At 41.8% G+C, this 137,564-nt stretch overlaps 4 protein-coding genes across 4 annotated transcripts; 1 reads left to right on the top strand and 3 right to left on the bottom strand.

The window, feature by feature from the left end:
• Positions 1–24,593: 24,593 nt before the first annotated feature.
• Positions 24,594–128,899, top strand: UBAC2 (UBA domain containing 2). Its single transcript, XM_035557021.2, has 9 exons — positions 24,594–24,707; positions 34,549–34,676; positions 40,768–40,887; positions 41,321–41,427; positions 94,960–95,083; positions 96,929–96,976; positions 110,054–110,299; positions 124,384–124,506; positions 127,862–128,899. The coding sequence occupies exons 1-9, from the start codon at positions 24,677–24,679 to the stop codon at positions 127,967–127,969; spliced, it is 1,035 nt and encodes a 344-aa protein (XP_035412914.1). The 5' UTR covers positions 24,594–24,676; the 3' UTR covers positions 127,970–128,899.
• On the bottom strand, positions 43,043–44,008 carry GPR18 (G protein-coupled receptor 18). Its single transcript, XM_035557022.1, has one exon. The coding sequence runs from the start codon at positions 44,006–44,008 to the stop codon at positions 43,043–43,045; it is 966 nt and encodes a 321-aa protein (XP_035412915.1).
• On the bottom strand, positions 73,740–85,827 carry LOC118253044 (G-protein coupled receptor 183). The gene is given in 3 exon segments (XM_035557004.1): positions 73,740–74,102; positions 74,104–74,860; positions 85,817–85,827. Coding segments are annotated over 3 exon segments (1,131 nt in total).
• A 6,700-nt stretch (positions 128,900–135,599) lies between the features above and the next one.
• LOC118253049 (G-protein coupled receptor 183-like) lies at positions 135,600–136,658 on the bottom strand. The gene has a single exon (XM_035557023.1). It carries the CDS (start codon positions 136,656–136,658, stop codon positions 135,600–135,602), a length of 1,059 nt encoding a protein of 352 aa, XP_035412916.1.
• Positions 136,659–137,564: the final 906 nt, after the last annotated feature.

Raw genomic sequence — 137,564 nt, 5'->3', positions numbered from 1 at the left:
CTGCCAAAGGCTACCAAACAGTCCTTACATTTAACAAATCCAATTTTAATTGCATCTGCGAACAAAATAAATTGTCAAAAAATGATGAAGTTTTTGTCTGTATGCAAGCTACAGCAGGCAAGCTACACCTTGCATAGGGTTATCTGTAGCGACCGTAACATCCAAGAGCCTTCCAGAAGCTTACTCAACAATGTGACTAACATGTTTCTTTTCTCATGGAAAAAAGTGTGTTCGCTGAAATGTTTTGATTTTTTTCTAATAATACATATTCTATCCATTCATCCATTTATTTATTTATTTATTTATTTTAATGTTAGACCAGAAAAATTCAAAGAAATAAGACTTCACATCCTGTGGGACATAAATGGTATGGGGTGGGGGTTATAATTCCAGGAGGTCCTCCTCCACTTAAAGTCTTTGCTCTTCGTAGAAAAATCTCATCTGTCAGAAGACAGAATAGCCAAGCAGGGTTTTATTTTTAGAGAACTTTGTCCTTAGGTTCTCTCCTAAACACAGTCACAGCTGTCTGCTAAACTGATAAATCCTCCAGAAGCTACCATGGCTTATACTCCAAATATAAAAGCAGCTGTAAGGAGATTCGGGGCCACAGATTTACTGACACATTCCAGTGGCTACAGCAGTGACAAATTGTCTGTAAACCTTATGTTTGTTATACAAACAACTGTGTAAACATGTATATCATTTTTGTATTGTACATATAAAATATGTATAAGCAAACATACAAAGCTTTCTGTGTCATTTCTTGTGATGCAAGTTTTGCTTCCCTTTCCCAGTGCAGTTGCTCAATCCTATGATAACAGGGAGTAAAATCCCACTAAATGCAAATGCTCTGGCATTAAACAAACCTTGCATTTATTTTGCAAAGAACTTTGTAACATGTAGGGCTGTGACAAATAGGTCTTCAGTCCTTATCATCTTTCAGATCTATGTTCAAATAACTGCCAGATAGGATCAAACAAACTGTCCGCTGTCTCTGTTGCTGGCTCAGCCAGCATTCCGGTTGTGTGCTTTCTCACTTTCTCACTTTCTCAGGGTCATCTCCTTGCATCCTAATTTTAAGAAAAAGGGTCATCTGAGTTTATGGAGTACAGATCTGTTTGGCATACCATATGGTTTGCAGTATCATTCCTATAGTCGTTATTTCCCGAGCCTTCTTAAATCATACTTCCATTTCTTTCTTCAGATTTTGCATTATTCTCTAGTTATCTTCATTCATACTTTCTCATTGTCTAAATTATTATTTTAGGGGGAAAAATAGAAAAAGAAAAAAAACAACATGTATTTCTTCCAATTGAATCTACCCATCATGTTCTTTCCTTCTCTTCCTTTAGTTTGTAAGGTCTGCTTCAACTTTGTTCCTTAGAGCAAACACTGTTTTTATTGTACTTATTACAGACTTTCCTTCTTGGATTATTGACCATGTAATTAGCCAGCCAGAAATTAATATAAAAAACTGTCTGTAACCTCTTTTAAAGATTGGGCATATCCCTAATAAATTTGAAGGAGAGAGTCTGATAACCTGGAAGCATTTAGGGAATGCTGCTCTAAGTAGATAATCCAGCATAAGGTAAAAGAAACAGACCAAAGAACAAATAACTGGAGTTTAGGATCAGGAAGAAAAAGAAAAAAAAACACGTATATGCCAAAACAATGTATCAAAAAAAAAAAAAAGAAAGAAAAGAAACAGTATTTAAGCCAGCCCGCTAAGTGATAGCCAGTTAGGACTAAGCATAAAAGGAATGGTGTAAAGGAAATTCTGACTTCCAGTTAACAATTCTGCTGCAGCAGTTTTGACTTCTTGTAATTGTAACCTAATAGTTTCCTGGAAACTCCTAGCACGGAAACACATTCAGCCTACTGAAAGGCAAGTTTTGCAAGCCAAACATTCTACTTGCTGCTAAAGTGAACTTAAAATCTGAATTTAGTCCATTTTTTAAAAGCGTATTGCACTGGGCTTTACAGAGCTACAGTGAAGCGAAGTAAATGGTTACAGTACTTGGAAATGTGAGCTTAAAAAGAAGCAAATTCATCAAACAGTAAAAAATTAGGAATATAATTTTGTTTTAGATGGGGCTTGTCAAAAAGTACTGTGTCACCTTCTCCTCCAAAAATCAGCTATGCCCTGTCCACAAGTGTGTATCAGTTTAGAGTGAGAAGAATTAATGAGCAGAGTAAGTGGGTGTCCCAGAAAACCGAGACTGTGCCTTTTCACTCCAAAGCACATTTTGTTCCACCAGCCAGGGGACCTGCCGAAACATAGCAGTCAGCTCCCTGAAGACTGCTGGTGCTGCCCTATAACAGTGTGTGTCATACCCTCCAGCTCCCCCTGGAAGCTGCAGTGCCAGCATGTCATTTCCAGCCTCCGTAGCCACTGCATGCCCCTTTAAACACCGTAAGACAGCAGTACAGTCAGAGACCATTTTGGCTTTGGCAGTAGCTGGGTGGTGTATGTTAGATGACGCATCCAGTTTTTTGTTTACACTGAGTCCTGGAGATGTACCTCTGCAGTCTTGGGAAGCCACAAATTTCCAGTAACCTTGGGTGTTGTATGTGACTCCCACAGGTATCCCAAGGTGTACCCCAACTAAGTTGTACCCCCAGGGCCAAGGGGCAGCAACAGGAGCAACAAGAGGGCAGATTGCTTAGTCTACTTCAGCCTTAGCATGAGGTGATTGCTTCCTGGAGGGGTCTCTTTATGACCATCAGCACTAAAGGAAGCACAGTGCAGCTAGTAGACACAGATGTCTATTTTTTAGATAACCAGCTTTCCTCCCTGACTTTGTCCTGTGTCTCTCTCAAGTTGCAGACTGAGGGAGGGTAAAAGTATAACACTGGAACTTCAGCAAGGATACTGATGGGATATGTTTGCACCTCACAATCAAAATTAATCTTAGACATCTTTAAAAGCAAGGTGGCTTATAATCTTTCTATGAGTTTTCAACAGTTGTGTCTCCACCATGCGAAAGAATCTGTGTGTCATTTTGCAGTTTCCTTAGCTATTGCCAAAAGGTTGACGTTTAGTTGGTCGTGGAGGTGAAGCTGTCCTCTTATCACAGGATAGCTCTGCTAGCCAGTATAGCCATGTCAATGAGATCACTGCAACGTATGCACTCTGTGACCTTTGCAAGACAAACAGAGGACTCTGACTTGAACTTTCCTCAATTAGCAATTTCCTTTGGCACCTTGGGATTTAGTCACAGACTCATAGATCCAGTAAGGTTAGAAGAGACCTCCAAGATCATCTGGTCCAACCATCCCCCTACCACCAATGTCACCCACTAAACCATGTCCCTAAGCACCACGTCCAACCTTTCCTTGAACACCCCCAGGGACGGTGACTCCGCCACCTCCCTGGGCAACCCGTCCCAATGCCTGACTGCTCTTTCTGAGAAGAAATGTCTCCTCATTTCCAACCTGAACCTCCCCTGGTGCAACTTGAGGCCATTCCCTCTAGTCCTGTCACTAGTTACCTGTGAGAAGAGGCCAACCCCCAGCTCCCCACACCTTCCTTTCAGGTAGTTGGAGAGAGCAATAAGGTCTCCCCTGAGCCTCCTCCTCTCCAGACCAAACAACCCCAGTTCCCTCAGCCGCTCCTCACAGGACTTGTGTTCCAGGCCTTTCACCAGCTTCATTTGCCTTCTCTGGACAAGTTCCAGGGCCTCAATGTCCTTCTTGTAGTGAGGCTGAAGTTCAGGCCAAAGATGAACAGAGTACTCAAGGTGTACTCACCCGAGTACTCACCAGAGCTCACCAGAGCAGAACACAAGGGGACGATCACCTCCCTGCTCCTGCTGGCTACACTGTTCCTGACACAAGCCAGGATGCCGCTTGCCTTCTTGGCCACCTGGGCACACTGCTGGCTCATGTTCAGGTGAGCATTGATTAACATCCCCAGATCCTTTTCCTCTGCACAGCTTTCCAGCCTCTCTGCCCCAAGCCTGTAGTGCTGCATGGGGTTGTTGTGGCCAAAGTGCAGGACCCAGCACTTAGCCATGTCGAACCTCATCCCATTGGCCCCTGCCCATCGACCCATCCTCTCCAGGTCCCCCTGCAGGGTCTTCCTACCATCCGGCAGATCAGCACTTCCCCCCAACTTGGTGTCGTTTGCAAACTTACTGAGGGTGCACTCAATTTCCTCATCCAAGTCATCAATAAAAATATTAAAAGAGAATGGAGCCACAACACCGACCCCTGGGGAACACCACTGGTAACCGGTCGCCAGCTGGATTTCACTCCGTTCACCACCACTCTCTGGGCCCAGCCATCCAGCCAGTTTTTAACCCAGCAAAGAGCGTACCTGTCCAAGCCATGGGCTGCCAGCTTCTCCAGGAGAATACTGTGGGAGACTGTGTCAAAGACCTTGCTGAAGTCTAGGTAGGCTACGTCAACAGCCTTTCCCTCATCCACCAGGCAGATCACCCGGTCATAGAAGGAGAGGAGGTTGGTCAGGCAGGACTTGCCTTTCATGAACCCATGCTGACTGGGCCTGATCCCCCAGTGGTCCCGCTTACATTGCATTCAAGGTGACCTGTTCCATCACTTTTCCTCGCACTGAGGCTGACAGGCTTGTAGTTCTCTGATGTCTTTCATTACACTTTTAATTCAGAAATGCAGAATAAGATAGACCTTTTTCTGTTTGTACCTAGAAGTACACATGAACAAACCAAAACTTTTAAAATGAAACTTAGGTGTTTATGCAATACAGCTAAAGATGGCTGTAGATTAGCTCTCAATGGAATTGTAATAAAATTACTTAGCCCTATTTCCAACTAGTTCTGGTTCTAGTAAATGCATCAAAGACTTAGCAGAACTTAAGCTTAAAGTGGGGGACATAATGTAAGAAACTAACCCCCTACAAGTTATTACATGAAAAAATCAAACATCATACAATATTCAAATAAATCTAGGAAATTCAGTGATTTGATTGCTATTAAAATCTACCTTAAAAGTGTTGTCAGTTCTTATACGTTGTCATGGAGTACCTTGCTCCCTGAAAGGTCCTCTTGAAATAAAAATATTTGTTGGAAAATATGGTAATAATTCTGAAAAGATATAAAGTTAGGGTATTGGAATTGCTAGCAGAATCAGAGTTGACTTAGTAATAATTATATCTGCAAATATAAGATTAACTGTTCAAGTAGTGTTTTACCTATAGATGATGTGTTGTAGGTATCAGTCACCTAGAAACACACAATAGGCAAAAATATGATTTTTTAACTTGTTCTGGATTTTGTAAATGTATTTTGTAAAAGAAGCTGTTTTCCACAGAAAGATTGGTTTAACTACAGTGGATGCTGACACAGAATTTGAGAGAACACCTGCTGTGATGAGAATAACTAGCGCTAGTATTGGAAAACTGTTTAAGTGTAAGCTAAGTCATGTAAAAATTCCGGTTAAGTACATGCTTAATTGTGTGAGCATAATTTCTTTCAAGCTGAGTCTTTGCTTATCCCTTTAAATCTAGTTTAAATGTTGTTTTTCTAACCTTGCCCTTCTCAATAACATTCTTCCCTTTAAAGTCTGCATCACCCATTATATACTTTTCAGTTCTCATTGATTCAGCGGCTGTTAGGGCTGCCATAGAATGTCAGGGTTGCCATAACTGTGGCAGTTCAATTACTTTATTTTCTGCCTACCATTTCCTTTTCTCATTAAAGCTGAGTACGCAGCTTTGAGAAGGAGCTTTTGCAGCAGACTCTACGTGGTACTCAGAGGTATGAATGAAATAGCTGACAATGGCAATAGTCCCTGTGAAAGCTTTGCATTGATGCTTGAAAGACTGCAGTGGTTTCCTATTTGTCACTGTTTGTGTATCAAAGTGTTGCAATTGGATCTTTAAAGTACTATGTGGTCTGGATCGTATCTATTTACAATGCCACTTCCGTCCCAGTGACAGCTGAGATAATCACATCTGCTTTGGTTTGCAGCTCAGACACCATTAGGTGACTAAAATAGTAAAAAGAGAAGGAAAAAAAAGCCAGAAAGCCCACCTCCAGGCTTGTGTCAGGTCCTTGACTCTGTCAGCAGTCGATCCAACAGAGTCCAAGGGCACGTCACAGAAATGAAAATAACTGTGTTTTAAATTCTTTGCTATCGTACTTGAGAGAGGATGAGTTTAGCCAGGGCTTCGTGGGACAAGTTGTTTTGTTTCAGGTAACAGCAGGACAGAACCTGGGACAGACCACTTCCATGTCCAGGAAAAATGTGGTCAGGAAAAAAAGTTTTGTTTCTCTCACAATAGCTCTGGCACTTTGAAAAACTCTCCATGCAGATTCCATTACTGGGGTGCACACGAGCTCACTGGCGTTGTCAGCTGGGGCTCTCATTCCCACCCTGAACATACGAGTACATACAGCAGGCTGAATCATCACCTAGCTTCCTCTAGAGTGAAGGATCCCGTACCTGCAGGAACATATGGCACGAGGAAAGAAACGAGGATTGTCAACTTGTGTGGGTGTCGCTTCTCAAAACGTTACCATTACTTTTTCCTCCGTTAAGAAACATTTTCAGAAATGTTCTGTTCCTAGTGGTAACGCACGATTTGTCTGATGGCTTATAGCTGAGCAACAGATAGCCTACGTAATGCCTGCAAGATGTTCCCAAAACGCTGCCTTCTGACATGAAAGGCTTTGCTGAGGAGTAATGCCTGATAAGTGGGTGGGTTATCATGGATAACCTCCAAAAGTTTCCCCTTCTCTTCTTATCGGAATAGTACTGGCATATCCTTGGATGATTTTTCTTCTATCTCTGCTGAAGACCAAAGTGAAGAGCGTTTATTTGAAGTCTTCCTTTTCTGGGGTGAACCGAAGTTTGGGAAAGTAAGACAAAATGTGGGAAGGATACATATTCCATGGAACTTCATGACAGCTGGAAATGGTGCTAAGCAGGACTGACTGTCTCCATGAAATACTGTGTACTCAAAACCTACCATGAGAACCTGAATCTTCTATATCCTCCAAGGGGATGTGAAGGTTACCAGAAAGGCATTGACTTCTCTAGTAACATACCCCAAAAAGAAAAATCCAAAACTAGGCAAAGGAAACATGTTGCATAGGTCTCGGCTGAGTGGCATCTGTTTCATGTTCACAGCCCCCCATGATACTTTCCAAAGGACAAACCTTGACTTCCACTGAAAACTGAAAGTTCCAAAACGGGATGAAAAACTCATAATTTTCACCCCTGTGAATATACTGTCAGCCAAGCTTTATACTCAAGGATGTCATAAAGATTTTGGAGGCTCAAGGCAGTGCAGTGAGGGCTTCTGCTCTCCGTTGTTGCAAATGTAGATAGTTTACACAACATGCATTGGGATCGAGTCTAGTCAATGAGTGCTGTGGGATGGAGAGCCATCCTGTGTGACCATAGTCATCTAACTGTGGTGACTGTATGGACTGGGGTGAATGTAGTGTTGGAGGTATGGCTTGCATACAGTTTATACTTTTAGGTGCAGAGGTTGCTTACTGGCAGTCCTCAAAATTAGCCAGCTGCCATGGAAATATCAGGGAAATCCACATCTTGTGTAGAACAGTGCCAGAGGTCCTCTAAAGCGTACCGTGGCCTCAGCCCTGGCTGATCGGTCTCAAACTGAGGTTGCTGTTTCTGTAGCCTCACAATCCTTTAAAAAGGCACCTTTCTGATGTCTGTATTTTTCTGCATTCTCCTCTCTAGAGGTAATGCCGTAGCGTTACTATTTTTGGATTCAGTCCCTAGATGCCAGTCCTCTCGCCCACCCCCAGCTTTGCAGATGTGTTAACTCGCCACGGCCATCTGCAGCTGGTAGTGTTAAATATTTCTCTCTAGGAATCTGTGACCAGTCTTACTGGAGTGACCGAACGTTTTCCTTCAGCTAGCTAGACTGACAGTTCACCTAGAGGTAGGGCGGACGGCAAAAATCAGAAAACACGCTCCTACCTAAAAATGTTTCAGTGTTTTCTGCTCTCATTGCACAGACAGGGACTTTGGATTCCCTACAACCCTCCCCTGGTCCTGCCTCATTCTCTGCCACATGACTTTCCTTAAGGAAGTTCACCTCCTTTGCTGGCAATCAGCCAAGCCAGAGTGAGAACAGATTTTCCCTCGCCGACCTTTTATTACTGTAGCTTTTCCTGAGCATGTACCAGTGTCATTGCCTGTGGCATCACATTGTCGTGCACACCTGAGAGCAGGCACTTCATTTGTTTTCAGAACAATGCTTCATTCTTTCCTTCATTGTTTCCCTGGGTCATTCATTCCCCCGTTGTGCTGGAGCCATTCTCTTACAAAGAATTCCTCTGAGCTGGTGGGGCTGTTGTCATTCCCTCTGAGCCTGCTGTGCACAACCTGCTACTGCTGGCAAAGCCTGCCAGAGTGATGTAATCCTTTTCAGATCTTACACCACCATTCAGATGCCAGACATTGTGTCGGCTCATGTTGTTTGTTACACTGTGTATAGCTCCTTAATTTTTTTTTTTGAGGATTCGAAATTTGATCCACGCTTGTCTTTCTGCTTCTGGTCTTTTCTGTTGGAGAGCTCTGAAATCTCTGCGTTGGCCTCTGAGCAAGACTATTGTCCTTCCTACTTAAGTTCCAGCTAGGCTAGGTAACTTCCTTTGTTTCACAAATTCTGGTTGTTTTCTTAAAATTTAAACCAAGTCTTCCAGCTTTCCAACTCTAAATCTTATGTTCTGGATCCAAACAGTCTTGGCTCTTTCAAGTCAATTGCTAAAAACTGGAAGATTGGCTACTCAGCCCCACATCAGTCAACCTTCTCCAGCATTTCACTCTCTTTATCTATCTTCTAATTAAAATTTCATTCTTATATGTTTCAATTTACTTTTACATTTTCACATTTTGTAAAACTCTTCCATAATTCATCTGCCTGGTTTCATGAAACAATATCAAAGGTATTAAATGCTTCGTCTCTGTGCCAGAAACAAAACTATGACCTGGCTGTTTTCCATTTTGCTGTAGTTGTAGTATTGTTGTAGTTATTATGTTCCAAGTACCCAGGCAAAATGAATTTTGTAACTAGCAAAATATCTTTCATTGGCTTGTCTTTTTTAGTGGAACCTCTCTGATTTCTTTTCACAGTCAAATGTCAAGAACTTCTCTCTGTTTCCAGGGATTTTTAGCATTAGTGGAGCAAAATACTTCTCCACTGTCCTGCTCAGCCATTTCCTTAGTTTCTTTTCATGTTTCTCGGTTTCTGTCCATGACAGTGTTTGTTTGCTCAGCAGTGGCTCAGAACAGAAAAGTATGAAAGAGGTCAACCTATTTCAGGTCCTCATCCTTGAAAGGGTGCAGTTATCCACCCCAACAGGAAATTCAAGACTTCTGTGTGAATGGATGCTACGGGGGTATAGAGGTTATAAAAGACACAGAGCCTTGGGCTAGCATGCATGTGAGGTGGCTTGACCTAAATTAATTAAATTAATTTAGTGGAGGTAAGACTCTTCTTTGAACTAAACGTACTGAAAAGAGAAAGGATTTACAGACTGTTCTAAGAGCAACCTGGAAAGGGTTTGCACCTCTTTCTGTACCCTAAAAGTCAGTGCATCGGTGGCCATAGCCTGGAAGGATCTCATGCATGAATCCTCTCACCAGACCCATGCTAACCTGTGACAGGTTAGAAAGGTGATTTGTTCAGACTTGAGGTGGGTAAATAGCTTCAGATATATAGCTTATATGTTATCAAATGAGACAATATCAACCAGTCAGTCGTCATGTTAACACCTGGGAAAAAACAGATGTTCCAGCTGTGCTTGTAACACACCTCACACACAGGAGGTCTGAACACTGAGGAATGCTGGGGAGATTTACTGGAATCATCCTCTGCCATCTAAGTGGATCTGGGTGAAGCAAAGCTCGATAAAGCTGATGATGTGTGCTTTTCAGGATTTTACATCTACCCTCTGACTGCACGGTTTCAGTGATGACTCAGCCTCCTGTTTACTTCCTCTTGGATTTCCCCATCTTTCAGGCTTTTTTTCTCTGTATATAGCAGGAATGAAATGTTACAAGCAGGAATTGAGATCCTTTTATAAACATTGCTTTTGAGTAAAATTCTGAATTAACATGGATTTATAGCATCTGATTAATTGGTTATTAATTGTTGATATATATATATATATATATATTGAGATTTATTTTTTTTTTGTCTTGAGAATTGGCACTGATTCTCTTATTCCTAGCTGGAAGATACACAAAATTCTGATTCTATGCTATCAGCAGCCCTTTGGCAGCACTCTCTTCAGGGTCATGCATCTTACTGTTATAATTCCCTTCTTGCAATCTGTTTTGTAATCCATCACTCTAAAGAAACAAAAATCAGATTCCTTTAACTTTCAAAGAGCAATCATGAGTCCTCACCTGTGCCACTCACTTATGAACAGAATATGGAAAATGCTATACCAAAATTTTAGTTTCAGACTCAGTCTCTTTTCTCAGGTGACAAGTGATAAGACGTCAGGAAACAGCCTCAAGTTGCACCAGGGGAGGATTAGGTTGGATATTAGCATGAATTTCTTCACGGAGAGAGTGGTTAGGCATTGGAACAGGCTGCCTGTGGAGATGGTGGAGTTCCCACCCCTGGAGGTATTTAAGAGACATGTGGATGCAGCATTAAGGGACATGGTTTAGTGGTGGGACTCCGGAGGTCAGGTTGATGGTTGGACTCGATGTTCTTGAAGGTCTTTTCCAACCTAGATGATTCTATGATTCTGTGATTCTATACCTGTTCCATGTAATATTCCTAAGTACCTAAATCACACTTCAAGTGTTTCAGGTAATTTGTCAATTCCATTAATAAATCCTTACGTGACTCTCATTGAGTAGAGAAGAGGAAGGGTAATTTGCCTGCAGTAACACAACTCATTGGTGGAATGAGGATTACAACACAGGATTTCCTGCCTCCCAGATCCGTTCTGGTTCTTCCAGATCAGGCCTCCTCCTGCCACCTAAGCAGGTAATTACATATATATCAGTCACACCTTTTATAATTTTCTTATCTTTATTTATAAGCTGTGATTCTACTACTTAACTCTGCTGTACTTCATGCATTAATTAGCTTTGCTTTACAAAAAAATCTGAGAAATTTTTCATTTACATGTTCACGAAGCCTACTCCAAGAAAGGTGTTAACCAACCCTTTCACAAGACTAGACCAAAAAAAAAAAAAAAAAAAAAAAAAAGCTCAGTTATAATATAATTAAAGGAGTGTAGCTCTTCGCAGACCAAAAATGGCAAAGCATTTGATCGCCCCCACAACTATGAGGTCAAATTAGTCACAAGAAAATTATAGCTGCATATATTGTTTGTGTTCAGGCAAGAGAACTGCATGCTTAAACAAAATGAACTTCAGTACGTTTAACATAAACTCTCACAATTTGTAAATGAGATGCCTCTGCATAAAGTGTTAAGAGGAAGCTGTATCTGTGCCCAGTTGTGGAGGAAGAAGAAGCCAGATCCTCAACTGCAAAAACTTTATTTTGGTTCAAGGGAATGAATGGATGAAGTTAGATTGACTTAATCCATCTGAAGATCTGCATTAAATATTATTATAACTGTGAAACTTATAAGACTTTCAACTTTGGAAGTTATTTTGACAGGAAGAAAGAGAATGGCTGTATCAAAGGCAGTCTTCCTTACACATGGAGGAAACTGTTGGCCAATTTTATTAGATTTGTTCTACTATTTCATTTCTGTGTCATTGGACAATTCTACCCTCCATGCTAGTCATGCAATATTTTATTATTTGGGTTTGATTTTTTTGTTGTTGTTGTTTGAAAATGCCTCATCATTTTGACATTTTATCGAACCTGAATTGCACAAGTTTCTGAAGAGATGTTGCCTCTGTCTCTGTTGGAAAAGGGGCAAATAGCAGTAGGGATGTCAGCTGTGTGCACCAAGACAATGGCTAGCTAATATTCCTCAGATTATCTAGAGATGTGCACATGAAGTCTGAACACAGAGTTTCTGTATGGTTTCAACTACTGTGAAAGTGTACAGGCACAATACATTTTTCAAATTAATCACTTTCTCATCTGCTGCCCCTGACCTCTTCTGGTCTCCGCAAAGAACAGCTGTGTTTTAAGATCACAGGAGGCCTGGGCAAAAAGTTCAAGAAAACACAATAGGACCACTGCTCTATCGTTTGCGATGCTGGTCTGTACCAGTGGGCAGAGTGTATTACTAAATAAGAAAAGTAATGCTGTATAATTGTTTTATTGGTACGGGTGGTTGCATAGGTGAAGTAGGGCAGAGGGTGGCCCTGCATAACACGGCTAATTCCATTTCTGAAAACATGTGAGTCAGCCTCCCCAGATAATAGGACTGGCTTATGGACATTCCTGAAGTACCTTTTATGATTTTTGGTGTTTTCTTTCTGAATCTCTGTGGCAAACTTGCATCACACTTCTCACATCTTCGCAGTGTCATGGCCTCAAAACTTTTCCTTGGGAAAAAATCAAAGCAGAGAGTCTCAGGACTTCTCAGGATTTCAGTCCTTATGTTTAAAAGGAGACCTCAAAAGATATTTAGTCTCATAATAAAATTACAGGATACTGCAGTACATCTAGGCTAATATTTCATCTTGCAGCCTCTCCAGTGCTGAGGCAGAATAAGCAAAGGCGGGTGCTGAAACAAACCCTGCTGCCAGCCTGTTTGCACATGTACTGCAGACACGTAATTCCATGCTCCAGGGCTCTAAGTCATGATGAGCAAAATACATGTGTGTGTATATATATATATATTTATATTGTAAATTTGAATCTGAATTGGAGTTCACATGAATGTGAAAGGCGAATCAAACCTTTACATTTGCATGATTTCAGAGTGCTTGTCTACACAAAGTCGAAATTGAAAAGAAAAGAAACCAAGTCAGCACATAACCTGGTCATGTGGTTTACAGGCAAGGGAAAATTCTGGTAGTCATCTGAACTGTTGACCCGATGCACAGAAATAGCCCATTCTGAGCTCTGCCTTCACAGGTCAGGTGTTATTTGGGTCTGCATGTGAATGGGATGAAGTAGATGAGCCTCATGGCATCTCAGATTGAGGCACAGAGCTGATGCTCCCTAAGGGCATACTGGTGAGAAAGAGCTTTAGCCCCCTTAGTCACCTGGAGAGGTTCCCAGCTAGAGAGAGAGAATTTGATTCTCATTTGTACTCTTCTTACTGCCATTGCCTGTAAAACTTGTTCTGAGCATGTTCTTGGGATCCAAGCAGAGATACCCAGATGCCCTTCGGTTTCTTTTGGTTACTTGTGGCTGGCTAGCATCCGTGTCTTCAGACTCCTCAGCCTTCCTTCTTTACATAATTCCTGTAAATACCAATTCTGCTAGGTAGCATCTCTCCTGGCAAATCTCCTTGTTAGTCTTCCATTGCCCTTCATGCAGGGCATTTTTTCCTGGTGGGGTTTGTGTACTCTTTCGCTTCAAGGAAGGAACTCTTTAAAACAGTGGCCACTCTGGATCCCCTCTCTTCCGCCCCTTCTCCATCCCCTTTTTTATAATCTGGGAGAATACCAAACCCCCAGTTAATGCAACACCTCAAAATTCTTCCTAAAACAGACATTGCAAGCCAGAGAGAATCTTGATTCAGTCAGTCTTGAGTTTAGTGCTTCTGCATCCCTGTGTAAATCCTTCTCTTTTTATGAGTGGCCTATTGAGATTATAATTCCTCTGAGACTGGTCATCCATAGTTTCCAGCATCCATGCTAATTAGGATAGACGTTAGATGTCTGAAAGAACTATACATTGCTGGCTGATGAAAATGAATTATGAAAAAGTTCACCAAACATGTTTTCACAAAGGAAAAGCCTGAACTAACCAGTGGTAGAGTTGCTGTTTACCAAATGATAGCGTGGACGCTTGCTGATGTTTTGTGTGCAAAAATTATTCCGTGTTAGATTGTGCTAAACCTCCAGGCAGCTTTTCTTGCAAAATAGGAAAGTCCATTCAGAGGGCAGGTGTAAAACTGTTATTAAACTCTAATTGTGCCTCATTCCTATTGCACAAGAGTTTCTCCACAGAGCTGAGCCTTAGGAAAGGCCACTTGACACGGAAAGAGGATGGATGAGGCATTTGCCCCTGGCACTTTTGTCACACAGCATACGAGGCCACACCTCCATTTACAGCCTTTTGAACCCACATAATTTAATTAGGCTCCTCTCTTGCCATAAAGCAGTGTGACTGATTGAAAGACTAAATATCTGTGCAAAGAAATTGTGGCAGATCCATAGCAGCAGGCAGGTCCCTCATGCCTGGGAAGCAAGAATATGCAGAATGAATCAATTGAATCATGAGCACTGTCATAGCAAGGAAGAGACAAAATAATCCCTGCTGGGTCAGTAAACAGTTGGGTTGTGAAAGCAGTTCATCTGTCAGCAAGTATTCCTGGGCATAGAAATGATTTAACAGATAAACTACCTTGTATTTTGGTCATACCATGAATAAAAAGATGTCTAAGTGCTCATTTGTACACTGTGATTTAAGGGAAAAGGGTCAGTTGTCAATAAACCTTTGTAGGAGACAAGAACAGCTGTTGTTGAATCATCCCCTCAAATAGGTCAAAATCTAGAGTCCCTTTCAAACATACTTTTCTTTTTTTTTGCTTGATTAAATTGTTATTTGTAAATATATTCAAATGTCCTTAATTGCTAGTGTCCATGGGAAAGTCAGACAGGATGCTGATAGAGGGGTCATAATTGCTGCCAAGGCAATGTTAGTACCTGGGTTTTGGTAACGTTGTCAGTTGGCTTCTCACACGCTGATTTTCCTGCTGGGTTTGAAAGGATACTGCACTTCCACCTTTATCTCTGTCCACCGCGAAAAGCTTTCTGATTTTCCCACACACTAATTAAATTCTTGAAGGTCTTCATTCAGCAGCGAGTAATCTGCTATCCATTTGGATCTCAGTTCTCTTCTTAAAGGTCTAAAACACTCTTATCTTGAATCCAGGCCAATGCCTTATTAATTATGCCTGTGGCTGAGAAGATCGTCTTGGTTGTTACTATATCAGCAAGACAAAATGAAGAAATACAATATGTGATGAAAGACACTGCTTTATAATTTTCCATCTTGGTAAGGAGTTTCTCAGGCCTCACCCTAAATTCTTACCCTAGGTGGTTACACAATTTCATTTGAATCAAATGATCCACTTATCGATTTTCTTCCTGGAGCTTCTTTCAGAGGAAGCAGAAGAGAGGTTGCATCCTATGTGTATTTAGAAAGCATTAGCCTTTATTTGCGAAGAACTTTACTACTTCTTTCACATTGCTATTAGCAATCGCCAAAACACTGATGAGTCATCAACTTCCAGTTCAAAGCCTACACAAATGAGTTTTGAATTATATTAGAATTTGTTCTAGCTGCACAATTAGATCTCCTCCCATTTTCTGCTTGTATCAGGTAGGGGCTCATTCCATTAGGCTGAAGCTGCTGATGTGCCTTTTCTGCACGTGTCATTACTTCTGATTACTATGGAACAGCCGCTTGATGATCTGATCAGTGCAGATGTCCATTAAGCACTTGCTACAACGCAAGCACCAATACTAGAAAAATTAATTTCCTAAAACTCTTTTTTCTTTTTGCCAGAGCAGTGCCATGACCTCCAAACACCTCCTTGGTTTAGCTCACAGATTGTGAGTCATCAACCATGGATTGGGAGGGTTGCAGTGATGTACATGCACACACACAATATTTATTGACAAACACTCCCCAGTAAAAGCTACTTATCTGCATATAATTGGAGGGTTTGGGCACATGATGCCCACACACACACGCACAAACTCGGCAGGTCCTGTAGCACCGGGATTTTCAGACGTACATCTTCATAACCTTTGTGGAGCACAAGGGTACTCGTGATACAGGACAGCCTAGCTAGGTAATACAGATCAGAGAAAACTTGCTTGAACTTACAGAAGAAGGGTCTAAGGATACAACATATAAGGCGGCTGGAATTCTTCAGGATAATTCACCAACTCTTCTTTCACTATTTTTTTTACCTCATTTCCTTTTTTTTTTTTTTTAAGTCATCATTCCGCTGTGCACACACCACCTGGGTTAGATCCCTCTGGTGTTATCACTTTTGTCAACCACCTTTGCCGTGTCTCGTCCCCGGAGCTTTTTATGGGCTCTTCTTCCGTCAGTAGCACATTGAAGACCTGACAAGTTGTGTAACTCCAACTGTGCCTCTGTTTTTCCCCTCATCTCTTGCTCCACCCCGTGCTAATTCCTCGCATTCCACTCAGCCTTCTCTTATGACCACTCCCTTCTCTCTCTTTTTTTTCTCTCCATTTAATATCTTCTTCTGTGCCATTACCATACGCACATAACAAACACAGCCTCCCACTTCATGTTAACTATGCATCCTCCCGCTCCTGTTTCAAAACAAACCCAAAATGCTGCACAGCCCATCTGTGCCGTGAATCATCCCAACTATAACAAGCACTTTCCATCTGCCTCAGCTCAGCCTTGCACTAGCTGCAGTTTTAAAGTTCAAAGTGCACCATTCATCTCCAAACTCCACTGAAACCCACGGGACCCTTTCTGTTGAATTCAGAGGGCTTTGACTCAGGCTATAAAATGTACCAGACACGTTGGTTTTTGCTGCATTTTTTCCCCATTTTAAAGTGTAATTTACTGACACATCCGAAGTGTTGCATAAAATGCAGGTTCTTGAGTATTAAGCCCCAAATTGCCATGGGATTTGCTCCAAATTGGTGCTTTTCCTGGACATACTGTTTATCTTTTTACATTGTGACTCCTAGAGGTGAAAGCAGTTTACCGACAAGTAAGCACATTTGCTGGGTTTTGTATGACGTCGAAGTACAGCCTAGGAAGCAAAGGCTTAATTTTTGCCCACAAATCTACACGTTGTCAGCAAGAGCACTGATGCTGAGTTCAGCCCACAAGCTGCTTTTCCTGCATACACAAACACACAAGTGCTCACTCACACTGACTGGATAATAGGTTCAAATCAGTAGTTATTGAGCCCCCACCCATGCAATTGTGGAAGGACTAAACTGCGTTGAAGTTTGGAATCAAAGGCATAAGAAAAGGACTGAAAGCACTTTCTTATCAATATGCTCTCACATAAAAAATTAATCAAGTGTCTTGTCTGGCATTCTTGAATTAAACCAGTATTTGTACCAATACTTTTTTTTTGCCACCTGTATGACATGATTTGTAAATATATACTAACTGGTATATATAGTCATGGACAAAACATGTTCTTACTGAAGAAATGCTGCAGCCAATGCCTGTTGTGTATCTACAAATATTGACTTTGCAGTTGTATTTTTCTTCTACTTGAGAAGCTTGCTATTTAAGTTTACAGCAGGGACAAAACAAGACAATAAACTTGAGTGTTAATATGAGCTGATTTTGTATCCGATCATGACTTCTTAGCTTGATTATGGTGCAAAAAATGCATTAGTGCAAGCGGTCGTGCAGCTGTCGGATCAGCGTCCCAGCAGGTGAGCCCTCGCTCAGGCTCCGTCCTGCTCCCCCGAGCTGCCGTCCCCTCTGCTGCAAGATCCACAACAGATGTGTGTCATCGTAGCGAAGATGAATGTTGGGTTTTGTGCTCCCTTTCAGGCGAGGCTTTCTAATTCCTCCTCCCCCTATCAATTTCCGACTGCCGTCTCGTTTCCATTTGGTGCTGACGAGCGAGCATCTCTGAGTCACTCCTCTGGGCCCAGCCGGGAGCTGAGACATGAAATCAAGGCTCTTCGGGCAAGGCTGCAGGCAGCTCACAAACACGTCTGGGAAGCTTCATTACCCAGACGTTTGGGGTTTTACTTCCAAAATTATGACGGCTTGAAATTTCAGCACTTGTTTCTCCGGTTTAACATCCCGCTGAATTCTTTCCTGGTGGCTTAGTGTAAAACCGCCTTTATTTTTGCGCGTGTGCACGCCTGGTAACTGGAAAACAGCATCATCTCCCCCTCGTGGTGTGGGGAGAGGCCTCAGTTGGAAGAGAAAAAGCCCCAAATGGCAGCGTGCTGATTGCAGGCCAAGGAAATCACCGTCACGCCAGGAAAGATTGCTTGGCCCCGGCTGGTGATGTCTGCTGCAAGCGGCCTCACTAACGGAGCTCTCAGTGGTGACACCCCAGCTTGGTCTGGCTCTTGCGTTCAATTGCTCCTATATTTGGGGTTATAGCAGAGGTAATCCTGTGTCAGACATCTCACTAGCATGATGGGGTTAGTAGCAGGAAACAGAAAACAGCCCACGTTGGAATAAGTATATAACACAGCAGCAAGAATCATTGTAATAAGCCATATTTCTTGTGTTTCTAGTAACTTTGCTGAATTTAAATTGGATTTATCAATACACTGATTTTTCTTACAACAGTTCATCTTTCAAGAAGAATAGGTTTTTTTTTTCTGACTATTATTATTATTATTTTTCTGATTGATCGCAATTTAAAGGCTCTAGCTGGGCAAAATTTTATACTTTTATACAATACAATTTTTTTGCATCACACTTGTCCATTATTAACATTTTTAGAGAAAAAAGAAACTTGTGAATGTCTGTTTCCTGGAGGCATACTGACTTCTACTGTAAGTATCATGCAAGTACATTTTTGGGGTGAACATTCTTTAACTTTGTACGAGCTCTTCTAAGAGATCATTGTATTTCAGTAAAATTACATGAACACAAACTTCCTTTGCTATGGGTAATTACGGTTGTGAGAAAAAAAAGACTGTACTATTACTTCATGTGCCAGTTGAAATAAACACAGACAAAGTAATGATACTGGGAAGAAGAACTTCTTAAGGCTTTATCATTCCTTTGAATCCATTAGTAGAGTTATGCTACCAGCCTGATAACATCATGACGTGGGTGGCCACGTCTTCCCTTAAACACAGATTTGCCTCTGAGTGTAAACATGGGAGTTTAATAACCTTTACACCGTGGGGAGATACACAGAATGTGGTAAGTGCATATGGATGGGGAGCAAGAGAAGGAAGGTGTCTGGGAAATATTGATGGGTATCAGGGAGGAAAAAAGATCCATTAAATAGCCTTTTTTTTTTTTAAATCTAATTTTCCTGACAGTCAATTTCAATGCAGCCACACCAGCAGGCAGCAATGTAAGTTGTTTTCTGCATATTAAAGGCTTCTATTTTTTGCTATCACTGAGAGTTAGTTGTCTTGGGTAATTTAGCATGTACTCCAGATCATGAAGGTAATATTTGACATAAATTCAATCTGAAAAAGATGACTAGTGCATGATCTCTAGCGTGCATGAAAGAGTACAGACATGCAAAGTATGTTGCTATACGTAATATTATTTATGCTATAGAGTGCTATACATGATAATTTGCTCTTCTGATAAATTCCTTAATTGGGTCTCCTATGCACTACACTTAAATCTCATCATTTCATTGATGCTTACTGGTCTTTTCCAGTTTTCCTTGTGGTAAATTAATGCCCTTCAGCTGAGTGAGCTAAAATCCAGTGACAGCTGCTCAGCCAAGGGCAGTTGGAAGAGTGTATTTGTAATACTTGCAAGAATTAAGTCTCACCTAAGTCAAGTAAAACACTAATATGGAATATTAAACAAAAGCTGAGATCAAAGTCAAAATTAAGAAACACCAAAATCAATTTGTCTATTTTTTTCTAAGATGTTTGCGTTAGGATCTGGTTCCTTGTTATGCTACCATATGCTCTTGTTTTTCGCAGGATTGCAGCCTTCTTTGAAATAAGAAGCCTGGTTCCTGTGACAGGGAATGTAAGGATGACATATTTGAGGGAGTGTTTTACTGGTGTTCAAAGACAAAGCTCTCTGATCAGATGCTTGGTGCTGCCACTTAACAAAGAGATGCCAATATCTGTGTGCGTGAAGTTTCAGTGTTTAGGAATCGCATGACCAACTACTAAAACAGAAGCGATGGGTAAGACTTGGTGTAAAACTGTCAGTGTGTACGTTCAGCCCACGAAGATAAAACGTGAGGAAGAAAGCAAGGTTGCGCCCACAAGTCCAATTAAGCACCTGTTCTCAAACTGTTTTTCTTGTGTTTCCTGCATGCATTGCTGCAGGATGTACTGCACCACTGTTTAGAGGGCATATCATAAATCTAGAGGGGAGCAGATGCAGCACATTCCTGGTCATTTGCTGAGACAAAATAGGGATAATTGGTGGTTAAGATGGTTAAGGCTGAGCGGGACCTAGCAATGAAGGAGACATGAAAAGGCCCTGGCTGCAGATGGAGGTGAGCAATGCAAGGAGCAGGAAGCTGTGGCTGCTGGTGGCCACCAGCTGGTGACTTGTCTCAGCTCCAGGTAAGCCAGTCGCATAAATGCTCTGTACTGTGACTGCCTCCTATTCTGGGGTTCTGGCTGAAAAACAAGATGGTGATGTTTGAATTGTGTTTGAGTTATTGAAGCAACAGTTACGCATGTATTACTGTAAATAGACACTGATATGGAGCTCAGTTTTAACACTGTTTGAAGTTTTGTAAATCATCTCACTGAAATAACTAAATCCATAACAAGCGGAAAATATTTGAGCGCTCTTTAAATTTTTCATAATAGTGTGATGCAAAATCAATTGACAAAATCAGAGAAAAAACTAATATTCTTGCTATTTTTTCTACTGGATTTCTTTCCTTTACTTTGCACACTCCTCAAGAAATATCTAAAAGTTCCTTCTCTAGCCACTCCCAGTCTCTTCCCACTAATTCTAAGCCTACCAGCTCTACATGGAAAGAACTCATCGAGGAAATGTTCTGTATCTTCTACCTATTGTAAAACAAACAAACAAAAAACAAACAATAGAACAAACCAACAGTGTAACATGATGAACCCACTACAGTTTAAGAGGACAACAGATCTGCTGCACTACAAAGCATTGTTCACTTCTGAGGGAGAGAAATTCTCTAATCTTGGAAAGGCACAGGACCAATCAGTCTGATTTCAGCCCAGTGAATCTCTCTGCCTTCTGCCCTTCCTCGTCTTCTCATGCAAGCTGCTGTCAGCAAGCTGTGCTGCCACACAAGTCTCCCCTACAGGTATGGTGCACAGCTTTCTTTACATTCTTCTGCAGCTGAATACAAGGGTTGGAAACTGTAAGGAGAAGTTACTGAAATCATTAAGGTTAACATTAGTTTACTTCCAGGTATCTGCTAATATTTCCGGTAGTTGTAGTAGCTTTATGTGCTACTATGAATGCCACAGAAGACCCCAGACATCAAGGAGACACAGACCATCACCCATGAACCTGCAGAGTCCTGAGAGGTCTGAGTCAAGATAGAAAATTCCTCAGTGAGGTGTTACATTTCCATCCTGTTTTGCTCTGCTGCTATCCTTCATTCTTTATGGCAGGGGAGCGTCTGACTCTTAGAGATTAATTAGTAATTAAGAGTTGGTTCAAAAACACTGCAAGTTCAGAGAAAAAAGCAAGCTAACCACATTAGAAAACAGTTAGAAATATAAACTCCAGTCTCTTGAGATTTTTTTTCTTTGAGTAGGAACTTTAAATAAGTTTCTTTTGAACATACCTAATTGACCCCACTAACTAGATGTAATAAACAAATGCAGATATTTAAGCTGACATTTGAGCAGTGTCAAAGCCTTCTAAGCTTGTTCTAAGTAGATTAGCAGATAAGTGCTAGCTTTCGTATTCTGGGATATGTTCCAAGGCAAACATGAAGACGGACGATTTCATTTAACTCCACAGTGGACAACACTTTATGTTTAAATAATGCAAATCATTTTCATAATTCTTATGACAAGCTATCAGCTGGCACTGCTGAGGTTGGGGTAAATAGCTCTCTCCTTTAATGAAGTCTCTGGTTGCCACTGTGTCTGAAGGCAAAAACTGCATTTCTTTTACTGTTCAATCAGAATGTGAAAGTATAATTATTAGCACTGGGTATGTAGTTTTCTCAAAAACACACAGTGGATCTCATCTGATCTAATCTGAGAAAAACTGACTAGATAAATCTTCTTTGAAACAGGGATATTAGATGTTAGATCTTTGGATATTTCATAGATTCAGTAATATGTTTGCAGCCTTACATAAAATAGTGGCAAATAAATCCAGAGCCAGCTTCCAATATCCCAGCAGTATTGACAAATCTGCATATACATATTTTAGTATGTTGTTTGGAGAAGCTTGTCAGCTACTGCCACTCATTCAGTTTTGTTTTACCTATCAATGATAACAAGTCCAAAGAGCTGCTTTCAAAATAGCAATTAAGTATTTGCCCAACTGCATCCTTATCCAGCAAAATACATGCTTAAGTCTCTTGGATGTTCAATGGTTCTGACTTCCATCTAATACTAGTGCTGAATGTTGCAGAGAAGAATCTCTCTAATATGATTACCTTGTGGGAACATAAATCATGGGAAATCTTCAAAGCTGAGGCTCACAGTTCAGTGTGCTAAATGGGACTTTCAGGCTCCCAGTTCTGCTGAATGCACAAACATCATCCTGTTTCTTCCTGACACTCGCATCTGTGACACAAGCAGAGCAGAGCATCATCACCTTTTAGATGCCTAGTATGATTTATTTCAGTAAACTCTGATTTCTATATGGACTTGAAAATGTCACTGAAATTTAGAGCCGCAATAATTTCAGCCATATTATACCAAATTTGAATGAAATCAGAGGTGGATTTTGGCTCACCCTATCTTAAATGTTGATACCTATGTATGAGCTAGGTTTCTAACATACTGGTACAGCTAGAGGCCATCTGTTCAAGAGTTGCTGGACTCTAGGGAGCAATTCTTTTCATCCCAAAATAGACCTCATCTGAAAAGCTCGCTAGTCTCCACTGAATGTACGGACTACACCTCCATTAGCTCTAATGAGCATGTACACATGGCTCCTGTGTAGACTCTTACATTGTGGACTCCCAAAGTTGGGGTGAGCCAGTTCTCCCCTCAGGTGTCATAATCTTCCGAAGGGTAAGGAGTCAGGCATTCTCAAAGTAATTACAGATTTCAATTTTAAATCATCTTTAGAAAGATGACAGTAATTACATACTATATACCTGGACTAACATGTTTTATATTGTATAGCTCTACCTGACCTTCTCCACACCTGCAATGCCTGAGTGCTGGCTGTGCACTCTGACAAGACCAGTGACAAGTAGCTGTCCCTCAAGCCCCATGCAAACAGGGTGGCCTTCTGCTGTGGCCTTGAGGCGTCCCCAGCTGCAGCTTGTGGTCTGGCCTACACACATGCCTTGTGAATCTCTCTGCTTCTGTGCTGCAGCTTGATTAAAATAATGTATTCGGCCTGGTTTGGTTACTGTACATCCCCCTTTCACAAAATGGAAGATATATAGATAAGGGGGTGAAGCTCTGGGGCTGGCAGCACAGGAAGGACATGGACCTGTTGGAGTGAGTCCAGAGGAGGGCCACAAGGATGCTCAGAGGGCTGGAGCACCTCTCCTACAAAGACAGGCTGAGGGATTTGGGGTTGTTCGGCCTGGAGAAGAAAAGGCTCTGTGGAGACCTTATAGAGGCCTCCCAGTACCTAAAGGGGGCTACAGGAAAGCTGGGGAGGGACTCTTTGTCAGGGAGTGTAGTAATAGGACAAGGGTGGATGGCTTTAAACTGAAAAAGGGTAGGTTTAGAATAGATATAAGGAGGAAATTCTTTACACTTCTTTTAATTGGGCCCAAGAAGGACACTGAGGCACTGGAGCCTGTCCAGAGAAGGGCTACGAAGCTGGTGAAGGGCCTGGAGCACAAGTCCTGTGAGGAGCGGCTGAGGGAACTGGGGTTGTTTGGTCTGGAGAAGAGGAGGCTCAGGGGAGACCTTATTGCTCTCTGCAACTACTTGAAAGGAAGGTGTGGGGAGCTGGGGGTCGGCCTCTTCTCACAGGTAACTAGTGATAGGACTAGAGGGAATGGCCTCAAGTTGTGCCAGGGGAGGTTCAGGTTGGAAATGAGGAGACATTTCTTCTCAGAAAGAGCAGCCAGGCATTGGGACGGGTTGCCCAGGGAGGTGGTGGAGTCACCGTCCCTGGGGGTGTTCGAAGAAAGGTTGGACGTGGTGCCTGGGGACATGGCTTAGTGGGTGACATTGGTGGTAGGGGGATGGTTGGACCAGATGATCTTGAAGGTCTCTTCCAACCTCAATGGTTCCGTGATTCTACTCTGAGGGTGGTGAGGCCCTGGCACAGGTTGCCCAGAGAAGCTGTGGGTGCCCCATCCCTGGAGGTGTTCAAGGCCAGGCTGGATGGGGCTTTGGGCAGCCTGGTCTGGTGGGAGGTGTCCCTGCCCAGGGCAGGGGGGTTGGAACTGGATGGTCCTTAATGTCTCCTCCACCCCAGACCATTCTGCACACCATGCCCGCGTAACAAACTAGATCAATCGCCGTCCCAGATTCCTGTGGCCATGAGGGGCACACCAAAGACATCTCAGCGACCGCCTCCCGGCCGTGCAAACACCCCAGGTGCCCACACACGACAGCTCCCCCACCTCACCAGCGGACGCCTTCCCCCACCCCCCCACCTCCTCCTCCTCCTCCTCTCCCTCCCCGCGGTCCCGACAGGGGGCGCCGGCCGCTCGCTGTCGGCGGCGTTTGTCCCCTCGCGGCCGCCTTAGCCGCGCGTCCCGGGGCCGGCCGCGGCTCCGCGGGCTCTGCCCGGCCTGCGGGGTGCCGCCGGGGCCGGGCCGGGCCGGGCCGGGCTGGGCCGGGCCGGGCCGCCGCCGCCATGTTCTCCAGCACCGGCTCCAACGGGCTCTGTGAGTACCGGCACGGGGGGGGGGCGGCGGCGGCGCTGGCGCTGGCTCCCCGCGGAGGGACGGGGCCGGGCTGGGGCCGTGCTGCCGGGCGGGACCCCGGCGCCCCCCGGTGGCATCGGGGAAGGGGCTCGGAGGGCGCCGGGTTTTGCACATGGGTCCGATAACGCCCCGGCTGGTTCCCAGCTTCTGATTTATTCTGATTTATTTTTCTCCCCGGTGACAGATACTGTAGATGCAGCCTTTTGGTGGCATGGGGCCGTGTGTCGTTCTGTGAGAAAGAGTGTGCGGGGAAAAGTATCCCTGGTTGGCTGAATGCGTGGAAAGTCGCAGTCGGTATTTAAAGATTTTTCCAAGATAGGAACATCGGAAGGATGAGTGGAAAATCGCGGTCGTAAGAAAACATCTGTGCTAGGAGAAAAGCCCGGAGAAGGTGCCATCCTGCTCGTACAAAGTAAATGGTTCACCCTCGTCTTTTTTCCCTACGGGGAAACCGGTACGGTGTACAATCTTAATGAACTTTAAGCCAGTCAACTCGCCTATTGACTGACTTAAAGTAATTTTCACAATAACTTGCTGGTATAGCTATACTGACAAACTCCAGTAGAGGCGTGGATTTAGGTAACAGTGACATATGCTCACCTGGTGCCCAGCTGTGACAGTTCAAGACGTCCCTGTGCCCTCGGATTTTTGTTTCTGCCTTTCCAGCACAAGTGTGTGGCTGGGAGCTGTGTCGGGCTCGGGCACTGCTGTGCAGGACGGGATGGGCGATGAAGGTGGGTGCAAGCCCCGCTGCCTGACGTGGCACCAGGGGAGCACACGTGTGTGCGTCCTCTTCTGCCAGCTGGGTCTCGAGAGCAGTGACCTCGTGCAGAAGGGCACTGACGAACGTTTGCTGGGGCAGTGAGTAGATGAATGAGCCTGTATCAGAGACCCTGGATAAAATAACCGGACGCCTGAATTGACAGCGCTAAGAATAATGGTGCCAGGTCAGATTGAAGGCTCCCACAGCCTAGTGTGTCACCTCTGACAGGCTTTTTAACACCTATAAAGTTTGGTTCAAGCCATATAATAATGCAGTTTAGTAAAACTCAGTAATACAAAGCTTTTTTTTATAGCCATGTGTATCTTAGGTCATTTTCAAAAGTGACCTACTTGTTGATTGTATTTCTGGCAGAGTAGGGGTTTTAGCATCCTCTGACATATATGCGGAGGTAAAAATACCAGAGGTGACTATTCTTTTTGTCACCATTGTCTTGTTTTCACTCCTTCCTGCAGAGTTCCCATCTTTAGCAGTACCAAAACAAACACCAAATGACCCCAGAGCTCTACTAGGTTTTGGAAATGCAATTCCTGATGAGCTTGTTTTGCAAAGTGTTCTAACAAGGGTGCCAGAAACAGTTTTCTAGAAGCAAGTCTGTAGTGGTTTGGCCCAATCACCTTTATGAAAAATATCACTTTGATTTTAAAACTTCGTATTGGAATGTAACTACTTATTTAACTCATTTGAAGTCTCTTGGTTCTTTTAAATTTTTATGGTTAATTAATTCTTGAAATTGGATTTAATCCTCTCCTGGAAGAGATAGGAGAGTAACCAGTAAGTCTTAGCAACAGCAATTGCAGCTCGTTTTAAACCTTTTACTCCATCTGGTAATAATGATCTGAGTAAGGTCAATAAAATCTTGGACTAGGATGTTGTTATCCATGCTCTTTGAATTCTTTGTTTATTATTTCTTTTGCTAATTTTAGAATAAACCAAAATGAAAGGTGACTACAGCAGATTGTGGAAACAGTGCAAAGGTTAATTTAATAGTCTGAGTTGTCATTAGAGGTCTAAATGAGAGAAGTAACTCAAGAATCCTGACATTGTATTCAATGCGCTGCATAGATCAAATTCATGATCAGTGTCCCTTGAAGCTTTTCTCCTTTTGGCTGATGCTCCATTAGCCCCTTTTCTCTTTCTTGCATCCTGTCTTCTGGTGTTTCTAGGCTGCCTGTCTCGTCTCTTGATGTTTGGATGAAAACAAAACTTTTCTTTTCAACAATAGGGAGAGTCTGATGTGATTAAGGTATTTCGAAGCTGCTTGCTAAGAAAGAGTTTAAACTGGCGTTAGTTTTCACTCTCATTGTGTAGAATGATTTGATTAGAGCATCAAGTTTTGGGTGAGGAGGCATTTTTCACCATCCATTATTCCTCTTGCTGTAGAAATTAGTGTACCTTGGGTTCTTCTTACAGTTGATTCTGTCTTTTGTTATGTCCCAGGCATGGTAACTTGGGTGCTTAAGAGAAGGTAACTTATAAATCAAATAAAAAGTCTATGTGCTTGTTAGAATTAATTTATTGTTTAATATTCCAAAAGTAATATGACAAAATGTGGCAGAAGAGATGACTGAACTTCGGTAGACTGATGCTCCTGAGCAGTGCACTGGTGTACTGATTGTAGGAAACATATGAGGAAGACAGTGTAGCTTCCTTTTATCACAGTTTAACGTTTCTGGAGGAAAATCTTTGGCGGCATGCATGGGCAAGACCTTGAGTGCTAGTGAGTAAATAAACTCGAGTATTTTGATTTCATCAGTAAAAGGAATTCAGTTTTGTATCTACATGTGCAGACTACTGAGCAGCTGCATTTCCAAATTTCTAGACCAATAATGCCAGGCTCATTTAATCTGAATGCATTTTGATTTCTTATCATAAGGTGGCCTGGACAGACCACTATTGACTTAACAGAGCACATTTAGCTCACCTAAGCTTTTCTGAAGTCCACGTACATGCTATAGATGTCCTGGTTATTTTGTTCCTCATTCAGGGTAAGGCAGTTGTTGCATTATTTAGTCTGTTGTTAAAGCTGTCCTAAAAAACATATCTAGATCTAGCCATGGATAGAGACAATAGTTCTTTCAGTTACATGGATCTTCTCATGGTTGGTGGCCAGATTTTATTTCTGCTGAAGTACCACTGCTGTGCTGAGTAAGCAATATTTTGCAGACTATTTCTGTATGACTTGCCTTGAGATAACTGAGGATGGTCTCTGTACTACGGGTGCTGGCAGATGCTACGCTATGGTCGGTGGCAGTGCAGAAAAGTTCCTTTCACATCCTGGCTCCAGAGTTCAGGGAGGTGAACGATGTTATCAGCATCCAAACAACATTCAGAACTTGTAAGTACTTCATCACAGATTCGGATTCAGTTTCAAGCTTGACCACTTGTGATGAAATTAGACTTTCTCGTAATAACGCTTGAGCAACTGGAGCTGAAGTCCTTGACCCCGTCCATGTGCTTTTTAAGAAAATGTCTCGTGATTTTGAGCAGTGTGGTTGAGTTCTTTTTAAAGTGTCTCTCTAGTATTTTATATCCTAGTTCAGTGCCCTTTAAAGTCACATGTGTAGGTAGAGGGGTTCTTGAAAAATGGCACAAAAGAGACCTTCCAGCAAGCAGTTGGTCCAGCCCTGGATGCAGGCGAGCCAGTTCAGACAAGTAGGTCCTTTGCTGGGGCTGATTTGCCGAATTCCTAACAGGCAGTATCGGGTACAGCAGATGACTGCGCTGGGAGCCGATAACACCTACGCACACGATTTTGGTTGAGGAGTTGTAAAAATAGACATAACTGGTGCGTGCTACAGCTACGAGGGATGGAAATTGAGAAACAACGGAGAGCACCACTTAAAGGGACAAGGACTGTTTGCCCTCATTAGGGGAAACTGTTCTTGCTATCTGAAATAGTGAAGGAACTGGCACGCCCTGGGAAGAAAAATAACGCAACGTATGCCTTTACCTCTCTGTGAACCTCGTGGTGCAATGCTAACAGTTTGCTGAGTATCCCCAAGGCATGAACGCAGTGTCATGCTCCTCTGCTTGCGTAACCTGCGGGATTGAAGTGTGTTGTGTGCAGGCATTAGGGAAATAATGCAGGGACATCAGTTGATGCTCTGTGGTATGGCTGAAGGAAGAATGTATCGCAGAATCACCTAGGTTGGAAGAGACCTCCAAGATCACCCAGTCCAGCCTCTGACCTAACACTAACAAGTCCTCCACTAAACCATATCACTAAGCTCTGCATCTAAACGTCTTTTAAAGACCTCCAGGGACGGTGACTCAGCCACTTCCCTGGGCAGCCTACGTATTGAATGTATCAGGCTTGTGTGCATAACAATATTAGGCAGTACAATGCTGTCTGGGAAAACAAGTGAGCTTGTACATCAGCCTGCTACAGCGCAACGTGGTTCGAAATGCTAGCTCGAGTCCTGGGAACGGTGCAGCCACACGAGTTCAATGAGCCAGTCGCTGCACACCGCAAAAATGTGGCTGTTCTGCTTCTGGTGCACAGCTAGCTCGTGTCAAGCTCGCTTGGGGATCTCCGCAGTGTTGTGGTGTAGCCCTACCTGACATTTCCGACAACGTATACTAATAGTAGTATGGTAATATGCTCTGTGGGTGGGAGGAAGAGGAGGCTGCTCAACTAGATGAATGTTTTGGTTAACTTCAACCTGTTTCACTTTCTATTTTTTTCAAATGTTCCTTTTAAAAACCTCGGTTTTCTTTTTTTTTCTTCTTTTTTTTTTTTTCTTTTCTTAGCTGTTGTAATTTGTGACCTAGGATACAGCCAGCAGCTACTTAAGCAGCAGATGTGTAGGTAACTGGTTTGATTACAGTCTTAACCTGCATCTTGTCATAATAGATTTGTCGTAATAGATTTCAGCATGATCACAGTTGGTTTCTTTACTGACCTTCTTCCTGCCTAGTATGTTTCCTCTGCAAGACTGAAATCTTTTGGTTTTGGGGACCTTTAAGTCTTGGCCAGGAGTGTAGGGTAGATTTCTCTTGTCCTGTTAAGTGTATGTACTAACGGGACTTGCCCCACAACCTCTGCATTAAGTTTATAAGCTTTGGATGAGAAGTCATCCCTGCAGTAACGCTCTTACTGCTGTGTTCACTTGCAGGCATCACGAAGATTAGCCACCAGAGTACGCTGTGAAGTGACAGTCTGAACACAGCATCCCCTTCCTGTGTCTGTGCTCTGTGTCTAGACCAGGCGCAAGAGTTGCTCTCCTGACCCAGAAAAGTGTTTCATTCAGTCATGTAATACTTCCAGGCAGCAGTAACTTCAGTGTTTTTGCAGGGTCCTCTGGTATTGCATTTTTCTTTCCCAAAGGATGAAGTACTGGAAAAATACTTAAACCGGATCAACCAAACTCTGAGAAACCATCACGTGGTGAAGTTCCATCCTTACAGCTGGTGTGCAGTCTTATGGCTTCTCCCACATTCCTCAAACAGTATTACATGCGTTAGTGTCTCTTCTTGTCCTCCTTCCATAGCGTGCTCTGATTGCCCTCAGCTACTGTTCAGGACTCGGTGTGTGGTTACAGCGAAGACAAGCTTTACTCCTCTGATCTGGTAAGATTGCTCCACTCTCACGAAAGCACATGGTGTCTAGGAAAGACTGAGAAAACTTATTTTCAGATATGAGCAGTAGATGGTGGGTTTCATCAACCATTACAATAAAGGATAAGTAAGGTTTCCATGCATTCAGAAGGAGGTGTTTATGCTGCTAATGGTATTTCTGTTTTGATGTGCTAGCAAACTTGCATCTGGGGAAAAAAAATAAAAACAGGCACGAGTCCTTGAAAACTCCAACCATTTTGAAGTGTCTCTTCAGGCAAGTGAACCCCCTGCAGCTTCTTGGCCAGATCTTGGAATACAATAGGTGAATATCTGCACGACAGCTGAATGAAGGAAAAACAACAGAATACAGAACCATAGAAACACAGAATGGTTTGGGTTGGAAGGGACCTTAGAGACCACCCAGTTCCAACCCCCCTGCCGTGGGCAGGGACACCTCCCACCAGACCAGGCTGCCCAAAGCCCCATCCAGCCTGGCCTTGAGCACCTCCAGGGATGGGGCATCCTCAGCTTCTCTGGGCAACCTGTGCCAGTGCCCAAATTCTCTCCGTTCATATGATTTGGGGAGTATTGTGCATTCAGGTGTTCATCAGTTATTGATTAAAGACTGTCAGATCTCAAGTATCAGCATTAAAAGATAGTTCATGCACATTTCATGCCATTATTTTAGCCCCTAGTAGTTTATTTGTCTGTGTGAAAGCGGTGTGGCTGCTGCTACATGGCATGTTTCTTCTGCAGCCCTGAGGTATGTTCACTAGGGATCTCCAGGAAAATGTCCTGAGCTAATTTGAGCTTCTGCAGCCGCTGCTCATCAGCTGGTGTTGGCAGCGAGGTCCTCTCACAAGTCAACACCTGAGTCTCGGGCTCAGAATAGCAGTCCAAGGGGCGAGGTTGTTCCCCGAAAAGCCCTTGTGAAGCAGTAGCCTAGCGTTGCTGCCCCGTTTGGTATTCTCCTCTGCTGCTTCTCATCACCTGTGAGTGCTGAGCAGGCAGGGAGCAGGAAGTCATGTCAAAACCTGTAGCTGTTGCTCCTACCACAGCTTGCATATTCTTCTCATTGATGCAACAATGGTGGCTTCTGAAGCTGCAACAAGGTTTGCAGTTGTGCCATAAGCCCCCCTCTGTGTGTGTCGGACGGATACATCGATTCCTTAACTCTGTCCTTTGAAAGTGGAGCTGGCAGTCAAGAAAGTTGTAGGCTGTGGAAGGAGAGAATTCAGGGGCATTGTAGTAAGTGCAGGGGTGGAATGTGGAGCTGCAGGGGTGGTTTTCTAGGTCGTTCCCTTAGACGAGATCTCAGGATGTATGTTGCAGCAACAGCGCTACCATTGCCTGTTGCTTGGGCAAATCATCACTTAAGAGGTGCTTTGGGACTGCAAATATATTCCAAGGTCTTTGAAGATAACACTTGATGCATTTTAACTCTTTGGGGTCAAAATGAGTTTATCCTTTCGTTGTACGTCCTTTCCATGGCATGGAGGCACTGTGTTTTTTTTTCTCCTTGTGCGCATTTGTGTTAGTGCCGCCTGTAGGCACTGGTACCCAGGTGGGTGGCAGTGCACGTCTTCATCCTGCATGGTGTTGCAGATCCATCAGACCCGAATTTTGCTTTCTAAACGTTACCTGTACATTCTAGGTAAGGCACTGGACTTGGATGTCGAAGTACCTGATTGTAGGAGTGTTGCCCTCTCACTGGTGACCTCACATAGCCCTTAATAAGGATCTGTGTGCTATCGAGTGGTAAAGCAAACCACTGCCTTATGCCCTGAAACACCTGGAAACAAAACATTTCAGGAGTTGCATTATTTATCCGAGAGTGTTTCCCGTTCTTCATTTTAATGGACAAGAATAAACTTGTCAACCACGATGACATTTTGAGAAGCTTGAGAGTAGAAGTTTCCGTTACTCATGTGATGTTCCCTGTGGGTGACTGTCACATTAATGGCTCGGTTGCTTTTGTGGCTTTTCACTTGGTGACGTGCTTAAAAAATAAATACCTCTCCTCTATAACAAGGTTTAAAGTGTCTGAGCTGGAAGCTAAAAGGAGGATTGTATCAAAAACGGGTGTTTGCGCTTTTGGGTTGGGTTCTGTTGGTGGTGTTTGAACACATTCAAATTGGAAATGAATTTGATACGCTAAAGTATTGTAAGTGCGTATTAACTGTAATGTAACAATGATCTAATGATACAGAAATTACAATGAAACCTAAATAAAAGCATAAACATTGTATAGAAATATAAAGTTGTGGAGGGAAATCTTGTGATTTGCTTCATGTCTGGTTTATTTTTTGGTAACTTGATCACTGTGTGAAAATTTTGATAAGATTAATGAGTTCTTATAAAAAATTTAAACTCACGAAATAGTGTAAATATATTTAATAGTAAAACATCAAGTTTTATCAAACTTTGGTTCAGAAATGTCTACCACTGTAACTACTCTTACTGTTCTCTTTAGGGGGTTGCTTTCAAATACCTGTCATATCCAGGTTAAAAAGCTGACCTTTTCACCTTAAGAAGTATTAACTAAGTTAAATTAATTAACAGAGCATTGGTTTTCAAGTGAATGTGTTGTGTGTACAGTAACTTTCACAGCTGGAGGTAGCTCCAGCTTGTTTCCCCCCAAGTGTTCTGCAGTACTCTGATGGCTTCACACTTTTTTTTAAGCATTAAACTAAATCAGGTGAATGAATAATTGGAAAAAAAAAAAGACATCTAAAGACTATAGACCTTATTTTTGAGAGCAAGCAAATGCAAAGAAGAGACTAAATTGAAGGATGGATAATTTTCTTGCATTACAAAAAATCAGCCGGGCTTGCTGCCCCACCGATACGACTTCGAGAGAATATCTAATCCTGAAAGTAGAGCCTACAGTTAGCAGAGTAACATCAGCCTGAGTTGTTCCAAGTCTCTGCCCAATCTCTATAAAAGGACAGTAAGTCAAATACATTAATTGTTTAAATGGAGTAAGGAAGGTGAGTCTGTAAATAATAAGCCCAGAAGTATGGCTGGGGACTGAAAGAGTGGTTATAAATACAGGTAGATTCTACAGCACACATAGGAAGAGATGTTTTCTTCACATGGTGTGTATCAGAAGACTGAAGACTTCAAGGTGGTGTGAGCTGCTGACGGCAGCTGTGGCAGTTCCTGAGGTCATCAGTTAGTGCTTGGATGAGGATCATGCTTAAATTACACAGTAATAACCCTATTTTTGATGGCAGCAGGATTGTGCCATGATTAAAATCTTGGCTTTGGTGCCTGTTAGGATCTTCCTTGCTAGCAGTTCACTCTTCTGACGTGCAACAGATCTGAATCATTTATGATAGTTTATCTGGATACATGCTAGGTGTTTGCTGTCTTACACTTTTAGTGCAGTTTTGTTCTTCCTGAGCTCCTGCTGCTTGTAAGTAATCATATTATTCCTTTTGTTATCTAAGGGTAATGACAGCAGAGCTACGTGTTTCATGATCGTACCCTGCAAAAAAGCAGCTGCCCAAAAATCAGAAGGTTCTGTGCTGTAACTGGGATGTTGGGGAAGGAAGTAAATGTGATTCAAGTTGCACGTATGAAAAAGGCAAAAGTCATAAAAGAAATAGTATTTCAGAGTTTTTGGATGGGCTTGAATTACCCAGAAAGACTGTTTTGTTGCAGCAACTACACCAACAGCTGAGGATGAACTGCTGGGTGTACTTGTGGTGGATATTCCACTTGACAGATTTTAGGAAACGAGCATTGCAGGTGTCGTGTTGTCCGCATGCGTTCTTCTGAGTGTTTGAAGTCATGCTGTTAAAGGGAAAGAAATCGATTTCACAAATGTCCCGATTTTATTAATTTCTTTATTAATAATTATGATTGAATGGAAGGAACATGAATGTCACGTAAATTAACTTAAAAATGTTTTGTTGAATGGTGGATAGAAATAGAAATATATAGAATAGAAATTAGAAATAGAAATAGAAACAATAGAAAGTAAATTTATTCAGGACATCTATTCAGGTTGTTCCTGATTCATAGGCTCTAGAGTAAAAGTGAATCTCTGATACCAAGGAAACAAAGGTATTTGTTTAAACTAGTTTTACATGCGCGTTTTGCTAGCAAAAAAGGAGATTGTTTTATTTCCTGAAACATTATTAAGCTCTAGGAGGGCTGCATAGGAGGACATCAACTCCATAGGTACAGAGAGATTTAGTTTAATTATAGCCAGACAATGAATTTCATAAGAGAATGTTGAAGACAAAATGCCCGATCAATATTTAACTGTCACTAATGTCTCTGAAGACTTCCTTAGGTTGGTGTTTTTCCTATTTATTTACAAAGGAAATTGATCAGATAAAAAATGAAGCGATGCACTACTGTTTTCCAATCACTTGTCTGAACATGTCACTTTTTAAATGTAAGAGATTTTTCTCTAAAATGGCTCCTTTTTGTTTGTTTTCTGTCTTTAAGATAAAGCACCCTTGTCAAAGAGCCTGTTATTAGTCCCAAGTGCCATCTCGATTCTGTTGACTCTGCTCTTCCAACATTATCAGAAGTTCTTTGCGTACAACCTACAAGCTATAAAAGAGGATTTTCAGGTAAGGGTCAGTTAATTTTGTGTGGAAAGAGACTGCAAAATACTCTCTTCCGTGCCATTTTTCCCAGTCTGTTTCTCCTCTGGTTCTTTACCTTTGTTTACTGTTGTAGACCAGCTCGCTCTTAGCTTTTATTATGTCACCCCGGCAGGCCACTGCGTGTAACAGGTCATTACCTACTTTTGGTTGAAGTGAGAAAAACTGATCTGAAACTATCAACATGGCCTTTCACTTCTCTCTTTTGTCTGGGAAATGCTTGTTTTTCTGTCATCTCTCCTTCCAGCCACTGCCAGTTGGGAAGCTTGCTGTGAATGAAGTGTGACTTAACCTCTGTAATAATATAAGGATTTTGGTATGAATGTCAATATCTTCTTGTGCTTAGTTTTTAAGGCTATTGTATTTAGCTACTCTGGATAATATACCGTTTATTTTAACATCAGAGGCCATAACTTTCACACTGTAACTTCTGCTATAGTAAGGTATGGGAAACTAAAATTTTCCTGTTGAGGAGAACTGCTGCTTCTCATTTGGGAATCCCAAGTCAGAGAATTTGTCACGCTCCAAAGTAACCTGCTGATTTGGTTAACTGTCTCATTAGATATTTGTAGCTTATTCCCAGTTCAAACTGGCAAACCTTATCTTTTAGGTATTACACCTTGTAAGACTTTGTTCTGAGCTTAATTAAGGAATCCTTGATACCTTAATTGGAATCCTTAATTGATGTTATGTCAGTTGTAGTTTTCAAAATAATGCATATAGAAGTGACTAGATAAAGTTTTTTTTTTTTCTATTTGTATATGGCATGCTATTGCTCAATAGGGAAGTCAGCTTCTGTAGTTATCTTTTCCCAAATGTTTTACAATCAGATAAAAAAATGTACTTAATGTCTTTGAGAATGTTGACTGTAGCCTATAAGCCTTAAAAAAATATAAGATTTATCTAGTGATTCTCCAAGTTATTGCACTCTGTCATCATTCTTGTCAGTAACAAGAGCTGTATTGTAATGATGTAGACGACAACTCTGTAAATTAATGTCTGCCTTTTAAAAGTGTTACAGCCAAATGTTTGGGGAGAGGGAGGAGAAAGGCTGAGAAACTGTTCACATTTTAAAAGGAAATTTTGTGGTTTGGAGTTTGTTTGTTTTTTGAAGTTTGTCTTTAGAAGAGTCTTTCCATTTGTCTGAGCTGCTGAAAAACATTAGTAGCTGTGTCTTATTCAAAGAAACCATCTTTATTGTGTCTTAAAGGGTAAACTTTTGTGAGTATCTATAGAAGCTATAATATTTTTATTGTGATGCTTTGGGGAATTTATACTGTGTTGTTTTTTCTTTCCTGAAATAACTGTTTCATTTATTGTCATAGTAAGCTATTTAGTATGTAATTGTGTAATGTGTAGTTGTGTCTAATACATGTATCTCCGAGATCAGGGAGAAAATACTACTGAATTCCTACCTGACGCTAATATTCAAGTAAGAATGTTTGGTTTCGAATACATTCATCCACAGGTATGAGTTTAATGGAACGGGATTTTTGCAGTGGCCAGACAGCCATTCAGTGTACCAGATACTAACACCTCTTAAAGCTGGTGCAGAGCATAGGAAGTAAAGCGTGCAGTTTGAGAGCGCTTTTGATTTGGAAGGCAAAGCATGTACTGTTGAAAACTTGAAGATCTTTATCTCCATAACGGAGACCCTCCAGAGCAGCGAAGAAGCTGTGTGTAAAAAGGAGTTACGTTAGAGTGATGTATTTTTTAGGCTTGCTGAAGTAAAGAGCAATTAGACTTAGAAGCCTTACGGTCTACGAGAGGGCAGTTCAGTTAATGTATCATGAAATGCTGAGCTGGAGGGATACAGCCCTGCCAGTTTGGTGTTTAGGAGAGGTGCTACTCAGACTACTGGCTAGGTTTTAATGCTGGCCATCTTGACATGGGACAACTAGAACTGTGAGGTCTCACCTCTTTCTTCTTGTTCAGTCCTTTGATATACCAGGGAGATTAGAAACAGAAGTATTTATTGGTTGAGGCTTAAAGACCTTGAGTGGAGAATGCCTAGCAGGCTGTGACTTAGGAACGGGAGTTAGGAGAGCCAAACCTGAGCTGGAAACCAGCAAGAAAGATGAAGCTTAACAAGGATGGTTTCTGTACGCACATCTGCAGCAAAAGGAAGGCCTGAGGAGACTGTTGGCCCAGTCCTCATTGTGGCACAAGGGTGAGGTACTCAAAGAGGTATTCAGGCTGAAGTATTTAATAGTTTCTACCTGTATGTTTTGCCCTCGGGCCTCCAAGGCCTCTAAGCCTCCTAGCAGAGTCTGTGGGAGTGAAGTGGTATCCATCACAGAGGAAAAGAGAGTTAGGGGTCACTTACCGAACCTGTATACTTACAAGTTAATGGGACCAGATGGGATGTCTCTGAGGGTGCCAGAGGAGCTGGAACTGTAATTGCAATACCTTTTTCTAGCATCTGGGAAAGTTCATGGCAATTGGTGGAGGTACCTGATGACCGGAGAAAGGCAAACAAACACCCGTCTTCAGGAAGGAGTGTCCACGTAACATTGGGCCATTTGGCCTTACCTTGGTCCCTGGGAAGGCTGAGGAGCAAATCTTTTTAGAAGCCATTTCTGTACGCATGCAGGACACAAAGGTGACTGGGAGCAACCAGCATGTATTTACCAAAGACTGCAGTGTATTGGAGGAGATGAGAAAGAGGTTGACCAGATCTTTTCCTAGACCTGTAGCTTGAAGAGCCAGAACACCCACCTGTTCCAAAGGAGGATCAGATAACCTGTGCTTATCTGATTAACTGGGTCTGATCCGGTTGGGGAATAGAGACACCCACAATGACAAAAACTGAAAGCTTGTAATGTCTCATATCAGGAGGATGGCTGCTCCAAATTTGCTCCACCTGCGGGTTTACAACTAGAGATTAGAGTCAGTGCCCCTGTAGGAAGTGAAGGGCTGAGAGGTCCATCTGGTGAAGCACACAAGCTGCCAGAGCCTCATCATGCAACAGCACCAGGAGGAAGTGGCAAGTGAAAGTATCAGAAGATTGTTGCCAGGAACAGAGGCCCCCATCTGCTGTCCTTAGTTGTGGAGGGAGGCATGCTGCTTGCCAGGGGCTCAGATGTGGGACGTTGTGAAAAGACTGTTGAGGCTTGTCAGGCTTTCAGACTTCTATCCTGTGCTGCTCTTCTACATGGGCATCAATGACACTCAGCATGGCTATATGGCTCTGAGGATGATGGTCAAGGACCTGGAGGTCAGTGTGCTGTTTTCCTTGATCCAGCTGATGAGGAGGAAGATCTCGAGGTGGAGAGAACAGATGCTGTGGGTCAACAATTGATTGTACAGCTGGTGTCTGCAAAAGGGGTTTGGGTTTTGTGCCCATGGCACTGTCTCTGAGGATCGTGGATTACTTGGAAGAGGTGGGATTCACCTGACCAATTCCAAGCCTCTGAGACCAGTGTGAAAGGCTAGAGCAAAAAAGACTAAAACTCAATGGAGGAGGATCAGGCTAGGGAACATTTAAGCTAATTGCACATATGCAAGTCCATGGGACCTGGTGGTGTAGTACATCCACACGTTTTGGAGGAGTTGGCTCATGTCATTGTAAGGGTACTCTGGATTATCTCCGAAAGGTCGTTGTGATCAGGGAAGGTTCCTGAAGGCTGAAAGAAAGCTGGTGTTATGCCTGTCTTCAGAAAAGGCACGAAAAGAAATTTGAGGATCCTACAGGCTGGTTATCCTCACCAAGTTCCCTGGGAAGGTGATGAAGCAAATCCTCTTAAAAATCATTTTCAGGCACATAAAGAACAAGAAAGTGACTGGGGGTAGTCAGTACAGATTTGTGAAGTGGAAAACTCATCTGTTGGCCGTCTTGGTGAATGAGAGGATGCTGCTTGTCTTGACTTTTGTAAGGCTTTTGACAGTCTACCGTAACATCCTCAGACAAACTCATGATTAACTAAGAGAGCAGTGAAGTGGGCTGAAACCTGACTGAACTGCTGGGCTCACAGGATTGTGATCAGTGGCCTGGAGTCCAGCCGGAGGTCAGTCACTAGTAGCGTACACCAGGGGTCAATATTGGAGACACTACTGTTTAGTGTCTTCATTCACAACCTGTGGGATGATGCAAAACCTGGATGACTGGTTGGTGTACTAGGTGGTTCTGCTGCCTTTCAGAAGATCCTCCTCAGGCTGGAGGAAAGGGTCAATGGGACCACATGAAGTTCAGTAAAGGCAAATGTAAAGTCCTGCCCCTGGAGAGGAATAACCACGTGCACCTGCACGAGCTGCAGGCTGACCAGCTGGAAAGCAGTTTTACAGAAAAGTCCCTGAGAGTCTCAGCGGAGACCAAGATGAACATGAGACAGCAAATGCAGCATTGTGGCTAGAAAAGCTGCCAGCGTCATGGGCTGCATTAGGAAAGCCATCACAAGGAGGTCAAGTGGAGCCGTCCTTCCCTTCTGCTCAGCCCTGGTGAGACCATACCTGGTGTGCTGTCCTTTGTTTTGGGCTTGCGAGTACGAGATAGAACTGGGTATTGTACTGGGAAGAGTCTAGTGGAAGGCCAACAATACAGTTGGGGGCTGCAGCACTTGACTTACAGGGAGGTCATTTCCCACCTCTGCTGTTCTGTGTTTCTATGAAATAATGCCTGACCAAATTACTGCTTTTTTCCATGAGGTAACTGGTGCTGTGAACAGGGAGAAGTTGATGGATTTTCCATACCTAGACTTTAGTAAGACCTTTAACCCTGTCTCCCATTTTGTCTTTAAATCCATGTTGCCGAGGTGCATACTGAATAACTACATGACCAGGTGGGTAGAAAACTGGCTGGACTCTAAATGATGTTGTGGTCATTGGTGCAAAGTCCACCCAGCAGGTAGGAGTTAGGGGAGGGCCCCTCAAGGTTCACTACTGGAATCAGTACTGTCTTCATTTACCACCTGGATGATGGGATGGAGAGCACTCTCAGCAACTTAGGGGGTGACCCCAGTTGTGGGGAGTGGGCAATGTGCTGAAAGGTTGGGCTGCTATTCACAGAGACCTTGTCAAGCTGAAGAAATGGGCTGACAGGGACTTCATGAAGTGGAAAGTCCTGCTTCTGGGATAGAATAACCCCAGGTAACAACAGTGCAGGCTGGAGAGCAACTGCTCGGGAAGCAGCTCTGTAGAGAACGACCTATGGATCCCGGTGGACAATAAGTTAAACAGAAGTAAGCAACGTGCTCATGCATCCAAGGCCAACCACTTCCTGGGCTGCATCACAGGATCACAGGCAAGGGACCGTTCCCTGCTAACTAACAGAGTACTCCAGGTGTGGTCTCACAAGTGTCCAGTTCTGGGATCCTCAGTACAAGAAACATGAACCCGCTGGAGTGTGACCACAGAGACAGAGCATTGGAGTATGTGACATAGAAGGAGAGACTGAGAGAACTGGGTGTGCCCAGTCTTGAGAGAAGAAGGCAAAGAGGAGACACCTTATTGCTATCTTACAAGTACCTGATTCAGAAGCTGGAGCTGGACTTGACTTGGAGGTGCACTGCTGTAGAGCAAGAGGTAACAGACACAAGTTGGAACATGGGAAATCTTGCTTAGATAAAAGGATTTGGTTTATTTGTTTTCTCAACCATGAGGGTGACCAAGAATTACTGCAGGTTGCCAAGAGAGGTTGTGGAACCTCAATCTTTGAAGATGTTCAGGACTTGACTGGATATGGCCTCAAGCAAGCTGATCTAATTAGATCTACTGGGAGAGCAGTACACTGGATTAGATGGTCTTTGGAGGTCACTTCAAAAATTTTTTTTCTATAATTCTACAATTTACTAGGGTTGTGTTATTTGTACATGTGAACTAGGGACAATTTGAGTTGATTTAAATTGTATATTTGTTTTAGCAGGTAGACGTCTTCCTTGAAAACATTCTATTTTTAAACACTTTCTGAACTCTGTAACGTTCTAGTCCCTTATTTTCCTCCTTAAATGCTGTACCACATTTCTGTTATTTGACTTCAGTATTATATTCACTCTGAGCACAAACTCTTTAAAGAATTTTGTGAGGAAAGCGAGACTTAACATGACAATCTTTAACCTTCTAGATTTGGAGACTTGTATGTGGGAGAGCAATATGTCTTGATCTGAAAGACACATTCTGCAGCAGTCTGCTCATTTACAACTTTAGAATTTTTGAAAGAAGATACGGCAGCAGAAAATTTTCAGTAAGTTCCAGTTTTGTTTTGTTTCTTTTTTTAACAGAAATTGTTTTCTGCACTGTTCAGAATCTTGTAGTATTGGCTTAATATTGCATTTTTATTAGTAATATTCTGTATGGAAATATATGCTAAAAGGTTTTAAAGTGAATTGGGTTTCCTTAAGTCAAAATTTATATTTGTAACATGTTATGATCAGTGGTTCATTCTAAGTAAAGTTTGCATCTGTATCAGTTAAAAGTTATCAGACCCATAGAATTTGATTTTGGAACCAAACTTTTTTATTCTTCAGTGCCTAAACATATAGATCTGGAAATATGCTTTGCTAAAGATTGTTTGTATTGATAGAACTAGTATAGTGCTTTTCTTATTTATTAAGAGATATATTAAGTTCTTATTTTTAAACTGTTGAATTAATTCAGTTCAAACTTTTTCTTTCCAGTCCTTTTTACTGGGTGCTTGGATGCTCTCAGCTTTGTTTGATCTTCTCCTGGTAGAAATTGCTCAGTATGTATTTGGCATCACCATCAGCAGCTTGCCTTCTGGTTTGTAAGTAACTCCTAATGAGCTGGTAATTTTAGGCATGGTTTTAAGGGAATATTTGGTGCACATTTTAATTAAAAAACTTTATTCGTGTAACCTAAATGTAGTCCTCTTTTCAACTACAGTGTAAATGTTTGTGGTATAACTACTACATTTTCCAACATTCGTTTTGTAGTTGTGATGTAGGGTTAACTTGTTCAAAATACCTGATGATGTATCCATTCTGTTAGGCCCAGATCTACGGTCAGCATGATTAGAAAGTGGCTTACAATGCACAAATTATTGCCGTAGTTATTTTTGTTCTGTTCAGAAAACCTGAAAACTGAAGTCAGTTTGGTGCTGATTTCTTTCTTAAATAAAAAAAAATAACTCTAATTCGTATCTTTATGTTAATTTTTAACGGCATATACAATTATATGCATTTCATACAGGTATTTCATATGTGTCTTTCAAAAACTTGAGTGCTAGAGCACATGATTTCATTTACTGTTTGCATCTGAAGTTCTTAAAGCTTTAAGGTATTTAGTGGTTGAGTTTTGTGTAACCTATATTTGACATTTCTGCAGTTAATAATAGGAGCTGTATGTGCTATGGTAGAACTGTAGAGCTTGCAGAGCCTTTGTGGTTAAGTTTCTGACAAGCAAGATCAGCCTCATAAGACTTGAGTTCCCATGTGTTGCATACTCTGAGGTAGTAATAAAAGCTCATGGGGCAAGATTTTGAATACTGAACACTACACTAGATTTTCTGATCTTTACTTTTTTAGTGTGACTCTTGACAGTAGCTAAAGGCTGATTTAATGAGGAAGAAAAAACATACGTTTGGTATTAGAAAAATACATTTCTTGTAGTATGTGAGTATTCAAAGGGAGTCTAATGCTTGACTAGTACTGCAGTTATTCACCATGTTTGCTACTTTGGTGGTTTTTAGCTGGGATGTAAGCCAGCAGTATGTCTAGACAAATTCAATATTTTCATCTGTGTAAAAAGATACTTTGTGCAAGAGCAGAGTGTAATAAATGTGCACATCACACCCACAGGCAACTAATGAACAGTTCAACTACCACACTTTTTGCTGGTGCTTTTACCTGTGACTGCCAGAGCTGCTGTCGGTTACCAGAAATCTGTGTCAAAGAAAGTTTTAGGTGAAAGAAATATAAATGTTTCCTACGTGTTCATTCTCTTTTAATCATACTGACGTACTGATCTTGACAGAATGAAGCTGATTTTAGGAGTGTGGGATATGCAATAGTTCTGTGATTGTTAGGCTGTGCAAATATAACAATTAATATAGGATACATTGCATCACAGTTTTTCAGTGTTGTCTGTGTTTTATTACATTAATAGTCCCTTTTTGTTGTCTGGCAATATTCACAATTTTTTGGGATGACAAAACTGGTGGACAGTTTCACACAGCTACTAGGTTTTAATTCATTTCAGATTTACAGAAGCTGTTGAGCAAATATGAAGAGGTGCCATTATAATTCTGCTTCTCTCATAGTTACAGTGCCACAAACATCTGTTATTTCTGGCTGTAGAACATTTTTCAGTGTAGCCAAAATGCTAGAATATGGAAAAAGAATCACTTGTTTACATTACAAAATTCCCCCAGTTTTCTCTTTTTATATCATTTCGCTGTTCACATTACTGAGTGACCTTACACTTGCAGTTCGAAAACTCTTCCTGCGCACGCTTCGAAGGTAATTGCGATACAGGATTACACTGATGACTCTAGCCTGGAACTGTTTAGAAACAATATAGTACAGTATAACGTCCAAGCATGTACTGAGATTCATGAGGAAGGTGGTGAAGGCTGCCCAGGGATTGTAAGTTGTACCTTCATCCTGCAACATCATGAAGGCGAAGCAAACGTGGAAGGGTACAAAGCAGACGAGTACTTGAGCAATCAGAGTAACTATGATTCTTATGGATCTCTCCTTGGCCTTAGGCTTCAGTTTGGAAGTCTTGCCACGGATAAAATTGTAAATAATGATGAGGTAACACCCCATCATGATAACCAAGGGAATCAAAAAGAAAAATATCAATCGAGAAAAGTTCAACATATTTATTTCCCTTAAATGGATGATATCAAGCATTTTGAGGCAGGTGGTAGAATTCGAGGCTTTGTCTGGATCAGAATGTAGAAACAGCAGTGGGGAAGTTGTTGCAAGGGTCATTATCCAGATTCCAGTGCAAGCCAGCAGAGCTTTTTTTGTATTTTTCAGTTCCTTGACGTGCTTGGGCTGGACAATAGCCATAAATCTGTCTACGCTTATAAAAGCAAGCAACCACAGAGCAATGGCTGGATAAAATACAGTCAAAGCGCTGATGAACCGACAGAATGCATCTCCAAAAGGCCATGTTTCTTTCCCATGGTAGACTATCCGAAAAGGCAAGGAAAAGATAAAAATTATGTCAAGCAGTGCCACGTTGATCATATATACAGTTATAGTTGTTCTCTTCTTGGTAGTGCAGCTGAAAACCCATAGTGCAGTGGCATTCACTAACAATCCCACTGCGAATATAAAGCTGTAGAAGACCAGTGATGCAATCCTGTATTCTTCAGGGTGGTGATTTCCAGGCATCATGTTGTAATTGAATTTAGGAATAGTTGTTGCACCCCATAAGAACCCTGAAAATAGATGAAGTAGGAAAAATTATTCTCAGACAAGTAAAAACTGTCTTTAAAAACAAATGAGGATTTTCGTAGGATGGGGTTTAATAATGACTACAGATCCATACCATGCCACGAAGAAAGTTTGTGTACTGTCAGGCTTGTGAGGCATAGTATGGATAAGCTAGTTTTAATTAAAAATGTTGAATTACTTCAGAGGAATGAGAAAGTCAGGATTGCCCCAACTATTTTGAATGTGCTTCAGTAGCTGATGATTAGATAGAAACAGCTGTAATTGAAGTAAGAGAGCTATTTTCTAAAGAGAATATTTTTTCAAGTTGTCACTGTTGAAAAAGTAATGACTAGTTATGAAAAGAAGTAAGTGATCATGGCATGTAGTGACATTTGGATATGCAAAATGGAATCTTTACTTTGCATTTTATTTCTGTGGGAACTACTTGGATCCCAAAAGAATAGGTGCATGCTGTTGCTCATAAAAGCCATTACAAAGCTATCTCAATAGCTCTGTAGGTTCGAATAAAGTATTTAATCCCAGGGCTTCAGAGTGAATCATCTGACATATGAATGAGATGAATAGGTTTATAGTCTTCCTATTTAAAACAAAATAAAAAGATGGGAAGCAGCACAGACTCCAACCAGAGCCTGTGCGAACAGCACTTTTGGGGAAAAGTTGTTTGCTGACCTAGCTATTAGCCAGCTGCCCCAGAGCGCAGCAGCGTTGCTTCCTTCAGCTAGGAGTTTGAAATCTGAAATTTCATTATGCAAGCTCAACTTCTGAGGGCAGAAAGAGATTGTCCCCTGGTTTACTCTCGAGCTATTTGAGGATGCCAGAACATACTTGGTGGTTGCATGGGTGCTGTTGTTAACCCACCCTTCCTCCATTTTCCTGTCTCTCGGTTTTATCACCATTCTGTGAATTTGCATGGGAGGGTTTGTCCTGTTTGACCCTTTAACCAACCCTGCGGCGACTTGTTTGAAGAGGAGAAGGAAAGAGTGAGTTTGTTGTTTGTCCGATCTTCCTACCCGTGACAAACAGCTACATAACTCCTACAGCAGCATGTAGGCACCAAAACTTTATCAAGAGAAGAATGATGCATGGTTCCTGTGTGCTTTACCCCCCAGAGTGGAGAATTCGTTAAAACAGAAGCTCGTTTTTACAGCTCCAGTATTCTACGCTTTCACTGTAATGCCTACCAGGTGCTTTATACAGTGGTATAGGAACTTCTACAGTGGTTTGAACCAGAGCCTGCTTGGGGTAGGTTGCATATGTTTGAAAGAAAATTTTTGTAGCACATGCTTGTAGCACTGTTGAAATATTATCTGTCATACCATCCCACTTTTATTGCTGTTACATAAAATTGTCCACATATTGCTAGGAAAAATCCCACGCATTTTAAGAGTTTGGCATCGTTGGAAATGCTTGAGAAATCTTATTTCAAAACAGCATGGCCCCAACTATTTCAGCAAGGCTTTGTGATGGCATGTAGTATACTTTTGGTAATGTTTAATGTGAAAAAAAATCTTAAATATGCATAGTTAAAGTCCTCATAAACTTAAAAACAACAACAACAGCAAATCCTCAGAATCCTCTTTTTCTCCTTGTGATTTCTCTTGCTAATAGTTGCTTATGACATTGTGCATTACTACCTATATCAAGATCCTGACTGACTTAGCAGGTAAACTGAGTACTAATGTATAGGATAGGCAGAAGAATTTACTCTTTATAGATGAATAAGTAACATGGGTTTGGGTTTTGGTTTTGGTTTTGCTCTTCTCCCCCTTTGGACTTGCAGTGACTGTAGTCATTTCTAGTCAGGTCCTGTTTCTGAAATAACCTGCAGGTTGATGTTGATGGGAAGAGGGGAAGCTGAATCTGACTCAAGCTTGTAACAGGAAAACCTGTGGCTTATTTGCAGGTTATTTCAAGGTTGTGCCAGTTTTGAGATATATCAAAGAATGGACATATTGTAACAGCGAGGTTTTTTAATTTTATTCAATTCTTGAAGTCAGTGTTTCCAAACATTGTGGGTTTAAGTCCATATCAGCATTGTCAATATGTTTTTATGCAAAATTTACTTTTTAAGAATATAAAAATAAACATGTAGGTAAGAAACAATGACGTTGTCAGCCCAAGTAGATCTTCAGGTGCCTCTGGTTGGAAAGTTCTGCTCTAGGTGTTGTATTTCATAATGGGAACACTTACTTCTATTGATAAAAGCACTTGCTGAAGTCCCTAGAATCGCTGGTTTCCAGGTGTCTGTCTGTGGTAGTTTTGAATGATTGACCTGACATCTGTCTGTATGGTTTGTCAACCTGTTCTAATTTTTTAATTATGGCTGAGGTCCTTAATGACTAACACGAATTGTAAAGCCCGTATGGGTGCTATGTACAAGAACACAAACTTTCAGGACAAAATCAGAATTAATTCTTTTCCTCTAGATTTTTACTACAAGTTAGGGAACAGTGATTCTGTTTAAAGGATCGTCTGTGTACCTCTTTGTCCAAACCTCCCAACCCCTTTTATTTTCTCTGTCTATCCCTTACACTTTCTCGCATTTCCATGAGGAGGACGTGGCCTTCAGTGAATCACGGAGAGACCAAGCAACAAGATTATAGTTTAATAAATGATTATTTTTTGTTTAATGAAAACAAATATTTTTATTTACTGATAATATACTTATTAATGCTTTTAGTTATTAAATATTTTTAATCTATTGTAAAAATCCTGAACAACAGTGTTTATGGGACTGTTTCTGCAAATGCATTCATTTTGCTTTAAATGTTATTTATAGAATGCTGCTGATAATTCAAAGGTGTTAAGTGCATTAACAACTTACATTTCTATTCATTAGTCCTAGAATTTATGCCTGTGTTCAGCCTCTGAAGAAAGAAGTCTATCTTAGCACCATACAGAAACATCCGAGTTACTTTACTGGTATAATATAATGGTTTGTTACTTACCTTTTGTGCACTACAAAGTTTCTTCAGAGATGCTCGTTTCATAGCCCCGAATCTGTAGAAGGTTTAGACTTCCTCTTCTGTGCTCAGCTTCACTATGCTAAAATAGCTCTTCGCAGGCAGGAAGCAGTGACGCAGTCTAGCCAGTTGTGAGCTTTTTTATTGGTCATACATTAAAGTTGCTTGTGAATATTTCATATACATACGTATGAACTTGCAGTATTTGTGAACTAATAGTTCTGGTACCTTTTATAGTATTTCCAGTGTAGTCCGATTAGACATTTGTACTACATACCCTTTTAAAATATATTTTTTAATTATTTGTGGTTAATGAAAGCATTTTTGGGTTGATGCTTATACACAAAGGCAACTGCAAGAATATACATCTTGGTTATGTAAAAATTTCTAATATGCACAACGTTAAAGTATTCTCTGTAGACTGCAGTCCGCTTTGTGGAAATCCCCATTTTATTTATATTGCCTTGAACAGCAGTCAGCCTGAAAGTGACAGTAACTCCCTACTTCTGAAATGAGAAGTTTGATTCACTTGAATACATAGCTTGGTTTATATCTGTACTGACCGTGTTTTACCAACATAACAGCAGTGTTTCTATATTTTATTTGCTCTCTGAAATAAGAACATGCCTATTTAACAGCTTTGCATAAAAATGCCATATTAAGAGGTTTTTTAGTTGTTATTAAAATGGAATAAGATCAACAAACTATGTCACTGCAATAGACATTTGTGATGGGATGGGAATATTCACAATGGCGAATAGCTAAGGAGGACTGATTTCCTATGTTTTCTCTCTGTCCACTCAAAAAAAGACCCAGCCTTTTAAAGAACCATTCAGAGAAGGAGATATTCCAGGCTTTTTGTACAGTGCTCGATAGCAGCAAGTCTCTGTTAGTCTTTAGGACATTGAAGCACGCTATGCTGAGCTTGTTACCTCTGGTTGCCTCCATTTTCCCCCACAGATGAAGTGAAGAGAGATGTGTGTCGAGAAATGGGGCAGTAATGTTTCAGTTTCCCCCTGACATGCAATCAAGAATTTTCTAGGATGTGCACGTGGTGCCAGAAGTAACCAAGTCCAGCAGCTCAGATGTAGCCAGAATCAGGTTTGTTTGTGGGAGCATCCTCTTCACTGACTGTAAGAGTGATGTAGGCAGATGATCCCCACCTAGTAACAAAAGTACAAAAAACCAAAAGTAACTTTTGTAAAAAATACCTTCTGTCCTGGAGTCATGTAACTTATCTCTGTTGGATGGGTTTGTGGTAGTGCACTGATATTTGCACAGATCATTGTGACAGCTGAACTAGCCACAGGGTGGGATTTGGTATAGTTTTCGGTGTGTAGATTAGTGATATCTTTAAACATTGGACTTTACTTTTCAGGTGAACTGATACTTTACTTTTCACATGAACTCTGGTGAGGCTGCACCTTGAGTACTGTGTTCAGTTTTGGGCCCCTCAGTACAAGAAGGACATCGAGGTTCTCGAGTGAGTCCAGAGAAGAGCTACGAAGCTGGTGAAGGGCCTGGAGCACAAGTCCTGTGAGGAGCGGCTGAGGGAACTGGGGTTGTTTGGTCTGGAGAAGAGGAGGCTCAGGGGAGACCTTATTGTTCTCTGCAACTACCTGAAAGGAAGGTGTGGGGAGCTGGGGGTCGGCCTCTTCTCACAGGTAACTAGTGACAGGACTAGAGGGAACGGCCTCAAGTTGCACCAGGGGAGGTTCAGGTTGGAAATGAGGAGACATTTCTTCTCAGAAAGAGCAGCCAGGCATTGAGATGGGTTGCCCAGGGAGGTGGTGGAGTCACCGTCCCTGGGGGTGTTCAAGGAAAGGTTGGACGTGGTGCTTAGGGACATGGTTCAGTGCGTGACATTGGTGGTAGGGGGATGGTTGGACCAGATGATCTTGGAGGTCTCTTCCAACCCTTATGTTTTTATGATTATATACCAAACTTTATTTTTGTGTTCATTTCAAAGACCTCTCAATGAGCAGTTGACTAGGCAATCCTGCCCAGTCCATCCTATAGAAATATAAATACTTCAGTGTTGCTTGATATTTTCGGATTAAGGAGTATCTTAAAAAGCTGTATTTTACAGAGAACATCTGAAGGTCTAAACACTGTTGAAAACTGTTCAGTGGCTTTATCATTAGCATAACGACTGTGGAGCAAGCTCCAGAAGGATGAGTCACTCATACTGTTTTCAAGTTTAGTGAAAGTTCATTGAAATTCAGTGACACAGATATTTTTAAAAGGTTTAAAAAAGAGTGTGTAGCTTCTGCAAGAAGATAACTAGGCTTTTAAACTCTTGCAGACAAGAGCATTTTATTTTTTGATAACTAATCTGCAGAACTCCTAACGTCCCTTCAACCTGAGCTGCACCAGGAATGTACCTGAACAAGCAAATGGAGAGACGGCAGTCCCCAGAGCTAAAGAGGGAGTACCAAGTTAATTCCGGGTTTGGATCAAACTAGGCAGATGTTGAGGCTGGGATTGGAAAAACTGTATGTAGTAAAGTCCCTCTTGGCTTGCTCTTTTCTTGGGGAAGGGTTGAAAGGAGGACAGTTTACAGCTGTGTCTAATTTTATCTGAAGAGCGTTGGCTGACTTCTGACTTCTTAGCTCCCTGCAGTGGAGGCAATGCCTTGTGAAGGCACCTGGATGTAATTTGTCAGTTTCCATACGACAGACACGTTGAGTTCAGTGGCACTTAAGCCATCCGGCTGCTTGGCTATAGCATGTGAACTACAGCCTGAGCTTTCACTCAGGCTTTTCACAGCCTGCCCAGCAGAGGAGCAGCAGACACAGCCCCCTGAGCGCTGACAGCCTTGAGGTCCTTCCCGCTGGGCAGGGAAGGGCAGCTCTGCTGGGCACAGTTTGCTCGCGGCACCAGCAAGTGCGTGCTGGTCCTCGCCTAGGTGCTCAGGGTGGCTGCAGCTGCAGGGGGGTAAACACTGGGACAGGAACGCATGACTGAAAAGTTGCACTGACTGTGGTTTGAGAGAGGTAGCTGGCCCCTCTGCTGCATTACGTTCCCCTGGTGCCTTGGTGTCTGTTGTAGGAAGCACCTGCTGCTGTTTTTGTTTTCTGCTCATTCTGTTCTGTTTTGTCAGCTAGAGATGAGTGTCTTGCACCGGTTTCCCTTAGCAGGGTGAGTACTTCCACTGCTCCGGTTTTTACTGAAGTAAATGCTCAGTTCCATTGGTTGTTGGTTTTTTTTTTTGTTGTTTTGTTTTGTTTTGTTCTGAAGTTCAGGGAGAAAAGCCAAGCCAACGTATTTCATGTCTGAGGATAAGGCAGGGTGCACATGTGGTCTGCTACCCTGACTTCACTAACAGGTAGTAAGCTGTAAAAGAAATCAGCTTCATCACTTGCAATGATGTGAAAGTGCAACGCTGAAGGCATTGTCTTTATGCTGTTGCTTTTACAAGAGTGATATAGTGCTTGTTTTTCTTTCTTGGTGCTTTACTCGTGGTATAGCAGAGTGTGTGTTGCCTGTCCACTTACCACGTAATGTAAGCTTTATCTGTCTGATACAGAAAAGTTCTGCACCTGAAGGGGCAGAAAAAATCCTCTCTTTTTCAGCCTGGTGTAAAGAGCAGGCTTAAGCTTCCGTTTACCTTTTCCTTCTGAACTTTGCACCCTTTGGACCCATTGAAAAGAAAGAACTGAAGCTTCTTGCACAGCCAGTGGTACAGGAAGGAGCTCTCTTCCATGTGCCAGTTTGTTCACTTACCAGCTTGATGTTGTGGGTGAGCTCACAAATGCAATTTTGGGTTACTGTTCTCTACCTTGATGAAGTTGTGCTTCGCTTTTAATTCCCGTATTGTGTTGTACCATGGTGAAAGGAATAGGCTACTGGTTAAAAGTTGTAGTGGCTCTAAATGCATATATTTGTTGGAAATGTTTTCAGATTTGCCATATGCATGTGACTTTGAGGCTGGTTCGTGGCATAGCTATCCCTCCTCTTTCATTCAGCAGCTTGTGAGTGAGTATAAATGCTGTGTGCAGCATTGCTGATGGGGATGGGCAGCTGAAACAGAGCAGCTGAACAGGGCTGCATCCTGGTTAGCTCTACCTGACATAATCTGGTTACTGTTGCATATTGCTTTTTCATCTGTATTTAGTTGGAGTTCCTGATTTTCTCCTTTAAAAAATCAATAAATTGTCTCTCCATATTTCTCCTAAGGTTTTTGATTTTTTTTTTCTTTTCCTTTTTTCATAGAGCCAGGACACATCCCCTGTCTCTAAATACCCTAAAAGTACACAGTGCGTCAGACCTGCAGTTCCTCTGTTCAGCGTCAACCTCTGAAAGAAGCAGTGCTTCCAAAATGTATTGAAATGAAAGTTTGCATCTCTTAGATGTCTAATGGTAGAGTAGTAGACTAGACTAGTAGTAGACTAGCAGTTTGTTACACAGCAGCAATCTCACCAGGTATGTAGTCACATATTACCTCATGGCAAATACCAAAGCAGCTCCAAGCTTGTTGATGAATTCATATTGCTGTTGGCAAATTTCTTAAAATGTTGTTTTGTGGTCTGCTTTCCACTAATGTTCTGTTGCAATGGTAAGCAGTTTTTTTTTTCCTTTCCAAATTTTACAGATTTCTCATGACAAATATTTTTTAGTTACTTAAAATCTGCCCGAATATTCAGCTTTTCAGAAAATCTGTATGTATTGTCAGGAACTCTGCAGTTAAGTTAGTTCTTCCTGTTCAGAACTGTCTATAAGACCATTTTCAAATATTCTTTCTGGATTAAGTATATGGGGTGTGATATTTTTACTCTTACACTGCTCTTAAAAGTCTCAGGTGCGTAGGAATACTGTGTTGAAACTTGATATGCCTCCCAGGCATAGAGTTAATGCTTCAAGAGAAATTTCTTTGTGGAGAGCTGCTTGTGCTCAGCTTTTTTATGGAGGCTGGTGTAGAAGTAGGGAAGATTGTTTTGACTCCTCCAGAGTTCAGGAGCTCAGACAGCCTCTGCTCAGTTACTACCCTGAGTATGTATAATCGTAAATTAAATAATTTAAAAGTGCTACATATGGTTTAGCATGTCAGTGAAGCATTTAATCTAGAGTACCTGAAGTCGGAGTGAGCTGCACGAGTTACTGAATTAGGGTGAGCACTGTCCTTTAAATTCAAGGGCACCTTGCTCCGTAAGGCATTCCCGTCCACGGTGCCCAGCCCTGGCAGGTAGCTTGCTTTCATGAAGTGACAGTCCGCTGTCACTTCTGTCTTCCTCTGTCAGTGCCACCTGTCTCTGGCACAGATTAATGAGCATGGTAACGCGTTGAGGTTGTGGAGCTTGGTGTGCTGCTGTGGGTGGGTTGGAGCTGACTTGAGAGGAGGTGTTCAAGAGGGTGAAGGGGCTGGTGCTGATAGTCCAGACAGGGCAAAACAGCTCAATTCCTGCCACGTAGCAGTGGGGCTCCACAAAGCAGGTTTGTGCAGTGTTGTTCTTGGAGGGAAATGGAGGAAAAGGTGAGTGTGAACATGCTCAGAACAGGACCTGGACACTGGGACAGATCCAACTGATGCTGGGAGCTGGCAAAGGAAGACAGCAGAGCTAGCTGCTAGCAGATGATTTCCAAGAAGTCACTGATTTTGCACCTGACTTGCAGACCTGCTGTTCTGTCATATCATTTTGTTTGTTTGTTAATGCTGTGTGAAAAATACCAGTGGAGGTGTGCTACACAAATACACAGTGAAGGCTGATTACCAGTGTGCCATTCTTTTCTGCTCTTTTAAATGCATTTATGCTTTAGGCTTGGATAACATCTATCATATCCCAAGTATGTACAGAGCCAGGTCCTGTCAGAGGACTCTGTACTTTCTTACTAACTACCGTTCAACTGCAAGTCTCTCTCACAGGAAGGTGCTGGAACTCCTGAGATTTATCCCAACAAGAAGCCTAGCAGAATAAGGCAGGACATGGGTTTGAAATTCAATAATGTAAGCATTCAGTTTCTGTGTTGTTAAAGATGGCTTTAAGAGAGGAAGAGCCAGTATAGCTAAGCCTGGACTTGTGTAGCTGTTATTTTCTGAATACTTCCGTCCTATGCGTCCAAATCATACTGGGTGTGATGCATTTTATTTTTGTCCTAGAACGTCTGGTAAATTGTTAAGTAGGAGATCCTGAGTTTTGTCCAGTTCTGAGCTCCAGAGTACGAGAGAGACCTAAACATACTGGGAAGAGTCCAACGGAGGGTTACCAAGGGCATGAAGGGGCTGGAGCATCTTCCTATGAGGGGAGGCTGAGAGAGCTGGGACTGCTCAGCCTGGAGAAGAGGAGGCTCAGGGGGGATCTCGTCAATGTCTGTAAATACCTGAAGGGATGCTGCAGAGAGGATGGAGCCAGGCTCTTTGTGGTGGTGCCCAGTGCCAGGACAAGAGGCACTGGGCACAAACTGGCACCCAGGAGGCTCCCTCTGAGCACCAGGCAGCACTTCTGTGCTGTGCGGGTGTCAGAGCCCTGGCACAGGTTGCCCTGAGAGGCTGTGGGGTCTCCTCCTTGGAGATCTTCAAAAGCTGCCTGGAGATGGGACTGGGCAGCCTGCGCTGGGTGGCCCTGCTGGAGCAGGGCTTGGACCAGATGGCCTCCAGAGGTGCCTTCCAGCCTCAGCTATTCTTAGATTCTAGGTTTGTTTTCATTTGCCTGTAATTAAGCTCTGTACTGTGTGTGGTGTTGCACTGCAGCAGGAACAGGAGTGCAAGGTTCTTTTGGACAAGGTGCACTGGAAGAAGGAAGGGCAGTAAAGGAAGAGGGGTGGGGGACAACTCTGTATGACTTCTTCTTTCTACTTTGACAGCATATATAGGTAACCATAAGAAATATAGCAGCTGCCCATAGCTCACAGTGCCCATTACTGTCTAGATGATGTAGTTTATTTCCAAGATGAAAGGGTTTAAAGCATCATGATTACTGTGTGAGCACTTGGCACGGTACCTTCTGGTAGTGATGTCAAATCTGGCTTTTCTTTACTGCCAGGCAGTTCATGGCCTGATTCTTATATTGCCTGGTGCTGAGATCTCTGGCATTTGGCAATGGGGTTTAGCCTCCTGTAAGAAATAGTTACATGAAATGCATTTTGACCGATGTGGTGAAGTTTAATTACTGCATCAATGCTGCCATCTATGGATCTTCAGCTAGTGTAGCAACAGATCTTTAGAACAGCAGAAAACAGGTATAACTAAGTAATTCCTTTATAATTCCTTTATACACCTCCAGTACTCAGCCAATGGTACAGGAAAACCAGTTATAAAGATTGAAAACCATTTTGACCGTCCCATGGAAGGGAGTTACTTCATGGTATGTAAGCTTAGATCATTCCTGTAGCTGTGGAACTGCAAATTCTGGTATTGTTCAAAGAGTTACATTTTGCATACTGTAACAGGTCCCCTTGCATTTCTTTTTTTTTGGACAATAAAATACAATTCTGAGAATGAATTGGTGGATATGTCCTTACTGGGCATTGTCTGAATTTATCCTGGAAAAGTGGAGAATCAGAAGACACCTAGTGGAGGAAGAAGAAATTGAAACATATCTGTCATTCTTCTGGAGCTACTATGTAACATAAGGATAAATATTAAAAAATGAAACAACCTTGTGCTTTTAAAGCCAGCAACTCCCTGGATTTGTTTTATTTTGTTTGTCTGGTATGTCTCTATCAAAACTGGATGCAATAGCAATGACTTTCTTACTGCAGCACTTTAGTTTTTCTGGAGGAGTGAGTGTTTTTGTTCTAAAAGTTTAAATTATTTCATGAAAATGAATGATGCCTTCTTTCTTGCTGGTGGGAGTAGAAGGCCTCCTTTTTAGCTTAATAGTGACCCTTGAAGGTTATTTATAGACTGCCTGGGGATGGTCAGCTCTAAGAAAATGATCTCTTCTTTCTGTCCTTACTGGAATGGATTTTTTTTGTTTGGTTGTTTTTTTATTATTATTTTTTGGTTGGCTTGGTTTTTGGGGGGTGGGTCTTTTAATTTTTTTGATATTTTTTTTTTTTTTTACCCCTTCCTCTTTCAGGAAGTAGCAGCACCTTGTTTGTTCCTCATGTTCAACCCCAGAAAAGGAAGACAGGAAAGTGGAAGTCCCCTTGGAATTCAGAAGGAAATCCTGCAGCTAATTGTAGATGTCTGTGCCAAACAATTCTGAACAAATGATGATTTTGGCTATTGTTTGTGACATGACTTACTAATGGTAGTGCCCCATGTTACTTGATCTGAAGGAAAACAGAGTCTTGAAGTAGTCATTACATCCTAAAAATATCAGTTGTGTGATATTCATAGAAGTTCTGCTATGAGCATGGATTGATTGCTGAAACTTTTTTGTTAGGGATCTGGTATCCTATAATAAAGCAGGTAGAATATCCCTCACCGTCACGGAATGAACTGCCATCATTCTAATGATGGTCTATGAATCTTCTTCCCTCTCCTCAGATCTGTAGGATAATTGTTTTTTGATTGGGGTAGGGGGAAAAAAGGAAGAAGGACGGACAAATACTCAAATGTAGTTGGAGTTGTTATTCATATGAGGAGATACTGTGTCTGTTGGGTGTTTTTGTAAAATAGAGTATATCATTTTTGTCTTAGGACAGAGAGGGTGATTGAGTAACTTCACAAAGGAGGCCTTGCAGTTGCAGATAGTTTAAAGAAAATCTTAATGGTTTGCTAAAGAAATGGACAAAAGTTGATTCACTAAGTTCAGTGATTTTCTGAGAAGGCACAATTACATGATCGAGTCTTTAAAAACAAATAGGCATGAGACAAGACAGTGTACATAGATACAGTAAGAAAACTACTGTGGTTGCTTCACTAAAGTATTAAGAAATTAGAATGTGTTTTTTTTTTTCAGAGTTAAAGGACTTTGCAGACTATGTATAAATAACAGTTTTTGGTATGACTTCGTTTTAAAATTTCCTCTTTGCTTTTATTTTATGCTTACTGAATATATCCATTTTGTTTAGTCATCACTTTGCTTCAGTCACCTTGGTCTGTAGTTGGAAAAAAAAAAAAGAGGTTGTTTGGTGGTCTTAATGGGGAAGTATTTTTGCAAAGAAATCACTTCTTTGCTGCAGCTTTTCTATTTTGTTTCTGTTTTGTCATGAACAAGCTAAACAGTTTCCTGCCTTGGGTCTTGGAATATCTATAGAGTTGTTGTTGGGGAAAAAAAGAAAAGATGAGCTAAAGCCAGGGATCAAAACAAGGTGTGAAAGATGTCCTATCCTCCTCCACCAAATAAAGTGTGGGAAACAAGTATTTTCAAGTATTGTGAAGCAAGCCAAACTTTGTGAATAAGATGAACATTAAAAACTCTTTTTGCTAGCCCTTAGCCTTTGAAGGTGTTATGATGTCCATTACAATGTACTGAATATAACGTAGTAAGTTATGTGATGTGCTGGGTGTATGGGGTCAGGTATCAGGAGCTCGTAGGGAAGGCTGAAGCTCTCACTTGCCTGTGGTGCCTTACCTCTCCCTCCCAAGCTCACCCAGCTGTCAAGCTTATCCCTGCAAATAGTTCTGGGAGGCTGATGGAACCCTAGGCCTCTCTCTGCTGTTCCTTTACAGCAGAAAAAAAAAGGGAGCTTTGTACAAGTAGGACTTGCATACTTTTAAAAAAAGAAAAGCGAAGAAAACACTGCAGATGAAACTAAGAGAAGTCATTACTCTTTGAATTCAGGCACTTAACATAGGGTTCTGGATTACTACTGATTAAAATGCATTTCCTCTAAGATAAAAGTCTGCAGGATGAAATCATAGAATCACTGAATATCCTGAGTTGGAAGGAACCCACAAGGACCATCGAGTGCAACTCCTGCCTCAACGTGGGACCACCTAAAATAAAACCATATGTCCAAAGCAACATATGGTCCAAAAGTATGTCATAAATGTATACATTAGATACAGAGATAAAAGCCAATCCCCATTACAAGTTGGACTGTTCCCAGTATAAGGTTGCACTTCCAAGGTTATATGCTTCTCAAGGGCCTCTTGAAGTAGCTGTCTATCGTAAATGAAGAAAAGCTGTCCACTCTTCTTGGTTCAGTAGAGTGGCTCATGAAGGTCAGCTTACCAAAATAAACATCAAGGTCTTCATCAACTTCTAGACTGGGCTCTGTTCTTTAGATTCATAATTCATTTTCATTCTACACAGAACATATCCCAAATTCCTGTATCAATTTTCAGAAAATCTTGATGTTTCTTGTATATTTCCTCAGCTTGATATTTCATCTAAACTACTATATTTCACAGCACCACAGGATGACTGAGGTTGGCAGGGCCCTCTGGAGGCCACCAGGCCCAAGCCCTGCTCCAGCAGGGCCACCCAGCGCAGGCTGCCCATGGCCATGTCCAGGTGGCTTTTGAAGGCCTCCAAGGAGAAGACTCCACAGCCTCTCAGGACAACCTGTGCCAGTGCTCCGACACCCGCACAGCACAGAAGTGCTCCTGGTGCTCAGAGGGAGCCTCCTGGGTGCCAGTTTGTGCCCAGTGCCTCTTGTCCTGGCACGGGGCACCACTGAAAAGAGCCTGGATCCATCCTGTTTTCCTGCTCCCTTCAGGTATTTACAGACATTGACGAGATCCCCCAGGCTGAGCAGTCCCAGCTCTCTCAGCTTCTCCTCATAGGAGAGCTGCTTCTGGTCTCTTGATCAATTTGGTTGGACCCTTCCCAGTATGTCTAGGTCTCTCTTGTACTGGGGTGCCCAGAGCTCGACAGACGGTCATAGTGAACAGCAGACCATGAGAAGACAAGGTGTCTAGGAGTAAACACCAGACACGAGTCTCAGTGTCCTCTGTGGAATCATTAAGGAATGTTTCCATGCCAGAAATAAAAACTGGAGTTTTATTTGCGCCTTAGTGTACATAAAAGTCCTGAGACAGTAGCTGCAGGCCTGAGGCAATAGGTGCTGTGCTCTCTTATGCTGGGAAGTCCATGTTCCTTCTGCAAGTAACTTCTTAGGGCTGTGGTTAAGAGAGGTGAGTATTTGCACTAATCCCAGTGAATGTTCATGCAAATATCCATTCAAAGGAAAGGAAGGACTACTTGCTAATGTCTCTGTGCATACTTCCATCCATCTTCTCATCTGTTTCACAACCCCTTCTTTGTGCTGGAAGTGTGAGATGGGTAAATGGGAAAGACAAGATGTGCCTCACTCCTTCCATGCTATGTTCAACCAGCAACAGGAAAAGACAGTCACCTTGCTTTTTTTAAGCTTTTCAGCTTAAAAAGGAATCCACTTTGCTGGTATTCTTAAGCTAAAAATCTTTGTCCTTAAGAGCTTAAGCTATGTGCTTCCAGACTATGAATGATTTATCACATCCCCCCCAAAATCTTGGGTCTGCAATCTGTACCAACAAACTCTATCAAAGTAATTTCTGGTCAGTACAGTAGTAATAGTGAAAAGAAATTGGAGTCAGGGGACAGGATCAGAAAATGAGACCTAGCATATTTACAGTCTTGTGAGAACTGTGAAGACCTTAATACATGGGGCAGAAGGGACAGAGTAATGGTTTAAAAAAATATAGTTATAAATGCAAAGTGATATGTTATCAGTGTGAGGGAACTTGAGCCACCCAGACTCTGAACTGAGGCCTATGACTTGCGTTCGGCTAATGGAAAAAGCTGTGTTAGTTCAAAACGCAGATACCATTTCCCTATCTGTATTCTCCACCCCTCTACCAGAGCCTTCTAAAGGAATGGGCAAGAAAACACTTGTGGCTTTGCTTCACCTGCTGAAGGTGCAGTTTTAATGCACGGGTGAGCTGCTTCACGTGTACGCCGCTGCTTACAGAGCAAGCCCTTAGCCTCAGCCTGTACTTTCCTATCTACCACTTGCAGCGCAAATCATCTGACTTCCTACAGGCAGTGGTTATAGGGAGATAAAATTATGTTAAAAGAAAAACTCAGAAAAACATATATTTCTAAATTTTTGTAGGGATTGTTTTGCACAGGCTGAAGTTTCTGAGCCTTCCCGCTTCTGGGTGGATGAATGCCAGCACCAGAGCATGGAAAGCAATGGGAGCATGTAGCTGGAAAGTCAGAAGAGGGACTTCTCCCTCCATGACTCTGTACCACAAGGTTCAGGGGTGACTGCTAGGATGCTTGTGGTTAAAGCATGGGTTGCTGTAGAGGCAGTAACCTCTGCCAGAGGAGGGTGGCAGAACACTATAACCTATCCAACAGGCTTCTCCTATGTCACTACAAGCCCTGTATTTAATAACTGTGAGAAGAGACCAAAAAGCCGTTATCAGCCAAAATCTCTGCCCTATACAAAGCTGTGCCATCTGAGATGTTAGACCTATCTCTGTGCTGCAGCTGGGAATGTGAGGTCCTGTCTGATACGCTCTTCTCAGATTGATGCATGTGGATGCACACAAAATACACAGTTTTATAACATCACTTAAGAGAAAGGAAGCCATATGAGGTAGTTTGACAAAAAGTATTGCAAATTGTTGAATGTATCTGGTATTAAGGTGGTAACACTTTTGAAAGGGTTTCCCTGAGATGAGCTGCCCCTTCAAATTCATAGAATCATCTAGGTCAGAAAAGACCTTCAAGATCATCCCTACCTATGGCAGCGGGGTTGGAGTTAGATGATCTTTAAGGTCCCTTCCAACCCGAGCCATTCTATGATCATCAGGTCCTACCATCAACCTGACCTACTGAGTCCCACCACTAAATCATGTCCCTCAGTGCCACGTCCATGCATCTCTTAAATACCTCCAGGGATGGGGACTCCACCCCTTCCCTGGGCAGCCTTTTCCAATGCCTAACCAGCCTTTTTGAGAAGAAGTTCTTCCAGATATCCAATCTAACCCTTCCCTGGCACAACTTGAGGCTGGTTCCTCGTGTCCTATCATTTCTCACCTAAGAAAGGAGACCAACAGTCTTCTCAGTGCAGCCTCCTTTCAGGTAGGTGTAGAGAGCCGTGAGGTCTCCCCTCAGCCTCCTCTTCTCCAGACTAAGCGGCCCCAATTCTCTGTCACTTATCACAAGCCCTGTTCTCTAGTCCCCTCACCAGCTCGTTTCTCTTCTCTGCTCATGCTTGAGCAGCTCACTGCCTTCCTGTAGTGAGGGGCCCAAACCTGAACACAGTGCTCAAGGTCTGGCCTCACCAGTACTGCTTACAAGGGGACGATCACTTCCCTAGTCCTGCTGGCCGCCCTGTTTCTGATGCAGGCAACGCTTTTCCTGATGCAGGCAGATGCAAGAGTGGCGTTTGTAACTGCAAGCTGACACAGAAGTGAATGTCACCACTTCCACACTTATTTTCGTGTTACTTTTCTCGGTGGAAAGTGCCAACCATGCCGTTGTTAGAGCTCTGTGACATAAGTGTAATCATTCAGATTGGAAATGTGTTGTTTTTGAGGGAAGAGAAACTGGCCTGCCCCGCCGCAGGATTAATCTCTGCAGTCAGTATTCTGTAAGCAGCTTATGGAGTAAACGTTACGTGGGGCTTGGCCAGCTGGCTTATGATTGCCTGCTCTCTTAACCCTTTCTAAAGATAAACGAGTTGTAATTGGATTTGTGTACTGGGTGGTTTCAAAGAAGAACCGATATCTGTGACAAAGGACCTGTGCACCAGGCATGTTGCTGAGAGACTGCTTGCATCTCTGAATGATTTATTACTCGTCTGTCACAGTCGGGGTAGCAGATCAGAGAGGAATGTGTTTTGGTGTGGCAATTCCCTTTATTCTTATGATGTGTGAGGAAACAGAAATGGTAATACAGTTTGATTTGTGTTTTTTTTTTTTTGCTTTGTGTGGGAAGGCTGCTGCTGCAGAGGGTTTCTTCGTACCAACACTTCGAACTTTTTAAAGTGAGATTGAGAGAAGAGGAAAGATAAATTGATGATTATTATCTGTTATATTATATAAAACTTTGTGAAGTAAAAACACACAATATTTCAGTCTGCGATTATATACTTTTTAAACACTAAATTAATTTAAAAATTCCGTCAGAAATTGTTTTTCCATGTAGCCAGTTTCTCTAGAAGGGAGGTGGATATTAAGAGTGGAAAACTTGTTCTTTTCAATAGGATTTTGAGCAGTCAGTTGATAATCCTCACTCATGCCTGTTGCAAAATATTTAAAAAGTTAAAATTGAAGCCAACTGGGGAGAGCAAATGTTGATGTTGCCCACAGTATTTCATTTACTCAGTACTGTTACCAAAGGCCAGGTGTTATGGGGAAGCACAGATGAGAATATTCAAAAAGTAAGACCTATATTTTTATATTAAGGGATATTTTTATTACACCAGTTTGTTTTCAACAGATAAATTTATTAGCTTCTGAGGCATCTGTGGCTTTGTTAGCACTGGTATTTAAGCTTTTATGTATTGAGCACAGGAGTCACTAAAAATGTTTAGCCATTTTTCCCAAGCTCGTGTAGTGTTAAGTGGTTGCTATATTTTTGTGTATGTTGACCATCCTTACCACCCTAAAAGACGGGAATATTTTTTTAAAATTCATATTTTATTTTATTTTTTTGTTTTCTTGCAAGCACTGCTTCCTTCCAGTTTCTCTCAGAGGTAGCACTGCTTGAATCTCTGTTACAAATTTTTGGATAGCTCAGAATCACAGATCCAGTAAGGTTATAAGAGACCTCCAAGATCATCTGGTCCAACCATCCCCCTACCACCAATGTCTCCCACTGAACCATGTCCCCAAGCACCACGTCCAACCTTTCCTTGAACACCCGCAGGGACGGTGACTCCACCACCTCCCTGGGCAACCCATCCCAACGCCTGGCTGCTCTTTCTGAGAAGAAATGTCTCCTCACTTCCAACCTGAACCTCCCTTGTCCACTTTGATTCTACTCACAGCAAAAATTTACTCATTTAATTTTTTAACCTAGTCCCATTTGGTCTCTTTGATTTGAAAGAATACCTTTTCTGTTTAGAGAGAAGGATTTGCAACTCAGCTCTTGTCCTACTGGTGTTGCGGTTAGAAAAGCAATAAATGCAATACAGGGTGTTTTTGCACTGAGGAGAGGCTGGTTCTTTCTGGTTCCTTATAAGAAAGGCACAAACACTTACAAGGCAGGTAACAATTTACTCCTAGCCCAGAAAAGCTGTTAGCGAGTTGTGAAACCTTATGTCTCTTCTGATGCTGGGAACCTTGAGCTGATAGAGCCTGAGGCTGACCTCTGGTCAGGGCACAGCACGTGGCGCAGATCCTGTCTGTGGTGAGGTTCACCAGCTCTGAGCTCACAAGTATTTCCACAGGGTCTTTCTCACGGCACAGATTCATCTGTCACTGACAGCAGTGAAGCCTTGAGCGAGGACTTTGCTTCTCACATTCCCTTGGACAAAATGCTCAGTTATTCTTGTCTCATTGATAAAGCTACGGTCCTAGAACAAATTGTGTATGGTATTTCATGTGATGAGACAATACACTATACCTATACTTATGATTAAATATGCATCGACTACACATGCATTGACTAAATATGCATTCGGTACACATACGTTGATTAATTACACTACTGATTAGATACACCTAGATTAAGTAGTGGTTATTTATGTGAGGCATACACCTGGATTAGTGGTTGTGTGGTTCACTAATTCTTTATAAAACACTCGTCCACTGCTGGCTACTGCAATAGATAAACAAGTCATTATTGGTAAGGATACTTCTGCAGTTTGATTCAAGATGCTGCTCATTTTCTGGTACCTTACAGATCAGAGAAGCGTTGCTGTTCTAAGCAAAGGTCACTTAAGACCTTAACTTTTGCTTTTTGGGTGCTCTGCAATTTTTGGTGCATCTTGCTGATACATCCCGGTATTTCTCCTCACCCCCTCCTTGCAACTGCTGTCATCATCCTCTGCGTGGGATCGTCCTGTTCTGAGTAGTTGGATTAGATGGAGCGTAAATCATAGTTCTTATTTACGTAGACATTTTTTTTTGAGATACTGACAAAGTTGGATAAAACTGTGAAGAGAGAGTAGCAAAAACTTCTTCCACCAAGCGTGTCTGTGGCCATCGAGGCACACTTGTTTCCTGTTTTTGTTTGTAACTAGAAAGTGACACCTTGTGAAAGAGCATTATAAACAGATTTCTGAGAACTAATTTTAGAGTTCAAGTCCATCATTTTGCCCTGCTAATCATACCTATTTTCACAGAGGATATAAATTAGCTAGTAAAAGTTGCTCTGTCTTGGAAGACTGATTAAAATTTTAAATATAAATTCCTCTCGTCTCCTCTTTTTTTTTCTTCTTTTTCTTTTTTTTTCTTTTTTTCTTTTCAAGTTGTGAAGCCCTTATCTTAGGCTATATTGTGAAGAGGCTTCATCTGTATTTAAAATCAAAACAATTTGGGTCAGAAGAGACCTTAAAGACTATCCAGTTCCAACCCCCTGCCATGGGCAGGGACACCTCCCACCAGACCAGGTTGCCCAAAGCCCCATCCAGCCTGGCCTTGAGCACCTCCAGGCATGGAGCATCCACAGCTTCTCTGGGCAGCCTGTGCCAGCGCTAAATACATTATGGTACTAGCTCTTTATTGATACCTGTTCCAAAAATATTCTAATAATTAGTCATTTAATTTCAGTAGCAATTTCCAAGCAGCAGCACAAGAAGCACTGCAAAGGAATATATGATGGTGGTGGTGCTTGGCCGCCTGAATGGAGATGCTGAGCTGCACGGTAAGTGCCTCCTCCTCATCAGCAACCACTTTACTAGGAATGCAGAGCTGTAGCCAGGGGAATCAGTTTTTCCAAATTCAGCTTACACATGCAGCAGAAGACCGGAGGCAGCATATAGAGGCCTTTTATCGAGGCAGTAAAATCAGTCTGGACACCAGGAGACATTTCCCTGACCTTAGGCTTTCCGTCTGTGGTTGTCTGTGTGGTGGTCTGTCTAGCAGCGTAGGTTTGCCTAGCTGTGGGCAGCTCTCCTGGCGCTCCTTTGTAGCAGAGACTGCTCATGGCCAAGGGCGTGATGAGGGTACTAGCTGAATGGCTGCAACGGTGCAGCAGAAGAGCAAAGCAGGAGGGTGAAGAGATGGCCTGGCTGTGCCCAGAATTGAAAGCTGCCCATTTTGCAGCCATTCCTGGCGTTTGTGGTCACAAGTTCAGCTTGCCAGTGGCGGTATCGAAGCTTCTGCTCTAGCTTGTGGGTTAAGGAGGAGTTAAAGATGAAAGATCCTTCATTTAATAAAATTAATGCTAACATCATCAATTATACCAGCAAACTCAGATGGCTTGTTGTTTTTTTTTTCCTCCATAAAACTGAGATACTTTCTTCTAGGCCGTGTTTTTGTTAGTGACATACAATGTATTGTGTTCTTACGGATCTCTTGCTAGATATCCTGTCTGATAATTCACATTGTTTTTTCTCTAGAACAAAGCCACGAGGAGAGATAATGAGATGTCAGGTATCAGAGATACAGAAACACAGAGTCATTTAGGTTGGAAAAGACCCTTAAGATCTTCAAGTCCATCATCCACCTAACTACCAAGGCCACCACTTAACCATGTCCCTAAGCACCATCTCCTTAGTGTGTAAGCATAACAACAGAGAAGTACTTCAAAAAAGCATATATATTTATAAGCACAAAGAGCAGAGGCTTATAAAAATGATTATAGATGGAAAGGCAGAAAGCAAGCTTTCTGTTTGTTTTACCAGAAAACACTGCTAAAACAAATGGTATCACTTCAGGCTTTAGCTGGATTTACAACTTAGAGCTCTTGTGAAGTTAAAGTGATAGTTTCTTAATACAGCAGAAAAAAAATAATAATAATAATGGCAACATCCTGTAGATTATCTAGATTATTATGAACCTGAAACTTTGCCCTGTATCCCTCTTTTAGCATAACTAACACTACTATATATTTCTCTTATTAGCTAGCCCGGACACATTTAAACTAGTTGGTTTGTGCTCAGCTGAGTGAAGGAATAAGATTTTGATGAGCATTTTGGTTATTTCAAATAGCTTCCACTGTACTTTTTTTTTTTTTTGACAAAAAAGAACCAACAAAACTTGTCCTACAGTTGCCTCTGCAGTCTGATAAATTGTCAGGAGTTTTCATTTCTATGTCCTTCTGTTAAAAATGCCTCATGCATGCAGCTGGCAAGTCTGCCTCCTCTCTTCCTGTCCAACTGGACACTGTGATCTATGTTATTGTTACATCTAGACAGAATTACTGTAGCTTTCCATAGTTAGAAATTGCAGTATGGAGGTTTCATCAGGTTCTTAACTGCTTAGCAGCAGCAGCTGCTGCTAAAACATTATCTGGCTGATTTGTAGGCTGGCAAGTTAAGAACAATCAATTTTCAGCATCTCTATATTTAAAGTAGGCTGCATCAGAGTGCCTTCTGCTTACTAACCACAACTTCCCTCGAAAGTTACATGCCACAGGAAGGATGAAACTGCTACGTCTAGCTTATTAGAGTGAGGAACATAATTCTCCTTGTGCATGCTATAAGAGTATGTATATTTTTCTGGAGAGGATAGGATAACCACAACTGTTGTTGCCTTCAGAACAGGTGCAAAGCTTGCTTTTTTAGTTTAGCCCTTTCCACAACATCTGTCACAACTGAGGAAAAGAAAAGAGGAAGAGGAGGAACTCTTATTTTTGCACTGAGAAAAAAATGAATGTAGCTTTTGGGAAAGAAATCTAGGCCATGTCTTGACCTTTCTGTATTACAGAAGAAAGCCAGAAACAGCGTAAAAGCTTAGAGTACAATACTAGACAAATTTTTCGGTTATATTGTTTGCTAATTTTACCACAAGGCCGGTGAGTTTCATGCTGCTTTCTTCCATGACTTAATCAAAGTTTTGACCAAATTTACTACAGTCATAGAAGGATGCAAATTGGAGTTTCAGGAGATAGTCTTGTCCAACCTTTGGAGTAGAAATTTAAGTCAGGACTGCGTCCAGTCAGGTGTTGAATATCTGTTAAAGATAGAAATTGCACAGCCTTTCTGTGCAACCTTTCATGACCAACGTCATGGTGAAAAAATGCTTCTTACTGTTTAATGGTTCCTTGCTGCAACTTGTGCCCATTGATGTGTGTCTCCATCTTTGCTGTACCCTCATAACGCAGCTGAAGATGCCTACTAGGCATCTATCTGCTCTCAGTCTTCCCTCTCCACACTGACCAAACTTGGCTCTCTCATCCTCTTCTCACGTATCACACGCTGCAGCCCCCAATTGTTTTTGGTGGCCCTCTGCTGGACTTGTTCCAGCATGTCAGTGTCCTTCTACAGAGCAGCCTAAAATTGGACGCAGGACTCCAGGTATGGTCTCATGAGTACTGGATAGAGGGGAAGGGTCACTTCCCTTGACATTCTTTCTAACACAATCCAGTACATGTTTGGCCAGCAGGTCACGCTTCTGGCTCCTCTTGAACTTAGTGTCCGCTAAGACCCCAGACCTTTTCTGCCAAGCTGCTCTCTATCCATTCAGTGCCCAGCCTGCACTGTAGCCTGGCGTTAGTCCCTCTCAGATGCAGGACTATGCATTTGACTTTGCTGATCTACATGAGATTGCTTTGAGCCTATTTTTATGGCCACTTGAGGTCTTATTTTTCTTTATTTAATGCATTTGAGCAAAGTGATCCAAATTTGGCAGCCATGAGGTAGGATCCCAGTACTGAAACTCACCTGCGTGCTACTGTGTTAAGTAAAGTGGGTCAGCACACTGTCGATCTCCCTGTGTGTAGAGATACCCTGTTCTCTTCTGCCACCCAGCTCTGACACAGCTGAATTTGCCTTCTTTCTGTGTGCTTGCCTTCTTTCCTTCTCTCTGTAATTTGGATGACATGACCAACAGCTTTGAGCTGCCAGTTCATAGGAGAAGAGATTAGATGACTTGAAGGAAGGGGATTTGATGCATGTCTGTGAAATCATGTGCGATGTGGACAGGGTAAATCAGGAGGCAATGTGTTCAATTATTTCCAGCACAGCAAGCAGGGGACTTCAAATGAAACTAGCAGGTGTCGCAAACGAAAGGAAATGGCTCTAGACACCATGTAGAGTTAAATTGTGGAGCTTCTTGCTGCAAGGTGCTGCAGACATTAACGTTTTATTTGAGTTGAAAACGGGACCAGACAGACTGACGGAAGAAAACTGGATTGTGGATTGTTGTATGCAAAGATAAGGCATCTACTTCAGGAAGTCCAAAGTCAGACCTTGCAGGAAGCCAAGACAGTATTTGGGGTGTTGGGGGGGAAGGGTTTGGGTGCGGGGAGGAGAAAGAGGAACTGTGAGCATTTACGACACAAACAGCAATTCCTCGGTTTTTCTTCAGAGAACGGTTGCGTCTTGACTATGTTCACTTTGTAGCATAGCCTTAGCCTGCAGGCTACTGCTTCACCAAGATGATACCAAGAATCAGGTGATTTGGCATCCATTCACCTCGTGTGTATCGAAACAGCATAGAAATAGACTGCTAAGACACAAACTGTTGAGCTTTGTCTTGAGTTCTTCTTCTCTGTACCACACGCATGGAGGTTGATGAGAGAGGCAGTGGTGCCTGGAGCAATACCTGTTCTCTTCTTCTGGGACTGCAAGCCACAGGAGATTGTGTTCTTTATCTCCAGACTTTCAGTTAGGCTTCTATATCCTCTAGCCCAAGGTGGCTGGGAGAACCTGAGTATTTGCAGAAGTAGTCCTTAGCTTTGCCTTCTTAGCTAAAGAAAAGGTAATTTAACAAACTTAATGTTCTTGTGCTGAAAATGCATGTCTGTTTCATGATTTTTCATGTGATGAACCTTCACTTGGTCATGTATGCTTCTTCAGTGTGCGACAGTAGATGTCTGTACAGCTTTCTTTTTCAGGCTTAGAGGCAGTTAAGATGTACTCTTTGACCCCCACCATCATTCGTCGTTTTTATTTCTATGTGCTCTGTCACATTCTCTACCAAATAAAATATGAGAGAGGTTTCAGCAGTGAAGATACCTCAGGCCCGCCTCCCAGCTATCTCCCCTTAAGGGCAGGATGTTGGTGGCACCCATACAGATGAAATTTTCAACCCTTTTCAAAAATTCAGGGCCACTTTTTATTACCTGTGTCCCAGACTTCTCTTAGAGTAGGAGAAGCACTTGGACCCTCTACAGTTTCGTACAGGCTCAGCTACACTCCTGTAAGTCCTTCCCACTCCAAACAACAAAACCCCTTCATGACAGTAGGCATTGAGCTAAGTGTGCATGCCTTCCCACTTGGGTGCCATAGTCTGAGGGAGCCGGGCAATATTTTCAAAAGATTGCCAAGAGTTTTACTGTATAACTTCCTATAGTAATCTACTGCACTTCCTCAGTTTGTCATCTTGCTGGGGAGACTGTCAAATCTCTCTCATCCACAACAGTCCATGACTTCTGTTACTTGCCTGTAGTTAAACAATCCAGTGCTGAGAGTGCTACCTCCCAGCCCTTGAAACCCTTCTGTTGTTCTGGACCCACCTCCTGAGAATCTGCTTTTGGCTCAGAGATCTACTAGATTTGGAGGCCAATCCCAAGCACCTGAAGGGAGAAAGACTTCACAGCTACTGCATTTAACTTTAAAATGGGTCTTGAGACTTTTCGTTTAGAATTAAAAAATTGAGTAATCTATAAAACAAAACTAAACCACGTTTCTTACTTCCACTTCACAGTCATGAATACCTTTTGTTCACTGTGGGTAACGACTATTAAAAGTTTAAGGTTTTGCCTATTAATTCTTAGCATTAGTAATGTTTGCAGAGGCCTTAGGCTTGACAGTAGAGCACCTCTAATTTGGCAGTGGGCTCTTAGAAATACCTTTTCTTTTTTTTTTTTTTCATAGATAGATCTGATAGCTTGTAGAGTCCTGATTTCTTCAGGCTTTAAGGTAAGTATGTACATAAATGGTCCCCACTCAATGCCTGAAACTTACACAGGCTCTACAGCAGCCAGTGTTCTTTTCTCTCAGGACCACTTCCATGCTCCCATTAACCTTATTGCATATGTGTAAGTTGGTCATTGTCTACCGGTGAAAAGTCTTCTGCTCTGCACTGTGCAGATGGCAGCGTGCACCTCTTCTGCCAGGACTCAGGGTGAGGGTTTTGCAGGTTTAGCTCCATTTTATTTACAAACCAGATGTTAATTCTGGGCAGGTGATGGTGAGTGACTAGTTTTGAATCAGTTTTTCACTCCCCCCCCCCCTTCATCTATTAAACTCGATCTCAGTTCATGACTCTTTTTGCTTGAGGCAGTTTTTCCCCAGATTCATAACCAAATCCATGAGTTGGTAGAAGTGGTGTTCAGAAGGAGTGTGAACATGGAGGATAATTTCAGCTGTGTCCCTGCTTGGTTAGTGAGCACGTGAGCTAGCCTCTGGACACTGAGTATGGATTATGTATTAATGTCTTGGAGCAGAACTTCCACGTAGACCTATGCGATAGACTGATACTAGCCAGCAGCTCAACACCCACGCTTCCGCTTGCTCACTCCTTCCTCCCCAGCTGGATGGCGAAGAGACTAGGAAGAGTAAAAGCGAGAAAACTCATGGGTGGAGATGAAGACAGTTTAATGGGTGAGAAAAAAAAAAAAAAGTGCAATGCAAAAGCAGTTGCTCACCACCTCCTCCAAGCAGACTGATATCCAGCCAGTCTCTGAGCAATGGACACCTTTGAGCAATGGACACCCTACCCCTTTCTTCCCCTACTTTTTCAGTTTAACCACTACACGTAGATTTTTGCAGACCGTACTATTACCGTGTTGTATAGCAACAAACTGCATAGTGTGAGATCGTCCCAGTCCTACAAGGAAGCAGTACCCATTTGAAGATAACTATGTCTCTTCTGTCAGCTTTCCAGGAGCTTTGAATACGCCAACAGAAAGGCTTGGCTTTGGTGGGTTTGGTTTCACGACCTGATGAATCTCTCTGTTTGGAAACCCAGAATGCTCCTCTGCTTTCTGTTAGGACTGCTGATCTTCACCTGAATCTAAAATGTCTTCCCTTCACTGCCTGGATTTCAGATATCCCAGGAAATCATATCTTTCCAGTAAGAAACAGCAAAGAGGACTCTACCTGGTCTAACTTAGTGAAGAGGCTTGTAAAATGGTGATGTCTTTGAAGTTGTTTTCCCCATCATGAACTCTTCTATTTACCCTTGGTTATCTACTGGAAATAAAGAAATGTGGCCTTTCACATAGTCTCATCAAAGTCTTCGTAGCAGCAGCCCTAGCCATACACTCCTCAGTCTTGAATTGAAAAGTATTCTATCATTTTGTCATGAACAGTTTTTAAGATCCTGACCGGACTTCACCCTCCAAATAGAGACCCTTTATGACTTCAGTCGGGTCCTGATAATGAGTAAGCCACATGAACCTACTTGTCAGCTGCTTGCTTTATCTGTGAAAAGGGTGAGCGAGATCCAGATCTGTACGGCCCAGCCTGTCACACGGAAAAGGTCATCAAAAGTTTTTACCAATGATGGATTCTGATTTTCTCTTGCAAAGCTCATGCTGCTTCAGCCACGTGTTGCATGGCATGGCATGCTCTTGTCTTGTCAGACCAACAGAATCAGGTCTTTCCTCCCTCTTCATGGGAAGTACAAAGATCCAAGGGATGCTTAGTCTCTTAACAATGTCTTGCACTTAGATATCTGACTCATTAATAAAGAACTTTAATTTACTGTAAGACATTGTTCCATGAGACCTCAAACAAGGGACTTAGAAGTAGCTTGAAGTACCTACTCAGAAAGAAGCAGTGGCAGACAGTATTTCTTGGGTATCTACGTGGTCACACTTACTGAATGCTGTATGCTTACCAAAAAGATGTTACCTTTGGAAGAGCTGCCTGGCAATCCTCCTTAAATTTCTGAGGGTCCTGCTCCAGGAATTTACCGGTGTGAATGTCTTCAATGTTAATGACTAATATTCTTTCAAAGGAGAAAGCCAGGATACTTAATTGTTATTTTATTTCAACGGATTCTGTTTATGTGTTTTGCCTACTGCTTCCTCAGCATCAGTTGCATACTCAGTGTTGGAGAGGAGAAGAGATACCAGATATGGCTTTACCCCTTCTATTTTTGTGTATGTGGCATGCAGTAAGAGAGGGACTTGAGGTGTGCCACCGTGGGTAACTCCTGTCGTAAAAATATTCAAACAAACAGTGCTGGGGGAAGAATGCCTGCAGAATGAATGGAAAAAGGCATCTTGAACAAAACTGATTTGGGAAGAGCTCTAGGTTTCCAGTATTACTGGCCTCCCTTGTTCCCATGCAGCAGGTTGTTACCACCTCTCTGGTGATGGCTACCAGCCCCACAGCACAACTGGGAGAAGAGCTAAGACAGATGCTCTCTAAGCTATTTTAAAGCAGTGCCCAGGCCAGCTGAAACCACTACAACTACTTTTGGCAGTTTCAGATAAGCACACATAAAAGAGTCTCCTCACTGATAGGAGCTTGCATGAGCTGCGAGTGCTGGCAAGCAGCGAGGGGAAGCAGTGGCATCAGCTGCCACAGCTATAAACTGTCACTGTCTTTGTCTGTAGGACTCTGGTCAGGAAGCTGAGCTTATCATAGCTTTTAAAGATCTTTATTTTATTGTTTTGTTCAGTATCTGAGAAATAATAGAATAAGGAGAAAAAAGCTTTTTTTTCAAACTGGTAGCTAACTGGACCAAAACACCTTCAGCAAAAACAGTAGTTTGATTCGAAGTTAGCTGTTTTGTTTTCAAAATCACATCAACGTTCTCAAAGTCTAGACGTGAAAATAACAGAATGACTAACATAAGAAAACAGGGACAGGGAAACTCAAGATTTTCAGCATAGACCTTCACTTCGTTTCCACTTAAAAGTGAATAAATACTTGCATTATGGGGTGGTGTGATATATATATTTCAGTTATATTTTACATACAAATATTTAAAAAATAACTTCTTGCCTTTAAAAATTTATAATCACAGATGAAATGCAGACCAAAAGTAAAAACAAAACAAAACATTAATAAACTAAAAAGAGCTTGTAATGGTGTGCTGTTAATAATACATATATTTTATTTCTACAACTTCTAGGCAATCATGAGTGGTCTTCCTGTGTTTTTATCAGGTTATCATTTATTTACTCCTATAGCAACAAATTCTTAAATAATATTTTCAAATAGTTTATTAAAAAAGCCAACAAGAACAGAACTGCTATAGCATACAGAATTAAGCAGAACTTCTGTTGAAAACAAATTTTCTTACTCCACTTTCCTGTGGCTGCATAGTGTCTTTTGTAACTAGAAACTCAATTTTGACAATGTAAGTGGTATGAAATACAGGGTCTTTTGCACTTTCTCTCCCATTATAAAGTAATTATTAATAACATTTCCATACTGCTGTTCAGATTCGACCCTTCCATGTTTGCAGGTAGGTGGAGGTCAACACCTAAGGAAGGAAGGAATTTCAGAGATGACAAATGTAACATACTTTGATGACTTTCCAGTACAATCTCAATGCTGGAGAGATACAGCTGCAATAAATATCATTTATTCTGACATCTGGCATAGCTTTTACCAGTAATTATCAGGCATTTTTTATTTTTCCTTTTTCATCACATGGTGCAATTACCAAGTTGTGTTGGTATATTAATAAGACAGAAGACAAAAGAAAAGACGTGTGGGCCAGGAATAAAGCAGGGAAGGAAACTGTCACGTTACGGAAGGGCATGACAGCAGGAACCCAAAACCTGCATCCTGGATGTATATTGGTAGTCAGCCAATTCCAGTAGGACGTGTTTAACTCATTTGGTCTTTTCTCTGGCACCATTTCAGTGTGCCCAAATGGATTCCGGACGTGCTCTGTGAAGGCATGGTGGGAAAGCTCATCCTTTCCCAGCCATTCCTGCTGTTACCATTTATTGATCTCAGGTTAACAGTTTGTCTTGTGTCCGTGTCTGACTTCAGCAGAAGTTTTGAAGAACCGTGTATCCATGTTCTTTTAACCGAGACACTGTAGTTTTCATATTTTAGTACTCTAGCATCAACTTCTTTCTTGTGTGTTTATAAATAATTAATATACAACTTTGAAACTCTGTAATACACACCGGAAAGGAAAGTTTTCCTTCAGGAAAAGGGTTTGAAAGATAATACACCTTGAAAAGATGCGTGATTTAACATATGGGAGATACCTAATATTGGGAAGAACCAAAGAGTTCATTAATTTTTCATCTATTATATTTGACAATAGTATCTCTGTGAATTTTCCATTAAGGCATACATGCTCCAGGTACTACAAAATACAGTTTTACCTCCAAAGGACTATAAACTAAGCACTAGAGATAGTCAAACTGTACAGAAGTTGTCCGTTTTGTCTAGAAGTTTGATTCCTTTGCTTGTGTGACTGAGATAACAAAACCATTGCTCTAATTGGAGCTCAGCTAGGAGTCTTGCAATTTCCAGATGTGCTAGTTGTAGTCACTCTAAATTGTAAGCTATATTTGGTTTGATCCTTTCTCAGACGTACAGTTAAACTGACTCAAGTCTTTGCTTGATTTAATAACATCCAGGAGTACGTATGTGCAGTATGGAATTTGGACGTTCACAATGGTGTGCGTTTCCTGGAAAAAGTAATGAGATCAGTCAAAAGGACGTAGCTAGGAAATTGTAGCTTTGAGTTTTCCTGCTGTCCTGTGATCATTCTTTTTCAGTCTAACACCATTCCTTGATTTCCTGACAGTCTGAGAAACGGAGTATTCCTTAAGCTGCTGTACAGGGAACACAGAGATTTTTATGTGAACCCAGGATTTTTAAGCCTGCTTCACTGCAGTGTACTACAGACTTTATTTTTCAGGTAACTTCCCATTGGTGGATTTTGCAAGTACCATCATTTGTGTTTCTCCCACATCCCGTGAGCTTTCTTCATGGTGTGACCTGACAGCGCTTGAAATTGATATGCTCACTTGTCGTCTGAGTATTTTCAATACAGTTCTTTTGTATCCTTTGCATGCAAAGAAATAGATGAAAGGGTCTAGGCAGCAATTAAAATTCATCAGAAACACAGTATAATGGAGTGACTTCTGGAAAATTTGCTCTTCACTGCACAAGGGTTGGTTCTGAAGCTTCTTAATCATGTGTTGTATGATTGCAACATGATAAGGGGTAAAGCAGATGACGAACACTATAATTACAAATACTGATGGTGTTGATGGCTTTTTTGTTTATCCCTGATTTTTCAGTCAGTGGATTTTCCTTGGCTGTTTGAAAAAGCTTGCAGCTAATTTGAGAGTAACAAAATAGTATAATTCCAAGGGGAATAAGGTACCCTACTAAACAGGCAGCAAGAAGTATAAATGGTAGATGGGCTATTTTTTCAAAGTTTGGGTATTCCATACATGTAGTCCTTCCATTTTCTTCCTGTGTCATGGGTTGTATAAGTAACGGGAAAGTCTGGCTGAATACAAGAAACCAGATAAACACACACATACCCTTGGCATATTTAATCCTTCTGATCTTGTATCGAAAGGGATGGACGACAGCAAAAAACCTGTCAATGCTCAGAAACGTCATGAAGTTTACACCTGCATAAGTGTTGATGTAAAACAAGAGAGCAGTTATTCGACATAATGCTTCTCCAAAAGGCCAGTGGAAACCCAGGGCGTAGTAGGCTATCCTTGTAGGCAAGGCGATACAAAACAATAGGTCTGAGAAGACGAGATTTGTTGAATAGAGAGTAGTAGAATTGATCTTCTTTCTGTTTTTGAAAATGACCGTGAGGGCGATTGTGTTTCCAAGCACTCCAAAAATTAAGATGAGGCTGTAGAAGACAGACAGGAGTATCCTTGCTGTATCTTTATGTTCATATAAGTCACAGGTAGAACTGTTTGTCTGAGAAGTTGTGGAAGTGTCCATTTCTGCAACCGCTGTTTTTGCAGGAAGCTCAGTAGACCTAACACTGAAAAAACAAAAGGGGACATTTTGTAATATGTGTAGATAAACTTCTTCTGCAAAACAACGGTCAACCTACAGTTGCAAAAAGCAAGATTGTAAAAAACTGAAATGAAACTTCATTGTGGTGAAAGACTTTCAAGCCTCTTTCCAAAAACAAACAAACAAACAGATGGCTCTATCTGGCTTTTCTATTTCCATCTCAATGCCTTCTCTCCTGAGAAAAATGAGACAACGGGCAAAGTAATAAACCAGGGATGCCATATACTTAGAAAGTGAAGCTTACAGGCAGATGGGCAGGAGGTGGGCGGCTGTTCATAGCAATCCGAGAGGAAAAGGGAGTCTGAAGATACCACATGATAAATGAGCATATGAAGTCCCCAAGGGTCAGTCAAGCAGACAAAATCTTTGAAATGTATTGCTGATAATTTTTAGGTAGTTTTTATTTCTAACAATTCACTTTGTGATGGTTTAACTTGTTTGGAGAAAATATTTTTTTTCAGCATTCCTGCTTACCATACTGATATAATAATTCAGCATGTTTAATGCTAGTGCAAAGAATTGGCTTTTACAGTCTAATTCAAATATTGTTTGTATATATAAATTGATAAAACTACTACTTCAGTCTCTTATTAATCATGCTGCAAAAGAGATAAATTGCAGCAAAAGTATTTCACGTGTTATGATTTAGTGCATTTTGGAAATTGTTTAACCTGAATGGTCAAAAATGACATGGAAGAAATGCAAAGTGGCAGTGATTTGGGGGACTTAAAATAAAAAAATGAGTTAGCAGAATTTTAGAAATGGAAAGGACCCTGTCCTGCTGATGTTGCTTCCAGTGCAGAGTATTTTCAGTTGTGTTGTTATACCTAACAGTTTCACACCCTAGGCATAAATGGCAGAAAGGATGGGGCATCTAATGGTACTCCTTAAGCAGCTGTTCTGCAAAATAGTCCCTAAAGTCTGAAGAATTTAGCTAACAAATCACAGAGAGAACTCTCTGTTATAGATTAGTACCATCCTTAAAGTATCTGTCATTTTTATGGTTTTCCTTCTTAGCTGTTCCTCATTGAAACTGTTCCTTAAGTATTTGATCACCGTGAGTTCGTAAAGAAAAGGCATTTTGCATTGGGTTTATATGGCAAGGTTTTGGTAGCAGGGGGCTGCAGGAGTGGCCTGTGTGAGAAGAATTCAGAAGCTGCCCTTGTCAGATCAGACCAGTTTCAGACAGCTACAAAGGGACCCGCTACTGCCCAGAGCTGAGTCAATAAGCGATGTTGTTTTGTTGTTTGCACCTCTGTGAGAGCAGATTTAAGAAAGGAAAAAAAAAAAAGTGCTGCACAACAGCAGCTGGGAGAGCGAGGAGTGAGCACCAGTGCTGCAGCCCCCGAGGTCAGTGCAGCAGGAGGGCAGGAGGTGCTCCAGGCACACAGCAGCAGTTCCCCTGCGGCCTGTGGAGAGGCCCCTGGTGGAGCAGGCTGTCCCCCTGCAGCCCATGGGTCCCACATGGAGCAGATCTCCACGCTGCAGCCCCCCCGTGGAGGAGCCCCCGGTGGAGCAGGTGGATGTGGCCTGGAGGAGGCTGCGGCCCATGGAGAGCCCCTGCAGGAACAGGCCCCGGGCCGGAGCTGCAGCCCGTGGAGAGGAGCCCACGCAGGAGCAGGGGTCTGGGGGGAGCTGCCGCCCACCCGTGGGGGACCCGTGCTGGAGCAGTTTGCTCCTGGGGGATGGACCCCGTGGTACGGAGCCATGTGGGAGCAGGTCTTGAAGAGCTGCTGCCTGTGGGCAGCCCCCGCAGGCTCAGTTCGGGAAGGACGGCATCCCGTGGGAGGGACCCCGCGTGGAACAGGGGCAGAGAGGGACCGTGAGGGAGTGGTGAGATGAAGCGTTGCGGACTGACCGCAGCCCCCATTGCCTGTTCCCCTGCGCCACTTGGGGGGAGGAGGAAGGAGAGGGTGGATGGTGAGGAAGGTGTTTGTAGTTTTGCTTTGTTGTTTCTCACCGGTCTACCTTGTTAGTAATAGGTCATAAATTACATTAATCTCCCTGTGCTGAGTCTGTTTTGTCCATGACGATAATTGTTGAGTGATCTCCCTGTTCTTATCTCTCCCGTTGAGCCCTGTTCATCATCTTTTCTCCTCCTTTCCCTTTGAGGAGGGGGAGTGGGAGAGCGGTTGTGGTAGATAGAGCTCAGCTGCCCAGCTGAGTAAAACCACCACGTGTTTCCCACTCTTTTGACTGTGAAGAGCGGTTGTATCTTTCAGTTCTTGCTGGAGAGACTGCATGTGAAAAGAAGTGAGATGATTTTATTCCCTGCGCTCTCCAGAAAACCTGTAGGAAAATTTCCAATAGCCAACCAGGCACGTTGCAGTCACAGACTGTGTATGTGTTCATACACTCTTGTAAGAAGGTGATCACCAGGAGAATATTCTTGTGAAAGTCTTTCAACATCACTGCTGCAAGCACCATCACATCAGAATTATACAAAGCTCTATTTATGCAGTTACATATATTTAAAAAAAAAAAAAAAGAACAGAAGAAATTATTGTTATGTACAGTCTGGGATGCTCTCAGCAATCACTCTAATTGGTCCTTTTCAAAATCTTCAGGCCGCTTGTGTCTTTATGACTGTGATGTGTCTATATTTCTGCAGATATTAAATATTAGTGCTAGTTTTGGTATCAGACATCTTTGCCATCTGGATGACTCATACAAACTGTCAGCCTGTGTATCTGCACTTATATGGATTAAAGCAGCAGTCAAAACAAGATTGCTTCTGCTTTAATGCAGAATATCTGGAGATAAAAGCTGTTGTAAACTGATTTTTACATCCATCTGATATCTTTAATTAAAGCATCTAGGTTATTTCCGAGGATCTGCCTTTCAATGCACAATATTTGCAAACAACTGTAACCTGCTGTACCTTAAAGAAGTCTTTATAGAAAATACTTCTCCATTTTACATGTTTTAAACTATACCTTTTATAAAGTATTAATTATCTTTTAGTTAACTTGTGGAGGCATTGAAAGGTTAGTATCTTCTTTCATGTTTTGATGAGATTGTCCTATTTATTTCAGGTTGTTCACAATTAATTTACCCGCAACACGTATTGTAATCCAGTTTGATCAGACTTCTGCCTAGGTTAGCAGGGGTATGTAAGGTTCCCTGTAAACACTAAACCTGCAGATAATGGATGATGGATCTCAAATTCCTGATTTTTACCTAACTGTAGACTCCATATATTAAGATACACGAGTAAGTTATATTACATGTGATTAAGGAAGAAATTTAGCATCTGAATACTATATCAAGTCTATACACTAGCTATCAAGTCAATATCAAGTCTTGTACAGGCTGTAGGAAAGACAGGTGAGTGATTTCCGACTGATAAATGTACAGTGTTCTGATTCTTAAAGATACCAGGGAAGCACGTAGCATGTGTCAAGATGTGAAGACTGCATTCGGGGTTGGAAGTTAAATCTCATCTGGGAGCACTGTGGCTTGAATACAGGAATTGAATTGGTAAAAATCAGCTCTGTAGCTGTTGCACAGATTTAAGAATGTCTGGAATGTCTAAGAATGTGTCTTCCATATAGAAGCACGTAGCATGGTTCATTTTACTTAAGTGTAACAGGCTGCTTTTTGCAGAACATGTGGGTTTTTGTAGGCATCTGGATAAGAGTTGGTGAGGTATTTTGGTTTGTTCTGTCTCTCTTACTTGTATGTTTCTGACTTCAGACTCGCAGCATGACATCTATCTTCTACCCATGTCTTCCTTGAAATTTAGGTAAAATCATTTCTTAAACATATGCAAAGAAAAATTATGTAAGATTTATGATAAACAGTTCTATAGCAGTGACTACCTACAGTACATTCATGGCATAATTTTATTTTCTGTTCACTGTAATGTGATAGTTTTTGTTCATAAATAATATGTAAGGTTGTCACATACATTCATTTGTCTATCAATGTTCATAAAATGTAGAATATCTACTATTCAAACACATTTACATATGACTTAGGAAAATATCTATAATTTCAATGACTTTTTTTCTGACATCAGTAGAATTTCATAAAATGTCATCTACTTTGTGCTATAAAATAGGATCTTCTACTTTATTGTAATACAGTCATCTAGAAATTGTTATTGCTCAAAATAGGATGTTCACCCTCGTGTAAAAACATAGCTATATTGAAAAGGAGTCCGGCCAGGAGAGAGCGTGTCTATCCATGGTGCTAGCATGGATATACGTAGGGAGTGGCTAACTTGAGCAGCTCTTTCCCTTTTCCCATCCTTCCCCACTCTATCACAAGGCAAGCACAGGTGCGTTCCTGGTTCCTAAAGAAGTTCTCTAGTTGCACGGTGGAACAAACTGGCCACAAACAGATGAGAAGAAAGCTAGAGAACCACAGCTCGTGCACTTCCAGGTCAGCGTGCACGTCGTTGCTCCTTGGAAGAGGATGTCAGCAGGCTCTTCGGCTTGCCGTGGGAGTCAGCCCTGGGCAGGGATTCCCTTTGATCCTCTGCTATTCCCAAAATATTTTGCCTGCTAACGTAGGGCACACGTTTTACAATACTCTAGATTAGTATTAGTATTCGGTTTGTATATAGCTATGTGTGGGCATTTTCAAGCAGTCACTGTGATGTCTAGCTGCTACATTTCCTGAATATATTTCGTATTTTTAAAAAAACAGTTGAGATACTCTATCTGTCTTGGGGCTCAAACAGATGATAAAGTTGCTGCCATATCACAATTTAATGTACATCAGCTGAGCTATGGTAACTTCTTTGTACTTCTGAGCTCTTGTTGTTGTTGGATGAACTCCGTTTCACCTCAGCAGGCATTTCAGCTTTTCTTGTCAATCTTGAACCAGGCTGCTTTTAAAATAGTAATTTCTTCCTGAAAGGGCGTCTAGACTATTGAGTAAAATGAGATAGTTTTCAAGCCCTATTCCTTGTGTCAGGTTGCTATTTATTTCTTGGCAGCAAGCCTTAGTGATCGGTCTACTATACATACACAGCATATGCCATACTCCACAGAACGTATCTGAAAAAACAACAGCAGTCCTAATTAGGGTACTTACTGCATTTTTTGCATTCCTAGAGCAAAAGTGGAGAACGTTGCCTCTCTACTGCTGCAAATCTCGGACCAGCTGAGCAGTGCAGTGACTTGATTCTTACTGATTTTAGTGAGCTGTGTGCCCTAGAACCTTACGAGGACATTGCTGTTCACCGTCACGAATGCAGACACACCGCTGAAGCTAACCTTGGGAGTCACTACCAGAGCGTTTGCTCTTCTCTGTTGACAGATTAAATACCCCTCTCCAGTGGCCTATGGGGTTTATTAATGATATTATTTTGAAGTATGAATTTGGAGGGAAAAAAATAAATCGTTAATTTACTTTACCGATTTAGTAATTTTAGAAAATATTGCCACAGTTTTCTGGCAGAGGTATGTAAGAAATTTTAAGGCATGAAGTTTTTAAAATTCCTGTCTCTATATGAGTATTGTAAAGAAGGTTATTTATGCTTTTACTTTTTTCTGAGTCTGCAGACATGCAGTCCTCAATGATACTGATAAAGTTCTAGTGCAGAGAGACCACTTACTCATTTAATGTGACCTCCCATGTAATCAAGGTTATGTTAGTATTTTAGTTGTTTGTGTATGGATTCCACTGTCTTGATTCGCAGCATATTTTCCACAAGGGTATTTGGTCTTGACTTGGAGAACTTGAGAGGGAGAATTAGCCCTTTGTATTGGAGTATTGTTTAGTCAACCTCCCTGTCAAAAATGTGGGTGTCTGTTATTTTTCTCCAAAATCAATTTGCAGATACTGTTTTTGTTGAGCCTTTCCTCTTAGAATAAAGACTGCTTTAGCAAATAGTCCGTCTGCCCACAGAGGTGTTTATACAGTCTTGTTGTTTTGGCAATTCAAGGTGAGCTTCTCAGATGTCTTGCCGTAAGGCAAAATAATCTGTGACTTCTGCTCTAACTCCAGTTCAGTCCGCTACGGGAGATGGGATTCCAGGTGCTGGCATACTTGAAGGTGTCCTCACCACTCTGTCCCTGTTTTTTCTGGTCTGTGGGTTAGGTATCACAGAGAGAGGTGGATAGCATTGCACTGGGAGCTTGTTAGCTCACTGTGATCCTGGAGTGCTTCCCCAATTCACTGTGTCCTAGGGTAACTCCAGTCTGTGGACATGGCCACGGTTCTCAGCTTCTTCCTGGGAGGACCTTACGCGTGGGAGAGTCTAAAATTAATATTATGCCCAGGCTTACAACCAGTGTGGCTTGTGCCTTATTGTTCTGTCTCTTGCCATTTTCAAGTTTTAGCATTGTATTTGCTTTCTGATCGTTGATGAAATACATTGACATACACCCACTCAGTAATGTTTTTTTTTTCTTTAACCAATTACTTGATGAGATTTGTTAGCTAGCTGGCTTTTAATCTGTTCTCTGTGGTTGCCTGATGTTTTACAGCCATAATATCTACTCAGAAAAAGATCACAGTACCAGGTCAAGCTGCTTATAAAATCTAAAATGTGTTAAATCTGTGCAGGTGCCTTTGTCAGCCAGTTTTGTAATCTCATCAAAGAAGGAAATTGAGTTCTTTTAGGAGATTGGTTTTCTGTGAAAACGTTTGACTGGCATTAGTTATTTGTTTTACATCTGTAGCACAGTACACAAGAGCCCAGCTCAGGGTAGACTTCCCACTGTGAAGGGTATTGGATGAATGGAAATGGTGGCTCCAGTTTGGAAATAAGTAATCCAAAGCCCAGGTTCTCTGAGATATGTCTGTATGATGGCCTTTACACGTAGGATACCGGTGTTGCATGTATTCAACTATTAAAGTGCATAAACCTAAGCCATGAGCCAGCAATTGTAGCGTTACAAACTTAGATTATGTGGTTTAAATAATAAATTTAAATTATAAATTTGTGTATGAATATCTGAGGGGAGGGTGTCAAGAGGATGGAGCCGGTCTCTTTTCAGTGGTGCCCAGCGACAGGACGAGAGGCAACGGGCACAAACTGAAGCACAGGAAGTTTATTCTGATTATGAGAGGGCGCTTCTTTACTGTGAGGGTGACAGAGCACTGGCACAGGTTGCCCAGAGAGGTTGTGGAGTCTCCTTCTCTGGAGATATTCAAAACCTTCCTCGATGCCATACTGTGCAATGTGCTCCAGGTGATCCTGCTCGGCAGGGGGGGCGGGCTAGATGATCTTCACAGGTCCCTGCCAACCTTGGCCTTTTGCACTTCTGTGATTCTGTGAAATTATGTGCAAGCAGTGATACAAAGCTGTCTCTCTGTAAACTAAATGAGTTTTCCTCCTGTTATCATCTCCTACTTTCGGTATAGGAACACCATCTGTTTTTTGTTTGTTTTTGTTTGTTTGTTTTTAGCAAGAGAGAATATATAAAATACTTCAACTGCATATTGTAGTCTAATGTGTGATTCGTCTGTCTCTCTCTTTGTAATTTTTTCTCTTTTTTTGTGATGAGTCCCTGGTTCATCTGTCCAGCAGCTGATTTAAGAGGGATACCAATTAAATTCTCGGGAAGGCATGGCAAGTCGTTAGAAAGTGGCTCTGTACATAGTAGGATTTAGTCACTTTGAGACATTGTTGCTTTAACAAAGTGCCATGGGGAATAACACTGTTTAGGTATGCATAAAGAGTATAAATGAGAGTAGTCCTCTATAGGTCTAAGCTGTTAAGTCTTAGAGAATTTATAAACAGTGGAAGATGGGAACTATGCAATGCTGTGGTAGTATAAATTTTATAAATATTTTATATAATATATATATAAATATATAATATATAAATATTTTATATAAATATTTTATAAATATTTTAATGTTTTCCTTAATCTCTAAAATTAATTTTCTTTTGACCAGTAATATTTACTGGCTGAAATTCTAATTTAACATACACGTGGTCTTCACTGCAGTGTAAGTTTTATGTATTTGAGAAAAGCGTTTGTTTCAACTAGGTTATGTTCATTAAGAAGTGTGCCTGCTAAGTTGCATAGTAGAATGCTTTGTTGTTATAGAAAGGTTCATATACCTAAGAAAGCTGCACATATCTAGACATGTATTACCAGCTTGGGAACTACACGTGGTTAATAAAAGCTGAGGCAAGAGACAGGCGTGTCCTAAAGCTTCCTGTTTCTTTCTAATGCTGTAACCCTCACGTTCTTTTAGTGCATTATGTTAATTTACAGTTTTCAGAGCTGTTGAGTTTTGTGTCCAAAATTGCAACGAGTAAGCCTGATGACTGAATCCACAGGTCACTACCCATGGCTAATTTCGGTGAGATAGTTTCCAGTCTAGTGCTTTTACTCTTTCGTAGTACAAACCCAAATTTGAGAATCCAAATCGTGCATCGCACGAATTAAATTCTCTTAATGATGGCTATGAAGAATTAAAATATTCTTTAAACATTTCTAACAGAATTTGCAGATGCAGACGGTATGGGATCTTTATGGTTCAGCTTTCATCTACTACTCTTTTACAAAGTTGCATGACGATTACATTTTGTGTCCTAAAATAATAAAAGTTACGGTAAAGTAATGAAATGGAAGTAAAGTTGAGTTGAAATGCTGCATAATTAGTTAAAGTGGAAGACGTGTATGTGTCTAGCTCTTATCTGTTGGATCTGTCTTTCCCAATGTGATCCCTGCTATGGAAGTGTGAGAATTATCCAACCTAAATCATATTTTCCAAAGATGCATGTTAATGTGAAGAGCCGTGCTCATGATGAGAAGATTAACCTCCCTTCAATTTACTTGCTTAAATCTATTTAATGTAAAAAAGAGAGAGCCTAAAAAATAGCAAATAAGCAAAAGAAAAACCTTAGCCACAACTACATTCCTGCAACTAGAAGGAAAGAAAGGTGAAAAAAAGATACAAATAAGGAATTTGTATCTTAGTAACTAGAAAAAATGCACGTTTTTTTTTCTGCCCAGATCATATGGAACCTGTGCAGGTACAGTCTTTAATTAATTTTAGGGATTAAAACTTCATGACTTTAGTTTAAATGTATTATTCATTGCGTGTGTATGTACTCCACAATCTCTGAAGAGAAAGAGATGAGATTTGAGCTGTTAAAGACTAATTGCCTGGTAAGTTGTCAGTCCCCTTGTCTCTATTCCAGAGGAGCCATGGAAATGTTAGGCAGACCTCTTATATTATGTGCTTAAGGGCATGCATGCCATCTCTATGTTTTATTATAAATGATAGTTGACTTGCTGACTGTTGAACAGTCTATCTTGTTTTGCCAGTATTACATAAAAAAATATATCCTGTCCAATCGGAAGGTGTATAAAAAATGTATCACTTGTATTTCTAAAATATTCTGCTTCACTATTCAGACATGAGAAGAGTGACTGAGGAGCTCTTGAGCAGAGAATAAAGACAAGTAGCGCGTATGAATGAGCAAGCTGTGCATTCACTGCCATAGTACAGATTTGTTTTAAGGCTTTCTCCTAGTATTAAAGTATTTTGCAAGGTTCAGTGAATGACTTAAGAACTGCAGTGTTTCGCTTAATACTTGAACAGTAGTTATTTTGCATTAGTATCATTTAAACTACTTTTACTGAAAAAGCTAAGATAATGCAATATCAAACATTTCTTTCTGATTGTCAAAATTATTAGAAATGTTATTTTAAGAAATCAGTAGTATAAGGAAATATTTGAAATAACTTGTTGATGTTGTGGATCATCTGGCATTTTAATAAGAAATAAGAAATAACAAGTAGCATATTAATATGGCAATGTAAAATGTTACAGAATTTATTCTACAAGCCTTGTCTCTCCTACTACATGAACATATTCATAATAATGCAATAAAGAAATTATCTTTCTGGAATTGTTTGCTGTTCAGTGAAGAAAAAAAAAAGTTATTTCTTGTCTGTACTTACATATCCGTAGCTTCTTAGATCCTCTGAGCAGCTAAGGGCATTAGCAGGATGGCTTGACTGTGAAAGTTTACCCTTGCACATTGTTTTCAAGACTGATTACGTGAGTCTCTTTTGTGGGAGGGGTAGATTTTTTTTCATGTGCTTAAAAAAAAACTTGTTTGTATGCTGGTCTTGATTTGCTGCCTACAGTTTTATGGGATGTGAAAGCATCTATTTTTAATTCTTTTGCAATTAGTCTGTTCAAAGAGAGTAATTAGAAACGCCTCCCCCCCACCACAAACTACGCGTTACTGACTTTCATAGAAGGGACTTTACCCAGAGGTTTTCTTGACGAATTGTTGACCAACCGAAAAATCCTGAGTGAAAAACGTTGTTTATATTACATCTGCATTTAAAAAAAAAAAAAAAGGAAACTCAATAACCCACAACACCAAGATTTAGTTTGGAGCAAAGAGTAGTATGATCGGTACATGCTTTAAAATCGCTTCTTACTGATCAGATCTGACACAGCACAAGAAAACCTCAGGCTTGGGGCATGCTGATACGCTGTGTAAAAACAGACATCTCAACAGCCCGTGTACATTCCCAGCAGTGTTTTAGAATCGTAATGATGAGGCTTTACAGAAATGCCCTTTGAAAATTTGTGAGGGAGTTGAGGAGCCTGGCTGGTTCTAGAGATTAGTGAGGATGTGTAACTTGGTAAGCTTATTGCATTTTGAGCAAGGATACAAGCGGTAGTAATACACACGCAAGGTGTACACATTAAAATAAATAAACAGCTTTTAGAACACACGTCGGATTCTGCTAAAATGGTATCGGTAAGTATAGGTGGGAATAGGAAAGGAATGGGATGTCAAGCTGCGAGGTAACCTGTAGGCACCTGGAATAACCTTGTTTCTGGGTAAGGAACCTTGATCTGACAGCGAAACCGTGTGTTTGCTGAAAAGGTTATGGAGATCAGAGATAGATGGAAAACCCTGCCATTTGCTGTTAGAGGCGGTGGCTGAGTGTTACGTGGGATTTTCCCCACAAATTCATACCGATCGTTCATGACTGCGAAAGGCAGTTTATCTTTCAAGTGGCCTCATTTAAGTGGCCTGATTCTCAAAAATGAGCAAGTAGGCACGATGATGCCGGTCTTGGCAGGTCCAGCGCATGCGGAGGTGGGATGCTTCTTGGGAGAGCTCGGGCGGTGTTCACAGGGCGAGCTTCTGGTGACACTGCCACGCTGGAGGTGTGCAGGGACAGGACCTTGCCTGACGTGTCTGCCTCGTCAGGAAGCCTGAAGTAAATGCAGATTTTGCGACACAGTTCAACTTCACTAAACGTATCTCATCTCACAGGAAATGTCCTTGCTATAGCAGAATGAAAAAGAGCCTTGCTAGTTACTTTTGTGCTTACTTGGAGCTTTTAGGTGGCACCACACCATGATTTTCAGTGCTAAGCTCCCACTGCAGGCACGGCGTGGTTCTCCTCAGATGGCAAGGAGCTGAAGTGCCTGATGTAGAATTTCCTGCTCCTTATTTTTTATGTGCATTTATCCTCCAACACCACATTAAGAAGGTCTTTGAGAGAACTTACTGGGCTCATTGTCGATTTTTTCTCTATTGTTTTCAAATTATTTTTTAATTATTTAGCTTCATCAGAGAATAAAATCTCTTTAAATGAAGTAATGAGACTTAACTACTTTTTAAAAGGAAATTACAAAGGGAACTTGCTTCATATGTACACAGAGTCATACTACAATGCGGTTCCCTGTCCAGCAGCAAAAATATGTGGTCGAAATGAGAAATTTCTAGATACAAAGGCAGGTAGTAGTCTTTGCTCAGGGGCTGACATTAATACCACAACTTCATATTAAAGGAAATGATCATTTCAAAATAACTGTAGCATTATGAAAATAATACCAAAATGCATTTCCTGCTCTGATCTGATAAAATATTACTTTTCTTTGATTAATATACATTACTAGATTGTACCCTTGGAGCTATGCTTGTACATTAGCCACCAATCCAGCCCAGCCTCACAGGATGTTAATTGCTTGATCTGAATGATACAGATCACATTCCTCTCCACCGTTTATCTTTCTAGCTATTTGGTTTTTGTCTTACACTGCTGCTGTTTCTCCAACATCTGCCTGCCCCAGAATTTGAAGATTTGAACCCAAAAAAGTGGCATGTGTCAAAAAGTGTGATTTGTTTGTGTTTACCTTTGGGATGCAGAATTCTACTGTTTTGCTTTTGGCATGCAAGGAGCGTAACATGTAAATTAGTAAACTAATATGTTACTTTCAGAGATGGTTACATCAAAGCAGTGCAGTTAATATTTTGACTACTGTGTTATGATGCCAATGATAATTTATTTTTCTGTCTGCTTGCTTAGTCCCTACTCTATTTGAGCAGTTCGTAAAAGCAACTGAATTTAGCTTTACAGTTCCGTATGTACAGAGCTACTATGCCAGGTAAGAAGTGACTTCTGAAATTATGCAGGGTTTTTATGGATCAACCAGAAAATGAATTCAGCCAGCCTGAGTCCCAGTTCAGTTTCTTATCTTCTGTGCAAAACTGCCCTTCCTTCCAAAGCTAACTCTTTTTTTTTTTTTTCTTTTTTTCTGGGACAGAACTCAGGTGTCTTGAACTAATGAGTAGCTGAACCCAGCCCTTTTGTGGACAGATGTTATTTTTCAAGTGACTTGAGTTTGAGGAACAGCAAGTGATGACTCCTCAGTGAGTCACGGTCTTACTGTCTGCTCTCCAGAGGCCAAATAAAATGTGTTAGGTTAAACTGGAGAAATGAGGTGTAGTTAAGCACCCAAGCCAGATGAACTTGTGACACTAAAATTTTCAATATATGTTCAACTGTTCTTCTTCAGCAAAATACCCATCTGAACCCCTTCAATGTATTCTTATGCCTCCACATGCCTTCTGCCTCCCTCCGAGTTCTGTTCCAGACTTAGTCCAATGTGAGATTCACTGGCAGACCCCGCCTTTTAGAAAGGTGAAAGCTCCTCTTTCTTGCTGAACTCAGGCTGTGGGTAATGCTGTCAGTCAAAAAAAGCAGAGCTACCTGGTAAGCTGTCACCATCAATCACTTGAACCACTTGCTGCAGATAGCGGATGCAGAGCAGCAGTTGTCAGTGGGTAAGCACAGGTACGGAGCTCTGTAACACCTAGTTGACATTATTAAGGACAATAGTTGTTGCTGTGATGTTATTCTTGATTAGGGTACAGGGTTTGGTGAGCCATGCTTATACCTATCATCAGTATCACCCCAAAATGGTTGGTTTTGGCCTTCACAGGAATGGCAGCATGCTAACCGTGTATTAAAGAAAGGATCGTGACAATTTTTTTTCTTTATCCTTATAGTGCTATAGCCTGTATAAGTCTTTGGTAGTCTGCAAAAATTGCTTTCACAAAGGTTGTCTATTGAGAATACCTTACTGAAGAAGTTTTAAGTTGTGTATTGTAGCAGGCTGGTAGTATAGAAGTGATCACGTACTCTAGGTCAGCCAGCAGATAGCTGAACAGGGCAACAGAGAACAGTTTTGTGAAAGAGTAACAGATATTATCTTAAGCTTTGCAAAACAAAGGTTGAGAGGCGATATGATTAACTGATCTTTGTAGAAGGAGCTAAAGAACAATGTTAGCATCTTGTTAGTGGTAAACAAATTGCAAGCAAAATTGGAAGAAAGATTCTAACCTGCAGAAAAGGAAAGTTCTGGATTATCTTGCTGATGGGAAGGGAGGGAAAAGAAAGTGACACTGGTTTAAAATGGAACTGAGCAGTTTATGGAATAAATCATTAGATAGTCTTGGCATTAAAAACTAAAGCTTTTTGTAGGAGCAGTAGATGTCTGACTTTTATCTTCACAAAGGAACCGTAAAGTGATCTGTTGGTCGTATATTTTAGTGAACCCAAAGTTGCAGTGATTCTGCTGAGATGTCCATGGAGAGGAGGAAACTTTCTTTTCTCCTCAAGATGCACAGCTTCACTAAGGGTTGTGACTTGGTTGTCTTGTTAGTTTTTGGTTTCTTTTTTTTTTAATCTTTTTTTTTTTCTGTATTTCTGCGAAATATTGGCAATTAAATACAGGAATATTGGGTAACATACCCTACTGTTTCTGCTGGTGTGAAGAAGCTTCAGGCACTGGGGTGTCCTGCTCGTGTCTAGCAGAAATGTTGAGTGCAGTAGATGGTTGCTTGTAGTCCTGGGCTCCATCAGTTAGAGGATCACAGCTGTCAAGGGCTGTCATATTTCAGGGAGTTACCTGCTTTTAAGGAATATTTTTTGAGACTGCTTAACATTTTCAGAATAAAGGCTGCCACCTTACGCATAATTTGGCAGTATCTGGACAGCCTGTAGAAATGCAGAGTGCTGAATAAACTTGGTAACTTGAGTTACTGATAAAGCACACTTTGTATTATGTGTGGCTGCTTTTATAACTGATATTTTCAGTCCCACAAAAATATGTGGTTGTGAATTTGTCGGGCTGATGTTTTTACAAAGAGCTTAAATGATGTGAAGCAAAGAAAAAGACAGTACTGCAGTTAGTAAATGTAGTGAGTCATTCTGAATAAAACAACAGGTTATTTCTGCAAATTTTAATCCCACAGAACTTCCATTGACAACAGCAGATATTTTTGCAGAAGTAACATTTAGTTAGCTACCCGTCTTTTCGTATGTTTCAGAACCATTGTTTCCTATGCTTTGTGCACACAAAACATTTACTAACATGAAATGTTTTTTATTAACCTGCGTTTAATAATCACCCTTTTAAACTCTGAAAAGCCTGTTTCTCTCATGAGAAATGCTAGCCCTTGATTCTTTGTTCTATGCCAGTAGTTTGTACAGAGGCTTATACAGTTGTTTTTTCTCTCAGTGGTACTGTTTCTTCAATTTTTTTCCTCCATGCAAAACCAGTCTCATTGCTTCATAGGATGTAGTGTTCTCTTCTGTTTTGCTGTGCTTTTTTCACATTGAATGTTGAAATCTAACACGCTATTCAAAATGAGACCATAATTGTCCTAGGGCCTGCTATTACAGTAGGCCTTTGAGATGGACATGGTGTCTATATAAAGCGTTCAAACTCCAGAATTTAATCTTTTGGGTTTCAGAGTTCTTTGTTTTGTTTGAAAATGTTATTTTCTAACCAACATGACTAAAATTAACTTCCTAAACATGAGGCAGGCATAAACTGAGTTTAGTCAGCATATGTGTCTGTGTCCCTTCTTTGCATGTGAACGTCTCAAGTTTCTAGCAGAAGCCAGTCACGGCACTTGGCAGGATATTTACCATGTTGTTCCTGATGTTCCTGTCAGTGTAAGGAACAAAGGGTTGAGGCGTGAGGAGAAAGGCAAAGAGAAGAGGAAAAGAGAGAAATGAAGAGAAAGAGAGAAGTGAAGTAGTCCTTCAATAAAACTAGATGCCGAATCTGACCATGTGTTACCAAACAATTAACTTAATGAAAAGAGCTAAGTACCAGTCCTTTGATTTACAGCGCATGTGAGGTGGGTCAACCACGGCTGGTCACCAGGTGCCCACCGTGCTGCTCTCTCTCTCTCCCCAGTTCCTCAGCAGGACAGTGGGGAAAATAAAATGGAAAATGTTGTGGATTGAGATGAGGACAGAGAGATTGCTCACCATTTACCATCACAGGTGAAACAGAATCAGGTTGGGAAAGATTAAATTATTACCAATTAAAATTATTCTAGGATAGTGAGAAATAAAAGCAAAGCTAAAAGTACCTTCCTCTCAATCACTTTCTTCCCAGTCTCAACATCAGTCCCGACTCTCCTACCTCCTCCTCCTAAGCAGCACAGGGGAACAGGCAATGGGGGCTGCGGTCAGTCCCCAACGCTTCGTCTCTGCCACTCCCTCATGGTCCCTCTCTGCCCCTGCTCCACGCGGGGTCCCTCCCACGGGATGCCGTCCTTCCCGAACTGAGCCTGCGGGGGCTGCCCACAGGCAGCAGCTCTTCAAGCACTGCTCCCACACGGCTCCGTACCACGGGGTCCATCCCCCAGGAGCAAACTGCCCCAGCACGGGTCCCCCACGGGTGGGCGGCAGCTCCCCCCAGACCCCTGCTCCTGCGTGGGCTCCTCTCCACGGGCTGCAGCTCCGGCCCGGGGCCTGCTCCTGCGTGGGCTCTCCATGGGCCACAGCCTCCTCCAGGCCACATCCACCTGCTCCACCGGGGGCTCCTCCACGGGGGGGCTGCAGCGTGGAGATCTGCTCCATGTGGGACCCATGGGCTGCAGGGGGACAGCCTGCTCCACCAGGGGCCTCTCCACAGGCCGCAGGGGAACTGCTGCTGCGTGCCTGGAGCACCTCCTGCCCTCCTGCTGCACGCACCTTGGGAGCTGCAGGGCTGCTTCCCTCACATTTCTTCATTCATCTGACTCGCAGCTGCTGCAAGGTGTTTTTTAGCCTTTTACAAAATGTATTATCACAGGGGTGCAACCATTGTCACTCATTGGCTCGGCTTTCCAGCAAAAGATCTGTTGTAGAGCTGACTAGAACTGGTTCTTTTTGACACGGGGGCAACTCTTGATCTCTTTTCACAAAAGCCATCCCTGCAGCCCCTATGCTACCAAAATCTTACCATGTAAACCAAATATATCATGAATGGATGTTTGTATCTGTCCAGTCAAATACAGGAATAGAAATCTGTCTAGTGTTCAAGAGTTTCAGGAACAAGGCTTTGGTTATTCACAGAATAATGGGGTTGTTTAGGCTTGACTGGACCTGTGGGACCCATTTAGTTCAACTCCATGTTCAAAGCATGTCTAACTAGAACAGGTTACAAAGGGCTGTGTCCAGTTGAGTCTTGAATATCTCTGCGGATGGAGATTCTAGCTCTGGGCAACCTGGTACAGTACTGGACAATCATTTTCCTCAGCTGGACTTGCTCCAGTATATCAATGCCTTTCTTGTAGTGAGGAGCCCAAAAGTGGACACAGTGATTCAGGTTCAGGCTCAGAAGTACTGAACTTATTATCTTGGCCTGGTGACTACATGGTTGCTAATACAGCCCGAGGCCATCCCTGCAAGGGGGGAACTGCTGACTAATAAGGATTCTCCAGCTTCTTTTCTGCAAATCTGTTTTCTAGCCATTTTATACTGTTGCAGAGGGTTATTCCAACCCTGGGGGAAGACTTCACAGTTGTTTCTCTTGAACTCCGTAAGGTTCCTGTCAGCCTGTTTCTCCAACCTGTCAACCTCACAACAGAAAGCAATCAGATTGATCAGACATGGATTGCCCTTGGTAAATCAATACTGGCTTAGCAGTCACCTTGCCCTTCATATGCCTGGAATTGGCTTCTAAGAGATTTGTTCTTTAACTTTCCAAGGGACTAAGGTGAGGCTCATAGCTGCCTGAATTATCTTCTTGCCCTCCTTGAAGAGGTTGGGGGCATTTGCATTTTTCCAGTTATCAGGAACCCACCCTGACCACCCTGCCATTTCAATGATAACGAGAACAAACTAACAGCAACATTGGACATCTCTCTCTGTACCCTGTGGGATACCTGAATGGATATTTGTCTAATACCTATTTATAGTAGATGTGAACTCTTTCTATAAAGATAAAATTTTATGTCTTTGGAGACATAAGTCTGTCTGTGGTGTCTACTAACTTAAAGTTTTAGGAACAAAATCTATTACTACATTTCCTCAAGCTCCTTTAGATTTTCAGGTTCTGAGCAGTGCCAGACACTGGACTTGGAATCAGATCCCTACCCCTATCTGGGATGGTGCCTTCTGTGTTTTCTGTTGACATTAATGGTGAATATTAACACTGAGGGCACCTTTTAACATTCTGTAATCTCTTTGTAAAACACACGTATAGTCATGGGAAGTTCCTTTTTGTAATTTCCCAACCTATGATTGAGTGCACTCTTGCGTGCAAAATCTCTGTGTCTGAGTCACTATTTATCACAGGAGGAATAAAACCTGAAAAGCATGCCGCAGTTTTGGTACTCCCTCAGGTCACTTGGTAAGGATAGAAAGAATCACATTCTGTAGACAGAAATCATTTATAATAACTTTTCCAAGAGGGGGAAAAGATCAGTCTTTTTTCTTTGATTTCCTTCTCTCTTCACTTATAAACCCTGATTTGCTTCAGTGAATATGGTTTACAGTGGAAGCAAGTCTGATGAAGAATTATTTTTGTGTGTGGCAGTCGCTTAGCTGTGCCCATCTACTCCTACAACTTAAATAATCTCAGTTTATTTTAAGAATGTGCTGTGTGTTATACAGGTGTTTTCTGTTTATGTAGGGGAGATCGTATGTGAAATTGAACATTTTTCAGTAGTTCCTGAGTTGTTCTCTGTACATTTATATGCACCTGACCCTGTCTGAAGCAGATGATACTAAAATGTTTTTATGTCCTTCAACTAAGCAACATTTAAGCCCTCAGAGAGGGAGGTTTTCAGCAAGCTGAACTTCAGATATAACAGTCAACATGATAATGAAGCGTTCTTAAGCCACTGTCCGTTAAGAGTAAAAATATGCGAACTGTGTACTTAATCATCAGGTTTTCTTCATAGCTGTGGGTGTTGTATTTGGCAGTTATTCAGGAAATGAGAATTTTAATATTCAGACCACCATTTCACATAGCATTACTCCTACCAGTAGCTCCTTTAGAAGGGAAAGATATTTTTTAGTGAACGCTTCGAGTTACTTAGGTCCTGGTTTATGCTGTGTGCAGAAATCGCATTGAGAACGATAAGATCCCTTTCTCTTAAAGGCCTGTGGAAACTGTAACTCTTGAAACTTTCAATAAGCTGGTAAGTGGTGTAAAATTGTCCTTTGGAATATCCCACTTCTGTCAGAAGAAGAAGTGAGGAGCCAGCTGGGGTGGGTGTGCGCTTCGCAGACATCCTCACCCCAGCCGTGGGCTGGAGCTCGATGCCTGGGAGCTACCTGTGGCTGTGGTCCCTGCCACGCACTGGCAAGTTGCACCAGGTGCAAAAATTATCATTTTGACATTGCCACGGTTGCTCAAGTGGCAGGGGAGCGGGGGGAACTCAACTTGATGTGATCTTTTCTTCCAGGAGTGGCTTAGTAGTTAGGCAGAGCAGTTCACCGGTAGATCTGTGCCAACAGCGCTTTGGGCTGGAGAGGGGTCGAAGGACAGCAGAGGGCTAAGCTCTTGTGGAGGTGGGGAGCGGGTCTCTTCATAGTCTGAAGTCAGTGGTGATAATGGCTTACGTACAGATGTGGCAGTCCCCTCACTGGAATCTGAAAGCATCTTCCAAAGCATCTTCCTTTGCTGTCTGTCTGAAGTGGCCTTTTTTTTCCCCCCATCTCCGCCCTAGAAAGTGTTTTCTTCCAGAATCACTCCGAAGCCATGCCTTTGGAGTTGGTTCTACTGGGGTCTCTCCTGGTGTTTTCAGTCTATGGTTTAGCTTCCTGGAAGGGTAAGCATTTTATCATAAAGAACACAGGCTTTGTGTGGGGGTATATGGATGAAATGTACTGGGTTATGTTCCTAAATTCAATCTAGGTATCTGGTCATTGTAGAAGATTCTTGAGTCTTAAATTTGGTGAAACTGCTTCCAAATAGGGTTTAGAAACTTAGTAGGCATCTTGTGCGGTGATTAAGGTGAACACTCTAAAAAAGTTACTTGTTTGTATGGTCACGGGAGTCACTGTCAAAATGGAAGTTAAATAGAACTGTTAATATTCCCATCTTAAATACTACAGTCTAATCCTGTCACACCTTAAGCCTGGGTGAATAATAGGAGCTTAGCTTCGTAAGTGAAGTTATTTCCATGACCTTTGGGGGGACGTATAATCTTTCTATCTGGATAAAATATGGTCTGTTCTGGTGCGGAGAAGTTCTTTTTGTGGGCTGTATTTTACAGAAACAGTTGGCTGTTAGAGTAAATATGTTGCCATCTCTGCTGCTTCTGGTCCTAAACACTTGGAAATAAGACACTTTTTGTCACCTGTTTCTTCTTAGCAGGGATATTCGCCAAAGAAGAGTAGTTGAATATTTGCTAGTGAATCTATTATCCTGAACACCAGAAGTCATCAAATTGTTGATTTGCTAGGAAGACCTTTTTTTTTGCAAGGCAATACTATGTTTTGACTACATAGACAGGATTAATAACCTTTTATTGTTATATACTGTTATTACTAGTATCATTCTTATTAACCATCTGTATCTTTCTTTTTGCAGTTTGGGTCCCGTGTTTGCTCTGTTTGTACCGTTTTATTGCTCCATTCCAAGAGTGCAGGTGACACAAGTACTAGGACACTTTTCTATCACAAACAAGACTTTGGTCTATATACTGGGTTTACAGGTATGGTATGTACTTGCTTGTTCATCTTTTAGTGACTTAATAATGTAGCAGTTAGTATTTTTGTATGATTTTGGTGCTTCCGCATGTATGATTCCACATATGTTTAGCTAGTGACTTCCCCATGAACTAAAATATTGAAAAATGTGTTTCTAGTATGCCTTTCTACACGCTGAAGAGTTGAGCGTGTTATATTTTCTTCCATTGTCTTCTTTCTTGAATGTCATGCGTAGGACAATATAAAATAAAAACGCTGTAAATCGGGGCGGGGGGGCGGGGGCGGGGGCGCTTAAAAAAATGAGCCAGGACCTGTTGCAAATACATATGTATCTTTTACCTTTCTAATTTGCTTGTATTCTTGTTTTTGTTTGTTTTCCACTTGCCTGTTAGAGCTCAAAGAAAGCTAGAATGCAGTATTTTTCTATGGTAAGACAGTCAGTAAATAACCAAGGATTTGGCTGAATTACACTTTTATATAAATTTGTTAATTTCTATCCATGTGACAGGTTATTTAAAATAATGTAATGTAGAGCACAGCACTCTCAAGTAGTATTATGTTAAATGTGAGTGGAAAAACAGAGGTAACTGGTACAGAAACAGTAGTTTTCTTTTTTTAAGAAAAAAACACAACAGCCTAGAAATGACAGGAGATGTGTGAACTTATGAGAAATTGTACTCATTTTTATATATTCCAGAGACTCAAATATAGCTCTAAAACTAGCAGTGGAAAGCACCCTAATTATGTGATGTGGTACAGAGTATTTTAGAATGAATGGTCAGTTTCAGAACAGTGGCTTCTGCTCCTCTTGAACATTTCATTCATTCGTGTTGCTGTTCAGCATTTGGACTCCTTTGATTTCTGCTCCAGCACCCTTTTTTCCTGATCCTTCAGCAATCCTGTTTCCTCTCTCCCCAAATCATCAATACCATTATTATTCTAGTCCTAGTGACACCAGTGATACTGTCTGAGCTCTTTTCCTTTGTGTCCCTTGCCTCTTGCTTTCATACATACAAGATCAGATACAGATCACTGCTGTTAATAATCACTGCATCTCACGGGGTCTTTCCCTCCTGCGTACAGAACAGTCGCTGCCGTCACACAGAGGCTGAGGGTAACTCATTTGCCTTTCCCTCATTTGTAAACTCTACCCTTATTTCAAGTCAGTCTTTCCAAAGTCAGAGCCTAGAGAGAAGGTGTTTTCATCATTCAGGCTGCATCTCACAGAGCTACTTTAGTAACCAGTATCAGCCTAATTTTTAGCCCGTTTTCCCAGCTAACGATAACCTTTTCCAGGCGATGAGTCACCTACAGTTTACTAGAAAAGATGGGCAACCCTGTTGGTGTATCTAGATTTTTTTTTAAATTCACTCCAACTGATTTCTTTGATTTCATGTCTGCAAATATGCCACTTGGTGAGAACTGTATTTCTTTCATTTTGATGCTCATGCTTAGTCTCTCTGTGGCTCTAAGAGCTTCACTTGCACTGCCCCACTTGGAACTCTTCTCCTGCTGCTGCTGAGTCATTTCCTTTGCTTCTGTCTGTCTTTCAGACTTGTTTTTCTGTGGAGCCTACAACTGACATCCTGTTATACTTAGTATGCTATATGAAAATAAAATATATTGTTCTGTAGAAGAAGCAGAAATGTTGGATCCCCCTGTTTTTTTCCACTTCTGCTACTTCTGGAATGTATATTTGCTAATGTTAAACTGCATTTTCACAGAAATACATTTGTGGCTTTTGCTACTGTCATGATAAGTATATAGCCTATACAATGTTGCAACATATTAGCTCAGACAACAACAGCCATGTAAAATTGAAATTTTAAATTGCTACTCTTACCTTCCAGCTCTTAACCTCTGGTTCCTACATCTGGATTTTAGCCTTAAGTGGATTGGTAAGTCTTACTGTTTTAAAAATTGTGTTGCTTAAAACACTTTGTTACATATACAATCAGTGCAGTATCTTTGGACTCAAAAAGAGCTGAAATTACTGAGTAATGTTTTTCATTGTAACAGTAAGTAGAAAGTTTTTGTCTTTTAACTTCCGAAGGTGTAAAGCCCTGACTGGCTGGTGATAAACTGACATATAGAAAAAGAGCTGGGTAATATTTACAGGTTCCCAATGTTATATGACCCCTAAAATTAAATTTACTGCCATGGACATAGCTTTGAAGCTACAACTAGAAATGAAGCTGTTGTGGAAATGGTAAAAAATACCAATTGCAATACCGTTTGCTTTTATTATATACTCTATTTACCCAGTTGTTTATCCTTTTTTAGCAAGCTTCAAGCTTTTATTCCAGAAAGCAGCTTTTAACTTTTTGCTGTGAGGATTTCACGGTTTGCTGTTCTCCTAGGACACGTGTAATATAGCTGTTTCACACCGTGATAGAGACAGTAAAGTTTTGAAATCACTTTCTTCATATCATTTAGATAAAGTCGGTGTGGTCTGTCTTCTTTCTTGCTGATGCTGTTCTCAGTGCTAGGGTATGTAGTGCTAAAAAAGATTGTACTACCTACCCCAGATTGTTAGATACAGATAAACTTCTTTTAAAATTTTGCAGACTTAGAAATGGAGAGCTCGAACAGTGATTTATTGGCTGAAAATACTGTCTGCTTTTCAAACAGTGAAAGTGCCACGTCTTCCAAACTAGCTCATCATTATATTGAGGCTATCTCATGAAAAACTTAAATTCTGTCCTTGCTATTAGAATCTGCCAATTTGAATTTAGGTAAACTTGGAGTGAAATGTCTGTGGATACATTACATATTGCTGCTATAATTCAGTGTGTTGGTCTCTTACCATTTCCACTGGATGTTCCAAATATACTGTGAGCTAGCGGGAAAACTAACACAAGTGACAGAGCAGAAAACAGTGAAGTCTGCTCAGCAGTTTGGTCTTACCATAAATATGGATGAAAACAGAGTATTTAACAAACCAGGATTTCTTTCCTGGAGTCCATCCCAAGCCTCTGAACCTAACTAAGGATCTGTGACTTCCTCCAAACGCTCTAGCCTTCCTGTTACTCTTCTGGCTCTTTTAATAGCCCTTCCTTTTGAACAGGTGTTCATCAGGGAGGGAAGGAAAGGAAAGGAAATGAAAGGAAAAGGAAAGGAAAGGCATTTTAACCCCCCTTTTTCCTGGTGGTAGGAACTGTATGTTTACTTGGTTATACAGACTGAAAAAAATGCTCAAGTATTATTTTTCATGTCAGTTCTTATTTTAATTCCCTTTTAATGTACAGTTTTATTCAGGTGTATAATGCAGCTTCCTTCTTCTTCATAAATGATTGTTTTTTAATTGCAGGTTGACAGACTGTTTTACATAGGTATAAGTCCATGGGAATAAACTGAGCTTTCCGTGTGTCACAGGAAAGCTTAAAAAAGATATTTAGTGTTTCGTATTGCTTCAGTCAGGATGAATTAAGTCATCATCAGACTTTTTTCAGTCTCTTTTTTTTTCTGCAACAAACAGATATCTACATTCTGCCATTCTTGTGATGCATGCTACGATTTGTAAAATAGTTCATAGAATCATAGAATCATTTAGGTTGGAAAAGACGTTCAAGATCATCGAGTCCAATATGAATTTCAGCCATTTTTGCGCAGCGTATCTATCACGCTTCTGTGAATAGGAAGTCTCATTTTCTCCTCTGTTAGAAATGATAATTTGGTGTCTTTTGAGAAAAGGGATAAAGGAGTAAAGTTTCACAGTACATTAAGTAGTCTGAAGAAAAACATGAAAAATTGTAGGGCAACCTTTTAACGCTACAGGTATAGATACTTGATAACATATGTATGTGTACAATTACAGAACTGCATGGGTTGTCAAATCAATATTAAGTCATTCCGACAAACTACATACTTTTTTAATTGTTACTGCTGTTTTCATTGTCTAACGTGTTATATCTTTGTTGAATCAAATTTTCATGTATTTGTAGAACAGATTTAGCAAATACATGAATACCAAGTCAGCTAGGTGTGATACGTAGTCACTAGTTCACTGCCTATTATATGCTTCACTGTATTTTTAGATCTAGAGATCACTTAGACACTCATATGACTGTACACAGTGCTGTTCTGCAATTTAGCTTTTGCTGCACTTCTGCTTATCTGGAGTATTAAAATGGATGGTGCCTGCACAATTTCTGTATTGTTTTCAGTTTCCCACTTTCTCTTCAGGATGTTCCGATTGTAGGTTTATTGAAATTGTCACATGCATATTTCAACACACAACAAACACTCTTAGACTAAATGAGACCTGACTTTTCAGTTACAGGACAGGGCACTGGAGAGAAATTTCTGTATTCATCCTTGTTCATGCTTTTAGACTTCCGTGTAAATCTCAGGGTATAAAGGAACTCCATGAGTTCATGTTTTCAGTGGTTTTGAGGGATTCATCACGTACAAAAATGTTTCAGTGTGCGTATGTGTTTGCACATATGTATGACTATATGGGTAGGCACTGATGTAATCTGTCTGGAGATTGGGAATTTTAAACGTCATGTGTTCTCTTACCAGACTACAAAAGTTGTGGTGTGTCTGTCTGTGCCATAAGATCTATCTTTGTAGGTCACCAGCTTTGACTCAATATAGGAATACACTCTTAAATGCAACTTTTAGCCCTCCAGATGATGCTGGAGTACCTGTGGGCCAAGTAGTTTCAGTTGCTGGTATGTTGTTTAAAACATACTGCATAAATACATGGTCTTTATTTGTGAGAGAGAGATGGAGAGGGAGAGAGAGGTTTAGAAGTATACTGTAAATATTCACAGATCTGATATAATAAGTCATCTGTAATGTTAGTCTTCTTATTGTTTATGAGACTAATTTATTTTTTTGTGATTTGTTTTACCTGGAATATAACATACTTGGCACATACAATCCAGATTTATTTCTTATGATAGATCTTTTCAATGTCATGAAATTAGGAAGCTTCAGATTAGAGGTGCAGATGTGTCACAAAAGTCAGATACAGCCTACTTCCATTTGACTTGAAGCCAGAAATTTTCGATAATTGTTTACAGAAGTGTTTCCTTGTAATGCATATCACTCAGTTTAGTGAAGCCCAGAAACAGTTTCCCTACTAATTTTTTTTCTTTAAAACAGTCAGAACACCTTAACAAACAGTATCCACTTGAATGTTTTGTTGGAAACATACACATCAAGCCATCTTTTCTCCCTCTTTTCTCCTTTAAAAAAAAGCTCTTGGGTTCTTATCTTAGACTTCTCATTGGAATACTCTTGCAGGAGTGAAATTTGAGGGACATGTCAAGGCTCACTCAATTATAGCCTACAGTATACCTGCTTCAAGAAGGAAATTCAGGCTGCTACCATCTTATGAGATATGACCACTGGGACATGTAGTTCCCTACAGCCACGCATATAACATTGTCACCGTACAGATCACGTGCCAAGGTTCCTGCTAACTGTGTTGGTAGGTCTGTATTTCATACGCAAAAATATCTTTCAGGCCATTTCTGTAATTGTAGTGTTGTTGCCTTTTTCTTCTTATCTACAGTCATTTGTTTATTTGTTTGTAAGGTGATGTGCACTGCATAAAGTTCAAAATTTGGAATACCTCCAGGTCTTCTGGGAGCTGCTTTGAATTTATCTAGAGTTCAGCTCAAAGCTTCGGAAATTTAAGTAGTGTTAACCTTACAAATTCTGAAGTTTCTAAAAAAAATCTTTGCAGATTTTACTAAGCCAGATAGAACAGCCTTCTGAATTGTTTCTGTACCACCCTCTCATTTACTTTTCTCAGGTTGTATGAAAAGATTTTTCATACTTTAGATATAGGAAAACTGTAGAGAATCAATATTTCAGATATTGTTGAACGCTTAGTTTTAACTTTAGTTCTCATTATTGGATGTTTTAGTCATTAGTTTTGAATTTGCTAACTTGGTTTTACATAGACTACAGATATCCGTTGTTAAATGCTCAGGAGTGCACTTCGGATCGTTTTCAATTCGGGTTGTTACGAACTTTATTCGTCCTTTCTGTTTGTTAGCCGTTCAGCTTGGGTGTTTTTCTATAGTGAATTCCTGTCAATGATAGATTGGCCTTTATAGGATAAGATGTGATTGGACTGGGCAAAATTTTAAACTGGACTTTCATTTTTTTAGTCCTTGCCTTAAAAGTAATATTATGCAATTAATATCTGATCAGACCTAAGAATCATTGATTTTCTTCTTCCTCCTCCTCTTCCTTCTCCTCCTCCTCTTCCACATTTTAAGTGATTTTGAACAAGCCTCACTGAACTGTTCGTTGTTTTAAAAAATGTTTTGAAGGGATTTCAGAAAGATTTCTATTGCCCCTCAGTGTAGTATTCACACTTACGACATCATCCTTCCTACATACTTAAAATTAGTATTAAATATAAGCCAGGTTTCTTGAACAGTATCTTTGAAGAGTCTGATAATGTAGTGAGCAGTTACCTCCAAAATTCACATCTTGCCATATAAACTTCTTCATCCTCCAGTTAAGTATTTCCTGTTTAGTCTTGCATAGATCTATAATCAGCGTGAAAGTATGTCAAAGTATGGTCTTCCTTGAATTCCTTGTAACTACGTAATTATAAATGGTGATTAAGATAAACCTGCTTCAACAGTCTTGGGAATCTGGAGAGGTCCCAGTTGACTGCAGGCTGGCAAACGTTTGTACCAGTTTTCAAGAAGGGTAAGAAAAAAGACCCTGGTAATTACAGGCCTGTCAGTCTCACTACAGTGCCTGGTAAAGTCATGGAGAAGATTACTGTGGGAGTTAGTGAAAAACACTTGAAAGACAACACAGTCGTTGGTCATAGCTGACGTGGGTTCATGAGGGGAAAGTCACAGAATCATAGAGTCATTTGGGTTGAAAAAGACCCCTAAGATTGTCAAGTCCAACCTTTAACCTAGTACTGCCAAGTCTATGTCTAGACCATGTCTCCAAGCACCACATCTACACGTCTTTTGAATACCTCCAGGGATATTGACTCAGCTACTTCCCTGAGCATCCTGTTCCAAGTCCTTTTTAAGGAACTTAATTTCCTTTTACGACAAGGTTACTCATGTAGTTGACCAAGGAAGGCAGTTTATACAGTCTTTTTGGATTTCAGCAAAGCTTTTGATACCATTTCTCACAGTATCCTTCTGGACAATGTCCAGCATATAGCTAGGCAAATACATAATGTGATGGGTGAAACATTTGAGCCTGAACAAACAGACACAAAGGATTATAGTAAATGGGGTTACATCAGGGTGGCAGCCACTTACTAGTGGGATTCTGTAGGGCTCCATTTTAGGGCCAGTTCTCTCTAATGTTTTCGTTAATGATCAGGATGCAGGATTCTATATACTAAGTTTGCGAACAACACTAAATTAGGAGGAGCTGTTGAGTCCCTCAAGGGTAGAGAGGCCTTGCAGAGAGGTCTTGAGAAATCGGAGAGCTGGGTATCACCGACTGAATGGAGTTAACAAGAGCAAGTGCCAGATTCCACATCTGGAATGGGACAAGCCTGGGTATACGTACAGACTGCAGGACAAGAGGCCAGAGAGCAGCCCCATGGAAAGGGATCTGGGGGTCCTGGTCAAGAGCAAGTTGAGTATGAGCTAGCAGTGTGCCCTGGCAGCCATGAAGGCCAACCACATCCTGGGGTGCATCAAGCACGGCATTGCTAGCTGGTTGAGGGAAGTGATTGCCAATGCTCTGCGCTGGTGTGGCCTCACTTCAAGTATTGTGTGCAGTTTTGCGCACCACAATATAAGAAAGACATAAAACTGTTAGAGAACATCCAAAGGAGGGTCAGCAAAGATGGTGAAGGGTCTAGAGGGCAAGATGTATGAGTGGCTGAGGTCCCTTGGGTTGTTCAGCCCAGAGCAGAGCAGGCTGAGGGGAGGCCTCATGGCGTCCTGCAGCTCCCTCACGAGCGGAGCGGAGGGGCAGGCGCTGAGCTCTGCTCTCTGGGGACAGCGACAGGACCCGAGGGAACGGCATGGAGCTGGGACAGGGGAGGGTCAGGCTGGGTGTTAGGGAAAGGCTCTGCACCCAGAGGGTGGTCGGGCACTGGGACAGGCTCCCCAGGGAAGTGGTTGATGGCACCAAGCCTGACAGAGTTCAAGAAACATTTGGAAAACTCTCTCAGATACATGGTCTGATATTTGGGTGGTCCTGTGTGGAGCCAGGAGTTGAACCGCATGATCCTTGTGGGTCCCTTCCAACTCAGTATATTCTATGATTCTGTGATACTTCTATCTAATAACATGCCTTGTAGTAGTGCTTTGGTAAGACAAAAGAGTCAGTCTAATAGGATTGAGTTTGGATAATTGTAAAAAATATGAAAGCCATGCACTAATTGTTTTTATGCTGTTGATTTATATTCAAACAGTATTTGAATTTAAGTTCAGGGTAGATAAAAGTTAACTATTTATAATAAATGAAATCACAGCTTTAATTCATTCTTCGAAGTTTTGAATTACGAAAGGCTATGGTGAGGGCAAAACGTATTAGAAGTATGAAATGTGAAGCAATGTTAAGAAATAGATAAATGATCCATTACTGTTTTGAATATTGATATCGTGTAAAATAAAATATAATATATTCATGGTAACAGTAATAGTATTTGAAAAAGACTTTTATTACTATTGCTGTTTTCATTATGAGTTTGTTTTCATCCAAATACCTGGCAATAGACTACTTAATAGTGCATTTCTGTTTTGAAAAATTGACATAAAAGGGGGGTGTCCTTCAGAGAGACTTTTAAGGACACCCCCTTTTGTGTCAATTTTCCAAATTATAGATAGTTTCATAAGTATATTGTAACCTTCTTGTTGATTAAAAAATAAGTTTTTTATCTTCAAGTTTTTGTCTACATTGATAAAATCCCAAGTCTTCCCTTCTCCAAGACAAACTGGCCCAGCAATCTCAGCCTCTCCACACGTGAATGATGCTCCAGTTCCCTAATCATCATCCTGATTTGCACTGGACTTCCTCCAGCCAGTCCATATCTTTCTTGTACTGAGGAGTGCAGAACTGGGCACAGTATTCGAGATACAGCCTTACCAGAGCTGGGAAGAGAGAGGAAGGATCACTTCCTTTGACCTGCTGGCAATTCAGTTCAGGAAGCTCAGTACGTAGGTTGTGAAGTCCGTAACCTGAAATAAGAAATGGAAAAGCAGTAGAGTAACAGAGATTAGGAAATGAGGAAGAAATATTGTCTTTTTGTCTGTCCTAAATTTAAGACCGGTACAAATATCCATATCTAAGCTAGGAGATGTGCTGAATCCCACACAAAACTAACTTGAGTTGTCTGCATGTGAGCAGTGGTCAGTCAGGGTTCAGTTGAGTGACTGTGGGTGGCTGGCCTTGAGATGCATGTCTCCACATTCTGTTCACTGTATTGACTTACCCCCTTTGTCGTGGGAGCTTAGACACCTTGCTCGTATCTGGACAGCTGCCTTTAAAGACCTAGCTGAAAACATTTACTCCTGTGTCAGTTTAAGCATCTGAGAAGAAAAATAATTGATTCATCTGGCATACAGGGGATCTTATTGTGGAAGTGAGGTCATATTTGTTTGTGGAAGAGGGGGATGCAGATATTTCCAGTTCTGGAAGAAAGGAGAAAATCGTGAAATAGGAGGGGAGAAGGTAATGATATCTCATAAGATGCTGTGTCTTTTATACCCGTGACTTCTGAGATCCCGTAGAAAAATGTATTTTAGCTTTTGGTTTGTATTTCACTTTGAAGTTTTCAATTTCTCTCTCAGATCTGAAGAAGAGTTAGTGTGTCCAAAATCTGGTCTGATTTTGCCAGCTGGTTCAATAAGAGGCATATTGCTTCTACCAACCTTTCTTAGCCTGTCCATTTACATCGTTATGACTACAATGATGCAGTTAGATTAGGATGAGATGTGTCCTAGAAGCATCTACTTCTTCATTGATTAGAGACGGAATCCGTGAGAGTAATTCAGCTGTGTGTGCTTTGAAGACTTCTGCCGTAGAATGAGTCACATCTCAGCGATGCCTATTTCTCTTTGTTGACTATGAAACCAACTTTAAACTACTAGCTCATATGTAGGCTTTTAAACTGTAGATGTCTACATTGAGGCAGATAAATCCAATCATGATCTTTTAGGTAAAGAGGTTTGGTTAACACTATGATGACTGTTGTCTGTAGAACTCTACCAGTGACCCAGTGCAGCCTACCCATAGGTCACAAATGCAAGTGCATGATAGATATACTGTGCTGAAATGGCATTACATCTGTGCCTGCACATACACAAAGAATGATTGAGATCTCATCATGATTACACTTGGTCAATGAAGATAGCCTGGATGGACACTGAAGAAAAAAAAAAAGGTCAAAGTCTTCAGGAAATATATAAGCCCCAAGTCAACTGGGAAGGAAATGGAAGAAAAATAGTATATTATTAGAGTTTTTTTCTGTCAAGCTAACTGTCACAAAGGGTTGTTTATACTCTTAATGACTATTTCCCCAGAGAAACCTCAAACAAAATAATCCACTATGTTACAATTATATTGCAGGTTATAACTGCAAGTTGAAAATACACGTGCAGTGGTTTTATTGTTGGGTGGTTTTCACACGATCTGTCTTGGTTTGATAAATGATGTGTTTCTCTGACAATGGTAAATACACAATCTTGACACAGACTTTAATTCCTTGTTTTATTCTAGTTGGATAGAATTAGGAACATCCTAAGGATAAAGCAGATAAAATAGATGTAAAAACGTCACTTCACCTTGAGAATACTGTTATTTGCCTTTTATTTGTTACCTGAAAAAATATTTTTTAAAAAAATCTTGAACACATATGATGAATTTATTTAAATTATTCAGACCAAAGTAATTTAGCATTTGCTGACATTTAATTCTGTCAAGTTCTCGCTATTAGGCAAAATAATTTTCGACATAACTTTTGACATCGGTTTCTTTGTTTGATTTTCTTTTTTAGTGTTAATCAAATAAAAGATTTTAAATATCTCAGTTAGTAGTGGAGCATATGTCTCTTTGTCATGTAAAATATTGGAGAGCTTCTGTATCTGGTCTACCTAAAAAAAAAAGAGAAACCACGGCTACTTCCTTTTTCTTAAAAGTGTACAACTTTGGAGTGACATGAGGGAAGGGGAGAGGAAGTTGGCTTTTCTTACAGGGGTGGGAAGAGGTTAGGGAATGTCGTGTGAAGGACCAGTAGTAAGACATGATGTTAAGAAACTGAAAAAATATAAGCACTCTTTTTTTTTTTTTTTCTGGAACGCACCAGACATATTCCAACTTGTCCATTTCCTCTGCTTAGATTTTGCTTGATACGATATGGTGAATGAGATTGTAGGTTATGACGGTATGACTACCAGAAAACAATTTAGATGCATTTCATGTTGCCAGCCAAAAATTATCGATTTTAACAATGTGAAGTTAACTGCAGTATCTTTCCTTGGTGAGTTTTTAGAGCCTAAAACACTCTGAATCTCATCTATTTGTGGGAAGTAGCCCTTTCACCTCATTTCCAGTTTTCAAGTTAGTATGTAATGAGATCTTCTTATCTTCACTGAATAAAGTTGGCTTATCTAGACCTTAAACACTAGAAATTCACTACATCCGTGACCAAAAAAATGGCGTAAAAAGTGTACTTCGTCAAAACTTTTTTTCTTAAATGACACATAACAAGTTCTGCATGTGAACCCGCTAAAGAGGAAGTTCTTTGGAAATATTTGACATTAAGATGGGTATATGACACTAAACCAGACTGAATCATAAGACCTATTTTAACTATAAAAGTCTCCTCTTTAGGTTTATTGGAAATATGCAAATAGATATTTCTTCCTCACTAGATGAAACTTCTTGAAAATTTGTTAACACTGAGCACAGAGTTTAAAGTTTCTCATACTTCTGTCTAATGTCTTTACAATTGGAATAGTAAATCCAGGGAGAGAGGAAGGGAGCGACATTGAAATCACAGCAAATCTGAAGGTAAAAAGGCAGATTTAGACTGCGTCCACATAGTGCTTTTCACAGCTGAGTCCGTCCTTCTGTTTATACTTACGAAGAATTGCAGTCTCACGTGATTGCTCTGCAGAAGTATTAGCCCACAGTCAGTTTCTTGGCAGCTATCTGTAGAAGATATACAGATAAACAGATTAGTCTTGTTCCTTCACCAGGTGCTTTTTATCTCAGATTTTACCCTGAACGTTATATTGTCAGACTTCTTGACTTTCTACTCTGTGAGCACAGAAGTTCACTTTTGGGTTATGCAATGAGTTTCTGTCTAAGGCAGTTCAATGAGGGGCCAAGAGGTTAGCGTGCTGCTGGGGAGCAGCAAAGGGAGAAAAGACAGCCCTCTGCAGCAGGTGCATTGGCTAGAGACCAGCCACAGTACTCCAGTGAGCTCAGTAAAGCTGGGAAGGGAGGGGTGTGTGAGTTGCACACTTAAGTGCTGGAGTTTGACCTTTCTCCATTTTAGAGGTGTCCCTAAACTTTAGCCTTGTAAAGCCTTTTCTTCTGATTAAATGCTCGTGGATGACTAGCTGCCTCTACTTAGAGAAATACAAGAATGCTTTTACTGGTACGACTGCTAGCTGCTGTTTGCAGTACATTTCCCCTTCTGAGACAAACAAGTCCCAAAGTACTGGCACTGCTGCTGCTATCCTATTTGCAGTTTGAGTTTGATACGAGAATAATTCTGTTTGTGGTTAACGTGTTCAGACACGTGTCAAGATTTGTCATACATTCAGGGAGATACAGATTTTCCTATCAGCACTTGCTTTGTTTTGTTCTTGTGACTTTCTGAACTCTTTGAAGATTTACTGTGCCCTGAAAACATCAGACCTTAGCAAAGGACTGTAGGTGATAAGAGTGGGCAGAGATTAGTAGCTGGGAGGGACATCTGGCAGAGGTGAGAGAATGCTGGTGTGATGTTGGACAAAGTACTTTGCGTGGCAGCTCTCTTTCTCTCCCCTGCCTTTCCCAGAAGGTTATACCTGTGCAACCAGGAGTGCAAAACTGCAGGGACCAAAGTGGGAGCCTGGCTCTGTAGCCTAATGATACAGAGTTACAGGAAGGAAGGTAATTTGGAGGTTGTGGTGCTGCTTGTGCATTTTGCATCTAAGAAATCATGAGATTAAATTATACACAGTATTTGCAGCCAGGTTCAGTAATTCTTACTCCCCAAAAAGTGACTTTCCTGGTAGCCATACAATCTAGGTTTTCTCAAGTGAGGAGCCTGTATGTGCTAACTCTTTTTGGACGAGGTGGTTAGCTTCTGAGGCACCAACTTGCTGGGTAGGTACATAAAGTACTACATGCCAAGAGTAGATAAATCACAGAAATGATACAAATACTGCTCCACTTACTTATTCTTTGGTGAGTATACTTCTGTCTCAGTTTCCAGTTGACGTGCACAAGGTTTGGTCATGGGCTTACAGTCCTCTGGAACGTTTTCACTAGAGCTGAGGAAAGAAATTCTGAGGTCATCAAGAAGCTTATGTTCCAGTGCCCTGTCATTCCTGAAGTCCTGTCAGGACATTTCTTCAAATACAGAATATTTTTGTTAAAGGCAACCTTCACTTAGATGCCAGAGATGGTGGCCTTCCTCTTATCCCATCCCATTTACCTCCTTCTACACAAGAAGTTAAGGGGTTAAGGATAGCCTATGCTTGTTCTTTCTCATTTTAGAACTGTAGCCTGGTTTTGGTGCTATATACAACCCCAAGACCAGTCATAAAAGATGATAGAATAAAAAGAAAGCGAGTGTTTCCCAAAGCAGAACTCTAATGTATCGCTCTAAAAGTTATCATCTCAGTGGATAATTAACAACAACCTTGTAAATAATCTGAAAAATAACCCCCTCTCAGAGAAAATTACCTTTTCCTAAACCATCTCCGTTTGTATACACAGCAATGAAATGCTTCTGTATGTTTGTACAAATATCAGTGAGATAAAAGTACATATCCTCCAAAAAAAATAAATAACCCAGATTTAGAGGTTCTACATTGCTTTTCAAGTAATTACATTAATTGGGTCTGTCTCATATATGTATTTTGGGGGATTCATATCTCTTCCTGTTCATTTCACTCTGCTGTCATAGCATAATTTTTGTGGCATAGCAGCTGATAAATAGTCACAAATAGTGAAACGTAGCATAAAGCAGAAAGACTGTTTGCACAAGAAGTTTGGCCTTTATGCTGTACCACTTTGAGCTCAGGAGCTTCATGATGGGATTAAAAATGGTGCTTGAGTGATGACTGTAGATCATCCTGGGGCACATGGATTTCTTTTGCTCCGTCTGAATCGGGAATTAAATCAAGTCCCAAGGCGTGCATAAGTATGAACACAGGGAATGTGTTTTATTTTCTTACAGGCAGGAGAAGAGCACCACAAAGACTGTCTTTCTTCAATGTCATTTTCTAATTAACTGTTCTTTTTTTTTTCTCCTAGCAGTTAGGTTGGAATATGTCTGTGTATACTCTTAGATTTAACTTTAATTCAGCTGTTTTGCTTTTGTCTTTGTTAGAAGGTGAGACTTGAGGGTGGAAGCAGAAGCCATAAGGGGGGATGGTTTTTGCTAAGGAACGTTTGCAATGCTTCAGCATCCTCAAGGACAACCTTAATCTAGTCAGGTCAGCATGCGGCATATCCTGACCAGTGCCTTTACTAGAAACCAAAATTTTATTTGAATTTCTTAATCTGGTTGAGAAATGGTCGCTTAGTTATGGTTCCAATTCTGAAACAAACAAAAAACCCCAAACAACTTTCTGAGTCACAGGCAATGCAATGCACAGATTTTAAAAGGTAATAGTCTGTAGTGGTGAGGAAGTTGGATGTAAAGAAATCCCCTGTTCTTGATTCTTGACTGAGGGCTCTGGGTGAAAACAATAAAATGTTCTTTAAAAAATAGAAAGACCATCTGCTATCTCTGCAGCTAAATTCAAAGTAAACTTGCTGTATTTAAAGGCTTTATTTTTCATTTTTTCTTTTAGATTTCTGGGATTTGCTACAATAGCAGTATATTAAAAGTTCATCGAATACTTTGTGTACCCAGCTGGGTAGCAAAGCTATTTTCCTGGACTCTTGAACCAATCTTCTCATCTACGGAACCAACGAATGAGGTTCGAGTGGGAATGGGAGCAACAGTTGACATCCAGAGGCAGCAGAGAATGGAGCTACTGGATCGTCAGATCATGATGTCTCAGGTTGCCCAAATGAGGCGGCAAAGGCAGCAGCAGGTATTGACATACATACACTCTGTAAGGATTATCTTAAGTTAACATAATGGGAAACATTAATTTTCAGGTCTTCTATTTTTGATTCCTTTTTGATATATTCTTCTCAATTGGTCTTTCATACACTGTCGTACTGCTAATGGTCATTTAAGTGTTTACATAGTTCTGTATGTTAAAACTGCTTCACAAGATGTTAGCAAATGTCAGACAGTCCTGTAAGGATATCAGTACCTCTGGCATTCTGTGATGCTGAAATGAAAAATGATGCTGAATGGTAAAGTGCTTGCTTCTCCGTGGTCTTTAGGAAGAGCCATTGTTGAAAGTTAGGAAATCATAACACTTCTGACTGTTCTGAGTGTTTGTATTGTTAGCATCCTGTTCAGAGGGATTGAAAATTGTCTACATAACTTCTTTAACTGCAAGTGTACTTGGAATAAAGCCTGCTTCTGTAAGAAAGTTCAGAAATTCAATTCTCTAGCTATCTTACAGAGGTCAACCACAGGGACTTTCTCTTCGCTGCAGTTAATGCTCTTGTTTTGTTTCCTTACTTAATAGAATAGCAGAGCCTTTTTATTTTCTGTTTTAGTCAAGGCAACAAATGCAGATGTTCACGTACTTTGTGTTGTAGGGCAGCAAAACAGCACTGAGAGTGGCTCAGTTCACTTTTTCCTATACCTTAGAAGTTTACAGTACTACTCTTAGCAAACCTAGCAGACAACATGGGCCTTGCATTGCTCTGTGTGAGCATACATTGCTCCTAATTTTGTTACAGCCTAACAGTTTGAGGTCTTAACTGAGTTTCCTCTGCCCGAAATGCAGCTCTGTACTGATACAAAAGTCCTCATTATGTTTGTGGTAATGCAGTGCCAGTAGATACAGCCATCTTATGATTAGTACTGAGGGAATAGAGGCGTGACGGCATAAAGCTTTGTCTTTGGCCAACAACTAGAGTATGAATCTTTGTTTCCAGTCCCTGGAATTCTGTTTTCTATAATTTCTTAACACGTAAATCTGGTCAAATTGTTCCTCGGGTGGAAAGATTCTCATCTACTTCTCTCTGTTCACACTAGAAAATTAATCAGTTTTAACAGAAGAACTGAGCTAGAAATTATTCAATTCTTGAATATCGCTGTTGTATTAGAAAATGCATTGAAAGTGTCTTTTGGGCCACAAGCTGCTGTGACGACGGCGGATAAGTTTCTTCAAATAAGAAGAGGAAGAAATTACCAGTTGTTAAAGACAATCTTTGTAATGCAATTTAATTGCTAAAAAGTAGTAGATAAGATCAGAATGGTAAATGTTTTTTGAGTTGATAACATTTTCTTCTCGTCGTCTCCTTTCCTTGGGTTATGAACAGCGAAGGTAGCAAAATGTCTTTTCATACTTGACTTCAGAGTTTTTTAAAAAGGTGGAGGGGTTTAAATAAAATAAACGAATTTTTTTGAACAGCAGTGACTTGCTTCAACTTAACAATCTGCTGAAACTCTTTCAAGTTACCTTCTTAATTGCCCTTTAACTTTAGCATAGCGTTCAGTTTTCCAATAGCGCTAGACAGTGAAACTAGTGAGCAGAAAGCGATGGATTCAATGTGTGAACACTTCAGAAAGTTTCTTCAGAAAAAATGTGTTAAGAAAGCTTTCACCAGGCTTATGACTCATAGAATTTACTGGATATCAACTAAATCATTAAAAGTGTCATTCACAACTGTTGAGATGTAGGGGTAAAAAATGAAAAACGGGTTAACTTCAATCTCAAAATAGTATTTAAAAAATCGAAAACAGTTGAAAACTTGAGAATAATTTTCCAGATAGTTGTACTTGTGCGCATTTTTTTGTCTTTAAAGGCTTGGAAAGGTAATAATTTGAAGGCAGTGGAGTTGAACAGTTCACAGTACAGATGAGATTTAAAGGATAATTTTACCCATGGGAGTGAGGCTGGTAAAGTATGCAGATCAGTTTCTTTGGGAGTTAAATAATGAAAGCTGTAAAGTATACCGGTCAGGTTATCAAATGCAGCTTTGGATTATATTTTAGGACAATGTTGTGCATATTTTGGCATCTCAATATACTGTCTGTAGGTAATATGGCATAGGTGAGCTAAATTAACATTCTCTCTCTTGCTTTCCATGTTGTTTGGCAAAAGAAAGGGACTTAAACTTTCCACTGCACACCATCATGCAACTGTTTTGTCTACCTGCCATTTGGGAAGGCACTGCACATTCTTCCCTTTCCTTTACTTTTTCAATTTACTGGTTTGAGAAGAAATAAATCGGTTTCCTTGAATATCAATAGCATGTGGAAGAACACAAGAACGTGATGTGTGGTTTTAGCAGTGCTCCATTGACCTGCAGAATGGGGCAAACTCTCTTCTGGTCTTAAAGAGGGCCCTTTCTTAGACACTTTTTGTCCTAAGCTTACTCTTCAAGTCTTTAGAAGAAGTTCTGAAGAACGTGAGCCTGACAAGTCAAGACAAAAAGAGGAAAAGCTTAAAAAAAAAAAAGGCAGAGAAAACAATGGGAAAAAGAAACTTTCTCATAAGTTGTTTTTACTGTAGCTCTAAGATATTAAAATGTAAATAATTCTTTTTCTTCTACTGTTCTCTGAGCTCTTTTATCCAAGCCAGAATTTACTTTGAGTGTTTTCTCCCGGGGAAAAAAAAAACACAAATTCTTAGAGCTCAAATTCTTTGAGCTTTACCTTCCCTAGTCTTTCTCTTGCAGAAAAGTACTGGTCTGGAGGAGTCTGAAGCAGAGATGTGTGTGTGACTGCTGGGCTGCCAGGCACTCTTAACTTTGAGGAGCAGGTTGAGTGAGTGGCAGAACCTGAACATAAACCACTGGCTTCATTACTTGATGTCCCTCATTTTGTTTAGCCCAGAAATGTGCAGCGGTACTGTGTCTGAATGTGTTGTTAGAAACTGAAAATTTATCTTACGTTGCTAGTTTCTCAGGGGAGTGTGGTTACACGATGACTGATTTTTCTCTTGCTTTCTAGTTGCTATGGATACAGTCCTTAACCAGATGGGCTTGAGCATATTGAAAACTTTCTGTTCTTTTTTTCTTTCCACGGATAATCCTGAGAAATGATGAATGTGTCACAAATGGAGAATTACTGAACATTACCTCCATCCACCTTTTGAGGCAGTGAAATAAAACGTGTGCCATGTGTATTGATACCCTCGAAAAATACCAGCTTGCTATTTTGTTACTCCTTTTTAAACTTTAGTTTCTTAATTCTTTCTTTCCCACTCATGTCAGTTCTCTTTTCTCGTTTAAATAATTTATCCTCTTGTTTTTCTTTTTCTCCTGTAAACCTGATATCTTTCTTTCCTTCCTATCATTTTCACATTTTCATTTCCTCCTATGTCATGTTCCTCCCAAATTTTCATCTCTTCCCCTTTATCTCCATCGTTTCCCATACTTTGTGTTTGCCCCTTTGCAACACTCTTCTTTGCTGTGGAGGAAGTTCTCACCCATCATGTCGTACCCATCGGTCATCATTTGCGGTGCATCTTGAAGGGGTAGATGCCACTCGCCTTTCCCTCGCTCAGGACAGGATGTAGTCAAAGTCTTTGGCATTATTTTATCCTTCCAATGCTGTAATAAGCATTTGAACTATAATGTAATAAACAGCAGGTATTAGGTGTTTACGTAGTTTTGTATGTTAGAACTGCTTCACAAGATACAAGCAAACGTCAGACAATCCTGTAATTCTCCCGACTTTTCTATTTCTTAATCTGTTTCATTTCCCAGCATTTTTCTGAAGTTTATCTTTCTGTAACCCAGATGAAAGGCCTGGTGGGAAAGGGGAAGAAATTGCTGCATCTGTGCACCAGTGTGCTAGCTGGGAGCCAACTTGACTTTCACTTCCCACTGAGAAACTCGGAGGGAGGCTGGCAGATAACCAGGCTGCAAATAGTTGAGGGAGGAGTCCGTGCCTAGGTGTTACTGGCAGCACTGTTGGTGCTAAAGACAGGTGTATGGGATGCAAAGTGCTCAGCACCTTCTGCTGGCAATTAAGTGCCACTTCTTTGAGTGCTCACCCCTGTGCCCGTTCTGTGTGTGGGGAGGGTGGGAGGAATGAACCCTAGTCCCTTCACCTTGAAAAAATGCTTTCTGTATCCATAGGACATTTGTTCCTTCGTTCATGCTGAGCATGTTAAACACACAGTGTTGCCTGCTTCTTGGTTTCTCTTAACTTTCTTGGCTCAAAAAAAGAGCTTCCCCAGGGTGCTCCAGGCTGTGTGGTAAGCCTACAGCCATATATGAAAATCTTTTCTGCCCCTTCCTCCACTTTTAAGCTTTTTTTGTTCTTTTTCCTCCTTTTTGTTTCTTAGTTCCAACTGCTGCTACTTTCCAGTGAGACCAGAGAGCCCTTTGATTCATATCACATGGCATCTCTATGTGAGATTCTTCTGCTTGAAAGACCAGACTTCTTCTGTAACAATGTGGCTTCCCCTAATTGTTCGTTCTCTAGATGTCTTCCTCCTGGGACACTGGAGAGATGATCTGTGGGGAGATGCATTGAGTGTCTTTATTGTTACGGGGCGTCTCATATCCTGAGAAACGTGCAACTTTCTTATTTTGTGAACTAAGGACTGTGAGGCTGTATTGCTGATTTACCTTTTGGTTATTTTAAGTGGTAAACTTCCATCCTTGGAAAACAGAATTTGATGGAGCAAAGACTCCTAGGACAAGAATTGCTCCTAAGGATGTTGTCCTTATTCAGAATGTTAAAAACAATCCCTCAGTAAATATGCTCACAGACAGTCCATTTCTGCCTTCTCAGAGAAATGTAAGAACCAGATCTGACCCTATTCTTTAGTTTTCACGCTGGTGCTGAGAGATAACATTTTGGCGAAGTCTTCTCAAATAACTTCAGAAGTTTGAATACCAAAATGTTTCAAGAGACCTCTTGAGACATTCTGTGACCTTTGCACACTGCCAGGTAAGTCTCTGTAAATTCTCACTCTCACAGCCGAAACTTTGGGTGGAAAGAGCTTGCTCATACTGGCCCACAGATGTATGTATCACTCTCAGAAAAGAATCTGCCAGACCAGTTCACCTGAATAAATGGGTGAGATTTTCAGCCCAGTGGTATGCAAAGTCTTTTTCTCTAATTAGGTTTTCATTCCAACTAATGTATGTTACCTATGACTACTCTGGGATTTTGTGACATAATGCAATAGAAACTGTCTTTTACAATGTTGTCATGAACTTAAAAGACAACTATAGGTAGGGTACCCATAGGATAAAAATGTTACTTGAGTTCAGATCCCAGAGATATGTGTCTACAGAGTTGACATCATGTTTTAAATAATTTTCTTAACTAGTAGGTGATTTATGGGTTTATTCCAGCCCATGAATGAAGCATATATGCTGCAGCAATAATCATTGTGGCTAAATTTAACTGAGCATTTAACTCATTATTGAGTAACATTGTTGCAGCAGTTGATATCCCACTACTATTTGGGTATTTCTAAATATCCTTTTTTTTATTTATGGGTAACTTGTTTGTGGATTCTAGATGTGAGATCATTAAAAATGTTGAATTTCCTGGGTGCTTATCCAGGTAATGAGTTTATGACTATTTCTTCTACAGACCCACTTTATTCTTCTGTCTTTTTCATGGAAATCAGCAACTACAGTTCTACTAGAATAAGCTGAATATGCATCATTAACAATCAGTTGTCACAGTCACAAGGCTAACTGTCTGTGACTCCTCGTCCTCAGTAGCACCCCTGCTCACACACTGAACTATCATTTTTTTTCTTGGACTGAAATTATACAATTCTCTTTCTCTCTGACTGGTCATTTGAGCTGTAGCCTTTAGATACTGGCTAAATTTGTTATAATATTTGTAATCAATTTCCCTACAGAAGCAATGGTTGGACAACTTCCTAAAGAAAAGTAATGTCTTATTTCAAAGGAAGTCATTTTTGAGGAATAGATTATGTTTCTTCTCCTATGTGTTCTATACTCATGCTCTTGACATTTTATTTGAGGCAGTCCCCCCTTAAAAAGGCTCCTGGCATTCAAATCTCCCCAAGCATTTCAAGAGCATTTAATTCTCTGCTGTCTGATCTATGCCTGTTCACAGAAGTCAAGTTTCTTTTTAGTCATTACTGTCCTTTTATCTGTGTCTTCAAACATGGGCCATAAGGTGTCCAGTTTTGGGGCTGAGATTCTAAAGCTTTTTCTGTTATCCTTCCTCTGCACTGAGAGAGTCTTGTTTGGAAACCATTTCTTCTTCCTAGTGTCATTTTTCATATCATGTAATAGACAAGAAGCATGTCATTCAGCTAGTACGTGACCCTTATCAGTGTTCAGGTTTTCTGATTGGAACTCTGATAACAGCATGTAGAAACTGTAGGCCTGTGTTACCGACTGTTTGTTGAAGCCTAAGAGGCACAGTATGCGTAGGTTCTGCCAAGCAGTATTGCCAGTGTGCCACCTTGAATGTTGGTGTTGGGATGTCAACAAGTGGAAGCCCTTCCTATTTGCAGCCTAAGACAGAACCTCAGTCTTTGCTCCCCAAAAAGGGATGATAATCTTTTTTTTTTTTTTTTCCCTGCATAATCACAGACTGGCCCATTATGTACTCTAGTATTTGTTTATGCTAAGTATATTGGAGAATTTGGTTTTGAGTTTTCTTTGTGCCCAGTGTTTGTTAGCTTCTCAAATCAAAACGATTTTGAAACTCTGATTTCTCACTTTTGTTTTGACCTCTACTTATTCATGTTTGAAAAGGCTTGTGCACAGGAAGTGTATGAGAGATTATCTATCTAATCATCATGCTTCACATGTCACCAGTTAGCATCCAGAGGGCCTTATAGGAAGGATTAGAACTGTTTCTGCTTCGTCTGAAGTGTCTAAAATGGAGTAACAGGTTGTTTCCTTAAGTCCAGACTTGGTATTCGTACTGGTGGACCTACCTTCAGCATTTGTTTGGCACACTGGACCCCCACACCCTGGTGATCTCACTCAGCAAGTATCGAATGCTCAACATAAGAGCAGCTCCAAATCGTCCCATCCCTGTAAAATTTGGGTGGTGATTATTACTGACACGGTGTAGCCGTGACCAGTTTGTATGAAGAGCAGCTGACACGAGCAAGCAAGAGTGAAGCCAGAAAGTCTGCTAATGGAAGTGCTTTGAAAAGGTGGCTGAAGCCTTCTCTCTCCTGCCTAGAAAAGATTAAATTCCCATTTATTACTGCAGACAAAGTCTGAGAATCCAGCTCAATACTTCCCTAATGTTGGATGAACGAGTAACATCAGTTCTCAAAAACGCCAGCTTTCAGTCTGTGGTGGATATGAAATATCTTTCTTTCTTCTTGCCACAGTGATCCATCACTTTGCAGCTGACCTGCTGCATCACAGCAGTACTGAAAAGTGAATGCTACGGTGATGCTCAGTTTGGTGCAGAATAGGTATTTAACCTCACTGTAACAGGCTGAATCCAGAGCAGCCTTGGCCCCTTTCAGTGTTCTGAGCTAACCGGCGGGTTTGGGAGCACCTCCGTAGCTTCTACTGCCAGCCAGTAAGTGTGTCTGAGTCATATAACGGCGCCCCTTCCTGTTGTGTAGGGCAAGCAGTCTACAAGGCCAAGTGCCTGTGCGTGCTTGAGCACACTAGGAAGCGTTCAAAACTCTCTACGCCTCCCTTGAACGCAGCAGCAGAAGCAGCCATTCCCACCTTGCCTCCCAAGGTGCAGATGTGCCTGCCACTTGGCGTTTCTGGCTTCTGCTACTACGACTTCAGCACATCATGTCTGTGCTGAAGTCCCTGTCATTGTTTCTCAGGCAGCTTCAGGAGCCAGATTGAGGTGTTCCTCCTAGATTTCAAAGGAAATAGCTGATCGGGCTTCAGAAAAGCCCACATGTGGATTTGTGAACTTCTGTGACACACGAGCTCCGTTGGGAGAATGCAGACATCAAAGTTCAGGATGCAGCAAATAAGAGTTGGAGACAGAGCCTCTTGGCTTAAGAGACTTGTCTGCAGCATAAATTTCCAGAGAAAAGTGAAATATGTTTAGAAACTGCTGGACTACTTTCCTTGGTGAAAAATTCATCCCATCGTTATGGGTGATGCTCACAACACTAATATGGTTACACTTCCACCGCCTTTCTAAAAGGGAAGTTATTAAAGCTTTAAAAAAAAAGAAGTTACAGATGAAATAATCCTCCAGAAGAGTGTTGACCTCAGAAAAAGAGATGGGCTAGACAAAGCCCACTGGAAATGTCACCTTTGCCACCAATCTTTCTTACACAATGTTCAGATACTGAGGCAGCAGATCTCAGCGTGTCATTCACAACCACACCTTTTCTTTCTTTATTTTATTGGTACGCATACATTGGAGTCAATAATTGTAACAAAAAATATATCTGAAAAGCAAATGAGAGTTTTTCGTTTTCAGTACATTATGTATATTTTTTTAAATGAAATTTTGTATGTAAGAAGACAACATTTATACCAAGTACCAAGTAATGGCGCCTATGCAGAGTAGCAAACTCTAAAAATGTTACTTTAAAAGATGAAATGCAAAGCAATTTCCTTTTTTTTTTTTTTCTTTCGCTGTGGTTGTTGTGTTAAGAAAAGGTGAACAGGACAGATATCAGGAGGTGTTTCCTGTTTGTGCAAACAGATGGCGAGTTGGCATTAACCATATACATGAGATAACATTATCAAAATATCTTAACCACATGCATCACTTTCAAGAGGACTTTTATAAAGCATTTTCTTTCAATTCTGGTGAAATAAATCTAATTGGAATAGACACATGTGGTAGCTACTTCAGTGGATGCTTGTTAGTTGTCCATAATACGTTTTTATTTGTCAAGTTTTGGCTAAGAAGTATTTTACAGAGTATGTCATGGCAGGTACGTATATGGGAAACGGGGAGAGCTGCCTTTTCTAAGAGAGTAAGGAGATCACGTGAAAAAAATGGTGCAACTCGGATTTCAGCAAGCTGTACAATCAAAGACATTTGCTAGTTCTTAGACTGGTATGAATATATCTTCCTTTACAAGGAAAGGAGTATCCTCCTTTCTTGTAAACAGCATTGTCCTAGGCATCACTAAAAAAAAATCAAGGATGTGACCTAACAAGGCATAACGTCAGTACGTAAAGCAGTGACAGCTATCCAAGAATAATTCATCAGTGTGGTATTTCCTTACAATATTTTCTGGGGGGGTGAGCTGCCATTTTTGCATTCCCTTAATCTAATCCTTTCCTAAATCTAATTCTTTGGTCGTCTGAAGCTAATGACTGATTTGTCATTTTCCTGTAACAGAAGTTCCAACATCATCAATGTTTTCCTCATCTCCTTCTAGTAGGGATTTATCAAGAGATCGATAAAATTGTCTCCTTGGTACGTTTGTCTCCAGTCAGACAGTAACAAAGAATTTGCCATCAACCAATTCACTCATTCTTCGTACCGCTAACATCAAAAGAAGCTGCAATTTTCTTCAGTTAAAAAATACAACCTTAGGAGGAAGGGTGTGGGAAAGGCTTATAGGATTGTCCTTAAGTGTGGCCAACAACCTTCTCTTCAGCTAATTAATGGAGCAGTCTTTTTGTCAAGAGTTTTTCCTGATGACGCAAGGAAGATTTTGTTGCAGGCAGAAATAAGGGCCCAGTCTCCAACTTGTACAAAATATTTGTATGAATGATGGTTCGTAGAGTGATTTTTTCAGTGGTTGTCTCTCTCTAGTAGAGAAGCAGAAGTCAGGACTTCTGAAATGCCGTTTCTGATTAATGTCGCGAAACTGAGTTTGATGATTGACAATGAGACTAGAAATTCTTCATAGCATCCCACTGCAGGGACTGCAGCATACGCAAGCTGATGGGAACCTTCTGCGTCTTGATGGCAGTAAGCTTGGTGCTGTTTTAACGCCGTGAGAAGAGAAGAGGCCTCCTCGAGCCTCTCATCCTGCAGAACAAATGACACAAAGGAAAAATTAAATATGCAAAAAATATATATATATCCTTCTGCTATAGTGAATCTTACAGCATTGACAAAATTGGACATAGAAGATTCGGACTAAGAAAGCAGACCACAAGAAACCTTACCTTTGTGTGGTAGCGTGCTGAGTGGTTCCTGTCTGCCCAGAGCACTGCATGGGGGAAGGAGCTGGTGTATCATCACATCCTGACCCCAAGTGCACCGACAGGCTCCCCATGGGGTTGCATCTGCCTGTGCTGAGGGCCAGCTCTGACATGGTACGGCTCTTAACCTTGGAGCAGACTTGTGAGAAAGAGCTGTGGTTAGAAGTGTCTGTGAGAAGCCTTGTTGGGGCCTCGCCCACCTCGACTGGGAGTTGCTTTTGAAGTCAGGTCCTTCCCCTTGGTCTTTGCTGAGCTTCTGTGTGGGTACACCTGTGCCAAGCCATGCATCTCCCCGCCAGGTCCTGACCCCACTGGTTTGACTTTTAGGCTGGATTGTAGACCTGCCTCATTGCTGCAGGTTTGCCTGGCAGGCCTGACTTCTGGCTGACGGTGGCTGCTGTCACTGGGCCTGCTCTGCTCTTCTTGCTTGGCTACTCTGCTTGCATGTTGTCACCTGGGCTAAATACTAAACACTCAGCTATTTAGTATTAAACTTAATTCTTTTCATAGTAAACAGACAAACCAGAATCACAGAACTGCCTGGCTTTCATTAAATGGATTAGACTGACAGACACTTGTCACAGAGCCCAGGAAAGGAGCTTACATCCTGGGTCCTTGATCACCCTCACTGCTTAATTATTAGCTCCTTTCCTGCCTCAGTGGTGGACCGCTCCAGATAGCTCTCTTACCTGAGACAGGGTGCCTGTTGGGGCTGAGGAGATGCGTGTGAGGTCATCTGTGCAGTGTGGTACTGATGCCAGGATTCACTGCTGATGCAGCTTTAGAGGCTTTTTTCAAGTCTAGTGTAAAGTGCATACATGTTTGCTGATCTCCAGTAGGGACTCTCAGGTGTTTTAGAAGCACTGCTTAAATAAATTCATCAGATTGGTTATCTTCATGTGAAATCTTCCTGACGTTTCTCAGAATAAGTGTCTTAGCGTGGTCAAAAACTCCAGAATTTATCATAAAATTGTGAAGGGGAGGTCTGAAGAATAATTTCTGTAAGGCAAGGTAGAGTATTGGTCTGGAAATCTCTGCACATTTTTAACTGGAATTTGAGAGTTCTAGTTAATTTAAAACATTTTTTTGATGCTCGCTTTGGGTCAAATTAAAATCACAGATCTTACTGTATTTCTGTTGTGATAGTTAAGGTTATCTGAAAATCACCACGCACTCTGGAAATCCATAGCCTTGATCTCTACTTTCTATGGATCTGAGACAGTAGCAGTGCTTCCTAATGTTTTCTTAACTTTACTATTGGCTATGGTACCAACTCCTGCTGCAGTTCCCTGAATCTCTGCTGTTTTACATTCTACAAGCCCATCATGTATTTAGAGGTAAGCCTATGAGGGGAAACAATTTCCCTGCAGTTAAGGATCAAGAATCTTAATGCACATGGCTTAGATGTGCTCTGGGAATACACAGTTGAGAAGCAGACCATCCAGAGTAAGTTGGAATTAATCCTGAACATCAGTGATCACAAAGCATTAAGATTTTCAGCCTTCAATACTTGTATTTTGGATATTCTTGGGTCGTTAATATAGGTAAGAGCTGGTGGGTTATGTTTGTCACAATTTCCAAAGGTATTTGAAATATTCTGAGGACAACTGGAAAGGATGTTTTCACAGCCATGTCGATCTATCTGTCTAGTCTGTTTGTTATCGCCGGGAAAGGGTTAGCAGGCTTTGCGTGGAACCGTTCTTAATGCGTCAGTCCATATCTGCAGTTTATCAAGTTTTCCATTATAAACCTTCAAAACTAAGTAGTTACCTTATTAGGGAATCTGGGTTTTGTACCGCAGGTAGTGCATTTTGTGCACACTAATTTAGAATGTAAGTTTAGGATAAAGAGGCAGACAGGTCTCTTTGTTACATGTCAGCAGCTCGGGACAGGGCGGATGCAAAACCCAACTGGAACAGGCAGCTCAGTAGTGAAGCTGAAAGCACAGCTGGAAAGGCACATTTATTTCAGTCTTCAGATACACCAGCATACTGATAAATTAATGCATTTGCTGTAGATTTTGCATTTCATATGCATTATTCTCTGTGCATTCTGGTGCTACAAAAAAATGTGCCATGGTCCTGCTGGCATTTTTCAATTCAGCAATTTTGCTTGAATCACCCTTGGACACATTATTTTCTCCCCCTCTGGTCTTTCAAAAGAAGAAACACAGGCAGAGCAGCCTAAGTTCATTGTTCTTGCTTAACTGTAGAGCTTAGTAGGCTTCCAGAAATTCAAAATTAATGAATTAAAACTCAACAGAATTCTGAGCTAGGGGAAATTATAGATGGGGAAGTACAGGACATGTGATTTTCCAATACCACGGAGAAGTAGTGCATCAGTGTCAGTAGTAGGTCTGAGATCCCGCTCTGGGTTTAAACTACAAAATAATTCTCCTTTTTACTGTGGCTGTTCGGCTAACGCAAGGCGTGAAATCCTTCAAGATAAAACCTCGTGACTTTTAAGCAAATGTGTTACACGTTATACAAAGTACAAATGTAGATGGGTAATCATTTTTTTAATCTCCAAATCACTAGTAGTGGAAACTATGGACTGAAGACTGGTTATGACTCCTAGCTATCACACATCTTCACAGGGAAAAAAGTGCTGTAACATAAGGGACTGGAACATTTTACAAGCGAGTGGGTCAAATCTAATGAGTCCCCAGATGCTTTTTCAAGTGTGCTATTGAACTGCCCCCTGTGGTGTCTGGGCTGGCTGGGTCTCCTTGGGAGAGAACGGAAGAAAGCAAAGGAAAGGGCAGGAACCCTAAATATGATATTTTTTTTTTTGTCTGGGATCAGGTTTTGCTGCTGCTGATGATGATGATCTGATCGAGCAGAGAGCATTTAATGCTCTAGGAGTACATAAAGGCAGGAAGAGCCCTCGCTGAGAGAAGAAAAGAAAAAAACTCTTTTAAGAGGAAGGTCTTCTGAGAAACGACAGTACAGAACTAAAATAGAGCAGCTAGAGGAAGGAAGTCCATGTCCTATATATACAGAAAGGGAGGGGGATCTTCTCCATAGTAACAGAGGGAGCCGGTGAGGAGTGAAAGGACAACACCAGCTGCACCGTAGAGAACAGAGAGAGATGGGGTTTGATGCTCTTCCCTACTCGCAGGTTCTGGTGTGATAGGAAATGCCTTCAAAGATATTTGTTTAAGCTCACAGAGTGAAGATGGAATATTCCTGGACATTGATAAGGCTTGTACTTCGTGTTCTAAACATCTGACCATTACAGGGCTTTAAGCTTGGCTGCTAAAAGAAAGTTTCGGTTCTGTGATTTACGCCCTACTTACGTTACTGCTGTGCATTTATGTTATCACCGTGTAGTTACAAAATGTTTTGACGCTGGAATACAGCCAAATTCTGCAGTGGTGTTTGATACACTGAAGTTAGGGAAGACTGAGAGTCTCTAACAGTAGTATTGATGTCACAGAAGTGATCACTGGCATGGAAAGTCGATCACAGGTAGCCTGCGAGTTGGGCTTGTGATCAGCAGCATGTGATCTGAGTTTCCTGATGTGGTTTTGTGGATGCGATGAAATGCATTTTTGCTTTCCCCCTACTTCTTTCTTTCACTCCTTTCTCCATGCAAAGCACTCGCAGGACCCTCTGTTGCATCTCTTGCCAGGCAAATCCCTCTTGGCAAAGAGAGCAGGGTCTTTGGCCTCAGAAACCCATTGCTGTAGTAAACCAAATTGTTCACAATGGATGTGAAACATGAATTATTAGCAAGAAATCAGACAATCCTTTCCTCCTTTTATTAGCACTCTTCCTGAGTTTACAGTGACTACTTCCAGTAGATAGTAAAGCAGTAACCAGCCCAGTGTTGACTTCACAAAAGACTACAGCAGCCCTTGTTGTTTGAAATAAGCATTTTATGCAAATGTTTGCCTTTTGAATTACATGAGGCGTATGATCTTTTTGTTTAAAAGTATCTACTTCTTTGCAAAGAGACTGATGGCAGTGTCTGGTTTCAGGGTGGGATGATTAACTGGAATAGACTGTTTCCTCCTTTACGTCATAGACAGAATGCGAATTATCAAGATCATCGTCCATCTGATCAAGACACACCTCCACCTACCGAGGTTTCTGAAGAGCAGGTAAATTTTTTGTATTATTATTATTTTATTAAAAATCGGTCAGGGATCACCTCTGATTTTTTAATGTCTGTTGACACAATTTCTTAATCACCATCTACAGCAGCACAAGCTAGAATATAAGGTAACAGTCGCAATACAGGGACTTGTCATTACCTTTCAAACTAGAGTTGCAAATCAACTTTGGAATTTCTGCTTTTATGTGCAACTTTCCATCTTTTGTATCTAAAGATTAGACAGCTTCACTAGTGGGAAGTATTCAAATCTGACAAAATACATATTCCAAAAAAAAAGGAAGAATGAACAACAAATGGATTTCACCATTTTCCCTGTAGGCATACAGCTTTTCCTTCACTGAGGTCTCCAGCTTAATTTTCCAATTCAATCATGTAGCTGTTTGGAAATAAAAAAGGTTATGCCACCTGTGGACTGCAGCACACGCTTGGTGTAAAACTTTGATGTTTCCGTACACGATATGGTTGACAGATTTCACGTACTCCACAGAGTTCTGTGTGTGTTCTGCCTAGTGTAGATTTAGACTTTTGTCAATAGGTTTGGTTTGGTGCGTGGTTTGGATTGGCTTGGTTTTGTTTTCTCAGAAGAGAGGATGGTTTACCAGGAAATTGAAGAACTGAATATTAGGCTTGTTTCTCTGCTCAGGATTTATTGTGTGTGATCAAGTTCTCCAGTTTTTAGCCCATCTGCGGTTAACAACATTGGCCTTTTTATAGTCTAACATCTCTGCTGTTCTTGAACAAGAATAGGTTTCAAGAGTGAGTTTGTCTTTCCCTTTTTCCCTTTTTAAGGAGATCAACACTTGCTAGTGCCATGCTGTTATTTCCAGTTAATTTAGAATGACATTGTTCCAAAGAGAAATCGTTACAATGATCTAATTCTAGTTTTGATTCAATGTTAGATTGTGTTCAAAGTTAACTTCATTGGTGACTACATCAGAAGAGGAGGGGGGAAAAAAAAAAAAAGAACCAGCCAACACAAAAAAAAAAAAGGAAAGGAAAAAAAACACCAAAGAACACCTTCTGAGACCAGCCAAAACTTAGTTTTGGCCAGTGTGAAAGCCAGTGCCAGGAATCAAGTGGACCAAAAAATTTTCCTGCTGATTTTTTTTTTTGATTGACAAATTCTGTATGTATAAAATGTTATTGTTGGGCTTGAACTCACGACGTAGTTATTAGTCTAACTTGTGCTGGCTTCTGACCCAAAAACTGACCCAGGCTCAGATTTATGAAAGCACTTCAATATACACTTGCATTTTCTAATGCATCAAAGTTAGAGAGATCACCTGGCTGCTGTCATTCGAAACGCTGTGTCCTGCAAGGCAAAAAGAAATCCAGGCACCTTTGATTTCTCAGGACTGCTCTAATAACAACCTAAATTAATTGTCTCAGAGTGGCAGAAGTGCAAGGTTTGTGTCTGTTCCTCAGATTCAAATTTGCAAGCGTTAGCAACACTTTTGGTACAAAAAATCTCTGCTTGTCTTGTGGGTTTTTTAGTACCTTAAATTACCGTTACCAGTATACAGCTCAGCTTCCTGGAGCTGGATTCAGTTCCTGTGATTAAAATATACTCAGACAAAAACAGCTTTTTGTTGTTAAAATTTATTCCTCGTTGTGCTCGCTGGATATTTCTGTAAATGGGAACATTGCAACTCCATCCACCACTTATTGAAAGTTAAAGTTAGAATTCATGGCCACTACCATTTTTTTTTTCTTTCTGAAATGTATTTCTGTGGTTAGCTTTTATTTCCATCGCTTGGCCTCTTTCTCATAAAGACCATTGTCTTAGGTGAAAAATCTGAAATAGGACACGTTAGAAAGGTAGCGGTTCTGAAATCCAGTTTGATATTGCAGAGAAGTCGGAAGTAACAGCTTGTTTCTCTCTCTACAAGAAGGTGAGAAACTGACGCTGGGTATTAAAGGGGAGAAGGGGGAAATGCACAAAACAGGCACCATGTTTGATATTCTGACAGCCAAGGTAACAGTTTTCAAACATTTCCTGGCAACTATTTCTCAACAAGCCACCAAAGCAGAAGAGATTAAAAATACTGAATGTTCTGGGGGTGTCTTAGGGGAAGGGAAGGTTACCTTCAGCTGCACCTTTCCTCTAAATGGCATTTGAAGTGCTGGGTGCACGTTGCTGGTGTGCCCCAGGAAGACTCCTCCCGAGACACGAAGGGCCTCGGCCACGCTCCCGCTCCCTCCGTGCAAGCCCGCCCGCGGAGGAGCAGCTCACAGCCCGCAGCTTCCACTTTCGGGAGCTGTGGTGTCTGCTCGCAGGCCAGTGCGATAACAGGGCAGGAGGGAGAATGCTTCGTGCTGCCAGCGGCCGTGGTTAGTTCTGCATGCTGCACCCCCGGCCTTTTTTTCCCCTCTGTGGGTGATTAAATATAAAAGTGAATTAGTTCCATTGTCACTTTCAGTTATACCTAATGGAGAATTGTAGATTTTTAACGCAGTTTAAATTGAAATATAACCCTAGATTAAATTTGATAATATGCACATTTTTTTCACATATAATAATTAGGGTGTCTGTTACAACACTATGAGAAAATGTTAGGTGTCCATTCATGGTATTGTAGAGAAGGATGATCAACTGGTTACTAATTACCCAAATCACTCTCTTAATATGTGCATTTCCAGGTAATACTTCCATCAGATGTCACTGACTTGCGCTGTTTTGAAAATATTTAGAATCCTTCCATGAATTTTACCAAACCAATTTAAGTATTGCATTGCCTCTGCTTTAGGGGTAGCTTTCAGGTTTATTGTAAAAACCACCTAGAGTGAATGTGTTGTTGGTTTTTATGCGCTGTTTTTTATGACCTTTGGAGAAGTAGGTTTTTTTTCAAGGAAAGTACAGCAAAGTATGTACAGACAGGTTTTCCCATCTGCTGGAAAATTCCACATTTTGGTCAGCATTGGGTTCTCGAGGGCCTGTTCATCTGCAGAGCAGTGAGCCCTGAGATCAGATTGCAGTTGTCATGTACGGTACCAAAATGCAAAATACAAGAAATGCCAGCCAGGCAACAAAGCTTCCTTTCTATTTCACTCCTCTCTCAAAACTAGACCAGCTAGGAAAATACATTTTTAGCAAAAGGTAGTTTTTTAATAAACTGTCATAAAGCAGTCGTCTCTTTCTCTGACAATATCTTCAAGCATGCTGTCCCAGATGTGTCTTTGTGGTGTTGCGTATCTGTGCTTGCTTATTCTTTAGGAATGTAAGCCTTTGAACAGACTGATTAGTGGAAAAAAGTGATCCCTGACACTGTTACATAGCTAATACACACGCAGTATGAACAAAACTCTGTTTTTTCAGTGGTTTCATGTTATTTCTTTTACAGGTCGCACGACTTATGGAAATGGGATTTTCCAGAGGAGATGCTCTGGAAGCTCTGAGGGCTTCAAATAATGACTTAAATGTAGCCACTAATTTTCTACTGCAGCACTGATGGTTTTCTGTGTGAAGGAACTCTACTTGTTGGGTTTGTACGTGTCTGAAAGAGGATCAAAGCCACCTGGTGGACAGACTCACGAAGGTCGTCCCTGCAAGCAGTGTCAGAAAGGAGAAACTGGCTCTGCGTGACTGGTGGTTGAAAGCAGTGTTAATGAATGATGTGAACTGTTCCCAAGCCTTCAAATCAATTGGTGGTTTCTGTTCTGGTTATCCTTTTCAAAATAACTTTAGTTTCTACTTATTACTGGATATCACCTAAATTTATTTTTAAAATGAAGTAAGTGTTTTTTTCTTGTAAATCATTGTTAGACATGTTGTCAGACTTAATGACTAGGAAAAGAAGCTCCAGCAACCACCACAACTAGATTTACTACCTGTCAAGAAAAATTGTATTTTCTTCATTTACTGGTCTAATTTCTCTAGCTTACATGTTATTTTACAGTACTTGTTTTTTGACTACAATAATAAGATGTTTGAAGATCACTTCGTTTTGAATTCAGTAAAGGGTTATGGGACTATTTGTCATTCTTCAGAAGGTTTTATTAATGCCTGTAATATTTTATTTCCTGAATTCCTTTTTGAATAAAAGTTGTCATTCAGCACATAATGCACAGATAGGATATGAGAACATTCATGTGCATATTGCAAGCTATGGTAAGTGACCACCGTAAATTTAAATTTTACAAACTGAGTAAATTGCTGTTCAGACACAGGGCATGAGGACACTCACTGGAAGCAATAAAAGTGAATTGAATGGTACGATAAGGTCAGAACTGAAATGATTTGAATGACTTCTACGTATAATTCAGACAAACTTCTGTAACGATGGATGTGTGCTCAGTCTCCTCTGTGCCGGTTTCATTTTTTTTGAGCTGGCTACATGCTATCTTAAAGGGAAAATATAAAAAGCTATCTTTTCTATATAGTTCTAGTTTTCTACTTTCAAAGACGTGGGCGACCCTGCATTTGCTGAATCCTCACTCTCTCGAGCAACTTACTGTTGATCACAGATGAGAATACTAATCTTAAGAGTGATTCAGAGCAACATGGGAGTTGACAGGACATTATGCCAAAGTAGTACAATACTGATTTTGAAGTTTAAATTCATAATTAAACGTACTTGACTAGACTCTCAGACGTGCTCGGTATGAGCAGCTTAGGAGTTTTAGGAGGTGGGCTGGAGAGAGGTGAACACCTCCATAAAACGAGGCGGGAGTGGTACTGGATTCTAAACTGCAACTCCGTGAAACCCATCTATCTGTGCATCTCAAGCATTTAATATGTGTTGGAGTATATGTACTTTTGTTTGTATATTGTGTGTATGTATGTCTATTTATGTATGCACAGGCACATTTAACACATGCATTTGTTTAGGAAAAAGATATAGGTCATCAGAAGCATAAGAAAGGCCACAGCAGTTGAAATGGGAATGAGGTGAAAGAATAGAGGACAGAGAAGAGTGTTCAGAAAATCCGAATTAACATGTGTGTGCCAAATACAGGTCTCTGCAGTCTTACTTGGCCTGGAAAATATAACGGGAAACTACAGGACAAGATTTATAGAGAGGGAGATACCTTTCTTATTTTTGTAATTGACTGATAAAACCGAAAAAAGTCCTTCAGGCATCCAAGTGCTTATACAGAAATGACATCAAATTTATTCATCTTTACATACATGACATTCTCCTGTAATTACGTCAAAGTCATTTACCTATGTTTCAGTATTTTCCAGTGGGGGAATTAAGAAGTTTTTTGGAGTTACTGTGTGTTTTCCAGGGCTTTAATCAACCTGCCTCAGGGCAGGGCTTGCTGCTGTGATCACATTTTTTAGGCAGGGTTTGTTTTTTTAAGTGAAAAATTTTGTTTTTGTGAAGCTGAGTGGCACTTTTTGTGTGTAGCCTAGGCACATTTCTCTACCCAGATAGCTAGAAACTAGATGCCTTAGGAAGGTCAAATGTAAGAATACCTTCTAAGAAACCTACAATAATTTGTATAGGGAAATCCATTAAATATTTTTAAACGAATACATGTTTTAATTTTGAAACATACAGATTCTTCCTCCACAAGTATTTTTTGTAAGTAGCAATAAAGGCCTCAGAAGTGAAATTTTGTCTGTAGGAAATTTAGGTCCATCTAGCCCCCAGGATAAGTTAAACAGGACACGTGTCCTTTCAGACATTGCATTTCTTCCTTGGAACTTTAAAATATGTAAAGAGGCATCCAGGACATGGTGGTGGATATTCTCCAAGTGTAAAGCCTTTCCTACCCTTACCTATGCAGAGGGTATCCACATGTCACGGTTGTGTGGAAAGCCCCTTGTTGCTGAGCAATTCACAAAACATGGTCAAACACGAGGAGTGAAATTCAGGTCTCGGTGATGTTGGTTGAAAACTCCCCTCGATATCTGTGAGAACAGTTTTTGCTCAAAATACTTCCAGGGTTGTGATTTCCAAAGAGAAAAAAAAAATTAGAAGTGGTAAAAGGAGGGGTCTCTGATGCAGCTGAGCAGAGTTCCTGTTTCATACAAGAATGTAGAAAAAGCTTCGTGCATTAGAGCTGGAGAAGAACTCGATTTCCACTTGATTGTGAAACTTTCGTGGACCATTTCTGTGAGCGTGAGGAGTGTGCTCCTTCCAGCTTACACAGTGCTGTGTCCAGCACAACTTTAAACATCTCATTCCTTTTTTATGTGTGACACAAACGTATGTATAGGCAGCGAGAGAATGCAAAACACTTTTCTATGGAGAGAATTTTAAGTCCATAGGAAATTCGGACTCATCTTAGTAAAGCCAAGATGTGGTGTTTTGAAGTAACAGCAGCTGCTTTTCTGCTTTCTCTGACAGGCTAGGAATGTTATCTTTTGAGACAACATCGGAATAATTTACTGGGGACTTTCCTAGATGGTTGTGATACTTTGAAATACACCCACAGAGAGCTTTGTATTTGTGGAAATCTGCCTGATAAGCTGCCAGGTTCTCAAGCCTTAACTTTTTGCTAAGATGCAGAATGATTGGGCTCTGCACCTAACACATTTTCCTGTCCCAAAACGAGTGTTAAAGATCACATACTACTTACATCATGAGTGAGTGGACCATTGGGGTTGGTCCATGTACCTCCCCGTCCTATCGATAGCACCTGCCCTTGCCCTTGTGAACGCGTGCTGAAGAGGTCTCGTTACTTTTGTCTGAAACTGAAAACCAAGCAAGCAAAATATACAGCAGGGTACTGGACATACGGCAAAAATTTTGGCTCTTCTGCATATGAGTATGAGTTTATGCATATATACGTGTGGGTGGGTGTATCTATGTATATGTATATATACAGAGAGTGAGAGATAACGTTTATTTACCACTTTGACTAATTTAACTGGAGCTAAGCGTTTGTTCAAGAAAATCAAAAGTCTGTGTGCAAGGTTTCCCAGCTCGTTCAACACGTACATTTGGAGTATGTATGCAGTTGCAAGGGCATCCAGATTTGAAAACACTCAGAACCACAACTGGGCTGTTGTAGGGGAACTGCATCTGTTTGAAGGTAAATAAATGCACAGTATTCATTTGAACTACTTCTTGCTTCGATACGAGTGTGTTTAATTTCTTGTATGTGTTCTTCCAGAAGAAAAGACCTAAATGAGGTTAGCTTTCTTTAACTGGGCAGCCACAGAAATAAGCACTTTATATGAATGAGTATAAATGCTATTTTACTAGGAGGGTCACATGAACACGCAAACGCTGTATGTGTTTGTATGCACACGTAGATGCCTATTTTATTATACATGTAAATGTGCTTATTCAAAGCATACAGTGTTTGGTTTAACTTTCAGTAGGATTACATTCCTCCCGTACTACAAAAGGATGCTTGGGCCGTAGGAAGTACACACAACTTTTCACTGAAATTCAAAGAGGTTCTGCGCTACCAAGAGCTTCCAGTGCCAAGTGCAGGACACGAAGCAGACGGTGGCGACCTGGAGAATGGGTGCAGCTGGTGGCAGTCTCCACAAGGTGGCCGTCCAGCCACTGGCGTTTGCAAAGGAGACTTTCCAAGAGGAAACTGGAAGTTAGCCAGGCTTGCGCATGTTTGCAGGAGGATGTAGCCAAGCCTGAACAGCAGCGTTGGAGAAAGCAGGAATATATCTGCTTCAAAAGTGGGTGAAGAATTTGGGGATCGTGGCTGAACTGAAAGCAGGATTTGGCCTTCTTTAACAGAGATAAGTAGAGACCGTAAATGGCATCTCAGATCAGCGAAGAAGAGGTGGAGCTGAGAGGAAGGAGAGAGCTCAGATAACATGAGCAGAGCGGCAATGAGTTTAGAAGCACAGAAAATGGAGTGCATAGGGGAGGAGGAAGAGACCTGCTGAGACAAGGGGCGGAGGGACATCACAGCACGCCAAGGTTGGTTCGGAAAGAATCCACAGAGATTCTGCATGAAAAATGCAAATACACGATATTGCGGCTAATCCTGTACCGAAAACCCACTCCTGTTTCTTTTCAGGGATGTCTGATAGGGGAGACCTTCCACTTTATTTGTTCACTTTTGCATGAGGTGCTGCAGATAACCAGGAAAGAAAACTGCAAGCGATCCCAGATGCTCGGTGGTGAAGCAAACCCTGGTGTCACCGCAGCAGGTGACGAGGCAGATGGTGGTGGCTTACAAAGCACGTCTGGTCGTGCTGACCCCAGTCCTGATGACCCCAGTCCGTGCGTGGCACCTCGCCCCCTGCAGGGAGACCTGCACCAGGAAGGGCACGGCTGCAGCACGCTGCCCTCCTGCCGAAACAGAAGGGAGAGAGGTGGATGGAGAGCTCGTGCCGACTGGAAGCGTGGAGCTGGGAACCACCACTAAGGGAAAAGGCAGCGCTCCACCTGGTAAATCCCCATCAGGAGGTACAGCTTTGCAGGCAGGCCTTCCCTACGTGCTTTCTGCACGCCGTTTAAGTGCCTGAGCTAATCGCCCTTTTGCAGAAATCGGGAGAAGACTGAAATGTGCTGCCTTAGAGGATTTTGACTCACAAGGGGTTTTGAACTGCAAGGGTCACAGCGCGGGTTTGCTAAGGGAATTTCATTTTGCATCACGTAGGTCTGTAATCTGCACGGCTGTACGCAGATACGCTAGTGCCATGTGACTGCAAAAAAAATAAATGTGCTCACTGCCTCGGGATAAAACCAGCGATTTTCCCATCTCTCTTCAGGTCAAAAGTGTGCAGCCTAGGCTGGATCGAGACGGCGCAAAAGTAACTCTCTGCTTGGAAAACCATCAGTGACGCTGATGAAGGCAGCACAGCTGCCTTAGCCTTTGCAGCCACCGTATTTAATATATTAAGCAGACTCTTGCATGGCTTGAGAAGAGCAGTGGCAGCTCCAGGTGACTTCAAAATATTAATATAGAAATATTAATCTTGCCAGCCCCGGATAAGGTCTCGGCTCTCCCTCTTTTGGTGAGCCCCAGCGTTGCAGAGGATGCGCTGCCGGGGCGCGGCCGTGGTGTCCCCGTCCCTGCAGAGACAACAGCTCCTTGTCTGCCAGCTGCGGTTGCCGCTCCCCAGATGTTATCTCACCCCTGCATGGGTGTCTGCTCGCGTTCCTCTGCAGGAATCCCACATCTGATGGCAGCAGCGCAGCGGTGATTTCAGATGCGTTTGCACCGAGGAGAATGTCAGGAAGGGAGCAACAGCAGCGGCGGTGCAGTTACCGATAGGAGCTGATAAGAGGAGGGATGAGAAATGTTCTCATTGAGGTCGCTCACAAGGCGGAGCGAGCCGCAGGAAACATGCACGGCTCCAGGGGCCAGCTGCCGTGCAATTGCATGATTGAAGCAAGCATTTTGCGAGTAGTTCAGCTCGGGCGATGAATGAAGTGTAGAGAATGTACGTTGCGCCCATTTCTCTTCAATGAACGTATGGTTTTAGTGAAATGCCCCATTTTCACACTCCTACACCAGCAGCTGGGGAACACGCACGGGCAGGCGAGCTGGTTCAGGCGACACGGGATCCCTAAAACAACTCTCCTTTCGGCAGGCTGCTCTGGCCTGCTCTGCACAAGCCCTTCCCTCCCCGTCCCTTGTGTGTCCTCCTGCTGTCCCCAGGTGGGTGTCCTCAAAAGTCCGTCCAGAGGAGCAAGGCCACTGCGCTCACACAGCACCACTCCTCGGTGACAGGGGACGATGTTAGGAGGTGACGGCCACCAGCTGCAGACGGGGAGGTTCAAGCACCACGAGTGTTTCCATCCGGAGGGGGTGCAGCACAAGAACCCATCACCTTGGTGCGGGAGCCTCCTCCTTGGAGGAGCTTGGTCCAAGCTGGACCAAGCCGTGGCCACTGACCTCATGCTAGTGGTGGTCCTGCTTCAAGCGGGCTGTTGGACTGGTGACCCTTGCCGGGCTCCTTTACACTGTTCAGACCATTGATATTCCTAAATTATTGCATGCCGGCTCTTCCTTGCCCATTGTGGCATGCCTTACAGGACACAGGCTCCCTTCAGGCCAGCACTGCAGTTCCACCTGCTTTGAGTAGGGCCCAGGCAACCTGGAAGGTCCTGCTGGAGACACTTTCCAACCTCAGTTACTTTATGCATCCCTCTCAGCCAGCCTGCGGGGTGCTGCAGGTACCCGTACCGGAGGTAAAGCCATCGTCATCCAAAAGCTGATTCATGTGCACTTGAACAGTAAAGGGCTGCACATGACTCTGTCGTTGACCTTCTAGCAACAAAGAAACATTATTACCTTCAAGAACGATTTAGATTAATCAAAAGTGCCAGTTCATGAAAGTTAAGCAAAATAAAGCCGGTTTTCCTCCTTTTCAAGTCTACGTGCGCATCTCCGTCCCTTCCAGCCTCCGGCACAAGGCAGGCGCCCCAGGCACCGTGATGTCTTGCACACGCAGGTTTCACTTGTGCCAGGCCTCGCAGCCCAGCCACTTCAGAGAGGATCCGAGGAGCTCCTGGCTCGTGACGACTTCTCCTTGCCGCAGGGGTGTCGACGGGAGCCAGACTCCATGGGCCTCCTCCGCTCACTCTGCAGATGGTCACACTTGAGCCGCCAGCAGCACTAGGACAAGCCTGGGTGCTGGCTCGCACCCCAGGCCCCCCGGTTCAAGAGAAGGCCCCGTGAGGCCACCTCCAGGCCCCTTTGCCCCACTCACATCAGGTAGCAGGGAGGACGGGGGTGAAGGTTTCCTGGAGAGCGCTGCGAGGGACCCTGCACCTCCTCCCCGGGGCCGCGGAGGGGAGCAGGCCCCTACCGGCTCACTGCCTGCCCCATGCAATGTGCAGGCTGGGGGACAGCAGCGAGCCCCTCAGGGCTTCTTCCTGAAGCACATCCACCACAAAGGGACGCAGAAAAGCAGGGACAGGCACATCACCCGCAGCCACCGGCCCCGCCGTGGGTGCGGGACACGTGTGGGAGGGTGGCTCTGGGAAACCCCCAGGGCCTCCACCAAGCCCTTGTGGGCGCTGCATGCTCTGGAGCTGAGGTGAGGACGGGCCCTTCTACTCCAGGACAGTGGCTTCAGGTGGTGTTGGTGGCCCCGTGCCCCACAGAGCAGAAGTATGGCCAGTGGGGCTCTGCCAGAGCGGGTCCTGCTGTGGGGCATGGTCCCTACGCTGCCGGCCGGAGAGAAAAGGAGGGGTTGTGCCACTAGACGGAGCTGGAGCCCTGGGGCTGGCTGTTGCTGTTGCTCTCGGAGGGGGTCTTGACAGTGGAGGAGGTGGCCATGGAGCCGCTGTTCCTGAAGATGCGGAGCAGCCTCCGCTTGTAGCCCCGGAAGGCGAAGAAGTAGATGATGGGGTCAATGCAGCAGTTGAGGTTCATGAAGGCCACGGTGACTTGCAGGGACATCTTGAAGGCTTGCTGCTCGCGGCAGGATGGCTGGTAGAGGATCTTCCTGACCATGAACTGGACAATGTTGAGATGGTAGGGGCTGAAGCAGAGCAGGACAGCCAGCAGCACCACCAGGATGACGGTGAAGGCCCGGCGGTGGTGCCCGTTCTTCACTGTCAGCGGGTTCTCCTTGGCGGTCTGGCAGAGCTTGAGGTTGATCTGCACGTAGCACACCAAGATGATGCCCACGGGCAGGAAGAAGCCGAGCACGCAGGCCGCCAGCAGCAGGTAGGGCAGCTTAGGGATCTCCTCGAAGTTGAAGTACTCCATGCACGTCAGCTTCTCCCCCATCCTCCGCGTCATGGGCCGCAGGAGCAGCGGCGCCGTCTGCAGGAACACCAAGAACCAGATGAGGACGCAGATGGCCCTGGCACGGCTCATCCTCCGGATCCTGCCGGGGTGCCTGGTGCGCACCACGGCAATGTAGCGGTCCACACTCACGCAGGTCATGAAGTAGATGCCCACGTAGGTGTTCATGTAGAAAATGAAGGCGGTGGCCCGGCAGAACCAGTCCCCAAAGGGCCAGTTAAACTCCAGGACGTAGTAGGCGATCCTGCCCGGCAGCGCCAGCGTGAAGAGGGCGTCAGACAGGGCCAGGTTGACCAGGTAGAGGTCGGTGGAGTTGAGCTTCTTCTTCCTGCGCTGGAAGGTGATGCAGAGGGCCAGGATGTTCCCGCAGGCGCCGAACACCAGCAGGGCGGTGTAGAAGAGGGAGAAGGTGACTTTGGCTGAGAAGTGGTGGTTGTGCACGTTGCAGCCGCTCTGGTTGACGGAGGTGAGGTTGGCAGGGGGGAACGCAGCCTCCACAGCAGCCATTTCCAGCCAGTTCCTCTCCCCTGGGATGAGAAGAGAGGTGAAAACTGCAGCCCGGCGACAGCGGGACCGGCACCCCCAGGGCTGGCCCTTACCAGGAAGCCAAGGGCCCGTCCCCTCCCGCTCCCTGCCGCCCCCCCGGCAGCGCTCAGCCCCAGTCATTTGGAAAAACGCATCTCTGGTGATTTCGGTGCGAGCGGCGAAACAAAGGCTGTGACTCATTGTCTTCTTTCTGCTTCTTGTCACCAGCTCCTCTTATTTTTATTTTATTTTTTTTTGCACATCCAAGCAATACCAGAAAGGATGTGGAGGGAGGGGGGAGGAGAGGGGGAGATATAATTGCGTGTCACACAAACAAGGTCCCAAACTCATCTCGTGGCAGTGGTATAATTTATTCATCACTGCGGGGGTAATGGGGACATTCAATGAAAAAATGCCCAGACAGAGGCGGGGCTGGGGCAGGAGGGGGTCTGGAGGGCAGAAACAAAAATAAAAAAAAATAAAGACAGGAAAAATCCCAGCTTTCCCTGTGCTGGTGATGCCTCCTGCCCCTTCAAAGAGGGAAGTGGGACGCATCCCACTACCAAATCTGTGTGCTCTGCTCCTCGATGTGCTTTGGGACGTGGGTTCTGTGCCTGCCCTGTCCCATCCAGCACCCTCCATCCCTCCCATCATCCCATCCACCCCCATCCCATCCATCCCCATCCCATCTATCCCATCCCATCCTCATCCTCATCCTGTCCATCCCCATCCCATCCATCCCATCCTGTCCATCCCTGTCCTGTCCATCCCCATCCTGTCCATCTGTCCATCCCTATCCATCCTGGGCAGCCACCCCTCACCGCACGCTGTGGCTGTGGGTTTGTGTCCCGCTGCTGTTCCCCGCTCTGCGGTCCCGCAGCCCCCGGC

Source organism: Cygnus atratus, chromosome 1 (assembly GCF_013377495.2).
Source record: "Cygnus atratus isolate AKBS03 ecotype Queensland, Australia chromosome 1, CAtr_DNAZoo_HiC_assembly, whole genome shotgun sequence".
In the NCBI taxonomy this organism is placed as follows: domain Eukaryota; kingdom Metazoa; phylum Chordata; class Aves; order Anseriformes; family Anatidae; genus Cygnus; species Cygnus atratus.
This window is presented reverse-complemented; position numbering and strand designations above follow the sequence as displayed.

Excerpts from the sequence above, each read along its gene's own strand:
- UBAC2 (XM_035557021.2), top strand. The coding sequence starts at position 24,677 with ATGTTCTCCAGCACCGGCTCCAACGGGCTCT. Across the intron at positions 40,888-41,320 it reads ACGGCAGCAGAAAATTTTCA|TCCTTTTTACTGGGTGCTTG; the intron begins GTAAGTTCCAGT and ends TTTTCTTTCCAG. Across the intron at positions 124,507-127,861 it reads CCGAGGTTTCTGAAGAGCAG|GTCGCACGACTTATGGAAAT; the intron begins GTAAATTTTTTG and ends TTTCTTTTACAG.
- GPR18 (XM_035557022.1), bottom strand. The coding sequence starts at position 44,008 with ATGATGCCTGGAAATCACCACCCTGAAGAATACAGGATTGCATCACTG.
- LOC118253049 (XM_035557023.1), bottom strand. The coding sequence starts at position 136,658 with ATGGCTGCTGTGGAGGCTGCGTTCCCCCCTGCCAACCTCACCTCCGTC.